This window comes from Oncorhynchus gorbuscha, linkage group LG03 (genome assembly GCF_021184085.1).
Source record: "Oncorhynchus gorbuscha isolate QuinsamMale2020 ecotype Even-year linkage group LG03, OgorEven_v1.0, whole genome shotgun sequence".
In the NCBI taxonomy this organism is placed as follows: Eukaryota; Metazoa; Chordata; class Actinopteri; order Salmoniformes; family Salmonidae; genus Oncorhynchus; species Oncorhynchus gorbuscha.
This window is the reverse complement of record NC_060175.1, coordinates 51,072,848-51,217,026: the sequence shown is the minus strand read 5'-3', so window position 1 is coordinate 51,217,026 and position 144,179 is coordinate 51,072,848. Positions and strand designations below refer to the sequence as shown.

The 144,179-nt window shown below is 42.3% G+C and overlaps 1 protein-coding gene across 11 annotated transcripts; it reads right to left on the bottom strand.

Annotated features, from left to right (window-relative positions):
* Positions 1-35,534: 35,534 nt before the first annotated feature.
* On the bottom strand, positions 35,535-105,450 carry chl1b (cell adhesion molecule L1-like b). 11 transcript variants are annotated; one of them, XM_046342820.1, is made up of 32 exons: positions 68,042-68,286; positions 65,546-65,673; positions 61,650-61,864; positions 61,061-61,078; positions 60,384-60,492; positions 59,901-60,091; positions 58,821-58,943; positions 58,497-58,667; positions 58,145-58,183; positions 57,846-57,957; positions 57,517-57,698; positions 57,036-57,167; positions 56,802-56,942; positions 55,680-55,791; positions 55,077-55,243; positions 54,710-54,875; positions 54,468-54,592; positions 53,611-53,712; positions 53,101-53,298; positions 52,848-52,918; positions 51,839-52,061; positions 51,449-51,484; positions 50,982-51,097; positions 50,519-50,723; positions 50,249-50,371; positions 48,168-48,347; positions 44,346-44,417; positions 42,089-42,202; positions 41,692-41,853; positions 41,128-41,259; positions 37,555-37,627; positions 35,535-36,490 (listed from the first exon to the last, which is right to left on the bottom strand). In XM_046342820.1, exons 3-32 carry the CDS (start codon positions 61,789-61,791, stop codon positions 36,283-36,285), a joined length of 3,945 nt encoding a protein of 1,314 aa, XP_046198776.1. In that variant the 5' UTR covers positions 61,792-61,864; positions 65,546-65,673; positions 68,042-68,286; the 3' UTR covers positions 35,535-36,282. The 11 variants fall into 11 exon arrangements, with proteins under 11 accessions (XP_046198776.1, XP_046198774.1, XP_046198775.1 ...); XM_046342826.1 differs by lacking the exons at positions 65,546-65,673; positions 68,042-68,286 and adding exons at positions 37,334-37,424; positions 105,117-105,450 and having other exon boundaries at positions 36,355-36,490; XM_046342818.1 differs by lacking the exons at positions 65,546-65,673; positions 68,042-68,286 and adding an exon at positions 105,117-105,449.
* Positions 105,451-144,179: the final 38,729 nt, after the last annotated feature.

Here is a 144,179-nt window from a genome sequence, read left to right as displayed (position 1 = left end):
GTGCAATCACAGGATAATAAACTGTATGACCTCCGATCAAGATTATCCTACCAACGGGACATTGAAAACTGTAATATCTTATGATTCACTGATTTGTGGATTTACGATGACTTGGATAACACACAGCTGGTAAGATAAGTGGTGGCAGTCTGTGTCTATTTGTCAATAACAGCTGGTGCATGAAATCTAGAATTAATAAAGTCTCAAGGTTTTGCTCACCTTAGGTAGTGTATCTCATGATAAGCTGAATACCACACTATTTATCAAGAGAGTTTTCATATATATTTTTCGTAGCTGTCTATTTATCACCACAAACCAATGCTGGCACTAAGAAGACTCAACAAACTGTATAAGACCATAAACAAACAAGAAAATGTTTATCCAGAGGTGGTGCTCCTAGTGGCCGGGGACTTTAATGCAGGGAACCTTAAATCCGTTTTACCTCATTTCTACTAACATGTTACATGTGCAACCAGAGGAATAAAAACTCTAGACCACCTTTACTCCACACACAGAGATGGGTACAAAACTCTCCCTCACCCTCCATTTGGCAAATATGACCATAACTATATCCTCCTGATTCCTGTTTAAAAGCAAGCAAAAACTAAAGCAGGAAGGACTCGCTCAATACGAAAGAGATCAGATGACGCAGATGCTAAGATACAGGATTGTTTTGCTACCATAGCCTGGAATATGTTCCTGGATTATTCTGATGGCATTGAGGATTACACCACATCAGTCACTGGCTTCATCAATAAGTGCATCAATGACATCGTCCCCACAGCGATGTACCCCAACCAGAAGCCATGGATTACAGGCAACATCTGCTCTGAAATAAAGGGTTGAGTTACCACTTTCAGGGAGCGGGAATATAAGCCGGACAATTATGAAAAATCCCGCTATGCCATCCGACGGATTATTAAACAGGCAAAGGCTCAATATAGGACTAAGACTGAATCCTACTACACCGGCACTAATGCTCGTTAGATGTGGCAGGGCTTGCAAACCATTACGGACTACAAAGGGAATCACAGCCACGAGCTGCCCAGTGACACGAGCCTACCAGATTAGCTAAATTACTTCAATGTGCACTTCGAAGCAAGCAACACTGAAGCATGCATGAGCGCCCTAGCTGTTCCGGATGACTGTGTGATCACGCTCTTCATAGCCAATGTGAGTAAGACCTTTGAACAGGTCAACATTCACAAGGCCGCAGGGCCAGACGGATTACCAGGACGTGTACTCCGAGCATGCTCTGACCAACTTGCAAGTGTCTTCACTGACTATTTAACCTGTCCCTGTCCGAGTCGGTAATACCAACATGTTTCAAGCAGACCACCATAGTCCCTGTACCCAAGAACTCCAAGGTGTCATGACTCTCCTGTGATACGATGGGTCAGGTTACAGTGAGTCCGCTCTACAGCGCTCTCTCTCTCTCTCTCTCTCTTTTGTTACAAGGAGATTCCTCCCGCCAAAACGACAACATAAAAAGGTTGAATAAGATTTTCTGTTGAATTACTCCCCGTAGATGAATCAAGTGTTTTCAACAGAGAGACAGCAAAGACATACACGTAAATATGTACATTGCAATTCTTTCGAATGAGTGGCCGTTTATGTGCAAAGTATTCACATTTCCATGACCATAGTTATCAGCTGTCTGTACGATAGTGGAATTCCTTTGTCTCTCCATTTCCCTCTCTTTTGCATCCGCCATTTTAAGTAACAATCCGTCAAATCAGCGCCAAGTCTAGGCTCAAAGGGCTTTTTACCCCCTTTTCGTGGTATTCAATTGTTACTATCTTGTCTCATCGCTACAACTCCTGTACTGGCTCGGGAGGGACGAATGTCGAAAAGCCATGCATCCTCCGAAACACAGCCGCACTGCTTCTTAACACAGTGCGCATCCAACCCGGAAGCCAGCCGCACCAATGTGTCGGAGGAAACACCGTGCACCTGGCGACTTGGTTAGCGTGCACTGGACCCGGCCCGCAAAATAAGTGAAATGAAAAAAATAACTTGTTTTTAAAAAATCCTAAAAATAAAAAACGGAAAATTGTTGCATGCATATGTATTTACCCCCTTTGCTATGAAGCCCCTAAATAAGATCTGGTGCAACCAATTACCTTCAGAAGTTACATAATTAGTTAAATAAAGTTATTCTGTGTGCAATCTAAGTGTCACATGATCTGTCACATGATCTCAGTATATATACACCTGTTCTGAAAGTCCCCAGAATCTGCAACACCACTAAGCAAGGGGCACCACCATTCAAGCGGCACCATGAAGACCAAAGAGTTCTCCAAACAGGTCAGGGACAAAGTTGTGGAGAAGTACAGATCAGGGTTGGGTTATAAAAAAAGATCAGAAACTTTAACATCCCACGGAGCACCATTAAATCCATGATTTTAAAAAATGGAAAGATTATGGCACCACAACAAACCTGCCAAGAGAGGGCCACCCACCAAAACTCATGGACCAGGCAAGGAGGGCATTAATCAGAGAGGCAACAAAGAGACCAAAGATAACCCTGAAGGAGCTGCAAATTTCCACAGCGGAGATTGGAGAATCTATTCAAAACTATTCACACTATTGGGTGAATAGTTATACACGCTCACGTTTTAATTTTTCTTGTCTTATTTCTTGTTTTTTTCACAAAAAGAATATGTTGCATCTTGAAAGTGGTAGGCATGTCGTGTAAATCAAATGATACAAACCCCCCAAAAAATCTATTTTAATTCCAGTTTGTAAGGCAAAAAAATAGGAAAAATGCCAAGGGGTGTGAATACATTCGCAAGCCGCTGTACATATGAGACGAGTAATGCAAGTAAACATTATTAAAGTTAAATTATTAAAGTGAACAATGATTTCAAGTCTAAGTCATATATCATAAATTACTATTTTGGCCTATATCCCAGATCACTATATATTTTTTGTACAATTATTTTGCGCATGTTTTGTTTTTAAAGCGTTTTTGAGATTCTACTTGTAATGAAAGTTCTATATAAAATGCATCTATTATTATTATATTGCATTTGCAAAGTCATCGACAGCTATTGTTTAAATTGAATCCAGGGTTCAAATAAAAATGAACAATATATATAGGCCTAGGTTTTCAAGCTTTGGTTGATTTCCAATGTAATCTTCAAGTTAATCATTAATATGTAGGATTCACGTCTCCATCTGAACAAAACATGTAAGTGAAAGAATAGGACCAAATCAAATCAAACTCAAAATGCACTTTAAATAAAGTTTGATTTAATTTAGTCATATTCTTTAACTTTTGGTTGAGATGGAGACCTGAATCCAACATATAAATTATTCAAGTAACTGTCCAGTGCAAATCTAAAGTTAAAATTCTGTTAACTCACATTGAAATAATGTTGTTGACTCGTCCTATACTCGTATTTGTGGCCAAAGCATAATTTGGAAGAAAAAAAACATTTCAAAAACCCCAATTCAAACTTGTATCTCAAACAGACCATTTAAAAATGTCACGCCCTGATCTGTTCCACCTGTCCTTGTGATTGTCTCCACCCCCTCCAGGTGTCACTTATTTTCTCCAGTGTATTTATCCCTGTGTTCCCTGTCTCTCTGTGCCAGTTCATCTTGTCTGTTCAAGTTAACCAGCGTGTTTTTCCCATGCGCCTGCTTTTACTATTCTCTTTTGCTATTCCTCCCGGTTTTGACCCTTGCCTGTTTCTGGACTCTGTACCCGCCTGCTTGACCATTCTGCCTGTCCTGACCTTGAACCTGCCTGCCACACTGTACCTCCTGGACTCTGATCTGGTTTTGACCTTTTGCCTGTCCACGAACCATTCTCTTGCCTACTCCTTTTGGAATATCATAAATATCAAAGACTCAAACAATCTGCCTCCCGTTTCTGCATCTGTGTCTGGCTTGTGCCCTCATAGAAAATGCTTGCTATTTCATCATAGAACATGATGTCATGTTGGCTCATTTGCTGAGCTGGCCAGATCAGCAGTTTACTGGCATTAATATTTTTAATGGCCGGTATATATGCCAATGCCATTCTGTTGTTGCGGTATGACCACACCACTCCAACACAGAAAAGCATTTTTTTTAACATACTTTATTACCATTTTTTGGAGGAAGGAAAGCTATTTCACTCATATAATTAATTATAGGTAGTATTTAATATACAGCTGGAAGCACTGGACAGTTACTTTCCTTTGTAGACAAACTGGAATTAAAGCCAGAATAATTCAGACAAATTAAAGCCAGGCTAGTCATCTACAACCAAACACAATTCAATATTGCTTTTATAATACAATAAATAGCATAACGTTAAGGATATCCCACAAACTAATATAACAGCATTTATTTATTTTGAGGTTCCAGTATCTATAAAGGTATTATGTAATCACTGAAAGAATGCATGTTCAAGATAGCGTGCAATGGTCACATGCTGTAATAATCTGACACGAATCTCGAGCAGCATTGATGACGTGCACTGTGCACTTTTAATGTAATCTCAACTGCAATCCAGGTCATTTGGTTGTGCTATTAGATGGAGCACAGCAATAACACATTATGTTGTTGTATAAATACAAAATATATGGCATTGTATTCCCATTTGAACTCTGTTGTGCTTTTGAATGGTTGAAAGCATAATGATGACACATTGGGAATTCCTAAAACTTCTGGCTGTCTTTTTGGGTGGGTGAATAACGGTCAAAATCAGTTGCTAACGGATAGTTTTTTTGTCAGAACAACTGCGCTAGAATGACCTGTGCCTATTTTTCCCATTCCTTAAGAATCAACACAGATGCTATGGATTTATGACATGACACTCCCACGTTGTGAAAATGTTGAATAAAGATTGTTTGAAGGACAATTGACCACGAAAGTTTACATGTGAACCAAACCTAGGTCACCTTTTACCAAATATTGTTTATGCAACTGCTACAGGAAAACGTCTGGAAATGTGTGCTAGCAGTGATCTTTTTGTATGGAGTTTAACACATGGATATGTTCTTTCCATTGCAGATGTAGTTTATCATTATATTTCAGTCTAAAGTAGGATTCTAATTAACCTCATTGCACACAACCTGCAGGCAATGATTATCTGGTGAATACACTCTTCATTAACATGGCTTTATAAAAAACAATGTTTTGTTTTAGTCCTTATCTTGAGGCAATGATGCAATTATCTTCACAATTACGTGTTCTTCGTAGTGATAGTGTGTCTATTATTGTAGTTTGGCTCATTATTGTATTCAGTGTGCGTGAACACTCCACATAGCCTCCTTTGCTATAGCTCACCCCGTCCAGGATGATAATTTCTGCTACACTATGGATAATTATACTAAACTATAATTGAAACTTCATTAAGTATTATATTGTCCTTGCTTGGCATTGTGTAGTAGTGTTTACAATGTCAGACTGGTGCAGACTGAAAATCTTGTTCCCTTTGTGACACATGAGGTCCTAGCAGGCTGCAATGAGCTCCAGTAGGCCTGCCTAAGAGTACACCATCATGTCTTCCTTGCTGTATGCTTCCGACAGTTTCATCAGCTCATGAATAAGATGAATGATGTGGAAGTGAGTAGTACGTACATTGGAAGCCTTTCTGTTCGAGGCAGTGGCATGGCCCATAGCCATTTGTCACTGTTTCGATGCACCAACATCTACAAGCCAACCTGTGCTCTCATTCATCAAACCTAAAGCTGCTAACTTACTTTTTGCTAAATTTAGAAGAGAACAAGAATGGACATGTTGAGATGTCCCAATAAGATAAATAGTGTTTCTTTGTCATTAAAATCCTACATTAACAATGACCCACATTCCCACCATCTCTCTAAAGACAAAATACAGAATTAGCATTCAGATGTATCGTTTATTAATATTGCCTCAATCAGCCTGAATCCTCAAATTTAACAAGCATATATTTGCAAAATCCCAAACAATTATACAAAATAAATGCATGACAACAGTGATGACACTTCTTTTCTGTCTGGTTGGCGTGAGCTTCTGAACAATCAGCCCAGCAATAGAGTATTCAGTTGGCAGGTTGGGATAAGATGCCTGGCCTTGTTTGTAATTTGAGTAAATGTGACTGAATTCAGGAAGGTGAGCTCATATGTACAATTTTCAAGACTCAGAGCTTGGTATATGGTATATCATACATTGCAGTTGTTCAATGTGAAAGTTATGCTTCCTTGAAATTTGATAAACTTGTTATCGCACGTTGGAGACAAGTATGAGCAAGATGCACTTGAAAGATTTTCACACTTTCTAGACTAGAGAGTTCTTCTTTGTTCACACCCTCTTAAGCCTTAGCCCCGCCCATCGCTTTAAGAGCTGACATATAAAGGCATGAGTCAACATGGCGTCGTTCTCCAGAACGTAGTCTCTACCTTCCAACTCCTCCATTCAATCAAATCAAATTGTATTGGTCACATACACATGGTTAGCAGATGTTAATGCGAGTGTAGTGATCATGAATCCTGCCTTCTTTCTGCCTTGTTTCTCTCAATATAGCTCAGAGCTTTCTCCTTGGCTAAACTAGGCTCATCATTTAAATGTTTTATTCATATTTATGGATCCTATACACGTTTGTAATTAAGGCATATGACCGTTCATATGTTCCACAATACATTTCTGCACAAAATATAAATAGAATTACTGCCCTATTATGGATGACAGATTAGCGTCAAACAGCCATGATCCTGAATCGTTTCACAAATGCTGATAGTGTTGTGTTCCTGTCTCTTATTATGCAATGGGGTTCTTTGCAATTTGGCATCTTACATGAATGATTACTAATAGTGGGGCACTTTTTAAAGAGAAGCTTTCTATTAGTAAACTCTTGAAGCCAATAAAAAGAAATCGAGACAGGGCAGACAAAGGAGCAAATCCTACAATTGGTTGCCAGGTCAACATGATATCAGATATGTTTTGTTGATGAAATAATGACCAGAAAGACCTATTGTGTAAACCCTGTTTTATTGTTGTTTTTGGTTTAGATCCATGCTGTAAAAAGCAGGTATTTGGGGTGTCTGGCTCTTAAAACCACATCTAAACAATGCCAGACATGACTCTGAGCAAAAGCAACCCACCACACCCATGGAATGGATCACGTTCTGTGGGCAGCAGAGACATTCACAATCACCACATAATCTGACAATAATTGTGCCAATCATCCACTAATTAATGAACTAATGCAAGTCATTTCATCGTTCAAATTGTAATTTCTCACACCTGTAACTATCTTCCAGAAAGTAAGAAGGCAAGGAACCACCTGGAATGTGGTCAAGAAAACCACCCAGAACAGAGTTCGCTGTAGATGCACAGCTGAGGCCCTTTCCTCCACTAGGAGCTGAAAGGTATAAGTCAAGAAGACAGTCAAGTAGACCTAACTGTTTTAGGTAGACACTACTGTCTTAATCGTATTGAGCTTTATCAACTGAAGGGATGTTTTTAGGATGCCAAATACACCCAATGCCTAAATATCTTTTTTATGTTTAGCATTTTTTTTGCCAGGGTAGAGATACCTGTCACTTCTGTTCAAACTTCACACTAATCACAGATTCAGGAAGTCCAAAAAACAGCACTAATCCAACCTTAATCAATCACCACTCAGCAAACCATCAAAATAAATGCAAATATGCTGTCTTACATGAACCATTATTCTCATAAGTAGCTGCAACAAATTGTTTCAATTTGTCATCCTCTAATATTTTGTCACTGGCCTACACACAATACCTCATCATGTGTATGTTTTTATTTTTATTATAATATATATGTTTTAACTAATTAATAAACCATAAGAAGCTGAAATGCCTTGAGTCAATAAGTATTCAACCCCTTTGTTATGGCAAGCCTAAATAAATTCCGGAGTAGAAATGTGCTTAACAACTCACATAATAATTTACATGGACTCACCCTGTGTGCAACAATAGTGATTAACATGATTTTTGAATGACTACCTCCTCTCTGTACCCCACACACACATTTACAGTGGCTTGCGAAAGTATTCACACCCCTTGGCATTTTTCCTATTTTGTATCATTTCATTTACACAACATGCTTTGAAGATGCAAAATATTTTTTTATGTGAAACAAACAAGAAGTAACACAAAAAAACGGAAAACTTGAGCATGCATAACTATTCACCCCCCAAGGTCAATACTTTGTCAATACTGTAGAGCCACCTTTTGCAGCAATTACAGCTGTTTTTCTACAAAGTATTGACTCGGGACGGATTCTTATGTAAATGACATATTTTTATATTTAATTTTCAATAAATTTACAAGCATTTCTAAAAACATGTTTTCACTTTGTCATTATGGGGTATTGTGTGTAGGTGGTTGAGAAAAAAATCTATTTAATCTAACTCTGTAAACAGTGGCGATCAGTGCCATTTATTTAATGAGCATGGCTTTATTTCTATTACTGAATTTTGGATGTCATTGGATGTCATTCATATTCCATTCACCCAGTTCAATGTAACATCGATAGGTTTAGGCTACTACGTGATACTCAAATATTCCCAAAACCCATTATGAGGTTGCTACAACCTAGCCTATGAATGAAAGTTTACAACGTAGGTGTCACGCCCTGGTCATTATATTTTGTGTTTTTGGTATATGTTTGGGTAAGCCAGGGTGTGACATGGGTTTATATGTTGTGATTTCGTATTGGGGTTTGTAGTAATTGGGATTGTGTATGATTAGGGGTGTGTCTAGTTAGGCTTGGCTGCCTGAGGCGATTCTCAATTGGAGTCAGCTGCTTATCATTGTCTCTGATTGGGAACCGTATTTAGGCAGCCTGAGTTCGCGTTGTATTTTGTGGGTGTTTGTTCCTGTCTTAGTGTTGTAGTCACCAGATAGGCTGTAATAGGTTTCACGTTTCGTTTGTTGTTTTCATATACAGTTATTTCATGTACCGCGATTATTTTAGTCATTAGTCATGAGTAACCTACACGCTGCATTTCGGTCTGACTCTCTTCATTCAACAGAAGGACGACGTTACAGAAACACCCACCACTCACAGACCGAGCAGCGTGTGAACTGGCAGGATCTGAAGGAGGACGTTATGGACAGCAGAAGCATGGAGTATACTTCGTGGGAAGAAATCGACAGGTGGGCGGCCGACCCAGAGCGAGTGCAGGAGCCCGCCTGGGATTCCCTACAGCAATGCGAGGAGGGCTATAGACGTATGGATTCGAAAAGGAAAGCACGGCTATACAGAGCGAAAACGGAAAGTAACGGGGGAAAGCGCAGAGAGAGAGTGGCTGAGTCAGGAGTCAGACCTGAGCCTACTCTCCCTGTTAATCGTGAAGAACAGTTGCAGTGGGAGAGACTGCACCATTTGGAGATTTGGACATGGGAGGAGGAATTAGACGGTAAAGGACCCTGAGCGCAGCCGGGAGAATATCGCCGTCCCAAGGAGGAAATAGAAGCAGCTAAAGCGGAGAGGCGCAGGTATGAGGAAGCAGCACGGCGACGCGGTTGGAAACCGGAAAGTCACCCCAAAAAATTTATTGGGGGGGGCTAGAAGGGAGAATAGTTATGCCAGGTAGGAGACCTGCGCATACTCCCTGTGCTCACCGTTGGGCTAGAGAGACCGGGCAGGCACCGTGTTATGCTATGGAGCGCACGGTGTTTCCAGTGCGGGTGCAGAGCCAGCTGCGACACATACCAGCCCTTCCTATTGGCCGGGCTAGAGTGGGCATCGAGCCAGGTAAGCTTGGGCAGGCTCGGTGCTCAAGAGCTCCAGTGTGCCTGCACGGTCCGGTCTATCCAGAGCCACCTCTACACACCAGTCCTCCGGTAGCAGCTCCCCGCACCAGGCTTCCTGTGCGTGTCCTCGCGCCAGTACCACCAGTTCCAGCACCACGCACCAGGCCTCCAGTGCGCCTCGCCTGTTCAGCGCAGCCAGCGCTTTTCTCCCCTCCTGCGCTGCCGGAGTCTCCCACTTGTTTAGCGCAGCCAGAGCTTTTCTCCTCTCCTGCGCTGTTGGAGTCTCCCGCCTGTTTAGCACAGCCAGAGCCTTTCTCCTCTCCTGCGCTGCCGGAGTCTCCAGTCTGCCCAGTCTGCCCAGTGCTCCCAGTCTGCCCAGTGCTCCCAGTCTGCCCAGTGCTCCCAGTCTGCCCAGCGCCGCCAGTCGGCCCAGCGTCGCCAGTCCGCCAGGATCCGCCAGGAGTGCCAGTCTGCCAGGATCCGCCAGAGGTGCCAGTCTGCCAAGATCTTCTAGATCGGCCAGACAACCTGAATCTTCCAGTTCCACCAGCCAGCCAGGATTTACCAGAGCCTACTACCTGCCTGAGCTTCCTCTCAGTACTGAGCTTCCTCTCAGTACTGAGCTTCCTCTCAGTACTGAGCTTCCTCTCAGTACTAGGCTTCCTCTCAGTACCAGGCGGCTTCTGTCCCGAGCTGCCCCTCAGTCCCGGGCTGCCCCTCTGTCCTGAGATGCCCTTTTGTCCTGAGATGCCCTTCTGTCCTGAGATGCCCTTTTGTCCTGAGATGCCCCTCTGTCCTAAGATGCCCCTCTGTCCCGAGATGCCCCTCTGTCCCGAGCTGCCCCTCTGTCCCGAGCTGCCCCTCTGTCCTGAGCTGCCCCTCTGTCCTGAGCTGCCCCTCTGTCCTGAGCTGCCCCTCGGTCCCGAGCTGCCCCTCGGTCCCGAGCTGCCCCTCGGTCCCGAGCTGCCCCTCAGTTATGTGGGGATCAGGGTGAGGACTATTAGGCCATGGTCGGCGGAGAAAGTGGATTATCCCAGGACGCGAAGGAGAGGAAATAGGACATTAATGGAGTGGGGTCCACGTCCCGAGCCAGAACCGCCACCATGGACAGACGCCCACCCGGACCCTCCCTATGCTCTTGAGGTGCGTCCCGGAGTCCGCACCTTAGGGGGGTTCTGTCACGCCCTGGTCATTATATTTTGTGTTTTTGGTATATGTTTGGGTAAGCCAGGGTGTGACATGGGTTTATATGTTGTGTTTTCGTATTGGGGTTTGTAGTAATTGGGATTGTGTATGATTAGGGGTGTGTCTAGTTAGGCTTGGCTGCCTGAGGCGATTCTCAATTGGAGTCAGCTGCTTATCGTTGTCTCTGATTGGGAACCGTATATAGGCAGCCTGAGTTCGCGTTGTATTTTGTGGGTGTTTGTTCCTGTCTTAGTGTTGTAGTCACCAGATAGGCTGTAATAGGTTTCACGTTTCGTTTGTTGTTTTCATATACAGTTATTTCATGTACCGCGATTATTTTCATTAAAGTCATGAGTAACCTACACGCTGCATTTCGGTCTGACTCTCTTCATTCAACAGACGAACGACGTTACAGTAGGTGCACACAGGTCGAGAGAAAAATTTGAGTTGACAGACAGTGACACATTCAATATCGCATTGCACACGCTTGCCTGCATCTAGCTGATCTAGGGTGTGCTTATTAGTTCAACAGTTGCAAACGAGAGCTTCTATTTGACAAAAATCTGATATGTTTATACCTGTTTCATTCTTTTTGCTTCCATTTAAGAAATGTATTTCAACAGAATTGGTGCAATGAATACACCCCTGATCACAAGTAAAAACAGTTTAAAAACACTTTCATAGCAGCCACGTTATATTCCTTCTCGCATCTACATGCTCTCCTCCTCTCACCTTTACCCTTGGCTTTTGAACTTCAATGCACAGCACATCCGCTGTATGTGACCAGGTGAAAAAATAACCTCTACATCATTGTCACCATATTAGCTAAAGTAACATCATAGTCAACATCATAGTCAACATAGCTAATAGAACCAACATGTTTGTAAACCCGCTACAATCCCACTACAATCACGCAGTGATTACAGTCAGTAAGCAGTTTAGCAGTTAAACCGGCGGGTCCCAGTGGCAAGACATTACTCAAACCAAAAGCTTACCTAGACTTGGAAACATTCCAGTGTTGTGTTGGATAGTCATAGCCAGCTAGCTAACATTGTCATGTTTTGTCATTGGTTATCATGTCTTGTCTCTGTGCTTCCCTTCTATTCGTTTCCCTCTGCTGGTCTTATTAGGTTCTTTCCCTCTTTCTATCCCTCTCTCCCCCTCCCTCTCTCCCTCTCTCGCTCTCTTTCTCTATCGTTCCGTTCCTGCTCCCAGCTGTTCCTCATTCTCCTAACTACCTCATTTACTCTTTTCACACCTGTCCCCTATTTTGCCCTCTGATTAGAGTCCCTATTTCTCCCTCTGTTTTCCGCTTCTGTCCTTGTCGGATCCTCGTTTGATGTTCGCTGTTCTTGTCCTCGTTCCGTCCTGTCATGTTTTTTGCCTTCTTCAGATGCTGCGTGTGAGCAGGTGTCTAGATCAGCTACGGCCTGCGCCTTCCCGAAGCGACCTGCAGTCTGTGGTCGCATCTTCAGTTGTTCCCCTCTACTGTCTAGAGGGTTTCTGTATTCCTGGTTTGACTTGGAATAAACTCTGTTTCTGTAAAGTCGCTTTTGGGTCCTCATTCACCTGCATAACAAACATAGCATCCCTCTGTTTGAGCTGGGTATTTGAGTAGGCTCAATTAGCTAGCTGCATTTACCAGCTAAGTAAAGGAAAGTGAGCTGTAGCTTACTCTTTCAGTATGAGATTCATTCTCTGATTCTTTGGGTGGACAACATGTCAGTTCATGCTGCAAGAGCTCTGATAGGTTGGAGGACGTCATCCGGAAGTTGTCATAACTACTTATTTTTTTCCCCAGTTGTCATAATTACTGTGTAAGTCTATGGAAGGGGGTGAGAACCATGAGGTTCCTAGGTTTTATATTGAAGTCAATGTACACAGAGGAAGTTAGCTGTCCTCTGGCTACACCATGGTGCTACCCTACAGAGTGCTGTTGAGGCTACGGTAGACCATCATTGCAAAATTGTGTGTTTTAATAAATTATTTGGTGACGTGAATATATTTAGTATAGTTTTATCTAAAAAAGGAGACATTTTAAATGTTTCACTATTTTCATGAAATTCACTGAGGAGAATGGTTCCCCCCTTACTCCTCTGAGGAGCCTCCACTGCCTCCACTGCTGTAAATTCACCATTTAGTCATAATGATTATTCAACTTGCCTATTATATGAATTTACCTGCTAAAACAAAAAACAAAAACATCTGTGAGAAGGATCAAGGATGTGAAGTTGGAGCTACTGCAAAATATGAGAAGACAGAGAATCTCAAGAGAAAATGATAATATTTGTTGGGGAAGGCAAATTGTCCAAAGGACATCAGTCAAAGAGATTGCCTCCAAGGTAAGCAGACAGACAGCAGGCCTCTCAGTCAGAAGAGCACTCTTCCATGGTCATGTGTCTGGCTATACCTTAAATACTCAGGCACAACATAACCTGTCCTTTTCTTTCTTAGGAAGAGAAAGGGTCTGTTTTAAAACGATACACATTTCAAAGAATTGTATGACGGTTTGACTGTAAGAATGTAACAGACAGGACTACTCCAAATAGGCCTTGAAGCTAGCTCTACAATCTCAATGACTCAAGGGGTGTTACAATCCCACTCACTTGCTAAAGGTCTTTTATGGCACCAATATAATATAATGCTCAGTAGCCTTGGTTTCAGGTCTCAAGCCCTCTGTCACAATATTGGAACTGAAGTCCGCCATCGTCCAAAATGGTTTGAAAACCTCTCCAGTCATCAAATGCCTTTTTGGTAGATGCTGAAGGATCTCAACCTCGTTCTCTGGTGACTGACTTTGCTGCTTACTTTCGTATTGTGTTTGAAGACTTGGTGAAGTTCTAGCTCATTTTTTATATTCAAATCATATGGAATGAAATGTGTTGTCATAAACTAAGCCATTTCAAATCCATAAACATTTCAATCTCTTTTGCTTCAACACATTTATTGTCTTGCTAATTCTGTGTGAATTACTGGCGGCTGTTAGACATCAACTATAAAAAGGAAAAAGGAACTTGGATTCGAGAAGTGTTATATGAACTATTGATCATTTGTCTCAGATCTGTGACTTCTTAGTCACCTTTAACGAGAACGGCTGCAGTGAAGGAAGACCGAGAGAAACGTTATGTACAGTATGTTTAGAAATGCGACATGTTTTTGATAACCACCTTGGAATTGTTTTCTCAATCTGCCTTATTGCCTGCACACATACTACTCCTGTGCCTAATCTCCTGGAGCACTCAGTTGCTCAGTGGGTGTGAAGGGTGTGAGAATGGCAAGGTGCCACAACATGCTGCTTCTGGTGGTTTATGGACTTATTGGACCATTTCAGATGTTATAAGTCGTGCAAATGTAAATGAATGTCAGGAAATTGTTGCGTGAGTTTCATTGCAGTTTTGAATCAAAAACATTTGTTAAAATAACACATATCATCAACAAAGAGAAATATACTGCAGTCTGCATATGCAAGCAAAACGTATACATATGCGAAGCTATTCACAAGCTGCCAATCAGTTTTCCTATTCTCGCCACCATAATTTGCAAATAAATTCATAAAAAATCCTACAATGTGATTTTCTGGATTTTTTTCCTTCTCATTTTGACTGTCATAGTTGAAGTGTACATATGATGAAAATTACAGGCCTCTCATCTTTTTAAGTGGGAGAACTTGCACAATTGGTGGCTGACTAAATACTTTTTTGCCCCACTGTATGTATGATTCATTGGAAACAATTACAGTTTCAGAGTTATCTAGAATCATCAAAATATGACTCAAATGAGCTGTGTAAAACCTCCCAAAAAACAATACATTTTCATCATGGAAATCAGATGTTAGATGTTCGAGAGACATCACAATGAATAACACTGTCAATGTTGTGTGTATAGGTGGCAGGGAAGTCAGGCGCAGGAGAGTCAAAATGGAGTGTAATTGGAGTCTTTTAATAATTGACCACGTAACATAACACTAAAAGTACAGACATGAACAAACATGGGTACGAGGACCCGACGCGCACCCATACAACATAAAACTACACCGACAATAAAACAATCTCTGACAAAGACACGAGGGGAAACAGAGGGTTAAATACACAACAGGTTATGAGTTGAGTTGAAAACAGGTGTGTGGGAAGACAAGACAAAACCAATGGAAAATGAAAAATGGATCGATGATGGCTAGAAGACCTCCCGAGCACCGCCCGAACAATGAGAGGCAACGACTTCGGCAGAAGTCGTGACAAACACATGAGATGGCTTCTCACCTGTAGGCTAGATATCTGTATTCAGGAGACTGAGAGGCCATCTTGGGATTGAGTTCACGAGTTCCTACTCCGGGTTTATACCGTATGTCCCTGATATTCCATGTTGGGCATGTAGCAAGCAAATCAAAACAGAGAAAGGAAGGCAATACCTTTCTGCTTACCATGGGCTAGGCTGGTCATTAAGTTTAGAGTTTCAAGTTGTATTGTCATGTGCACGAGTACAGTGAAATGCCTTTTTTGCAAGCTCATTTCCAAACAACGCAGTAATCAATATCGATATGCGTAACACATCATTTTAAGCGGTCCTTATCATAATCTAATTACTAAGGTGTAAAAATGAAGGCTTCTTACCATGCTTGTGACAAATGGGCAGGTTTCTACTAAATCCAGCGACTCACTTCTTCTCAGCTGCATACAGTATCAATGGTCACACAGGTTGTGGTCCCTTGTGGGTGTCTGGGTGTCTGAGGAATGATAGCCTACAGCTCAATGGGCTCTATGTACTTACCCTTGAACGTGCACTGTTCGAACTATATCTCCATTCAGTGTTGTTGACACAGTAGCACACCCCCCCCCCGCCCCCCGAAATACACTATTTCAGTACATGCTATGTTTGCCTACTTACAATGTAATTACTAGTTGTTACACAGGATTTTGCTCATTTGAATGAAGTGTATGTTGAGGGGTACTTATACAGTACATTACCCATATTGACAACCTGGCTCTTATTTTACAAGAAGGTACAGGAATGAAGTGAAACTTCCAGAAGCTTTATAATGAGGGTGAGGTTGTCAGGATGGGTAATGTACTGTATAAGTACACATTAATTACAAGTAAGTACCCCTCAAGACACATTTCACTTTAACTAGCTAAATCCTGTGTAACAGATAGTGATTACACTGTACTTATTCAGAACTTGCGTGTACTCTGTAGTGCACTAGTGTGTATATCTTCCCGCTTGGATCTCACTTCCAGCAGCTTTAAAATGAGGGCCAGGTTGTCAGGATGGGTAGTGTACTGTACACATTAATTACAAGTAAGTACCCCTCAAAACACACTTAATTCAAATCCTGTGTAACACCTAGTAATTACATTTTGCTTAGGCAAACATTACCTGTTCGATGCTTTGAAATAATATTTTTTCTCAGCTGGGATGACCAAATGAACCCAGATGGTGCACTTTATTGCTGGCAATAATGTTGAGTTACTTTCAACAGTGCATATTCGTGGGTACGTAATTAGAGCCTATTGGGCATAATCTCTCGGACACCCAGTGCATCCACGAGGGGTCACAACCTTTGTGACAGTTGTTACTCAACGAGATGGCAGCTGAGAAGAAACACGACACTAAGTTTGTGAATTTAGTGGAAACCTGTCCATTTGTAACACGCATGGTAACGCCGCAATGTTGCTATTACAGTGTAGCTATTGGCTGTTACGGTTAACTACAATACCTGTTACAGTGTAATTGCACATGTAATTACACTGTAATAAGAACCCCTTAAAATGCAGTGTTACCCAATATACTGTACAGTAGGAAAATATTCAGTGAAGCAGAAAGAAAAACGCATGAGAAATAGAAATAACATGAGAAAGTAAGGAAGCTGTATAAAGTGTCAGTTCCAGAGTCAGTTCCAATACCATATTTATAAAGTGCAGGGATACTGGAGTGATAAGGGTAGACATGTATGAGGGTAAGGTGACTAGGCATCAGGAGCAGCAGCAGGTATTTGATGATGATTGTAGGTGAATTGTGTGTGCGTGTGCTTAGAGTCAGTATGAATGTATGAGCGTCTATGTGTGTGTGAGCAAATTAAGTGACGTGAGTGTGTGTTGGAGTGTCAGTATGAGTTTGTGTGAGTGAGTGTGTAGAGTCCTGTGAGTGTGCATAGAGTCAGTGCAACAAACAAACAAAAAATGACAAAATAAAAGGGTCAATGCCTTATGACCGTGTAATGAAGAATAATGTTGTTGAGTTTTGGCCAGACCAATAAAAAAAGAAGAAGGGATTTTTCCTTTGAAAAATAGATTCAAATGGAGGACATTTGTACTGCAGGGTAGAAAAGCATTTCGCTATGGCAACCAAATGAGCCCTGCTGGCTCAGCAGACATGTGATGATAAAAAAGATGCCTGATGCACATTTGATTGTGAAGTCCCGGCTATAAAGAGAGGATAAAGCGATTCTAAATCAACCATAAAATTGCAGATGGTGGTCCAGTATACGCCAGTAAATATGTTAAATGACTGTCATCATTACCTCCATTCCTTGCCTGACCTGTGGCATACATCATTACCTCATCAATGAGTTGTAACGCCAACGCTCTTGGATGAAAATATTTTACTTTCACAACAACGGAGACCTTTGATTTGCATTATTTTTCATTATGAACTATGGTTTAAGCACCAGATGGCTCTCTTTTCTTCACTAAGTTATGTGACTTAGCGCACTTTGCTCGAGTGCCGCAGTGTGTGGAGAGAAAAACAACAATAACAAAACAGACAAATTCATCTTTAATTTGATTTCTTTTCAACACACTAACTATACTGAGTGGATCAGTTTTTACTATTATATTTCTACGTCTGTGTCATACTGTATGAGTCATGGGCGATTTAGGCTATTGAATAGTGGTACATAATTATGCATAATGGTCGTCTACTTAAATCAGTTTTCAATGCCGTGTCAGAGAACAGAGAATGTTACACCCTGCCCAACCAAGGGAAAGAGTAGTAACTGCTCATTTGGTCAAAGATGGACAAATATCCTGCCTCCACGGTGTTGTGTTCTGGAGAAAACGGGGGGTTGGGGGGTTCATATTTGCAGTCTGGAAATAGTTATGGGGAAAGCAAGGTAAAAAAGCAGTAACTACCGTCATTCACATCAGTTACTGACTTTTACCTTGGTTTCACCGAGCTTTGGGCTGCAGTGTCTGCAGTTCACCTTGATTGTTCTTTGCTGATACAAGTATCAAGCTACAGTTGACTTTTACATACACTTAGGTTGGAGACATTAAAACTCATTTTTCAACCACTCCACAAATTTATTGTTAACAAACTATAGTTTTTGTAACGGCGTTCGTCTGTTGAAGGAAGAGAGTTGGACCGAAATGCAGCGTGTTGGTTACTCATGACTTTAATGAATGAATTGCGGTACATGAAATAACGTAATAAATACAAAAACAACAAACGGAACATGAAACCTATTACAGCCTATCTGGTGAACACTACACAGAGACAGGAACAATCACCCACGAAATACAAAGCGAAACTAAGGCTGCCTAAATACGGTTCCCAATCAGAGACAACGAGAATCACCTGAGGCAGCCAAGCCTATACAACACCCCTAAACAGCCGCGATCCCAAATACTACAAACCCCAATATGAAAAACAACAATATAAACCCATGTCACACCCTGGCCTACCCAAACATATAACAAAAACACAAAATACAATGACCAAGGCGTGACAGAACCCCCCACCCCTAAGGTGCGGACTCCCGGACGCACCTCAAACCAATGGGAGGGTCCGGGTGGGCGACTGTCCATGGTGGCGGCTCCGGCTCGGGACGTGGACCCCACTCCATTAATGTCCTTGTTCCTCCCCTTCGCGTCCTGGGATAATCCACCCTCTCCGCCGACCATGGCCTAATCGTCCTCACCCAGATCCCCACTGGACTGAGGGGCAGCTCGGGACAGAGGGGCAGCTCGGGACAGAGGGGCAGCTCGGGACAGAGGGGCAGCTCGGGACAGAGGGGCAGCTCGGAACAGAAGGGCAGCTCGGGACAGAGGGGCAGCTCGGGACAGAGGCAGCCCAGGGGGCATCTGGGACAGAGGGCATCTTAGGACAGAGGATCTGACAGGGGGGGAAGCCCAGTACTGAGAGGAAGCCCAGTACTGAGAGGAAGCCCAGTACTGAGATGAAGCCCAGTACTGAGATGAAGCTCAGGCAGGTAGTAGGCTCCGGTAAATCCTGGCTGGCTGGCGGAACTGGAAGATTCAGGTTGACTAGCAGATCTGGAAGATTCTGGTTGACTGGCAGATCTGGAAGAGACTGGTTGTCTGGCAGATCTGGAAGAGACTGGTTGTCTGGCAGATCTGGAAGAGACTGGTTGTTCTGGCAGATCTGGAAGAGACTGGTTGTCTGGCAGATCTAGAAGATCATGGCTGACTGGCGGATCTAGCTGATTTATGCAGACTGACAGCTCTGGCTGCTTCTTACAGACTGATAGCTCTGGCTGCTTCATGCAGACTGACAGCTCTGGCTGCTTCATGCAGACTGACAGCTCTGACTGCTCCATGAATGCTGACAGCTCTCTGCAGACTGGCAGATCCTGGCTGACTGGCACTTCTGGCGGATCCTGGCAGACTGGCGACGCTGGGCAGACTGGCGACGCTGGGCAGACTGGCGACGCTGGGCAGACTGGCGGCACTGGCGGCGCTGGGCAGACTGGCGACGCTGGGCAGACTGGCGGCGCTGGGCAGACTGGAGACTCCAGCAGCGCAGGAGAGGAGACAGGCTCTGGCTGCGCTAAACAGGCGGGAGACTCCGACAGCGCAGGAGAGGATAAAAGCGCTGGGCAGGCTGGGAGCACTGGCGGCGCTGGGCAGACTGGGAGCACTGGCGGCGCTGGGCAGACTGGCGGCACTGGGTAAACTGGCGATGCTGGGCAGACTGGCGACGCTGGGCAGACTGGAGACTCCGGCAGCGCAGGAGATAAGAAAGGCTCTGGCTGTGCAAAACAAGCGAGGCGCACTGAAGGCCTGGTGCATGGTGCTGGAACTGGTGGTACTGGATCGAGAACACGCACAGGAAGCCTGGTGCGGGGAGCTGCCACCGGAGGACTGGTGTGTGGAGGTGGCTCTGGATAGACCGGACCGTGCAGGCGCACTGGAGCTCTTGAGCACCGAGCCTGCCCAAGCTTACCTGGCTCGATGCCCACTCTAGCCCGGCCAATAGGAAGGGCTGGTATGTGCCGCACCGGGCTATGCTCCCGCACTGGAAACACCGTGCACTCCATAGCATAACACGGTGCCTGCCCGGTCTCTCTAGCCCAACGGTGAGCACAGGGAGTTTGCGCAGGTCTCCTACCTGGCATAGCCATACTCCCTTCTAGCCCCCCCCAATAATTTTTTTGGGCTGCTTTTCAGGCTTCCAACCGCGTCGCCGTGCTGCCTTCTCATACCAGCGCCTCTCCGCTTTATCCGCTTCTATTTCTTCCTTGGGACGGCGATATTCTCCAGGTTGAGCCCAGGGTCCTTTACCGTCTAATTCTTCCTCCCATGTCCAATTCTCCAAGTGGTGCAGCCTCTCCCACTGCAACTGCTCTTCACGATTAACAGGGAGAGTTGGCTCAGGTCTGAACCCTGACTCAGCCACTCTCTCTCTGCGCCGCCTTCTCTTTTTTATTGACTCCATTCGCCTATAGCCCTCTTCGCATTGCTGCAGCGAATCCCAGGCGGGCACCTGCACTCTCTCTGGGTCGGCCGCCCACCTGTCGATTTCTTCCCACGTCATATACTCCATGCCTCTACCGTCCATAATGTCCTCCTTTCGCTGCTGAAGCTGTCGCTGTCGCTGCCAGTTTACACACTGCTCGGTCCGTGAGTGGTGGGTGATTCTGTAACGGCGTTCGTCTGTTGAAGGAAGAGAGTCGGACCAAAATGCACCGTGTTGGTTACTCATGACTTTAATGAATGAATTGCGGTACATGAAATAACGTAATAAATACAAAAACAACAAACGGAACGTGAAACCTATTACAGCCTATCTGGTGAACACTACACAGAGACAGGAACAATCACCCACGAAATACAAAGCGAAACTAAGGCTGCCTAAATACGGTTCCCAATCAGAGACAACGAGAATCACCTGACTCTGATTGAGAATCGCCTCAGGCAGCCAAGCCTATACAACACCCCTAAACAGCCGCGATCCCAAATACTACAAACCCCAATAAGAAAAACAACAATATAAACCCATGTCACACCCTGGCCTACCCAAACATATAACAAAAACACAAAATACAATGACCAAGGCGTGACAGTTTTTGCAAGTTGGTTAGGACATATAATTTTGTACATGACACAAGTAATTTTTTCAATAACTATTTACATTATTTCACTGTATCACAATTCCAGTGTGTCAGAAGTTTACATACAGTAAGTTGGCTGTGCCTTTAAACAGCTTGGAGAATTCCAGAAAATGATGTCATGGCTTTAGAAGATTCTGATGGGCTAATTGACATCATTTGAGTCAATTGGAGGTGTACCTATGGATGTATTTCAAGGCCTACCTTCAAACGCAGTGCCTCTTTGCCTGACATCATGGGAAAATCAAAAGAAATCAGCCAAGATCTCAGAAAAATAATTGTCGACCTCGACAAGTCTGGTTCATCCTTGGGAGCAATTTCCAAATGCCTGAAGGTACCACATTCATCTGTATAAACAATTGTATGCAAGTTTAAACTCCATGGGACCACGCAGCCATCATACCGCTCAGGAAGGACACGCGTTCTGTCTCCTAGAGATGAATGTACTTTGGTGCGAAAAGTGCAAATCAATCCCAGAACAACAGCAAAGGACCTTGTGAAGATGCTAGAGGAAACAGGTACAAAATATCTATATCCACAGTAAAAAAGAGTCCTATGTCGACATAACCTGAAAGGCCGCTCAGCAAGGAAGAAGCCACTGCTCCAAAACCCGCCATAAAAAAGCCAGACTACGGTTTGCAACTGCACAAGGGGACAAAGATCGTACTTCTTGGAGAAATGTCCTCTGGTCTGATGAAACAAAATAGAAATGTTTGGCCACAATGACCATCGTTATGTTTGGAGGAAAAAGGGGGAGGCTTGCAAGCTGAAGAACACCATCCCAACCGTGAAGCACGGGGGTGACAGCATCATGTTGTGGGGGTGACAGCATCATGTTGTGGGGGTGCTTTGCTGCAGGAGGGACTGGTGCACTTCACAAAATAGATTGCATCATGAGGTTGAAAAATTATGTGGATATATTGAAGCAACATCTCAAGACATCAGTCAGGAAGTTAAAGCTTGGTTCCAAATGTGTCTTCCAAATAGACAATGACCCCAAACATACTTTCAAAGTTGTGGCAAAATGGCTTAAGGACAATAAAGTCAAGGTATTGGAGTGGACATCACAAAGCCAAGTGTATGTAAACTTCTGACTTCAACTATATATGAAACACATAGCATATATTAAATCTATGAACACAAGTTCGTGTTAAAAAAAATGGTAATGGCATAGTGTTCCAGTGGGTGTACCAACCAAGATGGCAGTAACTTCCATCTAGGGTCAAAGGTCATGTCAATATGAAAAATATGAATAGGGTCATAAGGTTATAACAAGCAGCTAACCACATTTCAGCTAACCACATTTCCAGAGATCTGCCTTCAACTCATTTGGATGGCCAATTAAAACACTTCAAAGTAATTTTTCCTTGTTACACTCATTGAGCAGATACTGCTCTTTTGCTTAGTAGGGCAGTGTGTATGACTTGTAAAAGTATGTAAAAGTATGTACAGTACCAGTCAGAGGTTTGGACACACCTACTAATTCAATGGTCTTTCTTTATACTATGTTCTACATTGTGGAATAATAGTGAAAACATCATAACTATGAAATAACACATATGGAATCATGTAGTAACCAAATAATTGTTAAACAAATAAAAATATTTGAGATTTGAGATTCTTCAAAGTAGCCAACCTTTGCTTTGATGACAGCTTTGCACACTCTTGGCATTCTCTCAACCAGCTTCATGAGGTAGTCACCTGGAATGCATTTTAATTAACAGGTGTGCCTTGTTAAAAGTTTATTTGTGTAATTTCTTTCCTTCTTAATGCATTTGAGTCAATCAGCAGTGTTGTGTCAAGGTAGGGGCGGTATACAGAAGATAGCCCTATTTGGTGAACGTCCAAGTCCCTATAATGGCAGGAACAGCTCAAATAAGCAAAGAGCAATGACAGTCCATCATTATTTTAAGACATTATTATTTTGAAGGTCAGTCAATGCAGAACAATTCAAGAACTTTTTAATTTTCTCAAATGCAGTTGCAAAAACCATCAAGCGCTATGATGAAACTGGCTCTCATAAGGACTGTCACAGGAAAGAAGACCCCATGTTACATCTGCTGTAGAGACACGTTCATTGGAGTTAACTGCATCTCAGATTGCAGCCAAGATAAATGCTTCACAGAGTTTAAGTAACAGACACATCTCAACATCAATCAGGCCTTCATGGTCAAGTTGCTGCAAAGAAAACACTACTAAAGGACACCAATAATAAGAAGAAACTTAATGGACAATGGACATTAGACCGGTGGAAATCTGTCCTTTGGTCTGATGAGTCCAAATTAGATTTGTTGGGTTCCAACCGCCATGTCTTTGTGAGACAGAGAGTAGGTGAACGGATGATCTCCGCATGTGTGGTTCCCACTGTGAAGCATGGAGGAGGAGGTGTGATGGTGTGGGGGTGCTTTGCTAGTCACACTGTCTGTGACTAATTTAGAATTCAAGGCACACTTAACCAGTATGGCTACCACAGCTTTCTGCAGTGATACGCCATCCCATCTGGTTTGCACTTAATGGGACAATCATTTGTTTTTCAACATGACAATTACCCAAAACACACCTCCAGACTGCATAAGGGCTATTTTACCAAGAAGGAGAGTGATGGTGTTGCATCAGATGACCTGGCCTCCACAATCACCCGACCTCAACCCAATTGAGGTGGTTTGGGATCAGTTGACTGCAGAGTGAAGGAAAAGCAGCCAACAAGTGCTCAGCATATGTGGGAACTCCTTCAAGACTGTTCGAAAAGCATTCCTCATGAAACTGTTTGAGAGAATTCCAAGAATGTGCAAAGCTGTCAAGGCAAAGGGTGGCTACTTTGAAGAATCTAAATATATTTAGATTTGTTTAACACTTTTTTGGTTACTACATGATTCCATATGTGTTATTTCATAATTTTGATGTTTTCACTATTATTCTACAATGTAGAAAATAGTATAAAGAAAAAAAAATCTTGAATGAGTAGGTGTGTCCAAACCTTTGACTGGTAGTGTACATGACTAAATACCATGTGGACTATTCCAAAATGTCTGAAGTCACTCCATGTAGTTGTAGGTAGTGCAAAGTGTTGGTATAACTAATACCCCACAGTGCGAAGTGTTGGTATTACTAATAGCCCACAAGCCACTCAAAGTTTTTCAAGTCTCACAAAAAAAATAGCAGGGGTGGATGTCAAGCAGTGAGATCCAAGACTCCAGCTCTGGGGTAGAATAACATAAACAGTAGGATCCAGGTCAATTATACAGACAAAACAACTGATAATCTGCTCTTAAAATAAGATAAGCCTCAGCAGCCAGCTTCCATGAAGAGAAGATCAATGTCATTGAGGGGGTGATTGTGGTAAATAACTTTTAACCAGGTAGGTGTATTTCAGTCTGGTTCTTCTGGTAGTAGAATGTACCAGGCCAGTGCAGAGCTGATCACTGATTCATGCTATAAAATGATGTTATATAGGCCTATCCATTTTTCAGAGATTCGTGAAAGAATGGATCTGCGATAATCGTCAGAGAAAAGCTGGTAATTTAAATTATTTAAAGATACATTGTGCTAGATTCATGAAATGTTAATTTAATTGTCATGCACATGACCATGGTTATTGTCATAATTGTAATGAATACAACACTGCTTTGGTGACAAAAACAAATGGTTTTGACCTTCTCAAAAACAAATGGTTTTGACCGTCTCATAAACAAATGGTTTTGACCGTCTCATAAACAAATGGTTTTGACCGTCTCAAAAACAAATCGTTTTGACCGTCTCATAAACAAATGGTTTTGACCGTCTCATAAACAAATGGTTTTGACCGTCTCAAAAACAAATGGTTTTGACTGGTTTTGACCGTCTCAAAAACAACTGGTTTTGACCGTCTCAAAAACAAATGACTTTGACCGTCTCAAAACAAAATGGCTTTGACCGTCTCAAAAACAAATGACTTTGACCGTTTCAAAAACAAATGGTTTTGACCGTTTAGAACTTCAGGAAATGAAGCTTTTCTTCTTGACCGTGCCATACTACTTTTAAAATGATTGCTGCCCTTGTTGAGAAATTACAAACCATACCCTCTTCTTGTAAAAATGAAAAACTGCTGTCGGATAAACTATCGTTACTTTGAAAATTACATTAAAATCCCCCCTCCACCCTAAAATGTATGTACATTATAATGATTATGATAATTATTTTTAATTCACGGTTAATGTCCATAATTGTTGATTACTCAATAATATGATTACTGTGCCAGCCCTCATTTCATAGCAATTTACAGACTGTTTTTTAAATATTTTTTAACCCGTGAAGGTCAAAGTGATCGAGCCGGAATGCCTTGATTGTAGTGCTCTGAAGCTGATCCTCTCTAGTGTGAGGGCTTTTTAAAGTAGCATTGTAGGACTTTGGCTCAGTTTATCATTGAGTAACCGGTATTTAAAAAATGTGGTCAGAATGTGTAAGAGCCTCCGGCGTGGTTGACAGCCCCTGGTGGGGAGCCCTGTGCAGGTGGCTGGCTGAACAGCCCAGCACACAGCAGATAATAGCCCCCTCACCTGATTGGATCACAGAGAACCACTCCTCTTGCGGTCTCCTCGCCAGCTGTGAGCCAGAAGCTAGAAGCCAGACGCTAGGACGAGCTGGAGGCGCTGCCCACTCAAGTCATTAAGTTGTTAGACATACTTTATATACTGTAGGTCTTCTGAAATGCCAGGGGCAGTGCTGCATCTCTCCTCACACAAGATATAGCAATACAAAACATCTTAGATTAGGCCCCTTCCAGAGAAAGAACTAGATAATACATTTGAGACCTACAGTATATGACTTTTTCCACAAATCTAAAATATAGGTTGTTTGTTTCTCAAGACATTATATTGGCATGTGTTAACATCATTATACTTTGAAGTATTTGTAGGACCAGTGAATGCTTTTTTGATTTGATCAACATAATTGAAATCTCTTCAAAAAATAACACAAGCATTTGGGGTATTCCCTTTTAGGGATATGTTGCTCTTGGTGCACTGAGAGCAGACCAAATTGATTTATGGCTCAATAAACCAGGGACCTGTTTTGCCCAATTACTGTAGCTCTATTTATCTGAATAATAGTATTTTCACTTTATTTGGCCAGCCCACTTTGTTGTGTGTCGGAGCTGTACTACATGTTTCCTTGAAGCTTGACTTCTTATTCCAATCCATTCCTGTTGTAAACCAAACAGATGAAAACAAAATCCTGGACAACTGAATTATTAGACATTATCACTATTACTTCTGACTGCAATGTAAATGAAGCAATTTTGGATTCATTTCTGATAACACATTTGTCAAACACATTCATTGGTGCTGCATTACACTGAGCAGTTGAAATGCACTGGCAGTATTCAGCACAGCAACCACTTAACATTGTTATTGCTCATAAAATTAGGTGGACATGATATACTTGAAAGTACAGAAAATATTTCTGCATTTACAAAAACTTGTAGGAAATTTCCCCATCTGTAAAGGCACTCTGGCAAAATTAATCATCCTAATCCTGAAGACCAAGGGCAGGGATTTGCAGAACACCATTAGGGCAATAACGAGAAGTTGTTAAATGCCCCCAGCATATCAATAAATAATACATTGCATTTCTTTTATTAGATTTAAGCTTTGGGCATTTCTTATATTACCCCGTTCCTGCATATCATTTCCACAAATAGTATGTTAATGTACAGGGGGATGTATTTGTCATTCATATTCCTGATTGGGTGTATATCTGAACGTTTGACTTCTGCAAATCCATCCATTATTCCAGGTGATAGTCTATATAAGCCTTGCATAGAGACATAAAGGAAGGAGTGTAAATGGGTTTGGAAAAATGTTTTCGATGGCATTGCGTATTAATGACAAAGAGAGTAAAATATGCAAATACACTTCGAAGCACGAGTCCACTTGTGCATTTGTGATAAGGGCAGGTCTCTGTAGAATGGTAATGCTCCGGTTTATTTATTTATTCCACACTTTTTATCATTCATGAAACCTGTGGATTATACAAGCTAGGGGGACCTGTTCTCTAGTACAGAAGGCCATACTGTAGCAGTGCCTAGAGGACAGACACTGTGCTGCTCATCTCACCACACAGACAGACAGGCTGATCCACATACAGTGGAGGGTGACGTGTGGGGAGATTCCAGGTCAAACAAGGAGTCTCCCCAGTCTGAACTGCAGGAACCTCTGCTGCTGTATTGGGCCATTTCCAGAGCAGGCCAAGAGCCATCTTAGTTGTGTGAAATATCCCCATCTGTCCGCCTCACAAGGGGACCCGTTTACCTTTGCCCTGCCATGTGTTCATCCATAGCCGACATTCCTAAATAAGTGCTACCAGAGTCACAGTACAGCTTCTGTCTGTGCCAGATATGTCAATCTGGGGTTGGTCATTTCATGGCTTCTCCAGAAATGCTGTGAAGATGTCCTAGTCCTATCATTCAAAGCTTCGGGGAAATACTCTGTTACGAATGCAAATAACTGTTTTACTGAGAAAGCCACTCCGTTCTGCAACAGTTTGTATTGCACACCATCAAGAGCCAGTACCAGACATTTGAGATGTCTCTGTAATCATCATTAACCTCGGAATTACTGTTAGACTGTAGGGCCACTAGAAAGTCAAGGCTGAAGCGTCACAAATTCTCATGCCAAGTCTGTAGGTGAGAGTGCATGCATCCGGTCTGTGGATAATTGGACAGCAATGCAGACACTTTGCTCCTCAGCGACCTGAGTCATTGCGTCACGTGTCAAACTCATTCCATGGAGGGCCGAGCGACTGCGGGATTTCACTCCTCCCTTGTACTTGATTGATGAATTAAGTTCACTGATTAGTAAGGAACTCCCCACACCTAGTTGTCTAGGTCTTAATTGAAATGCAAAACCAAAAACCAGCAAACACTAGGCCCTCCACGGAATGAGTTTGACATCCCCTGCATTACATAGATAGTTTCTTTCTTCTCATAATAAAGATTAAATCCAGTCTTAGGCCAAAAAGGTTGATTTATGGTTTTGCAGTACGTAAGTATGATTACAGCATAATTAAACCACTTAGCAAATGAGTTTATCCAAAGCCACTTATTGTAGTGTGCGTACACATTTTGGTATGGTGGGAATCAAACCCACAACCCTGACGTTGCAAGCACCACGCTCTACCAATTGAGCCGTGCAGGACCATATATAATAATTATGCTTTATATATCCCTCAGAAGAGCAGAATAACAGAAATAGTGTTTTAACAGGCCAGGCCAAATGCTTTTCAGATCATCTGGGACACTCAGAAAGCTCTAACCGCCTCCTGACCATCGTTTATTTCCTGAAATGTCCAGTAGTGCTGGCAGCAGGAATTATGCAGATAAGTTTTGCTCTATTTTTCTTCCCCCAAAAGTTGCTGCTCACACGGAAAAATGTGTTGATGAATGAAGGTCTCATACAACGTGAGTTGCTGACAGCTCCAAGAGTCCTGGGGATCAATTCATTTGCAGCGTAAGTACGATGTGTTGAGATCAATCCCTTAGATGTCCCAGCTGCATCAGGGCTTTGAGAGAGTCACAGGCCTGCACAGGCATTACCATTTTTGCCACTCTCTAAATGAATCACCCTTCACATAGAGTTCAGTTCACTTGTAATGCAGGACTTCCTTACCTTAATATGAATATGGTCTGTAACTAACTCTTGCTAAGACAATAAGAAGGGCAGAAAGAGTTTATTTTCATGCAGAAATACAGAAAGTATCCAAGCAAGGGACAAATTGGAAACTTACTTTGGAAATCAACCCGTTAGGCAAAGATGTTTCGGTCTTTAATTAAAAACAACGCGTTATATTTAAGTCAACAAAATATGTGTAATTTAATTTAACAATTAAATTATTTCCTTTCAAGTCCCAAAGACAAATTAAACCATGACTGTGCAAACTTGACTAAAAAGATTACACCTTCCCAAAGACATTGACAGTTTCTACTGTCCCAAATTGTTCCAGTGTGCTTGAAGAGATTTAATTAAAATGAAACAAGGTATAAAAAGTTACATAATGTTCTTGATTATTTCACTAATTGGCCTCATGATGAGAATGCCAGTACATCAGCAAAAACATGAATCACGTCCAACATTAAGGACACACGCATACCGATGCCACACCCACACACACACACACACACACACACACACACACACACACACACACACACACACACACACACACACACACACACACACACACACACACACACACACACACACACACACACACACACACACAAGTAGGGAGGTTGGAGGGACGTATAATTCAAACGTCCAGCAACCCAAAGGTTACAAATTGTAATTTCATTACGGACAATTTAAGCTACTTAGCAACTTTTCAACTATTTAGCATGTTAGCAAACCCGTCCCTGTCCCCTAACTATTTTAGCTAACCATTCCCTTAACCTTAACTCTTTTAGCTAAGTCTAGCCCTAACCTTAACCACTAGCCTAGCTAACGCTAGCCAGCTAGCTAACATTAGCCACCTAGCTAGAATTCGTAACATATCATACATTTTACAAATTCATAACTTATTGTACATTTTGCAAATTCGTAACATACAGTTGAAGTCGGAAGTTTACATACACTCAGGTTGGAGTCATTAAAACTCATTTTTCAACCACTCCACACATTTATTGTTAACAAACAATAGTTTTGGCAAGTCGGTTAGGACATCTACTTTGTGCATGACACAAGTCATTTTTTTCAACAATTGTTTACAGACATACTATTTCACAAAAATTCACTGTATCACAATTCCAGTGGGTCAGAAGTTTACATGCACTAAGTTGGCTGTGGCTTGAAACAGCTTGGAAAATTCCAGAAAATTATGTCAGGGCTTTAGAAGATTCTGATAGGTAAATTGACATAATTTGAGTCAATTGAAGGTGGACCTGTGGATGTATTTCAAGGCCTACCTTCAAACTCAGTGCCTCTTTGCTTGACATCATGGGAAAATCAAAAGAAATCAGCCAAGACCACAGAAAAAATGGTAAACCTCCACAAATCTGGTTCATCCTTGGGAGTAATTTCCAAACGCCTGAAGGTACCACGTTCATCTGTACAAACAATTGTATGCAAGTATAAACACCATGGGACAACGCAGCCATCATACCGCTCAGGAAGGAGACGTGTTCTGTCTCCTAGAGATGAACGTATTTTGGTGCAAAAGTACAAATCAATCCCAGAACAACAGCAAAGGACCTTGTGAAGATGCTGGAGGAAACCGGTAAAAAAGTATCTATATCCACAGTAAAACTAGTCCTATATCAACATAACCTCAAAGGCCGCTCAGTGTCTCAGGATCCCCTGCTCCAAAAACGGCATAAAAAAACCAGACTACGGTTTGCAACTGCACATGGGGACAAAGATGGTACTTTTTGGAGAAATGTCCTCTGGTCTGATGAAACAAAAATAGAACTGTTTGGCCATAATGACCATCGTTATGTTAGGAGGAAAAAGGGGGAGGGGCACGGGGGTGGCAGCACGGGGGGTGGCAGCATGATTTTGTGAGGGTGCTTTACTGCAGGAGGGACAGGAGCACTTCACAAAATAGATGGCATCATGAGGTAGGAAAATTATGTGGATATATTGAAGCAACGTCTCAAGACATCAGTCAGGAAGTTAAAGCTTGGTTGCAAATGGGTCTTCCAAATGGCCAATAACCCCAAGCACACTTCCACAGTTGTGGCAAAATGGCTTAAGGACAACAAAGTCAAGGTATACGAGTGGCCATCACAAAGCCATAACCTCAATCCCATAGAAATTTGTGGGCAGAACTGAAAAAGCTGAAAAACCTGACTCAGTTACACCAGCTCTGTCAGGACGAATGGGCCAAAATTCTCCCAACTTATTGTGGGAAGCTTGTGGAAGGCTACCTCAAAAGTTTGACAATTTGTTAAATGTTAAACAATTTGAAGGCAATGCTATCAAATACTAATTAAGTGTATGTACACTTCTGACCCAGTGGGAATGTGATAATAAAATCTTAAATAATAATTCTCTCTACTATTATTCTTACATTTCACATTCTTAAAATAAAGTGGTGATCCTAACTGACCTAAAACAGGGAATTGTTACTAGGATTAAATGTCAGGAATTGTGAAAAACGGAGTTTAAATGTATTTGGCTAAGGTGTATGTAAACTTACAACTTCAACTGTATCATACACATTTTAATTCGTAACATATCTGAAATGGGTGATGGATATCCTCAAATGGGTAGATACCATACAAAACGTAACATATACTAAATGGAGTGTAATGGATTTACGTACAGAATAATATGAAATGCTCTGAGACCAGGTTGGATATTTGGCTCCTCCAGTGGCTGCGACCTGGATATCTGAAACAAACTGGAACTGGTGACACAGGAAATAATATATAGTGTGGGAGAGACCATTTTTCCTCTACTTAATCCAGCCATTTGTTCCTGCTCTGGGCAGTCTATGCAAATGCTGACGTTGACCCGAGTTGTACATTATTTATAACTTTCCTAGTGATTTAGATGAAACGCTGTGGGAGTGCTTTGTCTGAAAATTCTCTCTGGCGTCACTGGGGCACTTATAGGTTCATATTGTGCTCCGAGTCATTGACCTCTCCTCTCCTGCATTCATTCCTCAGCAGCCTCAGTAACACAAGCACATGGGCTCAGTCCTTGTTCCTACAGTCAATTACACTACACTAGAGGTAAGGTAGAACAATGTAGTGGATTATTCACAGCTAAAAACATTTTAACGTACACAGAATATCCAAGGGACCATATAATTGATCAATATAGCTGTTCCTCTTATAAAAACGTATTCTAAAATGGATACAAATATTTTTTCCTCAACAATCTACACATAATACACTTTAATGACAAAGTCAAAACAGGTTTTTAGATTTTATTTACATAAGCATTCAGACCCTTTGCTATGATACTCGACACTCGAAATTGAGCTCAGGTACATTCCATTTCCATTGATCATCCTTGAGATGTATCTACAACTTGATTGGAGTCCACCTGTGGTAAATTCAATTGATTGGACATGATTTGGAAAAGCACACACCTGTCTATATAAGGTCCCAAAGTTGACAACATGTCAGAGCATTGACCAAGCTATGAGGTCAAAGGAATTGTCCGTAGAGCTCTGAGACATGATTGTGTCTAGGTACAGATCTGCAGATGCGTAACAAAAATTGTCTGCAGCATTGCAGGTCTCCAAGAACACAGTGGCCTCCATCATTCTTAAATGGAAGAAGTTTGGAACCACCAAGACTCTTCCTAGAGCTGGCCGCCCGGCCAAACTAAGCTATCGTGGGAGAAAGGCCTTGGCCAGGGAAGTGACCAAGAACCCGATGGTCACTCTGACAGCGCTCCAGAGTTCCTCTGTGGAGATAGAGGACAAGGACAACCATCTCTGCAGCGCTCCACCAAGCACCATTATGGTAGAGTGGCCAGACGGAAGCCACTCCTCAGTAAAAGGCAGATGACAGCCCCCTTGGAGTTTGCAAAAGGCATCTAAAGGACTCTCAGACCATGAGAGACAAGATTATCTGGTCTGATGAAACCAAGTGTCACGTCTGGATGAAACCTGGCACCATCTCTATGGTGTTTTTTTAGCGACAGGTCCTGGGAGACTAGTCAGGACCGAGGGAAAGATGAACAGAGAAAAGTACAGAGAGCTCCTTGATAAACATTGACTCAGACTGGGGCGAAGGTTCACCTTCCAACAGGACAATCACCATAAGTACACAACCAAGACAACACAGAAGTGGCTTCGGAACAAGTCTCTGAATGTCCTTGAGTGGCCCAGCCAGAGCCCAAACCTGAACCCGACTGAACATCTCCAGAGAGAGCTGAAAATAGCTGTGCAGCGACACTCCCTATTCAATCTGACAGAGCTTGAGAGGATCTGCAGAGAAGAATGGGAGAAACTCCCAAATTCAGGGGTGCCAAGCTTGTAGCTTCATACTCAAGAAGACTCAAGGCTGTAATCGCTGCCGAAGGTGCTGCAAACAGGTACTGATTAAAGTGTCTGAAAACTTTTTTCATTTTTAATAAATGTGCAAAAATGTCTAAACCTGTTTTTGCTTTGTCATTATGGGGTATTGTCTGTAGATCGATGTGGGGGTGGGGAAAACAATTTAATCTATTTTTGAATAAGGCTGTAACCTATCCCAATGTGGAAAAAGTCAAGGGGTCTGAATACTTTCCGAAGGCACTGTATATAGCAGTTTTCTTTAATATATTTACTTTGTATGCTGAGTCCTAAAGAACAAATGTGGTCCCTCACACAGGAGGAAGTGTGACTTGTAAAGTTCAGTAAATGGAACTGGGTAAACCATCATGACCTGAGCAGTGTGATACTCTACTCTCTGCTTATCCATGTGATTATAGCCCTGCTCCTTTATCCACTGACTGAACCCACCCCTTTGATTTCCCATGTTAGTCTCCTGAGGCACAAGTTGTTTTAAACAACCCATTAACAACCTTGGAGACAGGCCTGACATTGAAGTGATTTATTTTCAGATAAACGTTTCCCCCCCCCCCCCACTGTTCTCAGACTTCTGACTTGAAGTCTGTAATGATTGGCGTGTGATCTGTTTCTGCATATGATATTGCTTCATCAGGAAATTCTCTCGCTAATCAACACCTGATGAAGTCAATACATGTTCTAAACTCAAAGCTGAAGAAACATATGCATTCCAGAATCTATGAATTAGAGACGCTCCTAGACAATTTGGCACAATTTGAGGTAAACATGTAATTGAGTGATCACTGTAGATATGCATTACATTTCAGTAACAGAACTAACCCCACACAAAGTATACACATTCATGTCCCAATAGTGTAATGCATTATTTACAACAGACAGAACACTTACCACAGTTGTAAAATAGTCATGCACTGCATCCCTACCAGTAGATGTTATAACGGCATTGCAAAGCTTTCTGCAGGTGGTTCAGTGTATCACAAAACCCAAAGCACAAATGGTTTATATTAAAGTGGAAGTGTTCTTTACGTGTACAGTTTAAAAGACGGACAGTCAGTCCATGGCCAACGGTTATGAAAAGTGAAACAATTTAATAACATCAAAAACATCCACAAACGTTCTGAAACACATGCAATAGCTGTACATGGTTTTTTTTTTTTTGTACAAAGATGCAATAGAAGGCGATTGTCGTGTTAACGTTTAGGTTGACTTTAAAAACAGGCTTAGGACTGTGATTCGTTTTTTGGAGTTGAATGGCATTGTCTAAAATGGCATGCAATTTGTAATGAGCAAGATTGTTCTATGGACATTGGGACAACATTAAGCCATGCTTTAATTGGTATTTTGATGAACTAGAATAGATCAAGCGGTAACACGGTTGATAATTGTCTGCATGTTGTAGCAAGCTGTCGCATAAAACCACTGAATCACAGCCTCGCAGCGGAAATTGTATCAGAAATGTCCACAACAACAGTATAAGTACTTTCCTGTTATCAACTGAGGGGAGTTCTCAGAGCACCTGGGTCGTTCCATGAAATGAGTGCCTTTTGTGTCCCTTTGATATATTAAGTAGAAATTGTGCACACATATTGAATTGCCTGTTATAGTAAATGAAGTATCCTTCAATATCGACCACATGGGAAATTCAATAAATCAGATTTTTTAAATATGAATAGACATAAAATTAATGTCGCTCTGTGCATCCTCTGACTTTAATCCACTTAACCCCAACATTCTCCAAGTCTTCACCATCATTGTGAAGCCCTAGTTATTTTGTTGCTTTGACACTCATTTCTGATGATGATTATTTATTTCACATGATTAGTAATTCATCTTAAGCTTAACAAAAAAAACTGTCATTTTAATGTCAACCCTGTTATGTGAACTGAACTCTTTGTTTAAATATAGTGAAACTATTCCTTTTCAAACATGTTTTTCAAAAGAAACAGTGAACATCTAATAGTCAAATTACAGTGTAAATGGAGGTGAGCCGTTTCTACTCTTTTTGGCCATTTCCTGGTCTTTTGTGGAGGAAACTGAGCGAGTCGAGCATAACACATTAACCCTGTAGCACATAGATCAACAGGCGAGCCATTTTTTTAATAATTAGATTTTCTTTGTGAAGCTTGCATTCAATTGCCGCTCCCTGTTGCACACAACAAGCTTATTTCCCCCCAGTCACAAGGGGATTGATTCATGGCTGATTTTAGATGAAGTTAAGATTAACCCTGTTACGGTCAACCCTGTTACTTTATTTGGCATTTAATAGGCACTTACTATAGTTTTATTTAAAAAAAACATTGAGATGGGAAAAAGTGTTTTTTTATTAAGTTGAACATTTGGTCTTTATGACAGAATATTAAAATGAGGTAAAAAAATATATGTTTACCAAATTACACTACTCAAAAGGCACCTAATAAGTGGAACGACCCACCTGCCTTGGGTCTTTTGTGTATTTCATCATGTGATAAAACTGAGGCATCCATTTTGTATTATTTTGTCATGTATAAAACCAGGAAATAAGTTAATAAACAGCTTTTGTACACATATTAAAATCATATTTAATGAATGCATTTCAAATATAAAATGTCAATAATATTTGCTTCAACTGATCAAGACAGACATCATATGCTCACATACACGTGTTGTTTGCTAAAAGACCTGGCAGTATAACACAAGGAGCAATGTGGACTGGAGTTCTTATTTTCTTCCTTTTATATTTCAGTGGATTACAAACAGTTGTTGCATTTGACAAAAAAATGCAAAAGCCTCAAAGGTTTTCACTGAATTGCGGTAATATAAAACACCTCCACACATACAATAATATATACATTTCGAAATGACGCATTCTGTTACAGTTTGATAAAAGGACAAGCTTTATAAAATGAAGATGGCAGTGTAGCTGACAATGACAAATTACATTTCACATGAGATTCTGCTTGGTATGGATGTCATGTACTTCCTTTATTAAGTCCCCCCCCCCGCCCCCCGCCCCTCCACCAGTCTGATGAAAGTGTTGTCCTAAGGATGGATGATGGCCCCTTTTCCTTTCTCTTACGCTTTGCTCTGATTGGTGGTTCCTTTGACTTCCATGGACGCCCTTTTGTCCTTGCGTCCAGCGTACTCGCCGATAAAGGAGCCATCCTCGTTGAACTGGGCGTCCTCATCCCCATAGTCCACCAGGCTGTCCCCACTGTCCTCTGCTTTGATCTGTCCGCTCAGAGAGTGCTGGCTGCCCTTCAGTGGCTTCTCATCGTTGTCACTGTGTCGATGGCACAAAAACAGGGGATTTAAAATCCACCTAATTTCACTCATGGCTTAACTCAATAGGCTTTACTGGTGAGGACAGGGACACAGGCAGGTTTGAACCCATAAAGCTTCAATGAAGAGCTTGGGTGATTCTGGCAGCAATGTCTACCTCTGACTGATGGACAGAGGAAAAATGATCAAATATGTCAAGAGTACTTCAACTCTACATGTACAGTATATCCATGTACTGTATGTGACAATGAATGGGATGATTTAAAGAAGACGGGGTATTGATGTGGATGTCGGGCTGTTGTAGTGTACAATTATAGTGTGCTTCAGATTTTGGAGCAAACATACAATAAAGGTGCTTTCCCCTGGTCTGACGTTGGGGGCCACATATTTTAAGGACCACACACACACCACTCTGGTTCTCAACTTTACTGTGACCATATGGCGAAAGATGTCTAGGCTACTTCTGATTCAATTTAGGTTCTGAGTGTGAGACTACTGATTGGAGTGGTGTGCGGGTCTCTGAGTTGCATTCTTTGAGTGTGTTCTGAATCGGACCAGTGGAGGATTAATGAATTGAGCACAGATATTATTGCCCCGGAGATGAGCTGCATTCAATTACACAGATTGGTTTTTAGCCTCCTGCTAGGTTGTGTTGCGGCCAGGCAGCCATCCTTCATTGAGCTCCATTCAGAAACAATTAGTAACATCTGAACAATGAGGCTGTTACTGCTAATGAGCTGAGCTCTACCACCACACGTCTACCTAATCACAATGCACCATATAGGGTGATACCACATCGACATCACAAATTTGTCAACAACACCAGTTGCTGTTTACCACATACATGTTAAAGCATACATGCTACTCAGCCCATCGCATGTCTCGAACAGGGATGTCTGTGAGGGTCCGTGTATAGCTCATGCATGTGGGGTTTTCTTTTAAATCAGGAGAAATGCACAGATAGAATTATATGATTATATGATGATTAATTATGTGATGTGATACAATTCAAAACATTGGGTACAATGAATTCTCGATGCAATGGTGGTTGGAGGTGTGATTTACCTGTATTCACAGAAGGTGTCATCATGCATACCCTGGGATTCAAGGTCTGGGTGGAGGTCCTCTTTCTCCTTTACTGCTCAGAGAGAAAGATAATTATTTAGGGTACCATGTATAACATTCTATGACAGTTTTTTTTACATTCCCTTACAAAAAATTTAGGTGAAATGACTGCTTTCACATGTTGAATTTAAATTTCACAATATATTTTGTCTTGCCCATCTACCCTCTGAATGGCGCGCACACACACACACACACACACACACACACACACACACACACACACACACACACACACACACACACACACACACACACACACACACACACACACACACACACACACACACACACACACACACACACACACACGTCTTAATTGCCTCAAGGCTTAAAAATCCTTCTTTAACCTGTCTCCTCCCCTTCATCTACAGTGATTGAAGGGGATTTAACAAGTGACATCAATAAGGGATCATAGCTTTCACCAGTCTATGCCATAGAAAAAGCCTGTTCATAATGTTTTGTACACAGGTTGGAATGCTACTTTGAAATTGTGAAAATGGTGACGATGCCATTTTAATGTAAGAGCTGTTTGAAAAGACAGCCTGAAATATCAGTCTGTTATGGTGGGATGGATTTTTTGGCCTGCCGGGTGACATCACCAGGTGGTAAATTAGTTATTAGACCAATGAGAAAGAGATTTCCAAACCTCTCTGCCAATAACTGCTAGTTTCCAGTTTTCCCCTTTCCACTCAGACCACTTCCAGACAGTCCTAGCAAAATTATTGCTTGAGAAATTGCTCTTTGCTCATTTTTCTTTTTGCCTATTTGTATTGAAAACAATCACAGTAAAGTAGTTAATTGTTAACCATAAATGATTGCTATTGAGATAAAAACGCTGCATTGGACCTTTAATGTGTGAAATTCACATTTGCAGTTTTACATGTTTTATTTATTTTATTTTACCTTTATTTAACCAGGCAAGTCAGTTAAGAACATATTCTTATTTTCAATGACGGCCTGGGAACAGTGGGTTAACTGCCTGTTCAGGGGCAGAACGACAGATTTGTACCTTGTCAGCTCGGGGGTTTGAACTCGCAACCTTCCGGTTACTAGTCCAACGCTCTAACCACTAGGCTACGCTGCCGCCCCATGTAAGAAAAGTCCACGTGTAAATCTCACCTTCACATGTGGAATTGCAAGTTCACATGTTAAAAACAATCCCATGAAAATCGCATTTGCAATTTCACATCTAAGAAACCTCCACATGCCTATCTGAGTATAATAATTCAAGTTAAAAACAATTATTTCTGTTTTCTGAGCCATCCACTCCATTATTAGTCCTCCATTGTGTTGCATTGGTATACATGTATACTTAGCGCTACCACTAGGGAGAGGCATTCAGAGTGTTGGTCCATGATCATTGGAAGAAGCCCAGTGAAAAGAACAGAGAAAACGGCTCTCTGTGTCTCATAATTATTTATCCTGGTTATATATATTGTTTTAACCTTTATTTAACTTGGCAAGTCAGTTAAGAACAAATTCGTATTTGCAATTACATCCTAGGAACAGTGGGATAACTGCTTTGTTCAGGGGCAGAAAAACAGATTTTTACGTTGTCAGCTCAGGGATTCGATCTAGCAACCTTTCGGGTACTGGCCCAACGCACTAACCGCTAGGCTACCTGCCACCACACTTGTGTAGTTAGCATGTGATCAATGGATTCAAATTGAATAAATAGTAACCTAAATTACAAATCATTAGCGTGATTAATATGTACACATGTGAATACACTCAATATGAGCCCTTGTTTAAACGAGTAAGATTTTCCCATTCACATGAGTGTAGCCAAGCTAAGTAACTAGCTGGCTAGTTCACTTTTGTGTGCAAGTCAACGAGAACAACATGGCATTTCAGAGGATATTGTTGTTATCTTTATAAACAAGGGCTCATATTGAGTTTATTTACATGTCTACATATGAATCACTCTAATGATTTGTATTTTAGAAGGTTTTATGAAATTTGTATCCAATGGTTGTATGCTAACTAAAACAAAAACGCTAGCTAGCTTAGTGATAGGTGATAGCTAGCCTTCGATGTTGTCCTATTTAGCCATTTTTCGCTTCTGTTATTGTTAACTGTCCATTGGTTTTTGTTACATTTAATAAACAGGCCTAAAGGGGATTTTAATGTATTTGAAAGTATGTGTTTGTTTGCTTTTGGAATGAATGTAAAACGGATACTTTTGGTTTAGAATTAGGGCTGTCAGAGTTAATCAGTTACCTTGAGTTAAACTCAAGTTAAAATCGTGATTAATTGCATTAATCAAAATACACTGAATCATCCAAAATACATCCTCGATACAGCTAAAAACAACCATGCTAAGTCAAAACAAGTTGAAATTGAGGTTAAAGAAAGTGTGCGTTTATCAATTTAGCTGATTTTGCTAACTGTTACTTTGGACAAAATCAAGACGTCAATGCTTTTTATAAAAATATCTTCATTACAGCATGTTACATTTTTGACTGCCCTATTCTGAATTGAACAGGCAATATTCAGAGCTTGTGAGAAATGTATAATAAATATACATTGGAAGAGGAAAAGTGTCGACTCGCGTGGTTTAATGGTCATAACGTTGGCTTCTCCCGTTGGAGACACGGGTTCTAATGAAACGTGTCACATGAAAAATAAACATGAAAAATGTACATGTCAAAAATCCATGCAGTGTCCGAAAACCACGTGTCTGACTCGTGGTAAAAAAATTGCTGTAATTTGTTTGAAGACACAATAATGTTCTGTTAAAACGCCTTACTAGTTCTCTCACATTCTGAAGTAATAACATACTCAATGCTTGATGTCAGTAACATTTACAATATGAGTAACAACTAAATCCTCATTTCAAAGTGGGAAGCTTACTATCAGTGAAAGTGCAGGAGGTAGTGCTTTAATGAAGGCAACACAGGACAAAGCCCTGTGATTTAGACTGTCTTTCTGACATGATAGGTGATTAGCTGAGACCAATAAGTGCATAAAGATGAAAGGTACTGTAAAATCCCCCCCATCCCCCACAGACAGGACTGGCATTAAGATACCCTGGCTGGTCCTTATGGCATCACCCCACCACTGGCATGTGACCATAACATTTGCATATCTTCTGTGTATTTTGTGCATTGTATGCTTTGTTATTCAAATTCAGCATATTCCAAATATGATGTATTTAAATGTTATGAATACAAAATGCATATGCTCCCATTAATTCAAGTTCCCATTATACTCTAAATATATCAGCGTTGACATTTTCAGCAGTGGTGTGATGTATATTTCTACAAATAATAACACATCAGCTTAAGTATATCTATAACGGTGTCCAGAGTGATGTATCATTTCTCTTTTGTAACGAGGACTCTAAATGGAAATATAATGATGCCTTGTGTAATGATTAGTTAACATTCATAAGGTGCAGTGTGTGTGTGTGTGTGTGTGTGTGTGTGTGTGTGTGTGTGTGTGTGTGTGTGTGTGTGTGTGTGTGTGTGTGTGTGTGTGTGTGTGTGTGTGTGTTTGAGAGTGAGCACCTACCAGCATATTTCCCTCCTTTATTTCTGTTGACAAAGCAGGCGATTAACACAATGAGTGTGAGGACAGCCACGGCACACATCAGCCCGATGAACCAGCCCTGGGTGGAGATTCCTCCGTGGATGCTTGCCAGACCTGAGGAGAACAACAACACAACTCTTTGACATTGACTTGACCCTGCCTTTCCCGAGGACACTTAATTGAATGTTTACATCGACAAAGTCTATCTGATGCAGAGGCAGAGAGGCAGCAGGTTACGCTGAAATGGAAATGTACCCGTATTAATATTAAACAGCTAATCCCCTTGTCTAATTAATCACTGAAGAGGCTGTTCAAACAGAAATTCATTCACCAAGTCACACAGAATAAAATATATTTTTGGGGGGGGGGGAATCCTATTGACACTGAGAAAACCATGCATGACACCTTGAGACACGTTCAAGGACAATGGTGCACCTGCATAGACCTAGTACTCAATAAGACATCAATTGGTTGTGGTGCTGATGTAGGTGGGGGGTTGGATGAAGGGGGGGGGGTTGCTTCTTTTCCTGTGGCATCCCTGCTCACCTTTATCCCTGGTCCTGATTACATCTTCAAAAATACTAGAATTATCAACCCAGTTGTTAGTCATAAGGCGCACAGTGTACGCAGTCCCAGGCTCCAGCCCCTCAATGATGTGGAAAGTCTTAGAGGTGTTTACTGCCTCAGAGATCTTCCAGTTACCTTTACCTATAAGGTGCACAATCAGGGAGGGTTAGTACTCATGAGGGGTGAAGGTTCAAGGGTTAAAGGTTACTTACAGAGAGTTCGATGAAATAACACAGAACAACATTTCTAGCATGTAACGTTAAACGGTAATATGGAATACAGATTTCTCAGATGTTACCAATACATTCAAAATCACCTTAAACATGTATCACTATAAAATAGACTACAAATGGACAGAGAAGTAATATGTGCTTACGGTTGTTCACATATGCAACATAAAACTCTGAATCGGTTTGTTCGCTTCCCGGAATCCAGCTGATATTTGCAAAGTTGTCACTAACTGAGGAACTAATATTCAACAGGGCTGGGACTGACAGACAGATGAGGGGGGGAAAGGGGAGAAACGGCAGAACAGGGTTAGTAAAGGATAGTAACGAGAAGACAGATTACATCCACACCAACAACAAAAAACAACATTGGATCGGAAGCTGGCCAGAGAGCTGTTGATTAAGTCAATCCATTTGCTTATGTGTTTCATTCCTAAAATGACTGTAGGACAGAGTGAAGGCTTATCAACAGCATTTCATGAATCAATTGTAATGGAATTGCCAAAGGAAAACTACAATGATATGGAAATGTTTTGACAAGGAAAGTCCGCAGAGCTGAATGGAAATCTATAGATAGCACGCATCCACTGAAACCTGCAGACGAAAGAACAAAGCAAAACCCCGCTTATTGACTCCGCGTGTTCATTTTCTTAAGCAATACCACTGACTGCTCTCCCTTTTCAAATCAGATAGATTTACCCTGCTGCAATACATATGTACTGTACACTGAGTGTATTAAACATTAAGAACACCTGCTCCTTCCATGACAGACGGACCAGGTGCAACCAGGTGCATCCAGGTGAAAGATATGATCCCTTATTGATGTCACTTGTTAAATCCACTTCAAGCAGTGTAGGTGAAGGGGAGGAGACAGGTTACAGAAGCATGTTTAAGCCTCGAGACAATTGAGACATGGGTTGTGTGTGTGTGCCATTCAGAGCAATATAATGATTGAAGTGCCTTTGAACGGGTATGGTCGTAGGTTTGAGTGTGTCAAGAACTGCAATGCTGTGGGGTTTCCCGTGTGTGTCAAGAATGGTCCACCCCCCAAAGGACAAATTGAGGCTGTTCTCAGGGCAAAAAATACACAATATTATAATGTCTTGTACAATCAGTGTACAGACCCCTATAGAAAACATGCTTAAGATGTGGAGGGGTTCATGTAGAAGGGTCCAAGCACAATTGAGCTTTTCTTCTACAACAGTAAACACTTCAATGGGAATGTTAAATAGCAGAGGTTAGTAAGTCCCTTTGCCTCACTGCAGGTACACTGTACTCAGGTACACTGTGGTGAATACATTAGACAACAACAGACTAATAAAGACTCTGAAGACTCCGATACTCCAAGAATAAATCAAAGAACCACTGCACCTGGAGTGATGGTGAGAATCATGCATCACTCCATATTGCTAAAGTTGGTAAAAGAAAGCTATGGTTTGACCCGGTCAACAGCAACCAATCCCCTTCATTTCCCTCAGGCATACATGCAAATCTGTGACTGTCTCCTGCTCAGGTGTCAATATTTTCTCAGGTGATAATTCAGTACACAAGGACACCTGTGTCTGTGCTGCCCATCCCTGTGAGCACAAATGACACACCGTGGGTAATGCTGATGTATGACTTCGTAACTATGGTAATTCCCATCATTCGCTTAGTATGATGACTAAGTGACACGGGGCCTGACTAAAAATATCCCAGGGCTTGGCGTGTTTGTCACCGCGCTGCTCAGCCTGGTATTAAAAAGGCTGCGGAAAGCATCTGCTGTCACAGCAGGGAGCGCAGCCCTGGCCCTGCCACAATGCCTGAAAGATGGCTCTTCAAAGTCAGGGAGTTCTATAAAAGGAGTGCCCCAGTACACAGAAATATTCTGATCTACAGCTTTCAACAGCTTTCAATTTATCCACTTATCTCAGTCCCCTAAATATGACCGTCTCTTTAAGAGCTCACACCTCCTCCTCACTCTGCCTGGCTAAGTCGACACTTTCCTCAGCTCAAATGGTGCTATGGACATTTGCTTGCCCCACAGCACTATTGTTGGTTACCCAGTTGAAGGTAACATGGAAATGTTCAGGTGGCTGTTTGGTCAATATTCTGCCGTGTAAGAGGACTGGGCCCCTCCCAAAAAAATCAATCATTGACAATTAGACATATTTGCCCCGTTTGAACTACAACACACTACACTCACACCTCCGGGTATGGAATAGATTCAATAACGTGACTGTCTGTTGATGAGCTTGTTGAGCCGTTTGCTGGACTTTAACTCAACATCGATGCTGAGGCTAGTTTTTCATTGATTGAAGTTAAGCTCAAAATAGAGGATTTGTGTCATCGCGATCACTAGAGTTGACAGTTTTTCCACCTATGACTATCAATGACCATACGGAGCACAATTGGTGACATGAATACCTATGTTGGAATGGGTGGCATTGGACACGTGGGAGACTGCAGTGCTTGGAGGTGAGGGGGAGGCAGACTGGCCTGAAAAGAAAGACAGATCTTGAGATTATTGGCTATTTTTTGGAGTGAAGGAGGGGGAGCTACTGTCTACTGACTACTAGTAGAATTGTTAGTACACTACAACTATGGGTAAAGTGAACTGACATTAGTTTCTAGTCTACGGATATGTCTACTATAATGACTAGTCAGGGTGGTTAACTACTACAGAGAAATGCATACCATCAAAGAACTAGGAAACAAGGTGTCATTTCTGGCTAGATATGATCATTGGTAATAATTTGTACTACAGGAAGTGACTATTCCACTGTTCAGTTTGAGGCAAAGACGCCATCATTTGAATGCCGAATGACACTACAATAGAGATGCCTGTCTGATATCCTTCCTGTATGTTGCACTTAACGCTTAATTTGATCCCATTGCTTTTGTAATACAGGTGGCATTGATCCTGCCGTTGTTAGAACACAAGTCAATATTCATTTAGAGATTCACTAATGAGATCGGATTCATATGAATTTATAATCAGGATACTCATTACCATTTGTTATTGCAGAGAAAACCACAAACTTTGTCTGAAAACAGGGGAGTCTGTATTGGTCTACTAATGAAAGGAGGCATCAGAGTGCTCAGCGCTGATGGCAAGGGCACGCAACAGACAAGGGCAATTATTCACAGATGAGAGGAGTATCTGCATCATTTTAGTTTCGTATTTGTGTGAAATATTAAAAAGGTCTTAATTGTTGCCGACATCAGACTCAGTAACTTTTGCTAAATGCCTGCTTGACCCATTCAACCATGGAGCCAGGCAGGGCCAGGAGCTGTCACCTCCCACCCGTTTATCAGCCCCTTTATCCATATTCATGCTCTCACAGCTAGTCTATGTTAAAGAAACTATAGCTGACAGAAATCATGCTAACAGCTATATGAAAAGAATAGCACGAGTCTTTCTCAGAAATGGAAAGAGAGAGAGAGCTACAGTTCTACTCAACTATCCACCAAGGATGTGATAATGAACTGCCGACTCATACAGTAATAGATCAACATAGTTAATATACCCGAGGGCGTGACTTGCGACAGCGTTAGACTACAGTGGTTGTTTTTTACTGCACACGAACAGAAATCTACATACTGAAGTTGACAGTGTATACCGCTGTTGAAGCTGGTGAAGAGAGGAAAAAGAAAAAAGGAAAGCATTGCCAAGCAGGTACATGTATTGAAAGTTGTTGACATTATTTTCAATAGCATAAGTTAAACGCCTTAAATATACTGAACAAAAACACAACTGTAACATGCATCAATTTCTAAGATCTTTCTGAGTAACAGTTCAAATAAAGAAATCCGTCAATTGAAATAAATTCATTAGGCCCTAATCTATGGATTTCACATGATTGGGAATACAGATATGCATCTGTTGGTCACAGATACCTTTTAAAAAAAAAGGTTGGTGCGTGGATCAGAAAACCAGTCAGTAGCTTGTGTGACTACCATTTGTCTCATGCAGCGCGACACATCTCCATCGCAGAGTTGATCAGGCTGTTGACTGTGGCCTGTGGAATGTTGTCCCGCTCCTCTTCAATGGCTGTGCGAAGTTGCTGGATATTGGCGGGAAATGGAACACACTGTCGCACACATCGATCCAGAGCATCACAAACATGCTCAATGTGTGACATGCCTGGTGAGTATGCAGACCATGGAAGAACTGGGACATATTCATCTTCCAGGAATTGTGTACAGATCTTTGCAACATGGGGCCGTGTATTATCATGCTGAAACATAAGGTGAAGGCGGCGGATGAACGGCACAACAATGGGCCTCAGGATCTCGTCACGGTATCTCTGTGCATTCAAATTGCCATCAATAAAATGCATTTGTTTCCCTTTGTTCACAACGTTGACATTAGCGGTTGTGAGGCCAGTTGGACGTGGAGTCTTATGGTAGAGAAATTAAGTTTCAATTATCTGGCAATAGCTCTGGTGGACATTCCTGCAGTCAGCATGCCAATTGCATACTCCCTCAAAACTGGAGACATCTGTGGCATTGTGTTTTGTGACAAAACTGCACATTTTAGAGTGGTCTTTTATTGTCACCAGCACAAGGTGCACATGTGTAATGGTCATGCTGTTTAATCAGCTTCTTGATATTCCACACCTGTCAGGTGGATGGTTTATCTTGGCAAACGACAAATGCTCACTAACAGGGATGCAAGCGAATTTGTTCCCGAAAATTTGAGCGAAATAAGCTTTTTGTGATTATGAAACATGAGATCAACACTTTGCGTTGATATTTTTGTTCAGTGTACATTTGCATGGCAGAGGGAAAGCATATGCAGACACCAACTGCAACATAAGCATGAAAAAGATGCAAAATGTTACCCTACATAAATGTGTGTAAATGAAGTAGGGTTCTCTTATGGGGACAGACGAAGAAACTTTTACAGGATATACATCCAAAGCAATATAACATTACTCCCACACAAAAGTATGTTTATTTTGTTTTCACACCATAACAACATTTTGTTAAGTTTTGTTTGGGCTCCTGAGTGGCGTAACGGTGTAAGGCACTGCATCTCAGTGCTAGAGGTGTCACTACAGACCCTAGTTTGATTTCAGGATGTATCACAACTGGCCCGTGATTGGGAGTCCCATAGGGCGGTGTACAATTGGCCCGGGTTTGGCCGGGGTAGACCGTCATTGTAAATAATAATTTGTTCTGCCTTGCCTAGTTGAATAAAGGTTAAATAAAAAAATAAGTAATCAAATCTAAACATGCATTCTCGCAGCACACCAAATGTGATGTTTTTAATTCATCCCAGAAGCCTGCTTACTGAGATTGAATAGGATGCTATGTTTTGTTATACTGTACATTTATTTAAATGTGAAAGCCCTTACTGGCCTATCAGTTATGAGCGTTGGGCCAGTAACACAAAGGTCGCTGGTTCGCATCCTTGAGTGGACTTGGTGAAAAATCTGTCGATGTAACCTTGAGAAAGGCACTTAACCCTAATTGCTCCTGTAAGATGTTCTGGATAAGAACGTCTGCTAAATTACTAAAATGTGCTATTAGAGAGGACCCAAATGAATTATTACTAGTGTTGGACAAGAGGCTGTGTGTGTTGTGGCACCTCAGAGTACAGTACAGACTCTCCATTACAAATTCAAGTGCACTTGCTTATTTTCATTAGATTCTAATTATATTTGACTGGTGCCACCCCCTTATCTACACTCCCACAGACTCAGAAGGGTACATATTACTTGTGTGAAGTAGAAATGACATATACTGCATTTTATAAAATGAAAATGATGTATCATGTGCATGAACCAAACATACTGCAATGGCGGGCAATTGACTTACCTTACCAATTCCTATATAATAATACAATATTATATAGAAAATATACAGTTTCACTTGCTGAAGGCAAATCTCTTCTCCAGCTGGTTGTTTCATAGCTTGCTTTCCCCTTTAAATCAATAAACACTTGCTCTTTTATGACAATGATGAATGAAACCCCTTCTCACACCCTTATGATATTGTTTAACCACAAAAATTACTTAGATAGAGATATGAAAAGCCTGGCAGATGGAGCCAATATCATATTCCCTGAGCTAATACATTACTGAAACGGCTTGGTCATCTACAGAGTACCTCATCCCAAAGTCTGGCTATCACATCTCGCCATTACCCCCAACCTTAAATCCATGCCCCCTTTCTCTCCATATAAAACTTCATCCAGCATCCCCCACCTGCACAGGCAACACCCTGGCCTTTGTGACTTACGCGCTACAGGTGTGGTGGTGCTCTCCTCGCTGACCTGGGGCCCACAGCCCACCCTGGTGCAGGAGCGCAGGTAGAACTTGTACCTGCTGACGGCCTCGAGGTTCCGCAGGACACACGAGGTGGTGTCCGGGCTGCTGATGTCCATCGACTGCAGGACACCCACCTCCTCTGTGTCGTTGACTAAACACACACATAGACTGGATTGAACATTGTGTTGCTATATAAATGGACACAGAGGTGTCTCTCTGAAACACCAAGGAGAAAAGAAACCCATAATAGATCATTTGAAAAGGACACATGATATCTTGGGGGTTTGATGAAAACATGACCACGCTATGTATATCCTTCCTGTTTGGCCCTGTCCGTGGGTGTCCTCGGATGAGGCCACAGTGTCTCCTGACCCCTCCTGTCTCAGCCTCCAGTATTTATGCTGCAGTAGTTTGTGTCAGACGGCTAGGGTCAGTTTGTTATATCTGGAGTACTTCTCCTGTCCTATTCAGTGTCCTGTGTGAATGTAAGTGTGCTCTCTCTAATTCTCTCTTTCTCTCTTTCTTTCTCTCTCTCGGAGGACCTGAGCCCTAGGACCATGCCTCAGGACTACCTGACATGATGACTCCTTGCTGTCCCCAGTCCACCTGGCCGTGCTGCTGCTCCAGTTTCAACTGTTCTGCCTTATTATTATTGGACCATGCTGGTCATTTATGAACATTTGAACATCTTGGCCATGTTCTGTTATAATCTCCACCCGGCACAGCCAGAAGAGGACTGGCCACTCCACATAGCCTGGTTCCTCTCTAGGTTTCTTCCTAGGTTTTGGCCTTTCTAGGGAGTTTTTCCTAGCCACCGTGCTTCTACACCTGCATTGCTTGCTGTTTGGGGTTTTAGGCTGGGTTTCTGTACAGCACTTTGAGATATCAGCTGATGTACGAAGGGCTATATAAATACATTTGATTTGATGTAAGAATGTACAACATGTGATCTGCATTGTGAGTTGGTTCAGCCCTCCCTAGCGGTGGAACTGGCCCTCAGTGTAACAGTGTAGGTTTCTGTGAAACCTGTGAAAAATGTAGTTAGCAAGGCCCTCTAAGAAGCTGGGCTCAGCCCTGGAACAGCTGTGCAGCAGCCTTTAAATTCCTCTGGTGCTTCCTCCCGGTGCCATGCTGACAGCTGTGTGCATTATCCTCAACATTTCACACATGAGTTCCTTCAAGGGGACTTCAAAGACCCCTCACTTCAAAAGAGTCCATCAGCTTCATCACACTTGCACAATGTAAACGTCCCTTCTTCTGAAATACAGCATGACACGTTTGGCCCTCTCGTGCAGCGGCAAAATCCCAAACCTTTAGTGAGAGTTGCTGTGCAATGCCGTCTTTAAAACGTTGCAATTAGCCTCATCATCATTATTGTTTCAGGCCAGGGGTTGAAGAGTGGGACACATACACACGCACGTCATGTCCAGTGACTGTTTCCTTTGGGATTAATCTGGGTCGTTGGTTGTGGTGAAGGCCCCCGTGGACGGTATCGGGTCACTAACAAAGACCTTAAAAGGCTGTGACACGCTGGCCTTGGTCAGCGCTGCTGGGGCCGGATCATGACACACCACACAGGCCAGTGTGTCACACCCCAACCCGACACTGACCCCTCTTTCCACCAAAGGGGGTCAATCCCGGGTTATACTATCAATAAATCCTGCTGGATATCCACTTCCATGCTTTCTGATGCCATCCAATAAAATACATTTAACATTTAGTTGTATTCAAGCCTCATTACTTTTAATCTGAGATTCACCACATTGGATCATATTCTCATGCAACCACTGTGAGACTTAAACCTGTGGATCACAGCTCTGCATGCATTTTCTCACATTTCTATAATAGGGCTAAAGTTGAACATCAGCTGTAGGAGCTAAACTCTAAAACCTCATTAACAACGCGCTCAGCAATGAGCTGTAGCACCATTCACAAGCACAACATTATCTCCTAGTGGCAAGATCAAGGAATCGCTAGTCACGTTGAATGAAGGTAGGCTGGTGCATGGAAGAGACTGCAGTTCAACGGGGAAGAGGAAAGAGTTGTACACACTTAGCTGATACTCTAGCCGGTATCCTGTGACGACTCCATTGGCAACCAGAGGAGGTTCCCAGGTGAGAGCGACGGTGTGCTTCTGAACATCTGTGACCCTGAAAACAGGGTTTTCCTCTGGAACTGGGAAACAAAATAATATACGGGTAGTAAGCAGTTTGACAGTGTAGCACAATAATCGTGTCTCTAGATAGTTATTTTCTTCGTCCATTGGACAGTACTGAATCAATATGTTCCACGGCACCCCAGACCTCTCCCCTCATGTCTTACCTCCCTCGGGAGTTTTGAAGTTGACGGCGTGGCTGCCTGGCCCGTTGCCTCGCCCGTTGAAGGTCATGACGATGAGGCTGTACTCAGAGAAGGGCGCGAGCCCTGGTATCATGGCATGGTTCCTGTCCCCCGGGAATGTCAGTGTGTGTTTGTTCCCGTGAGTCTTCTTTGAGTCCAGCAGACTACGCAGCCGCCACCAGTTTATCTGACACCGCCATGACAGAGGGGAGACAGTGTTATAGGTCTAACAGATCATAATTACGTGACAAAAAGACAACAGCTCATACATAGAAAAATGCTGCGGTCTTGGTTATAGTGTTTTTTCCCGCGAGTGTAAGGGAACAGTGAGGCTGCCAGCAGTAGGGAGACAGAGTTGGGTGAGGGGGCCAGAAGACCCAGCGAGGTCAGGGTCTCTCCTTTTAAACAGTGTCTTTAAAGCTACAGGGCTGTTTTGAGGAATTACCCTGTAGCCTCCCAGATGTCCATGCAGCTTTTCCTTGTGAACGCGCGTCCAGTTGACCTTGACCAGCGAGTTGTTCATCACCTCCACCGCCACATCATCAGGGGCCGCGGAGGGGACTGCAGGGCCAAACACACTCACGTCACAATCCATATGTCACACTGAGTACTGTAAAGATCAGCCCAACATGTGAAGGATGAGCTCAGCTTTACAGTGTATGATCCACCGGATCATGTGTGTAGTATTGGCAGGGTTGAGTATTTAGGTGCTTCAAAGCTTTACCTCTATCAAATAATAATCTATAGATCAGTGACTGCAATCTAAATAACGTGATATACCAAGGAGGGAACTAGTGTTGGGCTCACTGCTATTGCCTAAGCGATGCTACCAGGCAGTATGACAACAAAGGAGTACAAAGCTTCTAAAGGAGGAAAACACGTTGTTAACAAGGTTGAGATGGGTCATGTGACCTGAGGTTACATCCCGAGGGCAAATCCAAAAGAGAGCTAAAAGATAAAGATAGAAATAAGAAAGTGCATGGAATGAAATGGTTCTAAAAAGAGAGTTTTCACTTTGGCATGAGTGAAAGGGTACATAGGCCCTATAAAAGTGACGCTCAACCAAGCTACGAGCCTATATCACAAAGCAAACATTGGATTTCATCAAGTACTCTGGCTGGTGGGTTAGGATTCTGCTCACAAATCTATAGCTCTTTTAAAGAAGAAAGAGTCCAGATTTTAAGCACATACGGTACTGGCCTTATACATCTGAATTGTATTATTATTGTGAAATTCACATACATTCTTTGTATTTACAAGGCTGTAAGATTTTTTTATTTAAAAACAATAGTAGTCACTCACAGTCCTCTCCAGAGTAGCCAGTCATCACTTTGGGTTCAGGTCCCCATCCCTGGTAGTTCCTCGCCTGGATCCTGACCTCATATGGCACAAACGTGGGAGTGCCCTTCACCACAAACGAGTGTCTTTTCACCACATGCTCGTGCCAGTCCTCCTCCACATCCTGCCGTTTATAGCTCACCTTATATTCAAGGCCTGGCCCATTGTGTTCAATGGGGGACAATGGCTGCAAGGGCGAGGAATGTAAGAATAGCAGTAACACACAGATTATTACAATTTAGTAGGAACTTGAACAATCGAGCAAGGAGCTCTTCATATTTCCTTCTACATCCCTGGCTATTTTGAGGTTATCATGGCCAAGCCCATACACATGGATCCTGATATTTGATCATATAAAATCAGTAAAACAATAAGACAATTGGTTGGGTGCTGGCTCCAGGGAGTTTCGAGGCACCCCTCTGATATAAGGAGCAGTCTAGGACTTCACAGACTGTAGAGATTATAGAGCGATCTAGCGCTTCCCTCACAATGGCCTGACCATGATGGGAAATAGAATAAGACACTATTATCCACAAAAGCAAATCATTAACAATGAGGGAGCTCATACATTCAGAAGTTCAGGTTGCATTACTCTGCTAGGACAGGAAGATCATTTGTGGGGGTGAGATTAATCTTTTTACAATAAAGCAGAATGTATTACTGTATTACTGTACTCCTCCATTCCTTTTCACTTTCTAATAAAAGGTTCACAATGTACTGCTTTGATAGCTATCCCATTCACTATGACCCATCAAAGATAGGTTTTCTACAGTTATACATCACAATACGACACATCAAAAGCAGGGATATTTGATTTATTTCTGAGGGATAACACTAAAGCTTATTTTCTCTATGAATAAAGAGAGATTCCTTGATTTCCCCAAAATGTAAGTGCTGTGAAATAGTCAATACTCGGAGGGGTGCGTACGTACGCAGGGAAGGAACATTAAAGGAGCCCCATTCTGTTTCTTACCTCCCAGTTGATATCCATTTCATGTGCCAAATGACCTTCGATTTTAATATTTTCAGGGTTCTTGTCAGGGGCTGGTGGCAGAGAAGAAATATGGATTTCGCCAAAATTGAAATTGTTAGTTAAATAAACCTCCTGTGAAATGTGCACATGAGAGACCTAAGAGTGAAATCAATTATCTCAGATGTTTGAGTGTTCCAAAGTTCAATGGGCAGTAGAGGCCGGTCAGAGGATAAAACATAACTGGACTTCCTACCTGCAGGAGGGGTCTTGTATCTTTCTGTGGGCTCACTGGGACGCCCCCTACCCACCGCGTTGACTCCAGACACTCGAAAGCGATAGTCGACATGTCCATAAAGTTTGAGGACTGCCGAACCGTGATTTCCTGGAACTCTCTGAAGCTCGTTCCAGTTCCCTGGCTCCCACTGGCTCTCCTCATACTCAATAATGAAGTCTGTTCACAGGGTGAGACACACAGACCAGACCCCAATCTGCCCAAGCCCTTTGCCAAAGGGGCTGCTTATCTAACAGCCACCTGCGTAGCAAACTCTTCAGACGCTGCACTAAGCAGGAAACTTATTCCCCCCCAAACAAATACGACATATTTGTGTTGGAATGTTGACAGGAGACTTACACAATAATAAAGTACTAATTCCATTTTCTTCGTAAATATGTGCCATGTTATTATCATTGTATATACTACAGGCCTGCTGTTCCCTAAATCACGCAAAACAGCTGAACTTTGTTTGCAGAGACAGACTATTACCAGTGGTTGAGCTGTTGTGGTCATCCCCAGGGATCCATTTGAGCTTCACACTTCTGCCCTTGTGTTCAGACAGCACCAAGTTCTCAGGTGCATCGGGGACATCTGTAAAACACCACCACCACCACGACATTACTTTGATAACACACAAAGACATTGTATCCATCAGACTGTTAAACAGCCATCACTAACACAGAGAGGCTGCTGCCTACATACAGACTTGAAATCATTGGACACTAACAAATGGATCACTAGTCACTTTATCAATGCCACTTTAATAATGACATTTACATATCTTGCATTTACTCATCCCATATGTATATACTGTTATACCACCTATTGCATCTTGCCTATGCCGCTCGGCCATTGCTCATCCATATATTTATATGTACATATTCTTATTCCATCCCTTTACTTACATTTGAGTGTATTAGGTAGTTGCTGTTGAATTGTTAGATTACTTGTTAGATATTGCTGCAGTGTCGGAACAAGAAGCACAAGCATTTGGCTACACTCGCAATAACATCGGCTAACCATGTGTATGTGACCAATACAATACGATTTGATTTATCCTCTGGAAAAGCACCATGAAACAATCAGAGACTGACCAATGGGAAAGAAAGCTAAATGTAAAACTGCGACGAAAATGAAGTAAAGGCATTGTTCTGTAAATGCAGAGCCGAGGTCTGAAGACACACGGTGTAATCATGTTCTGCTCTGTGTACCACGCCATGGAATGCTTGGCTTCGGCATATGGATCCATATTGTGACATGCTATGCACTTCTGTTGTGCTGGGGGTCATTGACCCGTTGGGGTCAGACCAGGTTTTTGATGTACAGTATTTGACATATTTTCTCACCCAGCACTATGAGTAGTGCAGAGGCAGTGTCCTGGTCCACTGGAGTTCTGGCCACACACTTGTACATGCCATGGTCTCTGTGGCTGACGTTGACAATCTGCAGTATGCCATCCTCTAAGAAATATCTATCGGCAGAAAAAAAAGAGAGAGACAACCTATTGATCTGTGCAATCTAAAAAAACAAGAGAACTTTCCTGGGCTAGGCTTGGATCTGTGACACCGTAAGAAAGGTGTCGTCTTACCCAGAATTCTCAGTGTGGTTTAGTGCTATCTCCATATCGTCTTTCTCCCACACGATCTCAAAGTCGCCACTGAAGGAGTTGTCGTACACCGCCAGGCAGGAGAGCTGGGCTGTGGTTCCTATTAGGACCTGCAAGTCCTCTGGGGCCTGGAATATCTTTGTGGGATCTTGGATAGATGAAACACACAACTGTATAAGTTACATGTGAAGAGTTGTGTTTAGGACTCCTCTTTTTTTCTAACCATGTGACTTTAGCAGGAAACACTATATGAGGCAGTTGTTCCTCGTCAGGTCACATTTTGTATTTAGAAAAACACAAGGCCCTAGTTGTGTTAAACACATGCCGTCTTGTATTTCGTTTAACATACCTTTAACATCCAGTAAGGCAGTTATAGCAGACTTCCCTTCAGTATTCTTGGTGTAACATGTGTATTGGCCCATGTCCTCTTTCTCCACATTATGGATCTCCAAAGATCCATTCTGGTGAACTGTAAACCTTAGTCCCTCCACAGACCCTGTTGAGTCATCCTTGTTCCTGTAAAACATGTAAAGCAATCAATTAAAAAGTCTCCACTTACTGCAATTTAATTCAATTACAGAGGAACCTTGCTGAGCACTTAAGAAGATACACAAATACTTTAAGGGGCATTATTGCAGTAGGTGTAAGATGTTTTTTCTTTCTGCACATTTCCACAGCAAACAGTGGTGCACCAACAGAGAAACGGATCCTGTACATAGCTATTTTTATAACTACCTAATGACACTTTGACACATTGTTATCTAGTAATGACACATTGATATCTACTGCTCTCTACTGGCCTCTGAGAGGACTGGTTTGAGCTGGAGAATCCTAGTCCAGCATTTGTATGAGCTAGAGCCAATGATTGATGACATGACAAGAAGAGTAGGATGAGTTGGCTGAAACACATTCTGGTCTGGGACCAGGCTATGGTTAGGGAGAGCCTACTCACCAGGTTACAATAGAGGGCGGAGAGCTGAACACCTTGCAGTGCATGACTACACTCTTTCCCTCCACAGCTGAATACTCCAGACCTTCCTCTGTCAGGACCATAGGAGGCAGATCTGTGGGGAGAGACATCCCAGTTAATGAATAAGGGTTTGGGACATGAACGAGAGAGATAGAGATTTATTTTCTAACTTCCATACAGATATGGAGGGATTGAGGAATGGCCCTCCGACTGTACTGCAGTATTGGTTACAAAGATACACTAAGAAGGTCCATTAAAATGTATAGCTAAGATTCAAACTAAGGAGACTGATCAAGCAGACCAAGTGATGTGAAAATGTTACTGTCTTCCATTTCTTTTGAAAGAAAGGCTGGACTGTCACGATGATTGTCATACAATTTGAAAATAAAATAAAAAAATAATAAAAAATGAAAACAAGTGGAACAATGAGTGCCAAATTTAAAATAGATGTGTCTTATCATTTCTAACCAAAACATCCTGTCTGTCTCATTCCATTGTTAACCAAAACAAAAAGCTGTGACTTTGAATCCAGAAACCGTCCGCTTAATAACTTCCTAGTTTGTCACCAGCGACAAACTCCAGACATTTCTGAGAAGCCAAAGGAGAGCACTTATTTTTAATCTGCTCTTATAAAAGCAGCACATTTTAGTGTTGTGGCATTGCATTCTGAATGGAGTAGAGAAACGTGCTAGCATAGAAATAAATGCCTGGGAGCATGCGGGCTGAACAACAGGGACAGGGGATGTGGGTGGGTATTCTGGCTGGAGGACTGTGGCACTCAGACAACCCTTCCTTCACCATGGCCCGAGGGGCTCTGGCGCCAGAGCCGGATTTCAGACCAGAAACACCACCACTCACAGACAGTCTTTCACTGCCTCATGACAATGTCAAGCAACTGGTTGGGATTCTTTAGTGCCCTTTCATCATCATACAATTCCATACTTAGTGGGTAACAGAATGGATGAGCACGACCGGGAAAAACAATGATGAAGGCTGAGGTGTAGGAACTATTTATTTGTGACCATTAGGACTTCAAGCCTCAGAGGAAAGTAGAGGCTATTTTCAGAGGTAGAGAGTAAAGCCAACGAAGCACCATAAACTTACTCATGATCATGATATTGGCATTGGCCAGTAGGGTTCCATGTCTGTTGGAAGCCTCACATTGATAGACGGCACTGTCAATCGATTTGGCGTTGTGCAAGACAATGGTGTCGTCCAACACTTTTCTGTTAGATGCTGGGACCTCTGCAATCAACAATGAAATCCATTAGCTGTACACCAGTTTGCAGTGCTAGAAATAGGACACTCATGCCTTGTTGAGGTAGACTGAGAACATACCCTTCAGAGGTTTTCCATTCACTCTCCATTGGATGGTGGGCTGAGGAGTGCCAGTGGCAGAGCACTTGATATGCACGTCTGAGCCAATCGTACTAAGCTGGCTCTCAGGCTCAGATACCCACTTAGGAGGCTCTGGAAAGTGCAACATCAAAGACAGACATAACATCAGGAAGCAGTGAGCGAACCAGAGCACAGTTTTACAACTCTCTCCCAGAATGATGTTTGTGTTTTCTATCAACCTGGAGCCAATTCTCAAATGGTGACTTTTTTGAATCCCTTTTGGACAGCAGTTCACTCAATGTACAGTAGGTGGCACTCTTTCTCATGAAAATGTATTACTATTATGAAGTACTTGTCGTATCAGACTTTATCGAGTTTTCCTACAGTAGAACCTGTAGATGTGGTTTAAGCTAAACAGCTGTTTTCCCAGACACACATAATCAAACTAAGAAACTATTATTTCAACCCTTTTCCCACTTACCTTCCACTGATACATCAAAGGAGTGGTTGGCCTCTCCGTGGATGTTCTTAGCCTTACACATGTATTTCCCACTGTCGTCCTCATTGACCCGGTCGATGCTCAGGAGTTTCCCATGGTTCTCTATCGTCGCTCTGTCGGGCAGCCTGCGGCCCATCCTTACCCATTCAATCTTGGGTGTTGGACTGAAAGGGGCAGTAAAATGACTGACGTTTTGATGTAGTTGCTTCGAATAGAATGAAGTGTCTAGAAGATATCATGCAGTCCTTTGTAAAAAAAAAAAAAAAAATGTTTTTAAAAAAGAAAAGAAAAGAAGAGGACGGTTTACTTACAAGCCCTCGGCAATGCACTCCAGTAGTAGCTCGTCACCTTTCACCAGCTGTGTCTCCGACTTGACACCAGAGGGCATCAGAAGGCTTGGTTTTCTCTCCAGGATTGAATTGGCTTTTGCGAATGGAGTAGAAACATTGTTTTTAAGATTAGTCTTTCAAACAAGGCAGTGCATGGGTCTAACTCTTGGACTGCTAACCTACAATGCAATGTTTGGATCCACATATCACACTCTGATATGAAAAAAATGTATCGCACATGGTGTGTTCTAGACAATGATATGGTACGGCATGTAACTTACCACGACCAGGACTGCTACTTGAGTCACGGTTTGAATTTTCTGAAATGAAGGTGGGTAACATATGAAAATGTGCAAAGCATTCATAAAAACTAAAACGATCATGACAGACAATGGGGGTGGGGTAGATTCATGAAAACACCAGTGTCGTCAAGAGCAGGGAAAATACAACTTCTGGAGATGCTGTTGGACATTGGGAATGTTCTTGATCGCGTACACGATCACAGCGACGAATGCATTGGATCAGAGGTTGAAGTCATTATGGTGATCAAAGCAAAGCCATTTGGTCAAGCTCTATGCTGTAATAATAAAACACACCTAAATCACAGACATGCCTTCTTAGATTGACACCTACTGCTCTTGACTATGACAGACATGGCATTCTTCTGGACGATGGTGCGTATCCTGGGGAAGGCAGCGAAGCAACAGTAGTCTCTGCGGCTGTCCTTCTCCAGAGCATTAGAGAAGAACAGGTCACCGTTCAGACCCATGGACACCCTCTCATCCTGCTCTATGTGCTGAAGGTCTGGAAGAGGGGAAAAGAGGTGGATAATTCCATACAAACGTTGGTTGCTTTCGTTTGATCTATCGTGCTTCAATAAAACGGCAGGTGTCAACACAGAGCATGGGACATGACTCGGACCACCGTGTTAGGTCTGGCAGGCCGTTAGTGACTCACCGATGGTCATCCAGTAGATCTGTAAAGGAGGGATTCCTTTAGGAGGGTTACACTCCAAAATGACAGGCTGACCCTCCTCCACCTTGATGGGATCAATCTTCTCCTTGGGAAACTTAGGAACGTCTGATAAAACAACACATAATATGCACTGAGTGTACAAAACATTAGGAACACTTGCGCTTTCCATGACAGGCTGACCAGGTGAATCCAGGTGAAAGCTATGATCTCTTATTGATGTCACTTGTTAAATCCACTTCAATCAGTGTAGATGAAGGGGAGGAGACGGGTTAAAGAAGGATTTTGAAGCCTTGAGACAACTGAGACATGGATTGTGTATGTGTAGGTGCCAGGTGCACAGGCTTGTGTCAAAAAACGGCAACGCTTTTGCGTTTTCACACTCAACCGCTTCCTGTGTGTATCAACAATGGTCCACCGCCCAAATGACATGCAGCCAACTTGGAAGCATTGGAGTCAACATGGGCCAGCATCCCTGTGGAACACTTTCGACACCTTATCAAGTCTATGCCCCAACGAATTGAGACTGTTCTGAGGGCAAAAGGGTTGCCTTTCTCTCCAGCAGGTGGCAGTCCTATGATACTAGTGTTTTGTGCTGGTTGTGTATGGAGGTGTTTGTGTTCCAGTGAATTGGATTTTACAGCACATTCTTCAGATTTTGACTTGCGGGAAGAAATACACGTCATTAGTACTGTTGTGCTGCGTTTCAGTCGCACTGAATGGTTGGAGCACGGCCAAATTTTGTCATAGTTCCCCTCGGTCTGGATTTCTTAGAAGATTTATGTACTATGCTTTGGAACAAAATGAAAAATGTACCAAGGGAAATGATGAAGGATAGATCAGTCTCCCTTCTGCCACACAGTCTATATGGGTATAGACGAGTGGCAACTGGGGGTGGAATGCTCTGGAGCTTCAATGACTTTCTGCCATGGCCAATACAACAAACAGCTCACAATGGAGCGACACAGTCGTTGAATTGAATTCCAGGCCCTGAATCACTTTCAAAGAGCTGTAACGGAGCGCCACAGAGATCAGAGATGTATGGATGCACAGTATACTACTCACGGGGCACAACAAACTCAACCTCCTCCGTTATGGCCGTCCCTAATTCGTTCTCGGCGTAACAGCGGTACGTTCCCTGGTACTCTGTGAGATTCCCAGTGTTGGGGATCACAAACGTCCCAGAGTTGTCCTCCTTGATCAGCCTCGGGTCCTGGTAGGGGTCAAACTCTTCCCCATTTTTTGTCCACCGGTATCTACAAAATCAACAGTTCAATCAGTCACTGATATAATTCATCGTAAATCTTGAAAATATCTTGTGTGTTTCAGCCAAATGTACAGTGTGTTTAGTGTCCAAGGTTGGTCCTCACAGTCTGTCCAATACTTGAAAATCAAACCCTCAAACTCGCCAAATCGACTAGCCAAATGTGACACGCCAAATCGATGGCCGGTGATAGACTGTCTGTCGGGCTGCTAACGAGCTCTCCTGGGCTGTCCCTCTCCCATCTGCTGGGTATGGAATGGTAGAGTAGGACACTCAGAACTCACTCTGGCTTGGGGTTCCCTTTGGCTTCACACGTCATGGGGAAGCTCTCATCGAAGGGGAAGGCGATCAGAGAGCTGGGGGAGGCCTCTGTGATGGTGGGCAGCTGCTCAACTGGAAAGCAGACAACAAGGACAACACTTAATGAAAAGTCCCATAGACCCCCTGCAGGATTCTGATAATATAATCACTCACACTCTATAAGGTGTTAAGGTATGGTTCTTTTCAATGATGATGGTATTTCCCACTGGGCACACACTGGTTGAATCACTTTCACGTCATTTCAAATTATGTCAGTGCCCAGTGGGTTCCTTCTCTTACGGTTCTATTTCACAGTGACATACAGCACTGTTCGAACTTGCCCTGCTTTGTCAATGTTTTCTCGTTTAAGTGATTTGACTTAAGAGACTCAATACAAAACTACAGGGGTCAACAACAGTAAAACTAGCAGTGCAGGTTAAAACTACATGCCACTACATGGATGACAGTCGTCCAAGACAATCCAATTCGAAGATGATGATTGTGTAAATAAACAGAGGATGGCACATGAGATGCAGATCGTACACAAGATGACCACATGGTACAGCTGCTGTGGTGCTGAACACTGAGCCAAGAGATTAAGTGAGGACAGACAGGCGGTCACTAATGCTGGATGGGACAGGTCACACCAGAGCAAACTTACTGTTTACATGACCTAAAACTAAAATATCCATGGCGGCAGGAAGACAACAAAAACACAGGCAGAGGTTTAAGCATAATACTGCTTTTTTTGATTGGTTATAGGCCTTTAGAAACATTAGTACTCTAGGTACAACAAAACAGGGGATTGTGAATTGCATTTAAGGAGATGGCGTGAAATGAATTACTCTGCATCAACAGCAAGTGTGTTGCATTTTCAAAACCTGTTTGAACTGCTCTTTGTAAGCGGGCCCTTAAGAGATGTTTCTGAATAATTTAGAAGAGAAAACTTGATACTCGTTTCCAAGGAAACTGCAAGATACACAGCCCCCAATACAAGAGAATGAAGAAACCTGATTTAAACAAGCTGAAACTAGAAACCAAACCCCAGTTAAGGATGCGTTTGACCCATGAATATAATTGAACTGATTTTAGCATGATATAGATTTACAGAAAGTGCTATATTTCAAAGAATACCTGTGGATTGCTTTGACCATTACAGACATTGGAAAACAAAATCAATATACTGTACTTTACAAAAGGTTTATGATATTCTGCACCAAAAGCACATTATGCGAAGAGTGAGCACTTACCCTCCAGTGGGATGTCAATGGCAGTGGTGAGGTGAAAGGCACAGACACTGACGACCACACCCGTCAGGAGAGCCAATCCTGGGCTCCACATCGATGACCTCATCCTCGTCGCGCCACAGCAGACAACCATCTCGGAGTTCATCGCAGAGGAAGTGACAGAAGTTGCACTCTTCCCACTCTCAGTTCACAACTATGTCCTGCCGAAGACGAAGGGCCTTCAAGAACAACACAGACAAGAGAGAGAGAAGGAATAAGAGAGGCCTCCCATGAATCCAGATCCACCCACGCGTCAGGCACAGCAGACAGTCAGGCAATCCCACACAACGCAGGGAGAGAACCCCCGGTGACAGAGAGAGATGCTTAGCCAGGCACAACACACGTTTTCGGCACAGCAGTCACTCGCATCAGCAGGGACCACATTCTGGGCTTAAACAAAAATCTACATATGAAAGCTCTATATCACCCTGTTCCCTTGAGACATAAATTGTTTTCTTGTTTATTGTCTGTTGGAGTGTGTTGGCTTGGCAGTACAACAGGCAGGAGAATTTCATGCGCAATAGAACAATAGTTTAAATATATGTGTGTGGCTGCCTGTGGTTATATTAATACACGGCAGATGTTTCCACATTTCAAAGTGAAAATTAGGAATTCATTCCACAATGGAGCGAAAGATTTCCATCATTAAGAAAAAAACCCTGCTGCAGCGCTCCTGTTCCGTGTCTCCTCCCTGAATATTCAAGAAGATACAACGACACCACCCTGTCGATCTAGGAACGCTGCACACGTGGTCCTCAGACATAGCAATAGTCCTCTTCCAAAGAACAGCAACAGTATTTTTCTACACACATTTACCACTCTACACACTGAATAACATGTTCTGATAAGCAGTCGGTCACACGGTCAGAAGGCACAGGTTATCCTCTACCTGACAGGCCAGTGGCTTGGATCACAAGGCGCTCTATACGGTATGACTAGAGCAAAGGATTGTGGGGGAAGAGCTCTCTGCAGAAATGTCCACCTCCGCGGCATTGTTGCCCACCAGCCTCTGTTCTGTAGTAGAATCTCTGGGGTGTCCGTTCATTTGCCTCCCTCATGTTGGCAGTGACCCAGCTCATTGGGTCATTCTAGTCAGGACTCCAATTAGTTCAATGCAGGGTAGTATAGACCAGACCACATTAATAAAATAACAATAAATCACCCACTACAACGAAAATTGCCAAACGATAATGCTCATGGGTCTTCAGGGAGTCCCCACAATGAAACTAGCTGAACACTTCTCATCACAAGCATACAAATCCAGTAATTACAACTGGTTGGAACTGGTGTCTCTTCTCGTGTTGATGATGGAGCTTCCAGTTAATGCCAAAAAAGGGATTTGTATTGGGAGAGGGAATCTGTGTGTGTTAAGCTCTTTCTTTGAGCAGGATGGAGAGAACCAGACCTAAGACAGCCACGCTCCAACAGGCCTGGCAGTTTTCACAAACAGCTGGCTTTTTACTGGTGTCTTTTCAAATCATACTGACTGAAAACACTGCTCTTCATTTTCCTTAAAAAAAGAAGTATTTTCCCTCAATTACCAAGTTCAATAGGAAACACAGAGGTCAAATGGCAGTTCATGAGAAGAAATTGAATAATTGACCAAAGAGTGAAAGAGTCGATTTCATTAATTTCTTTGTGAGGCTCTGTTTTCAGATGGACACGAACCCTGACCTCTCTCTCCATGCCTCATGCTAATGGTATTAACTCTGTCTGTGGCCTCTGACTCCATCCTGGTTGTTCTGACCCAGTGAAGTGACTGAAGTCACCGGCAGAGCCACAGACAACAGTGTGCAATACACCCACCCCTCTTAATCACAATACTAGGCCATTGACTTTTCCTCCAACCTCAGATTGACATGGCTTTGTTATGATCCATGAGTCGGGACTGGAGAAATGCCTCAGGCTTGATCTGCTGCACCCATTTCACTCTTTTCCCACACACTGATTTATGCTGCAAATTACAGATTATAATCAGAAAGTAGGATGCTGTGCTGTGCTAATTGGCCAGCGCTTTCACCGTAGGTTTGGTGAGTTTAAGGGGGAGCTTTTTTATAATCCCTCCAAGACAATGTGTTCCTCTCAGGGCCTTCATCAACCAAACACAACTTAGATGGATTAGGTTCTGTTCAAACTGTGCTTTATCACTTGCCATCTGATTTTGTTCTCCCCCCTCGTTGAGCATTTAGCCTGATCCAACTCGTCCATCTGGTTGAAGGAGGTCCATAAAACATACAGGCGAAACTGGTGGGAGACGGAGATGTCTTGCTCTAACCCAGCATACAGTATAAGCTACAGGCTAGATGAATCCATTGAGTGGGCCCGAGGCGAGCCTGCTCGAAGACCGCCGGCTGTTCTTAATCCTCTGCTCCGGCAGAAATAGATGGGAGTCTGAGACTGACGAAGCTGGCGGGTGGTTAAAAGCTACTCACAGTGGGAAGGACAAAATGAACTCTGACCTCTCTTAGCCGAGGCTCAGAGGACACAGAAGCTGTGCTGGGGTGGAGGGAGAGGGACAGGGGACAATCTACAGCAGTGCCTTAAAACTCAACTCGGATTGACTGATACTGTAGAGTGCTGCTCTCACACCGCTCTCCATCATTTACTGTGGGCTACCGGCCAAGACGTGCAAAAACCATTTCTCATTCAAAACGAGCACCAGGCACAAGACTGATAACAGAGGAAATGTAAGAGGCAGGCAGAGAGGGATGTCGCGCCTGCTCCATGCTCGCTCTACCTGCTGGTTCATTTGATTGAGAAGCCCCATCCTCATCATTCAGGCTCCAGGCTGAATCAAAGACACCCATGTCTCTCTTCATAAGGAGATGTTACTGGCACAGTGTTCTGGTTGGCATGCTTTCTATCCCTTCAGTCTCCTAGTTCCTCCATCTGGGCTGGCATGGAATCCTAACCTTGACTTACACGCCAAAGTCAAGGGTCTGTTGATATACTGTATAATTCCCTATTTCCTCAATGGCTTTATAACAACGGTTTTCTAGATGTGGCATTATCAAGATAGATTATTATAGATTATTATCAAGATATAGACGAAGCATTTGGGCTAAAGGAAAATGGTGAAGCTCTTTTGAAGGACTGTGAGGTGTCCTTAACTGCTGCCATTCAAATATGCCATGTTGTTTAACCTCTTGCCGCTCTGTTCTCTGCGGTCTGCCTCCTTCACATGCAAAACTCTGCTGTACGACAGACAGGAGAGTCTCTACAGGCTCTGCAGTATGACAGGTAAGACAGGCAGGAGAGTGTCTGTGTCTACAGGCCTACTGTAGTTTAATGTGATGCAAAGCCTATAATGGAATTAAGCAGATCCTCGTCTTGTCAAACTGGATTAAAATAGTCTCCTCACTACAGAGCTTCAGTGCAGGAAGACAGTACCACCACACTCCACACACACTCAATGCCTCAGCACTGAATACCAGTTAATCACCAAAGTCCAATTACAACATTGGGAGAATCAATGAACATTAAAACAGCAATTAGCCTGCATTTCTGTTGCCGGTAATTATTTATTTTTCATTTTCTTTCCTTTCTGTTTTCGCAAAGTCAATTTCTTATTTAGTTAACAAATGACTTGAGACTGGTTCTAGACCCAAAACAACATAAGGATACAGTTCTTTACTGATGAACTAGGGGTACATTGAACAATTATGTTACGTGTGAAGAATTGCCCTAGACACACACACATCTTGTTAAAACTCATATATATATATATATATATATATATATATATATATATATATATATATATATATATATATATAATAATTAATTAACTACTACAGTGGAAGTAGAACCACTGGAATTTCGTAAAAAGCACTTTTATTTGGATGCCATAACTTACTTACTGTAATGTAATCATATTTGCTGTTAATTTGCAATGGGTTCCATTCTGACTTCTGGTGAACAGAGGCAGAGACAAGATTCCGATTCCTCTCCATGCTTGTGAGTCAGAGGAGTTCATTCATTGATACATCTTCAGCATCAGGAGGAAAACATAAACAAGGCCCTTAATGAGATTAGGAAGTCAGACCAATATTAAATCATAACCTTGCCTAATTGAGATTTGGCTCAATTTCACTCTGCTTTACCATGCATGCAAGAGAGTGAACAGTTCAATTACCACACCATTAATATTGCAGGAGTCTGTCCACTGATGAAGCATAGAGGGGTGAGGGAACGAGGCTATAGGGATTTCGACCAATGTGGATATGGAGTGCATTCTGAGATGTACTGCAGGGTCACTGACCTCTGTCCCAAGTGGAGAAATGACAAATGACCTTACTGACTCCATATAAACTGTCGTGACCAGGGACAGAGTGGGACACATCCCCGGTTGACACCATACGACCTATGACCTCCAGGGCACAGGCATCGCTTTTTAACCAGCAATGAAAATCTTGGAGTAAAATACTGGTGTACTGTACACGTTGTGTCTGTTAGCATCTTCTATTGGCAAAATATGGGCTATCTGATCATACATATTAAGGAAAAGGATAGCCAAACACCACCTTTGTTTTATATCACTTCAAGGTTCCTTTTTGTCTCTGCATTTCCTGACCCGTCTACTTAATCTTTGCTGAGCGATTACGGTGTCTTGCATGAGTAAAAGAGAGGTGAAGGTTTCTATCTTCCTCTAATGAGTTGTTCCATCGTGAAACTCCATTCTGCTCGCTGCTGAAAGCTCTGTTTGTCTCAGCGAAATATGGAGGCCTGCTGAGCACATTAAGGCACAGCAGGAACAAAAACTGTTTCAGTGCAAATATTGCTGCAATCTCTCCCAATCATTTCACCATTATTCCTCATTTAAAGATACGGTGAGATTTTAACTACATGTACAGGCGAGCTGCTTGTGTATCATTTCTTTGTTGAAAAACACATCACTGTAATTGGAAGCAAATGTGACTGGGAAGTGAGCAACGGGCCGTGTCACACAATGGCTTACTATAACTGGTTTATAAATGAAGTGCAAATCTGAGAGTTCAAGGGTTGAGCGAAATCATGGTGAAGCTGTCACAGTGTCGAGGCAGCAGAGTAATGCCAGACAGAATATCTCAATGTGTCACGTTTCAAGTACAAGTGACGCAAAAGGTACTGTAAATTGCTCCTGTGTCTAACTGTCCGCAGAATGGCGAGAAGCCAAGCGCTTCAACTTTTTTCCTCTCAGCTCTAGTCTCTTTGAAGTCCCGAGTCACAGATGGGCACCCCAAGCCCAGGACGATCATCACATTAGTCTGTGATCCTCACTGAGTCGCCAGGAGAGGAGCGTTATGGATTCACAGCCTGGACTGCGGGGACAGGGACATTATTTTGTGTGAACTAACGCAGCGAGGTCCTCGTCCCGTTCATTCACTCCATCTGACTGATGATGGCTATTTCCCAGGATGAAACTGTGGATGAAACTGTGCCACAGCCGGACATGATGGATGGGCCTTATATCCCAAATCCACTCTTCCATCAAACCCCAAAGCAATTTACTTCCGTCCAACACCAGGAAAGTCTGATTCCCCCAACGCAGATACAGAATAGCATATTGAATTCCCACAGGCTGGTTGTTACCCTTTTTCCTATCCACTAAGGTCCCTTTTCTACACACTGAAATTCCTGGCTCCGATCTGTGATTTACCAGTAAAATGCTGTATGCAATCTATTTTGTATTTCCTGTGCTCTACAGCAGGACATCTGGACAGCATTCGCAGGGCGAACTGTTTGACACAGCAGTCGGAAATGAGTCCTGAGCATTTCGATCAATTTGTGGTGTTATGGTGTGTGTGTGTGTGTGTGTAGTGTAGTGTGTGTGGTGTGTGAGTGGGGGGGGGGGGGGGGGGGGGGGGGGGTAGGTGTTCAGTGTCAGAGATTAAAGATTAAAAAACTTAGATAATGCTACAGATTCCCCCCACTATATGGAGATATTTTAAGGGCAGTATGATACTCGTGGCTAGACATGTTCGTTCAAACTTGGTATAATGTTATCACACAGCCTCTTGCACTGATGTACACAGTTCACAATCCTATCAGGCTGTCCTAACATTGTATATATCCAGAGAATCAAAATTATGCCAAATTTAGTTACTGTATTCTTTTGCCCAGACATTTCTCCTTTCCTTCGAAACAGAATAACCTCAATATTACCATATTCATTGTATGACAACAAGAGATACCCACAAGGAACTACTGAGACAGTAGTAGTCAGTAGTAGCTCAGTTCAATACATGAACATCGACAAGGTTGCGTCTCTCCTCTCTTTGAGGTAGAGATTGTCCCGGTGCATCTCACCACACATGCAAAAACCAAAACATTTAACAGGCAGCTACAGAAACATCCCAAGACAAGACATCACTTACAAGACTTAACTTCATTCTCTGCGCTGGTCCCCCGCGAGATACATAAGAACAACCGTTCCCTCTGCAGGCAATCCAATCCAAAAGGGGAAAAACAGAGCACAGAACAGTAAATGATCTGTCAAAATCCCGGGGACTGCTCTAGAGGCGTCCCACCCGCACCAGATCCTGTCACACAAGCTGGGGACGGAGTGAGAGAGGCACTGTGGACGCATATGTTACCAAAGCCTCTAGCTTGGCAAAGAAGCTCATTAAGCCACTGACAATCATTCTCACAAAGCACGATCTAAAGGCCATTCACTGGCTGTGTACAAAAGACGGAGGAGGAAAAGGGGAGGAATGCATCTTCCATAACCCCCCCCCACCCCTCCCTTAGCATCCTGACCAGCAATATATATTTTCTTCACCTGAAACTTTGCTTAAAGTGTGGTTTTCAAGAGTTAAGCAGACATGTTTTACAGAGTGCATGCAAGAGCACAGGTGGGAGCAGCAGGGTAGAGATCAGCCTTTGAGTGTTAGATCTCAGGGACCAATCCTCTTTGTAGGCAGGGACGATCTACTTATTTCCTATAATGCTGGTGGCAGTTGTCTCTCGGTATTACAGAACATGAGGCTACAGTATGCTTACAGTACATCTGTGCCCAGGTCTGCTCTTAACTTTACCCACCCGGTCAAAGGAAGCATAATAATCTGTTTGAAGATTATGTTTTGTTTGTTTGACCAGAAGAACCAATGAACCTGTGGAATGAAAACTGAGATTTGTTTGAGCGACTGGATTAGAGACCTTGATTGACAGATTGGTGAGCACAGACATCATTCCAAGACTCCACAGATGGGGGCCTGTGTGACCTGTGGGGAAGAAGCAGAGAGCAGAGCAGAGAGAGAGTGCTGAGACTGCCGATAAGAGCCTTTCATATCCCAACTTCCCCCCGTGTCTCCCATGACACGGGGGGAAGGTAGCGGCACAGTCTGGATGATGTATGGTGTGGATCCAGGTCTGAGACTTGGGCTTTAACAAGGAGAAAGGGAGAATGTTAAAAGGGGGAGGGGCAGAGGATCATGCTTGAATTTGCTGTTAACTGCAACAACAAAAAAAACGGGCCTTTTTAGGCGGAGCGCTATTTGTGCAGGCCCATGCAAGGTTATTATCACTTGTGCTTCATATTTGCTGAAGCTACGGATCATGAACACAACTGCATTTTATCAATGGCAATCAATACCGTGACGAGGTCCTGAGACCCATTGTCGTGCCATTCATCCGCCGCCATCACCTCATGTTTCAGCATGATAATACACGGCCCCATGTCACAAGGATCTATACACAATTCCTTGAAGCTGAAAATGTCCCAGTTCTTCCATGGCCTGCATACTCACCAGACATGTCACCCATTAAGAATATTTGACTTGCTCTGGATCGATGTGTATGACAGCGTGTTCCAATATCCAGCAATTTCGCACAGGCCAAGAGGAGTGGGACAACATTCCGCAGGACAAAATCAACAGCCTGATCAACTCGATGTGAAGGATATGTGTCGTGCTACATGAGGCAAATGGTTCTCTACCTTCTTTGAAAGGTTTCTGTGACCAACCGATGTATATCTGTATTCCCAGTAATGTGCAATCCATACATTAGGGAATAATGAGTTTATTTTAATTGACTAATTTCCTTAAATGAACTGTAACTCAGTAAAATCTTTTAAATTGTTGCACGTTGCATTTATAGTTAAGTAGTACTTTAAGGTATTTTTACTGAAGTACTTTATACCACTGGTTTTAATGTGCAATTGAAACTTTACTCTCTAACAATATTGTTGAAATCAACAAAGTAATACACTGCTCAAAAAAATAAAGGGAACACTAAAATAACACATCCTAGATCTGAATGAATGAAATATTCTTATTAAATATTTTTTTCTTTACATAGTTGAATGTGCTGACAACAAAAATCACGCAAAAATTATCAATGGAAATCAAATTTATCAACCCATGTAGGTCTGGATTTGGAGTCACACTCAAAATGAAAGTGGAAAACCACACTACAGGCTGATCAAACTTTGATGTAATGTCCTTAAAAAAGGTCTAAATGAGGCTCAGTAGTGTGTGTAGCCTCCGCGTGCCTGTATGACCTCTCAACAACGCCTGGGCATGCTCCTGATGAGGTGGCGGATGGTCTCCTGAGGGATCTCCTCCCAGACCTGGACTAAAGCATCTGCCAACTCCTGGACAGTCTGTAGTGCAAAGTGGCGTTGGTGGATGGAGCGAGACATGATGTCCCAGATGTGCTCAATTGGATTCAGGTCTGGGGAACGGGCGGGCCAGTCCATAGCATCAATGCCTTCCTCTTGCAGGAACTGCTGACACACTCCAGCCACATGAGGTCTAGCATTGTCTTGCATTAGAAGGAACCCAGGGCCAACCGCACCAGCATATGGTCTCATAAGGGGTCTGAGGATCACATCTCGGTACCTAATGGCAGTCAGGCTACCTCTGATGAGCACATGGAGCCAAAGAAATGCCACCCCACACCATGACTGATCCACCGCCAAACCGGTCATGCTGGAGGATGTTGCAGGCAGCAGAACGTTCTCCACGGCGTCTCCAGACAGTCACGTCTGTCACATGTGCTCAGTGTGAACCTGCTTTCATCTTTGAAGAGCACAGGGCACCAGTGGCGGATTTGCCAATCTTGGTGTTCTCTGGCAAATGCCAAACGTCCTGCACGGTGTTGAGCTGTAAGCACAACCCCCACCTGTGGACGTCGGCCCTCATACCACCCTCATGGAGTCTGTTTCTGACCGTTTGAGCAGACACATGCACATTTGTGGCCTGCCGGAGGTCATTTTGCAGGGCTCTGGCAGTACTCCTCCTGCTCCTCCTTGCACAAAGGCGGAGGTAGCGGTCCTGCTGCTGGGTTGTTGCCCTCCTACGGCCTCCTCCACGTCTCCTGATGTACTGGCCTGTCTCCTGGTAGCGTAGTGCTCTGGACACTACGCTGACAGACACAGCAAACCTTCTTGCCAAGCTCGCATTGATGTCTCATCCTGGATAAGCTGCACTACCTGAGCCACTTGTGTGGGTTGTAGACTCCGTCTCATGCTACCACTAGAGTGAAAGCACCGCCAGCATTCAAAAGTGACCAAAACATCAGCCAGGAAGCATAGGAACTGAGAAGTGGTCTGTGGTTATCACCTGCAGAACCACTCCTTTATTGGGGGTGTCTTGCTAATTGCCTATCATTTCCACCTGTTGTCTATTCCATTTGCACAACAGCATGTGAAATGTATTGTCAATCAGTGTTGCTTCCCAAGTAGACAGGTTGATTTCACAGAAGAGTGATTGACTTGGAGTTACATTGTGTTGTTTAATTAAGTGTTCCTTTTATTTTTTTGAGCAGTGTACATAAAGTAATATACTTTTTAAAAGACCAGTTCACATATCAATGGGGCAGCAGGTAGCCTAATGGTTAGAGCGTTGGACTCATAACTGAAAGGTTGCTAGATCGAATTCCCGAGCTGACAAAGAAAAACAATCTGTCGTTCTTCCCCCGAACAAGGCAGTTAACTCACTGTTCCTAGTCCGTTAATGAAAATAAGAATATGTTCTTAACGGACTTGCCTAGTTAAATAAAATGATTGATTCTTATGACTTCTAGAAGACAAAGATGATGGATGCGACCTTAAAAAGTCACCATTTAAGCCTGGCTCTAACATGCGACCTTTGTCCTGATCTTGCCCACATTATGATTGTGCACTAATTTTCAGAAATATGTCTACACACTGTGTTGAAATGTGCATCTTATCCGTCTACTGTGCCTGCATTGTGACCACATTTCCTGGTCCCTTCCTGTATGCAAATTATTTGACAGCTATTATTTCAAAATAATATTTACATATTGAATCCATAAGTCAATGGTGCCACTTGTCAATGATTTTAGAAGGCAGCATAATGATGATTTCAATGGTTTCACTGTCCAGATCCATCTACACTTGTAAGATATCCAGACACAATGCGTGCTTGACCACCTTCGAAGGTGGTCAGCAAGATCTGATCACAATCAGAGCACAATGTGTCCTTTAATCTTCTACACCTGTCTAAAAATGTGGGCACAATCAGAACGTGGACATGATCAGGACAAATGATGCATGTTAGCACCAGGTATAAACAGGGATTTAGAGCTGAAGTACTGGACAGTCGGAGGACATTGGCCTCTGGATAATGTGAGCAGCAGATTGCCAGCTCCAGACACTGAGAACACTGACACGCCTCTCCTCTGCAGAGCCAGAGAGACCCAGTGCCAGCCAGGCCCTCCAAGGCACTCAGCACTCTCTTTGAGCAGCAGCAGGATGAAGCCGCCATTATGGCCACACAAACAGAGGGAAGCCTTATGAACTTTGCACAAACGCTTACTGCTTGGAGCTAGACAGCTCTGGAAGCGAAGGCGATGGGAGGGAAGGTCCCGGGGCAAGCTGCCAGTTCCGAAAAGCTTAGTGTTCACTCACTCAGGCCAGACAAACCTGACATTGTCCTGGGTACTGCCCCGGGGACTGCCTACTCCCCTCTTCTTCCTCTGCTCTCGGCCGCTCCAACCCATTCACACCTCTGTCCCCACAGATTACATGAATGGGACATGACTTGTAGGGGCGCAAAACCAAACATTTATTCACACTTAACGCCATTTGTTAAAATGCCATGGAGCAGGCTGTGGGAGACTCTCAGAGTACATGAAGATCGACTAAAGTCGGAGCTGGAGATACATAAAAATGGAAGCTGTAATACACAGATAGCTCTGTGTCATCCAACATATTTCATAATGTGACATTGTTGGGATATTTGCTTGAGGGTCTCTATGTGATACAGCTAATTCATAGTAGACACGCACACAACAAAGGGGAAATCGGAAAATAACGGGGAAATCAGAAAATAAAATGGAGATATCCTCCAATGATCTTTTTGTGAGAGAAGATATTTACAATTCCATTTTATTTACAACACATCTCTTATCTCCTTCAGGCAGCGATCAACAACTACTATCCATCTGGCCAGTGTGAGATAGAGGTCTATCTATCCTATCAAGTCAATGTAATGGAATTAGAAACATGGTCCAGACCAGAGTTCCCTCAGGCGACTTGGAATGAAGCAAGAGAGGAGGACACAGAGAGGAGCATAGCCTGCATCAACAACATCAGCCGCACACATCACAGTGCACATGTTGTTCTCACTCTGCCCTGAGAGCAGAGAAGAGACCAAGAGAGAGGAGAGCCGTCTGGTGTGTTCACCAGCTGTGTCTAGCCCTTGTTTAACCCCTATACTCCTAGACATTAGACAGTCGGCTCTTTATATGCTCAGGTGGGTCTTGAGTAGCTCCGTCTGTCCCGTCAAGGAGATCTATGCTCAGGCATTAAGCATCGCTTCAAAGCCTTAGATTAAAAGTCAAGTACGCTGGGGTCAATGAAGGCCATCCCAACTGGGACAAGAGGGATCACTGATGAGGCGGCACAAAAGCTAATTTAGCTCAGAGGCTTGGCAGATATGCAGACTGTACACAGTACGAGGTTGTTTAATTGAACTGTGGGCAGATAGCGCCATTTTGTTGTCTTCACCCTCAAACTCGTCTTCCAGTCAATGTGTCAGAAAACCCGATGTTAATACTAGAAGCTGACATCTGCAGAGCCGTGGCATATTTTTCATTACTGGTATGCATTCCTCTGAAAGTGGCTAACAAAAAATATGGAACGGGGTATTTTTTCCGGTGTATTTTGTTACGGTGACATTACCACAGTTCACCATGCAGATCGCCTTGATAAATGCACTCCACAACTGATGCGTATGGAAAACTAGCTGTGGCGCACATCTTGAAACCTGTTGTTTTGAGGATGCTTGTGTTCATGGTTGGAGTATCCCATCACAAACAACACCCACCTCTGTTAGAACCTAGAGAAATCCCTTAATTGCAGGATATCTGATGGGTACCGTACGTGACCTCCAACTGCTAATGAAAAACAGATGACATTCCACCTATTTAATTGCCCATGTTTATATGCAATTCACCATTACCCCGGACACTTTAATGGCCTCTACAATTGTTTCCAGGTCCAGGTTTATAGGTGATTTATCCAGCGCAACACTCCAAAGAGGGAGTCCGATCAGACCAAAGACATAAAGCTAACACCAGATAAATCAGGGAGCAACCAAGGAAGGATACCTTTTCAGATTGTGTAACACATGTGCCTATTATAAATCCCACATCTTTCTGAAATTTCCGTACACTTAAAATATATTGTCACAGCTTAAGCTGCTCGGAACATGTTAAGTGGTTCCAGCAGGTTGTAAGGTATACTGTACTGTGTGTGACTGTGAGTTCGGCAGTAGGTGAGTCTCTACAGCCATACGGCAGGGATGAGCCTTGACTGACTGACTGCAGCCTTGGAAAGACAGACAGGAGGACAGGAGGGAGTGGGCCAGGAGGGCCCGAGATGCATCCAGCTCTCTCAGTGAGACACCAGGCCGGTGGAGAGACCGGCGGAGCCGCACAGATGGTGCGCTCAGTGATCATGGCAGAACTCCTCGTGATTAGCACACCTACTAAAAGCTGTGTGCATGCTAGCGTCTGGTGCACATTCATCACTGGTTGAGAGAGAGCAATTGGGTAACTGGAAATTGTTTGTGAGCGTGTGCTTGGTATTTCTATTTCAACCTCATGTTTCTGTCTGTGGATTACTTCTTACAGTCCTTTTCAAAAATAGAGAACCATGAAAAACAAGTGAAGGAAAGTTTAAAAAATGAAAAGAGTGGACCACCAGGGCGGAAAGAGAGAATGTCTCCTGCACGTCTAATCTACCCTCACAGTAGTCTTGTGGACAAGTTCAGATGAAGTGTCCACTTAGAACCCATTTTAATCATGTTACCCCAGGAATCAATAAGCTATTTCCCCTAAAGGTCACTGTAAACAAATGAAAGGGTCCCCAGCGCTGAGATATTTTAAGGGTGTACACAGCAGATTGAGAATACTTTGCAAAGAGAAGTCTGAAAAGACAAAATTCATTAAAATAACCGCGCTGTCTTCAGTCAAACGTGTAGGCATGGCAACCGTGCTTCAGAGCTTCCCTCAACCTGGAGAGAGAACACACACACAGCCCCCAGAACACACAGCATTCAGCATTCCAAATGGTTGGAGGGCTCGGCAATACACTCGATCACACACTGCAGACTGCATAGAATCAGCCCTCCTACATTGACTCAGCCCTCCTCCAAATGGAGCAGTTCAATTGTAATTGAATGGTTAGATCCTGAAAGCAGGGAGCTGTGCAGATCAGATCCTCATCACTATCTACAGAGCAGCAGCAGCAGCAGCAGCATCATCATCAGCAGCATCAGCAGCCCACCTGTTGTCTGTAAGATAGGCAAGTTTCTCATAAACCACTCCAGGCAGAACCCTCCACTATGGTTCTCTTCTATCTGATTCAAAATTCAATCAAATCATACATTATTGGTCACAGATTTGCAGATGTTATCACAGGTGCAGTAAAATGCTTATGTTCGTAGCTTCAACAGCGCAGTAATCCCTAGCAATAAAATAACAATGCACACATAAACCAAAAAGTAACAAAATATCAGAACGCGCAATGTCAGAGTCCGGAATATAAATCAAAATATATGTATATATACTGTACCAGTCAAAGGTTTGGACACACCTACTCATTCAAGGGTTTTTGTACTATTTTCTACATTGTAGAAACATAGTGAATACATCAAAACTATAAAATAACACATATGGAATCATGTAGTAATCAAAAAAGTGTTAAACAAATATATTTTATATTTGAGATTCTTCAAAGTAGCCACCCTTTGCACACTCTTGACATTCAACCAGCATCAGCTGGAACAAATTTCAGTTAACAGCTGTGCCTTGTTAAAAATTCATTTGTGGAATTTCTTTCCTTAAGACATGAAGGTCAATGCGGAAAATTTCAAGAACTTTGAAAGTTTCAAGTGCAGTCTCAAAAATCATCCAAGCGCTAGGATGAAAATGGCTCTCATGAGGTCCGCCACAGGAAAGGAGGATGCAGAGTTACCTCTGCTGCAGATGATAAGTTCATTAGAGTTACCAGACTCAGAAATCGGCAATTAACTGGAACCTCAGATTGCAGCCCAAATAAATGCTTCACAGAGTTCAAGTAACAGACACATCAACTGTTCAGATGAGACTGCATGAATCAGGCAGTCATTGTTGAATTTCTACAAAGAAAATAAACCACTACTAAAGGACACCAATAAGAAAAGAGACTTGCTTGGGCCAAGAAACACAAGCAATGGACATTTGTCCTTTGGTCTGGTGAGTCCAAATTTGAGATGTTTGGTTTCGACAGCGGTGTCTTTGTGAGACACAGGGTACTGTGGGTGAACAGATGTGTGGTTCCCACCGTGAAGCATGGAGGAGGTGTGAGGGTGCTTTGCTGGTGACACTGTCAAATTCAAGGCACACTTAACCAGCAGGGTTACCACAGCATTCTGCAGCGATACGCCATCCCATCTGGTTTGCGCTTACTGGGACTATCATTTGTTTTTTTCAACAGGACTATGACCCAACACACCTCCAGGCTGTGTAAGGGCTTTTTGACCAAGAAAGAGAGTGATGGAGAGTGCTGAGAGTGCGTTTTTCCTAGCCACCGTGCTTCTACACCTGCATTGCTTGCTGTTTGGGGTTTTAGGCTGGGTTTCTGTACAGCACTTTGAGATATCAGCTGATGTACGAAGGGCTATATAAATATATTTGATTTGATGGAGTGCTGCATCAGATGACCTGGCCTCCACAATCACCCGACCTCAACCTAATTGAGATGGTTTGGGATGAGTTGGACCTCAGAGGTAAGGAAAAGCAGCCAACAAGTGCTCAGCATATGTGGAAACTCCTTCAAGACTGTTGGAAAATCATTCCAGGTGAAGCTGTTTGAGAGAATGCCAAGAGTGTGCAAAGCTGTCATCAAGGCAAAGGGTGGCTACTTCTAAGAATCTAAAATCTAAAATATATTTTGATTTGTTTAACACTTTTTTGGTTAACACATAATTCCATAAGTGTTATTTCATAGTTTTGATGTATTCACTATTATCCTATGATGTAGAAAATAGTTTTTAAAAAGTAAAAAATTAAAACCCTTGAATGAGTAGCTGTGGCCAAATGTTTGACTGGTACTTTATATATACTGTACATTGAGAGACACGTTCCTGAAGATATCAAAAAATGACGGATGCTTCATTCATGATTTCCTGTTTAAAGCAATTATTGTTCCACCTCATTTAAATACAAAACTCTACATTTCTGAGGGACCTCAAAATATCACCAAGGGAAACTGACGGTTGAAAGATGAAGAGTGCATAACTCTCAAAGGAAAACGTACTTTTACTGTCAAACTTTCTCCCCTTGCAATCCCAACTGTAATATGAGCAAAGCAAAGCAATCTCTAAACCTCCCTTTTAATAGAGTCTTTCTGGGAGGCGCAGGAACAGGAACAAACGCAACCATTCAGCTGCTTCCAAAATGCTAATGCCTCCGGCTCTTAACACTTTTTATTGGTGTTCTCATGTCACGACATGGCACAGTTTGCCCTAATAGTGGTTGCTGGTGGGGTCTCTGCATCGTGGAAAACACAGACATACATTCAACAGAAGTGTTTGACAACAACAAAACTGGTTTCCTGTGGAATTGCGGGGGCCTTATCTCTCTCTCTATTATCAAGCGTACGTAGACACACACAAGCTCACAAAAGTGAGCCTCTATAGTGATTTTCTGAACCTTTATGGTACGTGGAAGAATATAAAGATTGCATTGGTCCTAGACATTTAAAATCTCTTTGTGGAAGTTATTGGCATTGTGGGCAACTTGTCGCTATAACAACATCCACATATTTCCTGGTGCTGTGGGACCTTGTGTGCTGGTTAGAGGGGATATTTAAAATGCATATTAGGGCCAACAGAACAGGTGCTGAGGTAGAGGATGAACTATAATTCCAGCAATTCTGTATTCTCTTTGTCTTTAATGAGAGCAGTAGCAGTTCAGACTTGAGGAGGAACACTGAGGAAGTTAATGAGTGAAGGAGATGCAGGGGACAGTCATTGCAGGGGAAGAAGGGAAAGTAATTATTTCCTTATCAATGTGGGTGACGCAGGGCAGCAAGATTGGGATGCTGTGCTTTGTTAGGCAGAAGCCAGCAGAGAGACACTCAACCTGTGTCCAAGATGTCCTTCACAACGTGGCCTTCACACAAATGATCTGTCATCTTTCCTCTCTCTGAAGCTACACTCTTAGAAAAAAAGGTGCTATGGAACCTGAAAGGGTTTATCGGCTGTCTCCATAGGATATCCCTTTGAAGAACCCTTTTTGGTTCCAGGTAGAACCATATTGGGTTCTATGTAGAACCCTGTCCCCAGAGGGTTCTTCCTGGAACCCAAAATGGAGACAGCCGAAAAACCCTTTTAGGTTCCATATAGCACCTTTTATTCTAAGAGTGTTCTGTTTTTGTGCAAAGACATATCATCACTTTTACCCTGTATTTTGATACGCTTGCATGGCAGTCCTTATTTGTATATTTGGTGCTGAACTGGCAGTTGATTGAGCTGATGGTGGAGTCAGAATATTGAAGAAGCTTACAGGTCCAGGGGACTTAGCCCTGACAACAGTACTGACCCCCTGATTGATCCCTTGTAATGCACACTCAACATTTGTGTACATGGAATGTTTTCTCTACAGTGAAAACCTGACATCAATACCAGCTGAGGGAGTGGATTTCCCCTCATCTCCTGACAAACTCCCCCAAATCCCGATCCTCAGCGATATAATGTTTCCATCTTAAAAAACAGATGGCTCAATTACATTGTCAATCCACCAGTGCTTTTATATAATAAAGTATATTATATATAAAGAATTCTCAGATTGTATCTGGAATTTTGTCATTCAATGAATAGAAAGGGTTCAAAGCCCTCACTATTAGCATATATGAATTTTTATGAATAGTGTCAGGGGACCTAACCTATTTTTTTTTTGTTGCCTTAATATATATTTTACCAAGCAAGTTTCAAAAGCTCAACTGCGAGTAAAACTATTTTCAGTTCCCTGAATGATATTTAAATATGTTATTCTGGGTTTCACTCAAAACCTGTGCTATTGGGAGTGTGTGCGCAATGCATTCATTCCCTCACACTGTTTAAAGGCTGCTGTTCAGATGCATCAGTAACCTCTAAAAGGAGTGGCCCAGTCAAATATTTGATGGTGCCATGATGATCAAACACTCTGTGGATCACAGCAATGATTGTGGCTTCTGCCCAGACCTCGATCTATTGTAGAGAAAACCTTCCTTTACATTTCACCTTATTACCCTCTTTTGTCATTATTGTTGCTTAATTCTGTTACTTCACTCCCTTACAACACACAATACATCATCTACCTTGTTTGATTTAGACATAAGGTACTCTTAGAATAAAGGCTTCCAAAACGGGTTCTTCAGCTGTCCCCGTGGGAGAACCCTTAGGGTTTCAGGTATAATCCTTCTGGGTTCCATGTAGAACCCTCTGTGGAAAAGGGTTCTACATGGAACCCAAAAGGGTTCTCCTACGGGGACAGGCGAAGAACCCTTTTAGGTTCTAGATGGCACCTTTTTTTATGTGTGAGTGTGCAGGCTTTGAAGTGCCCTGCCGGAAATCCCTTCTAAATCACCGTTTTCTTTTGTTTGTTTGTTTTTTTGCTTATGGATGACGTATCTGTTCAATAACTAGCTAACATGATGACCCAGCTGTTCCCAGTAAATACATGATTGCTACAGAGGGGTAACTGGATTGGCTGGCTTCAACGCTGGCCAACCTCAACTTTAGCCCACCCTCTCCTCCGCTCTGTAGTATTTGACCTCAGGCAGTTACTATACTGAATGCTGTATTTCACAACAAATATTTTTTTTTTTACTGCATTAACAATGTCTGTGTATCCTGCAACAACTATGACTTATTCCACTATCCACTTTTTTCATGGCAGAACTCTCTCTACAGATGGCATATGATGACATCCACACCCACCCCTGGCCCACCATAACATGTTCTGGTTTAGATTTTAGGATTAAGCTAAATGTTTCCAAAACAAGATTATATTCCACTAAACAGCTAAATGCTTTTGCACTGTCTGTCACGGTAACATTTACACTGAGACCAAGGACATCGGTGTCCTTTTTGCCCAACAACTCCAAACCTCTATAGACCTCGATTAACTCTCTCTTTGCTCATATGAACGGCAGACCCTTAACATTCCACTTAACTTTCTGTGTCCCCCTTAACCCTTTCACTGGCACTTAGACAGATGGAAAGAGTAGCACATTCAACACAACCTGTATCATACACCGCTTTTATGGAAATGAATATATTCAACATATCACTTGAATCCTTAAATTCTTTGTATGAATATTGAATGTAAATCTGGAACAAAACACCCTGTGTTCTGGCACAAAAATGTTTAACCCGACCACAGCCATGATTGCTGGAGCAAGGATACAACTAGAAAAGCCCAAAATAATGTCCTTTCCACTTTGTCTGCACAGCACCTGGCAAAAACAGACAGACCAGAATATATTACTTTGTGTTAGGAATCGCTTTCTAAATGGCTAGTGCACTGGAACCAATGAAGTATTCACAGTATCTGTTCTTCACGTACTCTTCGGTACTATTTTTGTATGACCGATTTATAGACTCAAACAGATTTTTGTTTGTTAACATCTGAAATACTGTACACGAGGAGTAAATATTTGTACAAATTGCCGACATATCAACAATACACCACCGTGGGAAAAGTACTTAAATTTACTCTGTGTGACTTTAACTGTAGCAAACAACAAACTTTCCCCTGCACGCGGACAGACAACACAGAGCAATTCTATTCTCTTTCCAGGCGGGGCGTTTGATGTGAGCTTGACAAAGGCAGCACTCTAAAGGGTCCCCTTTTTGACTCGATTCCTAAATGCTCCATCTGTCCTTTCAAGTTTCAGAAAGATAACTTTCCGGGTGTTACGTAGTGTTTCAATGAAGCAGGTGTTTCATTTCATCTGCGCGGGAATGCTTTCAAGTGGCACAGGCTGTCAGAGGCTTTGAAAAGCCTTTCAGTGTCTTATCACTTGATATTCAGAGATACCCCACATGTTATACAGCGTAGCTGGTCAAAAAAATCATATGTATGGGTCCCAGATATATATATTTTTAAATGGTAATTGTTTGAAAAGTGGGAATATAAGAGAATTTGAACTTCTGTTTACTTAGCCCATATAGCCCACAGATGAAGATGTGGACCTTCTAGTCGAACAGGATAATAGGTGTAGTTCCATGTCCTTTGCTTCTCCTTACTACTATCCATTTGTGAGGTAAAACAGTTCGTGAAAAGTAGGCCTGCACCCTTGGCTGAGTATCAGTCGGTTATCTGATATCAGACCCTTAAAATAATTTTTCAGGAAATGTATACTACTATACTGTTCCACAGGGTTCAGAAAGACCAGATGTGGCCTGCAGGTGTGGGTTTATACACCCTAATCAATTTCTTTGGTGGTCTTTTGGTTTTGACTATTCAACATTGCGAGAGCTTGGGTCTATAAGGTTCTATCTGCATTTGTCAAAATGTTGTTGTTGACTTAGCCTTGTTTTGTTCAAGTAACCAAATTCATGTTGTTAACCAATGAGGGTTCGGTGCTTTTTAAAGCCAGTTATCTTAGAATCATCTTGTCGCGGATAGAACTTTATCATCCCAAGCTCTCGGGTTTGTAGAGTAATGTCAAACTTGTGAATTCACAGCACTGTCAGCCTGTTTTCTTGACAAGACCCTTTAGGACACAAATATCAAAAGCCTTATTGTTGTTGGTTTAAAGTTGATAAAGAATAAGGCTATACTTTGAGAGTCTAAGTTAGCTATTTTTGACATAATTTCCTTAAGAACAAGCTTGTATTGAAGTATAATAACAACGAGCCCTATTACCCAAACAAGCAATTGATTAGTACAATCCATCAGGTAAACAGGAAGCCAGAAGGGACGTTATTTGCATGGTAATACAGTTTCCTGGTGAACTTTTATAGAATTGTGCCTGCGGGCTCTACCTGACAGCGGCTAATTGGCTTTGGGAAAGGTAGAACGGCCTAAAACTGAGAACAATAAAACCATGTCTTTCCCACCACTATGGACTGCCAGTTTCACGGTATGCTCTAAAAAAATGTACGCTACCCAATGAATTAGAAATGGCCTCCCATTAACGTGTCCATACATTAATATAATATGTAGTTCTACAGAGGATTTATGCAGGCAAAGAAGAAAAACATCCAGAGTAACAAAGCATGTTTTTGCCAGTATACAATAAAACACACAAAGGCTTTATGGATCATTTTTGCTCGTCAAATTACAATAAATGGTACAGCTTGAAGGGTTATGGAACAGCGCGGTTTTTAGTGACCTGAATGTCAATGTACGGTAGATACACAGACACACGCCTACTCCCTCTCACCCACACACACACACACACCATTAATCCCCCCCCCCCCCCAAATATTGGACTGCCTCATCTCGAGCTGCTCATTCATGTGAGACGGATCCCAGAGACATTTTCCACAGGAGGATTAGCAGTGTACCACGACAGACCAGCTCATCTGTCTCTGTGCTCTGGCCCTCCATACTGTCTGTCTGTGTGGACAGACGGCAAGCAGGCAGGCAGGCCACTCCTTAAAAGGCCTGAGATGCTCAATGCTTGTCATTAGGGCTTTCGCTTTACTGACTTACCCACCATGCTTTCCCATATTAGGACTGGGGGAAAAAAAAGAGTATGTTTACTGGAAATAATTAATCCAGCTTGATGGCTGAATCCTGCTGCCTCATGTACCGTAGATCGAGACATTGATCATTGGTCACAATAATAATGTTTACATACTGTTTTACCCACTTCATATGTATATACTGTATTCTACTCAAGGCTCATCCTATATTATTACTGCTGTACATACATATTGCATTAATATACAGTCCATAGTGTCTATTTACACCATATATGCAGTACCAGTCAAAAGTTTGGACACAGCTGCTCAGGGTATTTAATTATTTTTTCTTATTTTCTAAATTCTAGAATAATAGTGAAGACAAAAATATGAAACAACACATGGGACTCACGTAGTAACCAAAAAAAGTGTTAAACAAATAGATTCTTCAAAGTAGCCACCTTGTGCCCTGATGACAACTTTGTACAGTCTTGGCATTCTGTCAACCAGCTTGACGAGGATTGCTTTTCCAACAGTCTTGAAGGAGTTCCCACATACGCTGAGCACTTGTTGGCTGCTTTTCCTTCACTCTGCAGTCCAATGCATTCATTCCAAACACTCCATCATTCTCCTTCATGGTCAAATAGCCCTTACACAGCCTGGAGGTGTGTTTTGGGACTTTGTCTTGTTGAAACACAAATGATAGTCTCACTAAGCTCAACCCAGATGGGATGGCGTATCACTGCAGAATGCGGTGGTAGCCATGCTGGTTAAGTGTGCTGTGAATTCTAAATAAATCACAGACAATGTCACTAGCAAAGCATCCCCACACCATCACACCACCTCCTCCATGCTTCACAGTGGGAACCACATGTGGAGATCATCCGTTCACCTAATTGACTTTTGACAAAGTACACCTGTTGATTGAAATGCATTCCAGGTGATTTCCTCATGAACCTGGTTGAGAGAATGCCAAGAGTGTGCAAAGCTGTCATCAAGACAAAGGGTTGGCTACTTTGAAGAACCTCAAATACAAAATATATTTTGATTTGTTTAACAATTTTTGGTTACTACATGATTCAACATGTCTTATTCATAGTTTTGATGTATCCACTCTCATTCTAAAATGTAGAAAATAGTAAAAATCTAGAAAAACCCTAGAATGAGTAGGTGTTTCCAAACTTTTGACTGGTACTAATATATATATATATATACACAGTGCCTTGCGAAAGTATTCGGCCCCCTTGAACTTTGCGACCTTATGCCACATTTCAGGCTTCAAACATAAAGATATAAAACCATATTTGTTGTGTGAGGAATCAACAACAAGTGGGACACAATCATGAAGTGGAACGACATTTATTGGATATTTCAAACTTTTTTAACAAATCAAAAACTGAAAAATTGGGCGTGCAAAATTATTCAGCCCCTTTACTTTCAGTGCAGCAAACTCTCTCCAGAAGTTCAGTGAGGATCTCTGAATGATCCAATGTTGACCTAAATGACTAATGATGATAAATACAATCCACCTGTGTGTAATCAAGTCTCCGTATAAATGCACCTGCACTGTGATATTCTCAGAGGTCCGTTAAAAGTGCAGAGAGCTTCATGAAGAACAAGGAACACACCAGGCAGGTCCGAGATACTGTTGTGAAGAAGTTTAAAGCCGGATTTGGATACAAAAAGATTTCCCAAGCTTTAAACATCCCAAGAAGCACTGTGCAAGCGATAATATTGAAATGGAAGGAGTATCAGACCACTGCAAATCTCCCAAGACCTGGCCGTCCCTCTAAACTTTCAGCTCATACAAGGAGAAGACTGATCAGAGATGCAGCCAAGAGGCCCATGATCACTCTGGATGAACTGCAGAGATCTACAGCTGATGTGGGAGACTCTGTCCATAGGACAACAATCAATCGTATATTGCACAAATCTGGCAAGAAGAAAGCCATTTCTTAAAGATATCCATAAAAAGTGTCATTTAAAGTTTGCCACAAGCCACCTGGGAGACACACCAAACATGTGGAAGAAGGTGCTCTGGTCAGATGAAACCAAAATTGAACTTTTTGGCAACAATGCAAAACGTTATGTTTGGCGTAAAAGCAACACAGCTCATCACCCTGAACACACCATCCCCACTGTCAAACATGGTGGTGGCAGCATCACGGTTTGGGCCTGCTTTTCTTCAGCAGGGACAGGGAAGATGGTTAAAATTGATGGGAAGATGGATGGAGCCAAATACAGGACCATTCTGGAAGAAAACCTGATGGAGTCTGCAAAAGACCTGAGACTGGGACGGAGATTTGTCTTCCAACAAGACAATGATCCAAAACATAAAGCAAAATCTACAATGGAATTGTTCAAAAATAAACATATCCAGGTGTTAGAATGGCCAAGTCAAAGTCCAGACATGAATCCAATCGAGAATCTGTGGAAAGAACTGAAAACTGCTGTTCACAAATGCTCTCCATCCAACCTCACTGAGCTCGAGCTGTTTTGCAAGGAGTAATGGGAAAAAATGTCAGTCTCCCGATGTGCAAAACTGATAGAGACATACCATAAGCGACTTACAGCTGTAATCGCAGCAAAAGGTGGTACTACAAAGTATTAACTTAAGGGGGCTGAATATTTTTGCACACCCAATTTTAGTTTTTGATTTGTTAAAAAAGTTTGAAATATCCAATAAATGCCATTCCACTTCATGATTGTGTCCCACTTGTTGTTGATTCTTCACAAAAAAATACAGTTTTATATCTTTATGTTTGAAGCCTGAAATGTGGCAAAAGGTCGCAAAGTTCAAGGGGGCCGAATACTTTCGCAAGGCACTGTATATACACTGCTCAAAAAAATTAAGGGAACACTTAAAACAACACAATGTAACTCCAAGTCAATCACACTTCTGTGAAATCAAACTGTCCACTTGGGAAGCAACACTGATTGACAATAAATGTCACATGCTGTTGTGCAAATGGAATAGACAACAGGTGGAAATTCTAGGCAATTAGCAAGACACCCCCAATAAAGGAGTGGTTCTGCAGGTGGCAACCACAGACCACTTCTCAGTTCCTATGCTTCCTGGTTGATGCTTTGGTCACTTTTGAATGCTGGCGGTGCTTTCACTCTAGTGGTAGCATGAGATGGAGTCTACAACCCACACAAGTGGCTCAGGTAGTGCAGCTTATCCAGGATGGCACATCAATGCAAGCTGTGGCAAGAAGGTTTGATGTGTCTGTCAGCGTAGTGTCCAGAGCATGGAGGCGCTACCAGGAGACAGGCCAGTACATCAGGAGACGTGGAGGAGGCCGTAGGAGGGCAACAACCCAGCAGCAGGACCGCTACCTCCGCCTTTGTGCAAGGAGGAGCAGGAGGAGCATTGCCAGAGTCCAGCAAAATGACCTCCAGCAGGCCACAAAAATTTTGACTTGTTTTAAGGACATTACATCAAATTTGGATCAGCCTGTAGTGTGGTTTTCCACTGTAATTTTGAGTGTGACTCCAAATCCAGACCTCCATAGGTTGATAAATTTGATTTCCATTGATAATTTGTGTGATTTTGTTGTCAGCACATTCAACTATGTAAAGAAAAAAGTATTTAATAAGAATATTACATTCATTCAGATCTAGGATGTGTTATTTTAGTGTTCCTTTTATTTTTTTGAACACACACACACACACACACACACACACACACACACACACACACACACACACACACACACACACACACACACACACACACACACACACACACACACACACACACACACAGCCTTCAGAAAGTATTCAGATCGTGACTTTTTACACATTTTGTTACGTTACAGCCGTATTAAAAAATTTATTCAATAAAAAAATCCTTAGCAATCTACACATATTACCCCATAAAAACAAACCAAAAACTGTTTTTTATACATTTTTGCAAATGTATAAAATAAAATAAAACTGAAATACCTTATTTACATAAGTATTCAGACCCTTTGCTATGAGACTCAAAATTGAGCTCAGGTGCATCCTGTTTCCATTGGTCATCCTTGAGATGTGGACTCCAATCGAGTTGTTGAAACCTGTAGTAAATTCAATTGATTGGACACGATTTGGAAAGCCACACACCAGTCTATATAATGTCCCACAGTTGACAGTGCATGTCAGAGCAAAAATCAAGCCATGAGGTCGAAGGATTTGTCCGCAAAGCTCAGAGACAGGATTGTGTCGAGGCACAGATCTGCAGAAGGGTACCAAAAAATGTCTGCAGCATTGAAGATCCCCAAGGACACAGTGGCCTCCATCATTCTTAAATAGAAGAAGTTTGAAACCACCTAAATTGTGCCTAGAGCTGGCCACCCGGCCAAACTGAGCAATCGGAGAAGGGCCTTGTTCAGGGAGGTGACCCAAGAACCTGATGGTCACTCTGACAGAGTTCATCTGTGGAGTTGGGAGAACCTTCTTGAAGGACAACCATCTCTGCAGCGCCACCAATCAGGCCTTTATGGTAGAGTGACCAAATGGAAGCCACTCCCCAGTAAAAGGCACATGACAGCCAGCTTGGAGTTTGCCAAAGGCACCTAAAGACTCCCAGACCATGAGAAATTAGATGCTCTGGTCTGATACAACCAATATTGAACTCTTTGTCCTGAATGCCAAGTGTCACGTCTGGAGGAAACCTGGCACCATCCCTACGGTGAAGCATGGTGGTGGCAGCATCATGCTGTGGGGATGTTTTTCAGCGGCAGGGACTGGGAGACAAGTCAGCATTGAGGCAAAGATGAACGGAGCAAAGTACAGAGAGATCCTTGATGAAAACCTGCTCCAGAGCACTCAGAACCTCAGATTGGGATGCAGGTTCTTCTTCCAACAGAACAACGACCCGATCTAACAGCTCTAGAGAGACCTGAAAAAAACTGTGCAGCGAAGCTCCCCATCCAACCTGACAGAGCGTGAGAGGATCTGCAGAGAAGAATGGGAGAAACTCCCCAAATACAGGTTTGCCAAGCTATACCCAAGAAGACTCGAGACTGTAATCGCTGCCAAAGGTGCTTCAACAAAGTACTGAGTAAACGGTCTGAATACTTATGTAAATGTTATTTTTCAGTTATTATATATTTTTTAAACTAGCAACAATTTCTAAAACCCTGTTTTGGTTTTGTCATTATGGGGTATTGTGTGTAGATTGATGAGTAAAATATTTGATGTCTGTAATAAAGCCATTTTGTGGGGAAAACAAATTCTGACTGCACTAAAATTAATTTATTTCAATTGACTGATTTCCTTATATGAACTGTAACTTAGGAAAATCTTAGAAATTGTTGCAAATTGTTTTTATATTTTTGTTCAGTATACTGTATGTGCAATATGATGTTTTTAGATTCAAACAATGCATTTTCTAATATTGTCAAATACGTTACCGCTAATAGTCCATTGATCTTTAACAGACATAAGGTTATGTGGGGACCGAGAGGTCAAATAAATCAATAAAAGTGGAGTAAGCTTCAATTGTGACCTTTTCTGGTGTGCCACAGATAACAAAATAGACTATCTGCAAAGACATGCCAGACAGTAACTACATTTGCCTTCATGACATATTTACACCTCAATCCGACATGCATAATCTCACTTTCACACACACACACACACACACACACACACACACACACACACACACACACACACACACACACACACACACACACACACACACACACACACACACACACACACACACACACACACACACACACACACACACACACACACACACACACACACACACACACACCAAAGGATGTGAAATGTCACACAGCTGTATTTAATTGATTTTAATCTTAATGCTTTTAAAGAGGTCGGTAATAGATGGAGCAGAATTCCACACTGTTTTCTGCACTAATGAAAGCTCCATTGATCTCTTGTTAGGGTTCACGCTGTGGACCCAGCGGGACATCTGGTCAGTCCAGGGCCGTACCTTAGCTGGTTATCCTTCAAGCTTTCATCCTGGTAACGCTGAAGGCGTCAACGGTGGAACACTATGATTTGGGATTATCATGCATAATGCATCCTTTAGATACTGTGTGTCTGATTGTTAATAATGGCAGACAAGGTGTGCCATAGCACTGTGCATATATGTCCAACTCACAGTGGGTGGGTTTCAGCCAGTATCAGCTCTAATGCCCTACAGTATGCAGACCAATCCATCCAGAAGGTAGGTTTATTGAAAAACAGAAATGATACAAACAGAAAGTGAACTATATTTCTTTCATGTGAGAGCCTGTACAAGTGGCTTGATCCATTAGGTTTTGGACGTGTTCCATGTTTCATGTTGGCAGGGGTTTCACTGGCATGGTTATCTCCAACTTTAAGCAGATTAAACTGTGATACAGGGGAGGACCCCAATCAGTCGATTGCTGAAATTAGGGGAAAGCATCCCCATAACAATGTGCTAACCATTGACACAGTGCAGATTACAATAGCATCCCACCGGTCCTTTAATCCATTCTCATTAATAACATTAAATTGTATCCCTCTCGAACTTCAAACCTCCTGGTGAATGTGTAATTGAATTACTGATGCACACCCACACAAAGATATTGAAATGAGTCCTTCATCTATACCTGAGGTGCTGCACTGTGCCTGATGTTCTGAATAATCAGAGTAGGCAGAGAAAGCAGAGGTAGGGGATCCATCATTGGCAATGAGTAGGAGGTTGAGAGAGGCGGGGAGCTACAGTTGGACAGACAGACAAACGTAGGTTGCCTCCTGTCAGCGCACACAAGGGTTTTACCACAAGAGGACAGACCGAACCCTTTTAATAAGATTAGGAATTCAATTAAAAACAAATACGCCAACGAGAGCCAGAGATCAGAACCCCTTGTTCTGCATGACGACACTGGACATTGATCTGATGGAATATAAGTATTGATCCGCATCAGGTATGCCACAGTACAGCCACAGGCTAATCATTATTAATGATGCCCCATGTGACAGATATGAATCACATCAAGACACATCCAGCGATGATTCATACACTGTCAGAGGGGAGTCACAAGTTGATTGAGAGCCAAATCAGGAAGAAGAACACCCATGTGTTTCTCTCATGGCTGCCTCCACATGAAATTAATATGATGTTCAAAATACACGAGAAAAACGTGGCGCCGATTGAAAATGTGTTGCTTTCTGCGACTATGTCAAACAAGCCTGTTCAATAGCAACAACAGCAGGCTGGACATTAAACCAAATTGACTCAACGAGTACCTCGGAGACGGTGGAGTGAATTAACCTCAACCTCTCTGGGGTTATTGATTTGCAAAGTGTACATTTGGAGAAGGGGATGACTGCAGGCTCTTAGCAAACAGTTCATTTGGCCGGCCAAAAAAAATCTATACCTACTCCACAAAGATGACAAAGGGGGGAGCACGTAATTGGAAAAAGACTACAAGCATTTAAAGACTTTTAATATGATTAACAGTAAACACAGTTGATTAATGTGTCTTGTCATGGCGTTATATTGATTGTAAAATATGGCACTTCACAGAACCATGATTAATGAAGACAATTCTATGGAAATATGGAAGTCGTTTAAATAATCAACCTTTTAAAAAGTGAAATGCTTTCCGTGTTTTAAGATGTACGTCGTACGGGTATCTGGAATCTCTTCAATGTAATTAGGAGTCTAGGGATAGCACTTCCATTAGCTCACCAGCACCAACCAGCTCCCCTTCCCCCAAGCCAAACACTGCCTCAACTGTCTTCCCCTCCTCCTTCCCAGCCCGCTGCCTCACTCAATACTGAAACCAGTAAACAACGCCATCTTCTTTTCAGCCTTTATATGAAGATAAACGAGGACTTAAAGCCCAAATTAGCCGCCTTTGAGGATGTGGCCTTGGTTGAGAGAGGACGTTACCTCTGATCGACTCACCGTGGTTGATTCCTCAAAAGAGCTGCTCAATGCATCCTCTAAAAGGGTTGACAGCACGTAGGATTCATCCCACCACCATTAATTCATGGCTTCACACCGGCCGGTCTCCAATGAGCACTCAGAAAATGCCTAGGTGGCAGAACACAACAGAGCAGGGATGGCCATTACGTTCTGGAGAAGTAGAGCTCTAATGATGATGGCTGGTGGAGTTCTGGAATGCTGTGCTCTGCATGCTAGACATGCTGAGCCCAGAGCCCTAAGGTTCTGTCCTGACAGTGGGATCTCCTGTGATGGGTCTGTATCTCCTCATTCACCGACCCAATAGGCAGGAACCGGTCGGGCAACAATATTATCACTGGCGAATAAAGCACTGGAGCTTAGTTGACAGTATTGACCAAGATTTCTTTTGTCTGATCCAACCCATTTGATATAGTGGATTTCTGCTATTGTAATATCCCACTGGGTGTAACAGTTTTGCTTCCATCCCTCTCCTCGCCCGTACCTGGGCTCGAACCAGGGACCCTCTGCACACATCAACATCTGACACCCACAAAGCGTCATTAGCCATCGCTCCACAAAAAACGCAGCTCTTGCAGAGCAAGGGAAACAACTACTTCAAGGCCTCAGAGCGAGTGACGTCACCGATTGAAACGTTATTAGCGCGCACACAGCTAAATAGCTAGCCTTTTCACACCGGTTACATGGGCACAGACGTCAATTCAACGTAATGTCATTCAAATGACATGGAAACCACGTGGATTCAACCAGTGTGTGCCCAGTGGGACGCAACATAGCAGAACACTATTAACATGTATGCTGAGGAAAGCCTTTTAGGGGAAGGAAATTGACCACACCAATACATTTGCACTCATTCATGAAAACCTCAAACCAAGGTGAAATATGAAGGGGTAAAATGCAGTCATGTGTCATTCGTAATCTCAAGCATCTGGATTCCACAAATGGAACAAATCAAAGCATCAAACTGAAGTTGCCAACCTCTCTCATCATCAAATCTATCGTGCATTGATAGAGACCGAGAAGCACGGCTCCTTAAATCAGACATTTTCTCTCGCAGCAGCAGCAGCAGGAAGCTGGAGAAACACAGGCCCATGTATCAGGAACTGTGGGGGGAGAAACCATTTGATATTATTTGCAGCTCTTGTTGAGGAAAACAAATCCCCCTTGGTTCCTGTCTGAGCTGAACGCAGAGGTAGTGGAATTCCCCCTTAGCATGCAGCGCTAGTACTAGCACTCGCTGTGTTGGCTCGCACTGTCCTAGCCCCACTTCACAGCCCCAGAGCTCACAGACAGGTAGACGTGACTTCACTTACAATGCTAAGACAGTCACAGAATCATCTCGGAACACTGTTTTGGCTCATCCTCTAGTATGATTACGTAGGCACACAGAGGTCAGATGTTACGACAGAGAGAGACTCCATGTTTGTTGACGTTCTTGTTCACCGATTTCATAGGGTGTTAACTGAATGAAAATCTGCCATAACTCATTTTGACCCATTGAGTGCCTTGACTTTGATGCTCACTTGCCTGAATATGTAACGCAATATGTTAAGCAGGCACTCAAATGCCGGAAATTGGGTAAGGGTCTGTCTGAACAAACTCTGATGAAAGGGACATTTCCTTAAGTTGTTTCCTGAGGGTTACGTACAGTGCCTTCAGAAAGTATTCATACCTGTTGACTTTTAAAATGGATTACATTTAGATTTTGTGTCACTGATCTACACACAATACCTCCCCAGAATGTCAAAGTGGACTGACGATTTTATTAATTAAAAGGGATTCAACCCCCCCGTTGCACGGACTCACTCTGTGTGCAATAATCGTGTTTAACGTGATTTTTGAATGACTACCCCATCTCTCTACCCCATAAATACAATTATCTGTGAGGTCCCTCATTCGAGCAGTGAATTTCAAGCACAGATTTAATGACAAATACCTTACAATGCCTTGCAAAGAAGCACACCGATTGGTAGATGGGTAAAGAAAAGCAGACATTGAATATCCCTTTGAGCATGGTGAAGTTATTAATTACACTTTGGATGCTGTTTCTATACAGTCACTACAAATATACAGGCGTCCTTCCTAACTTAGTTGATGGAGAGGAAGGAAACCGCTCAGGGACTTCACCATGAGGCTAATGTTTTTTTAAAACCATTTACAGTGTTAAATGGCTGTGATAGGAGAAAACTGAGGATGCATCAACAACATTGTAGTTACTCCACAATACTAATGTAAATGATGGAGTAAAAAGAAGGAAGCTTGTACAGAATAAACATATTCCAAAACATAAATCCAGTTTACAATAAGGAACTAAAGTAATACTGAAAATACATGTGGCAAAGAAATGCTCTTTTTGTCCTGGATACAAAGTATTATGTTTGGGGCAAATCCAACTCAACACATCACTGAGTACCACTCTTCATATTTTCAAGCATGATGGTTGCTGTATCTTGTTGTGGGTATGCTTGGTTCAGTCTGCTTTCCAACAGACAATGGGAGAAGAATCCACTTTTCAGCAGGACAATAACCTAAAATACAAGGCCAAATAAACACTGAAGTTGCTCACCAAGACGACATTGAATGTTCATGAGTGGCCTAGTTACATTTTTGACTGAAATTTTCATGAAAATCGATGGCAAGACTTGAAATTGGCTGTCTTGTAATGATCAACAACCAACTTGACAGAGCTTGAAGAATTAAAAAAAATATCATGAGCAAATATTGTACAATCCAGCTTTGAAAAGCTCTTAGAGACTTACCCAGAAATACTCACAGCTGTATTAAGGTATGTAAATTTGATTCTAACATGTATTTTAACATGTATTAACTCAGGGGGATGAATACTTATCTAACCTATTTTCCATTCGTTATTATATATTTAAAAATAATACCCCTCCACTTTGACATTAGAGCATTTTGTGTAGATTGTTGACAAAAAAATTCAAATGAATTCCATTTGAATCCCACTTTGTAACACAACAAATTGTGGAGAAAGTCAAGGGGTGTGAATACTTTCTGACAGCACTGTATCTGGGGGAACAGTGGTGCTACTGTTCAGAAGCACAATCGGAATGAAAGCTTTTCAAGGGCCAGCACACCATGTCCATGTTCACTGGAAGGAATGCAGTCCACTCGCTAATGAATGGAGAAGAGCTTGCCTGAGTGCCCTTCATACACTGGCATAAAGAGATAGGATAGTGCAGCGGGTTAATGGGTGTGCTGGCACACTTAGAATCAGAAGACCTAGCTCTACTCACTCCACGGATGGTAGGGGTGAGCAGGGTGGAGTGAGCAAGGATTGTTGTTTTACTCCGACAGAGGGAGGGTGCTGAGGGAGCTTCCGTGTCAGTAATGACATTAGATACGGACTAGCGAGGTGGGGGGGGGGTCCTGACCCCCAAACTCTCTCTGCCTCTAGCACTGCTGGTGGTGACCCCAACAGTAAACATGGGCATCCTGAACACAGGTCCCCTGCTGCTACGAGGGGACTTAAATGGAGTATTTCGACACACTCCTGACAATCTCAACTGCAGGCGAGTTAACCCAGGGGTGAGTTAACCCAGGGGTGAGTTAACCCAGGGGTGAGTTAACCCAGGGGTGAGTTAACCCAGCGGTGAGTTAACCCAGCGGTGAGTTAACCCAGCGGTGAGTTAACCCAGGGGTGGTGACGTGGGGGCCATAAAAGTGTGTGTTCAGCAAGAAGACTCAGGCCCCCTAGGGGCAAACACAGAAAAACACTTGTGGACAGGTTTGTTGTGTGAGAACATATTGCTGTGTGAGAACATGTGGGCCAGAGCCACAGGCGCCTCACACTCAATAGTTTCATCACGTGTCCCTAATGGCACAGGTTGCCAATGGAAACTGTCTCCGCTGCAGCCAATAGCAGTTAGAAGGAATTACTGAGGTGTAAAATACTTTAAAAACAGGAAGCCTGGAAGATTTATTTAGGCTATAGCACAGAAGAGACTAGTGCCTGAGGGAATTGGTAAGTCCCCAAGGCTCAGGTTGTCAATCATACCTGCTTTCTGGTGATAAACCAGAGCTCATCCTCTGTAGACCCTGTCATCCTATTGTAAGAGCAACATGGTCTCCCAATTATCATGACCCCCAGTCTGGGATCTTTAACCCCTGCATTGTTTACTACATTGAGGAGATTCTGGAACAGAGGAAATAATTGTCAACTGGTAACGAGAGCTGCCGGCAGATCCCTATAACGCCTCTTGTCTCAGACATATTCTGTTCTTTCACACAAAAGCTTGTGTTCAATTCATTCATGAGAAAAGCCATTGTGCGTGACACTGAATAGATATAAAGCTCCGTATTCAGACAATAATTGGGGAGACAGTATGATTGCCTGTAGAACACAGTTTGATCTGAAAACAATAGACATCTGAAGATGACAGCATTGGATACAATGATAGCTCAACCCTAATCCTTTTGTTGATGACAATTACACATGTAGACGTGCTTGCACAGCAGTCCCTCTCTTTCTCTCTCTCTGCTTCTCTCTAGCTTCAAATAGTGTGCTTTTAACACATCTGAATGGCATTAACGAATCCGAGCAGTGAAAAATCTGTTCCATGGAGTGTTGTCATTTGCGAGGAGACAAGAAATGCCTACAAAACTGCGGCCGCATCCCAATTAGCTGTAGTCTTTGAGGTTTGTCATGCAACAAGGCCTCCCTGCCGCTCTCACCGGAAAAATGACGCACAGTCCCACTCTGAGACGCCACAGGAAACTGGCAGGGTCAATAGAATGACAGAGCGCAGGCTGTCCATCCAATCAGGAGAGAGCCTCTGTCACCAAAGATTGATGGGAACATTTCCTGGCCTGTAGCCCCAGATATCAAAGCAGGATTTTTCTTAGATCACCTCTATTGATCTGTTTTTGTTTCAAAGCAATCGCCCGGAGCCTCACAGCCATTTCAAATCCTCTATGCACTGAGATTACACCAGCTTGTGGGAGGTCTATCTATGTGCTGACTATTGAAAAATGGAAGTAAAAAGTCTGTTATTTAATGGATTTGGAATTCAAAAGGTTCTCTCAAGTCCCTATAGAGTAAACGAAACCAAGCACATATTTTCCATCTTTATATCTCTACTGATTCATCTATTTGAATGTTGGCATCATTGTTTCCATGGCATTACTATTCTATTGTTCTATTTTGTACCCCTCCCCTTCAGGAGATTTCCTTCTTAGGTTTTGCATGCTGTTGGATCATCTTTTGAGCTTTTGCAAACTGTCTTTAAGAAAATTTGGATGAAAAATATCTGCAACAACTCACTGGTATCTCTGAGGGAGATTGAAAGAGCCCCCACACTCAATCACTCCCACATGAAGAAATACTATGGTATAAAAACTATGATATTCACTGTAGTGTTTTTAATTTTAAAATGTTTTAGCCCTTTTTTCTCCCCAATTGGTAGTAGCAGTCTTGTCTCATCACTGCAACTCCGGTACGGACTAAGGAGAGGCAAACGTTGAGAGCCATGCATCCTCTGAAACACAACCCAACCAAGAAGCACTGCTTCCTGACACAATGCACATCCAACCCGGAAGCCAGCCCGCACCAATGTGTCGGAGGAAACACCTGGCAACCTGGTCAGTGTGCACTGTGCCCAGCCCACCACAGGAGTGCACGATGAGACAAGAACATCCCTGCCAGCCAAACCATCCCTAACCCAGACGACGCTGGGCCAATTGTGCACGGGTATACAGATATTTTCTACTGTATTATTGACTGTATGTTTGTTTTATTCCATGTGTAACTCTGTGTTGTTGTACGTGTCGAACTGCTTTGCTTTATCTTGGCCAGGTCGCAGTTGCAAATGAGAACTTGTTCTCAACAAACGTACCTGGTTAAATAAAAGGTGAAAATTACTTGTTTAGGACTTGAAACTCAAGGTTAAAGACTTGAAACTTGACTTGATGGTCTTGTCTTGAGACTTGATTCAGACTTGCCTGTCTTGACTTGGGACTTGAGTGCTAAGACTTGAGACTTACTTGTGACTTGTAAAAAAATGACTTGGTCCCACCTCTGGTAAGTACTACACATGATCACAGGAAACTACAGTTTGAAGTATAGTATTCTACAGTATACTACAGTTTACAATATAATTATATTTAAGTACTGTAATATTATATAGTATTGTTATATATCTGAGAGAGAAATATGGCACAGATTCTACTTAGAGATGGTTTACTTTGAAAATAAGATTTAAATAATAAATAAGATTTCCTAAGTTTTCCTAAGGGCACGTGTACGGGATTTCCTAAATATAAATGGCAACCGACAACATAAATAAAATATTTAGGGTCCGTTTACTCTTTCATCATCCTCCAAAAAAGGTATAACACAATTTGTTTTCAGAGTACTCTTAAAGGCCCAATGTAACTGTTTTTTTTTACATCAAATATTTTCTGGGTAACAATTAAATAGCTTACTATAATAGATTTCCATGGGAAAAGTAGCTTTTTAGCAAAAGACAATTTCTCAAGCAATAACTTAGCTAGGACTGTCTGGAGTGGTCAAATTGGGGAGGGGAAAACGGAATACTAGCTGTTATTGGAACACTTTTTGTTATTGGTCTAATAAGCAATTGACCGAATGGTGATGTCACCATGGAAAGCCAAAACATGCCCATGCAAACCTGCAACTATCAGAAGTAACACCAATCAAATTGTTTCACACTTTCACAGTGTTAGTTTCATCAGCAGTACAATATAATAGAAAACACAGGGAAATAAAACATGTTTCCCCATATACCCAAGCTCTTTCCTCAAATAACAAGCACACAACACCATTCTAGTGGATGCCAAAGCCTTTGCCTGTTTAAGTATTAATGAGGTATTAATGAGTATAAATGAGAAGTCCATAGCAAGTAAAGTGTTAAACAACAGATGGCATTTACTGTTCATACTATCCCAAAGCCGTGTTAGGCAGGTTTCCATTGACCCAGGTTAATTTTCACAAAAGTAACGTTGCAACAAAAATAATGTTTCTTTGCAGGACAAGGATTGTCCCGAATGTAATGAATGCCTGAATTTCACACCTTGTTTTTCCTGGTTGGCTGGATGCAAATTTCACGATCCAATTATTTCAGATCTACAGGAGTAGAGGAGTGCAAGTTTCTGTGCAAGACCGTGGCGATATGTTGGCACATGAGAATAATGCTTACTTGGGACATGAAACAGGGTGGGAGGGCATACAGGCTGTTGCCAATTTATTGATACACCATTTTTTTGGAGGGAGGGGGGTGACGTCATTATGTCCAGCTGTTTTTAACGACACAAGACAGTTCAATGGAAACACACCGTAGCAAGCAATTGTCACATCTATTTTCTATGTGAACTTTCTAAATGTCGACAAAGAATAACTGGAGAAGTTTATGGAAACATAGAAACCTCTCTCTGCACACATCATTAACTATCTAAATTAGGGATATATGAGATACTGATTAGGAGGAGAGGCACCATGTGGTTTTATCAAGACTGGGCCCCCTAATCCACTGACAGAGATAAAAACTCAGCCTCACTCACTTACTTAGACACACCTGCAGTCAATTCACACAAAACCACTTCCCTGGCACTAGCAAAACCTAGCAGTAAACACTGGAAAGTGATAGGTGGCAGGCTAACTTTACAATCCAATGTAGCGCCATAAAAATAAATGGCTCCGGCCAGGAGTTTTGTTATTTACCAAAGAATCTGGAGTTGGAAAAATAATGAGGTCAAAGGGTCTCCACTGCTCTGCAGGTGGTCTCACGGTTAGATCAGTAGAAATGGGCAGAAGTTACCTCCAAGCTGACAAATGGTGCTGGTTCTTGACCAGTTTGGCAAGACTTGTCCTCAACATTTTTCATGTCTGGGGGAAGAGAACATTCAGAAAGACTATTGCTGTGTTCTGGCTGTCTACCAGTACGCCAAGGACCGACATAGAGATGTCCAGAAACCCAATAAATATTCTGACAAATCTCCAAAATGGAAGTTCATGGCCAAGCAGTCAAGTTTAATATTGTAGACATGTTAAATGTATTTTATCATTTGAAAAACTGCACCAAAACATTCAGCTGATTGCTGACAAATCTTAGGGTGTCATATAATTGTGAATTGAGCTGGGGAAATCAACTATGTAAAGCAACTCCAATTTTGCTATGACAAATGAGAATCCCTGAAAGCACTCATTCAATTGAAATGATGAAGTCATTAGTTTCCAGCTGCTGTGCATCAGTAACATTAACCAACTCTAACCAACATTAGTTAATACAGGAGAGAACAACTTCCCCCTCTCATTGAAGCCCCGGAGTTCAAGGCCGACCGTGGTACTGCAGGCACTGTTTTCAGAAAACATGATCCCCCATTATAGTGAATGGGAAAATGACTATCTTTGTGGTCAATCTCTGAGTAAATTAAAAAAAAAAAAAATGTGAAGACAGTCATGGCACCAATAATTCCATCTATTACACCAGATGTATGTCCTTGAACAGATTCTTTTAAAAGCTCACACTGAAGAAGTTATAAGGATTATTTATTATGCGTCCTCCGAAATATGACCCGCCAAACCGCGCTGCTTTTTAACACCCGCTCGCTTAAACCGGAAGCTGCACCAATGTGTCGGCGGAAACACTGATCAACTGACGACTGGCCAACCACTCCCCTAACCCAGACAAAGTTGGGTCAATTGTGCGCCACCCTATGGTACTCCCGATCACGGCCAGTTGTGACACAGCCGGGGATCGAACCCCAGGCTGTAGTGACACTGCAAAACTGCGATGCAGTGCCTTAGACTACTTCGCCACTCGGGACGCCAGCCTTCAACTTGGAGATACACAATGAGTGGGGGCAGCACTGAGCGATGCTGCAAAGGTCACTTCCTGGACTAGCTCAAACTGCGCATGTTATGTCTTCATGAGACGCCATCTTAGCAAGATAAAACCAACTTCCAATGCGCTATTGATTCTTCACCCCAGGAGGTTGGTGGCTCATGGTAATGGCTGGGGTGGAATCAGTGGAATGGTACCAAATACATCTAACACATGGTTTCCATGTGTTTGATACCATTCCATTTACTCCCTTACAGATATTATTATGAACCGTCCTCTCCTCAGCAGCCTCCACGGGTCTTCCCATAGGAATGAATGTTTTCACGTAATCGATGGATTTGTCCATTCATATACAGTCATTGGAACAATAGCACACAGCAATCACTGCACCTTCCAACTGAGAGAAGATTAAGATTTTACACATGGCAACCGATCCAACTATTAAGCATGCCCACCTCGATTCATTATTCTAATTATGGTTGATACGTGCTCTGATCCCCCGTTAGGGGAGAGCCCTGACTCTAGGCATGGCTGAGCCAGTAAACAGGCTCTTGCTATGCAGAGCAGTACACGTCGGGATGCTGGTGTATAGCTTATCACACCCAGTGATCCTACATCTGGCATGTATCTCCATCATAAGCTGAGAGTCCCAGGCAGCCAGGCGTCTGCTCTGCTTACAGCCCCCAGTAGAGCTCCACGCTGTGTAATGAGGTCCCAGAGGACCGCTGCCCTCACACCAGGCTCGGTCTTAGGGACCGACATTACAACGTTTCCCCCTACAGACGCTGGCTGGGGCTTTTATTAGGGACATATCTCATTCCAAACAAAACAGGAGTTACATTTTAATATTATGGGAAGCCGCAAAATGGTGAGCACACGCGGCTTAGACAATTATGGTGGAGCACCTGGTGCTTGTGTACACTTGGATGTATGGGGTCACTGTGCATACGGTTGATGTTTGTTTGTGTCTGTCTTACCCACCAGATTCATTCAAAAACAACGCCATATGGTTGTGTGTACAACATGCACCTATTTTCATTGCCCATAAAATACAGTTGGTACGAGGAAAGTTGTACTCTATTACATAGCAGCACATGTAGAAGATGTTAAACATGAGCCTCGTGTATCCTTTGTGTAGTCAATATTCTCCTAAATTACACTCCCCATTGTCCTTAGTGGTTTACATGACATTCACCCATCAGCTGAGAGGGAAGGAAGGGGGAACTTTCTGCTACCTCATCGTATCATGCTACTTGAGACAACGGCACTTTTCCTTGTCCAGATCTGCCTGTCCCCGAGCCTGTCTTCCTCCATCCTGTCTGCTCTTCTACAGATCGTCCCTAGGGGGTGCCTTGTAACCTTGCCCATGCAACCACCACAATACCCTCTGCGGGAACACAGCAAAGGAGACTGTGATCCCCCTCTATTCCAGTCAGGACATTTGTCACTTTTATGTCTTTGCTCTTTGTTCAGTATTTTTCAATATTCACAGGTTATCTGGAATGAGATTAAACTGGGAATAATGGTGATATTCTGCTGGCTTTCATTCGGGATCATACATATGTAGGATCTTAATTTGAGCCAGTTTGCTACAGCAGGAAAATAACCCCCAGCAACAGGGAATGTGAATTATTACGTGGATCATCATTTATGGAGATTTCTTATAGTTCATGCAAACCAGGTCTGACATTTTAAAATGGGAGTTCCACACTTTAAAAGCCTTTTGAAACCTTGAATACACTACAAGTTTGCATTTCCTAATTCTCAGCAACAAAAGAGTGATCAAAAGAAGATCCTACCGCTGTAACTACTTGCTCTTTATGCTAAGGCTGTCAGGTTTTGTTGTACATTTGAGGACCTTGTGGATACGCTGCCCTTTTCATTGTGTTTTTTTTATTTATTTTTTTACATATACTGTATTAGATTCACTTGTGAAAATTCAGACCACCACAAAACAAAAAGCACTATAAATCTGAATGATAATAGGCGTGCGGGGCTAGAGTGGCTCAGGGCTACATTGTAAATCCTGTTCTTTCAGAAAGGTAATGTACAGTTGGCTCAAACGGCATCCAATAAAACCTAATCCTATTGGTTGTGGTTCTCATTCCTATGAAAACATTGCAGGATGAAAAATGCAAACATGATTTTGTGGATTTGTTTTTATAAAACTGTACAAAATTGTATTTGAAGCTGCCATTTTCACCATGTACTGAGGCAGAACAAGTAAGATGCTGCCTGTTTCATTGAGAAAAGGGAAAGACGATTTATTTCTCATGGAAAAGCCTTTCACAAATAGCCTAAGGCACCATAAAGGGGAGACATGTCTAATATGGAGCTGTGAATGCCTCTGCCAGGACATAACAATAACCACAAACTGCCTCTTTCTGAAAGAACACATGACAACATCTGAGATATGACAAGCTTGTAAGCCTATAGCCACGAGCAAATGATAATCCGGACTGCAATAAACCAAGTGCACTGAATGGGACAGGGCTTCACTCTCTGCAATGGCATATCCTTTAGTCATGTCACATGGAGAATGATAGCCCCAGCCAATGCCTTAAGCACAGAAGTGTACAGGGGACCTTGCCAGCGAGAGAGACAAGCCTCCTATCTCCCTCCCACTGGGTTGTTCCGGGAAAGGAACCCCTGAACATGTGCGATAACATTGACCTCATTGCAGGTTTGTCCTTCAGTGTTAGGTTTGAAGATGAATTGTCCGTGCAGAGTAGACTGCCATTGATCATGTTCACCCAGTGTCCCCAACAATACAGCAGCCTGTTAAAGGTGATCGCCAACTCTTATCATTGCATCTTCATCATCCCCCACCCAACCCCTCCAAGGCTGAACGGACAGAAATCTCTCCCCGAGTCTATTTTAAAAAGGTAGCATAAACGGATACCGTATGCACATTTCCAGAAAAGCAGGCAGGGATTATGGAGAACGATAACTGAATATTTCATGCAACCAAACATATTTCCAGAACATACAGGGCAGATTGCTTCTTCCTCCTGTCACCAGCAGTAAACATGAAAGAGGAGGGCTCAGGGCAGACCTGCAGCACTGTGAACACTGCCTGCACTAAAGGGAGCAGGAGTTGTCACTGTAATAGCTTGTACCGACGGAAGTTCAATTAGGCCTGGGTACTTGCTAGGCTCAACCACACCTTCCAACATGCTGCTGATGCGATACAGAGTCTGCTGTCTAGAGTACAGCTAGGCGTGTCACAATGTTTCATATAATCAGTGTTTATGATATCGGTATCTGTTCCTGGGTCAGTATAATTGCTCTCTCTGTCACAGTCCAAGGAGGGTCAAGAAAGGCTAATCTGTGTTATCTATCGCCAGTGTTTTAGAGATGAAGGGATAAAGGGGCATCATCAATGGGCAATTACATCTGTACAGCAATTAATCTCTGCTTCCTGTTGTCAAGCTCATCTCTAATCTCTACTAGTAGCCTGTGTGTCTAATACGGATTCCATCAGTCAGGAGGGTGCCAGTAGAATAATGGAGTGTCTCTCTCTCTCCCTCCTGCTTCTTCCCTCTCCTTCCATATCCCTGTCTCTCTCTCTTCCTCCCACTTCTCTCTCACTCTCACACACACACACACACACACACACACACACACACACACACACACACACACACACACACACACACACACACACACACACACACACACACACACACACACACACACACACACACACACACACACACACACACACACACACACACACACACACACACACACACAGCTTCAAAAGTCATGCTGTCTCAGGAGGCATTGCTTATTTGTATTAGGGATTGTATGTAAATGAAAAGGCAATGCAGCAAATGTAGTTACAGGCACATGTGTGTGTTTGTATGACTGACTGTATTCTGGTAAGTGAATGGAAGAGAGAGTAAGGGAGAGAGTAAGGGAATGAAATGGATATTATCTGAGTCTACTGTTCAGTCTTCAAACTATGTTGAATGTCCATGCCAGTAGCTTTACTACCCTGACACAATCTGGTATTTTTCATGCACTTTCTTGACCCGAAAACAAAATAGGCATGAAATCTGTCCGGTCGGATTCGCATGTTAAGTGGTGAGAGATGTTGCCATGGCTGACCTGGACCTGTAGGGAGTTGGTGGTGGAGCCCTTCCTTGTCCAATTACACTGGACTTCATTCAAGTTGTTTGGTGAGAAGTATTCGACCTACTTTTAGGCACAAAGCACCAGTGGCCTGAATACTGAGAGGCTTGGGACGACGAGTGAACCCCGGGTACCATGAGAGGCTCCATCTTTAGCGTGGAGTAATAATGAGGTACCTGGTGGTATATAAACTCTTTGCACATACATACTGCAGGATCTAGGTATAGGCCCATCATTCCACATTGGATGTGCCTGGCCACCTTTACCTGGGTAAAGGTGTAAAAAAATAACTTAGGGACAGGCTGATTTGTCCAGAAATGGAAGTGTGACCTTCACAAGGTCCCTCTAACTGATGTGGCTTGGCAAGTGTTGCTGCACACAAGCACAAGGCGAAGACGAATGGAAGCATATCAAAAACAGGACCAAATTGAGCAGAAGCTATGATGTGTTTTCCTCTTAGGTTCTCCAAGCACGTAATCCCCAAGAGGCACTGTACTGTGTGTTGGGAAACAACCGACCAAAATGTTTACTACTTAGTCGCTTTAATGACTAAAAGCACATTCTGAGAGGAATCACTGAGGCAAAACAAAGCGTGCTTCATTATGCTGTACACACTGGTATCTTTAGACTCGCACAAAAACGAATCATCAACACCGGGCTCAATCTTGCTCAAAATCAATTATGGAACGTAGAGGCTCCAATAATAGCAATCTGCTACTTCAAATGTGACTTACATTTTCCTCATTAAAGACAAAATCACTCATCATATTGCTCTCCACAAACAACACTTGCCTCATAATCCACAGCAATACATAGGATGGAGATGAATTTCCTTGATGGAGAAAAGTAACTCACAGTGGCAGATAACAATAGGGGCGGGGGTCAGTTTCTCCCCATGCCCCCAATAACAAATTAGGTATAAGGTGGCCATAGGGTTACCATTCCATGTTGTGAAAAAAAAACTTTAAATTCTGCACTATTGACTCAGCATCCCTGCCAACAATAGTATTGCTACGCAACATAAAACACTATGCATGCTGTGTGATCAATGGATTTTGTTTTAAGAAATCCATTTAGATGTAAGTGAAATCAATGAGATGAACGCATGTAAACCAACATTGTTTACAATGGCATTACAATGGCAATAGAGACATCCATTCTAGGCTACAGCTAGTTGCATTAGCGTATGAGTGAATTTTATATTCACTCTGACCATTTTTATTTTATTTTACAAGTCATTCTTCTATGATTAGCCTATAGCGAATTGCCTATCTTAGTAGCCTACGTGATACACCGGCTATGATTATTTATGCTTGCCAACTTTGGAGCAAAGTATCACAAAATGACGAACTAATGAACAAGAACAGATTAGGGAGAAAAACATTTATGCATTTACCGTAAATACATACAAAAATAGATTTGCGAAAGTAAATACACTTACTTTTTTTAAAGAGCAGGTCCTATCGTTCAAGCAGTTTGCGGAGGTTGAATTTTGTTTACAGCCGCTTGAGATACTTATCGCTACTGAATCTCAAAACGTGCGCTCAGACCGAACTAGAATGACACGACAACGCGTTCCTCACCGTGGACGCTATCGCTCCCGCTGAAAAAAAAGCAAAAAGCTAAAGTATAGGTTGTCTCTTACAAAGACATTCAGAGAAAGCGACCCTATCGCTGTCAATAGCTTTTAGAAATCCATGGCAACCGAGAAAACCCTCCACAACTTCTCAACGGTGTGACCGGGTTAAACCACCCTCAATGACAGCAACGTTATTGCGCTAGCAAAATGGGCAGGCAGGTTTCGGGGAGGAGGGGGTTGACAGCCAACTCAAATGAAGACATATAGTATATTGAATGGGGGGGGGGAATTGAATTGAAATTGTGAGTGTAAATCAGAGGAAAGGGGAATTAGAATTGTGAATGTAATCAAACAACATTTCACAGGATATGGCAGATAGATTATCCAAGGGCATGGGTGGTATAGGTGTGTATAGGAACCACATAATGCAGGTAGGCTATTAATGAGCCACACAATACAAATATATATATTTTTTTTTAATACATTCACCTAATTTGTGTCGATACGTCAACAGCTAATTCCCAATGTAGGAGACCCTAACGGTCATATTAGGGAGGGAGACACCATACTACTCCGTGTAGGGAGGGATTGTTTCACAACCTCAGACAGCAGCAACATCATTAAAGCGCTTGCTCAATCTCTGTGCCACTGATCAGCTGTGCAGGGTGGGGGAGGTCAGGTAGCAATCAAATTAGCTTTTCAACCTCCACCATATTACTGGGTGCTAATTTGAAATTTTCAGGAGACACCTGCCATCTAAGCTCTGCTCAGTGATGAGTAACACGCTGTAACAAATTAGAAATGCATGCTGTCAGCTAGGTTATAAGGGCAATAGTTGGATACAGTTATTCTGGGTAGCTGTTGCTGTGGTCTGGACAGGGTCAGTTATTCCAGGAAAAAAATATAAGTTTATGGCTGAGAGTGATGTAATTGGATGACAACACTGCCCCATGACCTAGGACCTGGGTTTTTTTTTTGTAAAATGTTACAGGCTACTTTCAAAACTATTCTATACATCCCTTTCCACATTTAATAGATTTCACCATGTTCTCTCAAGTGCTTAACCTGATACGTCCGAGAGAGGGAATGAACAGACTGAATAGAATCCAACCTAATCTAATTCAGGCCATTTTAATCACATTGACGGGATTACACGATGCATTCAAGGAGCACTGTGTGTAATAGGATCTTTATATGAGGCACACTCCACATTACAAAGAGCGCTCCATCAAATACTGTACAATTTGATTTCTTGTCAGACTGAGAACACCTGTTTCAGTATTCAATGAGCAGAGAGTACTCTACAATGTCATGGGGTAGAGAATATCTAACCATTACAGTAGAATTACTGTACCATCCCACCTAAGCATACAGAGTGTTATCTACCAACGTGGCCCGTTACCAAGTACTGTGGGCTCTCCTTCTCCGTGGCTGACGTGATTAAGACATTTAATGTGTTAACCCTCGCAAGGCTGCCGCCCCTGACGGCATCCCTAGCCGCGTCCTCAGAGCATGCACAGACCAGCTGGCTGGTGTTTACGGACATATTCAATCTTTCCCTATTCCAGTCTGCTGTCCCCACATGCTTCAAGATGGCCACCATTGTTCCTGTATCCAAGAAGGCAAAGGTAACTGAACTGAATGACTATCACCCTATAGCACTCACTTCTGTCATCATGAAGTGCTTTGAGAGACTAGTCAAGGATTATAGCACCTCCACCTTACCTATCACCCTAGACACACTGCAATTTGCATACCGCCCCAATAGGTTCAAGGACGATGCAATCGCCATCACACTGCACACTGCCCTATCCCATCTGGACAAGAGGAATACCTATGTAAGAATGCTGTTCATTGACTACAGTTCAGCATTCAACACCATAGTACCCTCCATGCTCATCATTAAGCTTGAGGCCCTGGGTCTCAACCCTGCCCTGTGCAATTGGTTCCTGGACTTCCTGGCAGGCTGCCCCCAGATGGTGAAGGTAGGAAACAACATCTCCACTTCACTGATCCCCACAAGGGTGCATGCTCAGCTCCTCTTGTACTCCCTGTTCACCCATGACTGTGTGGTAATGCACGCCTCCTACTCGATCATCAAGTTTGCAGACGACACAACAGTAGTATGCTTGATCACCAACAACGACGAGACAGCCTATAGGGAGGGGGTGAGGAGACTCGGAATGTGGTGGAAGGAAAACAACCTCTCACTCAATGTCAACAAAACAAAGGAGATGATCATGGACTCCAGGAAACAGCAGAGGGAGAACCCCCCTATCCACATCGACGGGACAGTAGCGGAGAAGGTGGAAAGTTTTAAGTTCCTCGGCGTACACATCACGGACAAACTGAAATGGTCCACTCACACAGACAGCATGGTGCATAAGGATTAACAGCACCTCTTCAACCTCAGGAGGCTGAAGAAATTTGGCTTGTCACCTGAAATCCTCACAAACAAACTTTTACAGATGCACAATTGAGAGCATCCTGTCGGCTGCATCACCGCAACTGCACCACGGGGCTCTCCAAAGGGTGGTGTGGTCTGCACAACGCATGACCAGGGGCAAACTACCTGCCCTCCTGCACACCTACACCACCCGATGTCACAGGAAGGCCAAAAAGATCATCAAGGACAACAACCACCCAACTGCCTGTTCACTGCCTGTTCACCCCATCAAAGCTGGGACTGAGAGGGTGAAAAATAGCTTCTATCTCAAGGCCATCAGACTGTTAAACAGCCATCACTAACACAGAGAGGCTGCTGCCTACATACAGACTTGAAATCATTGGCCACTCTAACAAATGATCACTAGTCACTTTAATAATGATGTGTACATATCTTGCATTACTCATCCAATATGTACAGTTGAAGTCAGAAGTTTACAGACACCTTAGCCAACTACATTTAAACTCAGTTTTTTACCATTTCTGAATTTAATCCCAGTAAGAATCCCCTGTCTTTTGTCAGTTAGGATCACCAATTTATTTTAAGATTGTGAAATGCCAGAATAATAGTAGAGAGAAGGATTTATTTCAGGTTTTATTTATTTCAACACATTCCCAGTGGGTCAGAAGTTTACACACACTCAATTCGTATTTGGTAGCATTTCCTTGAAATTGTTTAACTTGGGTCAAACATTTCAGGTAGCTTTCCACAAGCTTCCCACAATAAGTTGGGTGAATTTTGACCCATTCCACCTGACAGAGCTGGTGTAACTGAGTCAGATTTCTAGGCTTCCTTGCTCGTACATGCTTTTTCAGTTCTGCCCACAATTGTTTATATGTTGGTTTTGGAGCAGTGGCTTCTTCCTTGCTGAGCGGCCTTTCAGGTTGTGTCGATATAGGACTCGTTTTACTGTGGATATAGATACTTTTGTAACTGTTTCCTCTAGAATCTTCACAAGGTCCTTTGCTGTTGTTCTGGGATTGATTAGCACTTTTCGCACCAAAGTACTTTAATCTCTCAGAGACAGAACGTGTCTCCTTCCTGAGTGGTATGATGGCTGTGTGGTCCCATGGTGTTTATACTTGCGTACTATTGTTTGTACAGATGAATGTGGTACCTTCAGGCGTTTCGAAATTTGATGACCCAGACTTGTGGAGGCCTACAATTTTTTTTTCTGATGTCTTGGCTGATTTTTTTTGTTGTTCCCATGATGTCAAGCAAAGAGGCACTGCGTTTGAAGGTAGGTGTCACGACTTCTGCCGAAGTCGATGCCTCTCCTTGCTCGGCGGTGGACGTCACCGGTCTTCTAGCCATCATTGATCCATGTTTCATTTTCCATTGGTTTTGTCTTGTCTTCCTACACACCTGGTTCCAATCCCATTCATTAAATGTTGTTTATTTATTTAACCCTCTGTTTACCCTCGTGTCCTTGTCAGAGATTGTTTGTTGTTATGCTCGTGGTTTATGGATTGGTGTGCGACGGGTTCTTGTACCCACGTTTATTTTATTTTGTACTTTGGTTTTGGAGTTTTTGTTTTACGTTATTAAACTACTCAATTATACCAAGTTTGATTTTCCTGCGCCTGACTTCCCTGCCACCTACACACAAGACATGACAGTAGGCCTTGAAATACATCCACAGGTACACCTCCAACTGACTCAAATGATGTCAATTAGCCTATCAGAAGCTTCTAAAACCATGACATAATTTTCTGGAATTTTCCAAGCTGTTTAAAGGCACAGTCAACTTAGTATATGTAGACTTCTGACCCACTGGCATTGTAATACAGTGAATTATAAGTGAAATAATCTGTCTGTAAACAATTGATGGAAAAATGACTTGTGTCATGCACAAAGTAGATGTCCTAACAGACTTGCCAAAACTATAGGTTGTTAACAAGAAATTTGTGGAGTGGTTGAAAAACTAGTTTTAATGACTCTAACCTAAGTGTATGTAAACTTCCGACTTCAACTGTATTTCATACCATCTATTGCATCTTGCCTATGCCGGTTGGTCATTGTTCATCCATATACAGTGGGGCAAAAAAGTATTCAGTCAGCCACCAATTGTGCAAGTTCTCCCACTTAAAAATATGAGAGAGGCCTGTAATTTTCATCATGGGTACACTTCAACTATGACAGACAAAATTCGAAAAAAAATCCAGAAAATCACATTGTAGGATTTTTTATGAATTTATTTGCAAATTATGGTGGAAAATAAGTACACTGCTCAAAAAAATAAAGGGAACACTTAAACAACACAATGTAACTCCAAGTCAATCACACTTCTGTGAAATCAAACTGTCCACTTGGGAAGCAACACTGATTGACAATAAATGTCACATGCTGTTGTGCAAATGGAATAGACAACAGGTGGAAATTATAGGCAATTAGCAAGACACCCCCAATAAAGGAGTGGTTCTGCAGGTGATAACCACAGACCACTTCTCAGTTCCTATGCTTCTGGCTGATGTTTTGGTCACTTTTGAATGCTGGCGGTGCTTTCACTCTAGTGGTAGCATGAGACGGAGTCTACAACCCACACAAGTGGCTCAGGTAGTGCAGCTCATCCAGGATGAGACATCAATGCGAGCTGTAGCAAGAAGGTTTGCTGTGTCTGTCAGCATAGTGTCCAGAGCATGGAGGCGCTACCAGGAGACAGGCTAGTACATCAAGAGACGTGGAGGAGGCCGAAGGGGACAACAACCCAGCTGCAGGACTGCTACCTCCGCCTTTGTGCAAGGAGGAGCAGGAGGAGCACTGCCAGAGCCCTGCAAAATGACCTCCAGCAGGCCACAAATGTGCATGTGTCTGCTCAAACATTCAGAAACAGACTCCATGAGGGTGGTATGAGGGCCCGACGTCCACAGGTGGGGGTTGTGCTTACAGCCCAACACCGTGCAGGACGTTTGGCATTTGCCAGAGAACACCACGATAGACAAATTTGCCACTGGCGCCCTGTGCTCTTCACAGATGAAAGCAGGTTCACACTGAGCACATGTGACAGACATGACAGTCTGGAGACGTCATGGAGAACGTTCTGCTGCCTGCAACATCCTCCAGCATGACCGGTTTGGCGGTGGGTCAGTCGTGGGGTGGCATTTCTTTGGGGGGCCGCACAGCCCTCCATGTGCTCGCCAGAGGTAGCCTTTCTGCCATTAGGTACCGAGATGAGATCCTCAGACCACTTGTGAGACCATATGCTGGTGCGGTTGGCCCTGGGTTCCTCCTAATGCAAGACAATGCTAGACCTCATGTGGCTGGAGAGTGTCAGCAGTTCCTGCAAGAGGAAGGTATTGATGCTATGGACTGGCCCGCCCGTTCCCCAGACCTGAATCCAATTGAGCACATCTGGGACATCATGTCTCGCTCCATCCACCAACGCCACTTTGCACTACAGACTGTCCAGGAGTTGGCGGATGCTTTAGTCCAGGTCTGGGAGGAGATCCCTCAGGAGACCATCCGCTACCTCATCAGGAGCATGCCCAGGCATTGTAGGGAGGTCATACAGGCACGTGGAGGCCACACACACTACTGAGCCTCATTTTGACTTGTTTTAAGGACATTACATCAAAGTTGGATCAGCCTGTAGTTTGGTTTTCCACTTTAATTTTGAGTGTGACTCCAAATCCAGACTTCCATGGGTTGATAAATTTGATTTCCAATGATAATTTGTGTGATTTTGTTGTCAACACAGTCAACTATGTAAAGAAAAAAGTATTTAATAAGAATATTTCATTCATTCAGATCTAGATGTGTCATTTTAGTGTTCCCTTTATTTTTTTGAGCAGTGTATTTGGTCAATAACAAAAGTTTCTCAATACTTTGTTATATACCCTTTGGTGGCAATGACAGAGGTCAAACGTTTTCTGTAAGTCTTCATAAGGTTTTCACACACTGTTGCTGGTATTTTGGCCCATTCCTCAATGCAGATCTCCTCTAGAGCAGTGATGTTTTGGGGCTGTTGCTGGGCAACATGGATTTTCAACTCCCTCCAAAGATTTTCTATGGGGTTGAGATCTGGAGACTGGCTAGGCCACTCCAGGACCTTGAAATGCTTCTTACGAAGACAGTCCTTCGTTGCCCGGGCGGTATGTTTGGGATCATTGTCATGCTGAAAGACCCAGCCACGTTTCATCTTCAATGCCCTTGCTGATGGAAGGAGGTTTTCACTCAAAATCTTACGATACATGGCCTCATTCTTTCCTTTACACGGATCAGTCGTCCTGGTCCCTTTGCAGAAAAACAGCCCCAAAGCATGATGTTTCTACCCCCATGCTTCACAGTAGGTATGGTGTTCTTTGGATGCAACTCAGCATTCTTTGTCCTCCAAACACGACGGGTTGAGTTTTTACCAAAAAGTTATATTTTGGTTTCATCTGACCATATGACATTCTCCCAAGCTTCTTCTGGATCATCCAAATGCTCTCTAGCAAACTTCAGACGGGCCTGGACATGTACTGGCTTAAGCAGGGGGACACGTCTGGCACTGCAGGATTTGAGTCCCTTGCGACGTAGTGTGTTACTGATGGTAGGCTTTGTTACTTTGGTCCCAGCTCTCTGCAGGTCATTCACTAGGTCCCCCCGTGTGGTTCTGGGATTTTTGCTCACCGTTCTTGTGATCATTTTGACCCCACGGTGTGAGATCTTGCGTGGAGCCCCAGATCAAGGGAGCTTATCAGTGGTATTGTATGTCTTCCATTTCCTAATAATTGCTCCCACAGTTGATTTCTTCAAACCAAGCTGCTTACCTATTGCAGATTCAGTCTTCCCAGCCTGGTGCAGGTCTACAATTTTGTTTCTGCTGTCCTTTCACAGCCCTTTGGTCTTGGCCATAGTGGAGTTTGGAGTGTGACTGTTTGAGGTTTTGGACAGGTGTCTTTTATACTGATAACAAGTTCAAACAGGTGCCATTAATACAGGTAACGAGTGGAGGACAGATGAGCCTCTTAAAGAAGAAGTTCCAGGTCTGTGAGAGCCAGAAATCATGCTTGTTTGTAGGTGACCAAATACTTATTTTCCACCATAATTTGCAAATAAATCCATTAAAAATCCTACAATGTGACTTTCTGGATTTTTTTCTAATTTTGTCTGTCATAGTTGAAGTGTACCTATAATGAAAATTACAGGCCTCTCTCATCTTTTTAAGTGGGAGAACTTGCACAATTGGTGGCTGACTAAATACTTTTCTGCCCCACTGTATTTATATGTGCATATTCTTGTTCCATCCCTTTACTTACATTTGAGTGTATTAGGTAGTTGCTGTGGAATTGATAGATTACTTGTTAGATATTGCTGCACTGTCAGATCTAGAAGCACAAGCATTTCGCTACACCCTCAATAACATCTGCTAACTATGTGTATGTGACCAATACAATTTGACTTGATTTGAATATGCGCAACTGGGTGCGAGATCCGTACAGGGCAGACCAACAGGCGCAACCAACCAACAGATGGTAGTGGGGCGGCGGGTGGCTAACTTGACATCTCAACGACTTGCGGGGCAGTGGGTTCGGAAACAACGACAAAAAGTGTCGAGTGGGAGGGCAAAGGGGCAGGTGTTCGAGCACAGGTAGACAGGCACGTGCCTGTTGGTGAAGGTTTAATGAAAATGTGGATTATGTCATCAACTGATCCAATATTTCAAGATAGTAATTCCAGCATCACATCCGCCACCACCAGACACAGCATATAGCCTTGTTATGAGAGAATGATAAATGTTCCATGGATACTGAGCGAAATGCAATGAATGAGCTCATGTCATCAGAGTTGGGTTTGCTAACAAAGGGCACCTCTGTCAGAGGTGTCAAAGTTCACGGGCCTAGCATGAATGAATGAATGAGCCCCCCCATCTGCCCCGTTTCCTCTCTGTGTCCCTGTGTCACTCTGACCCCTTGTTCTTTAGATACATCTATACACACCATCTCTCACACTCTCTTTCACTCACTCTCTCTCCTCCCCTTTCTGTTTTTTTTTACCATGGGTATCTCTGTGGGGCAGAAATCCCCTCATTGACTTCTGGAGGGCTGCATAATGAGAATAAATGAGCTGGAAGTAAATATGCAGCCTGTTTTCTGCCTGCTGCTCCTTTACCAGTCAGCCCATAGGCTTTCATAAAAAAATTAAGACTGAGTGTGTTGCCAAAAGGCAAGCACAATGTTGCATGGTGTATTATTTACCCGGAACTGAAGTGCCCTTTTTGAGGGATATAGTACATTTCATATGTTTTGAAGTACCCGTAGATTTGTTGTCGTAGTTGAACAGGAATTGTACTCGGTTTGCAGTATAATCTACTTATTTATTTTATTCTCAATACACATCAAATACAGCCATTTAATTGGATTTAATGGTGCAAAAGAAGCATATTAATCTGATTATTGGCATATACCTTTTAATTCAATAGGAATTATATTACCATGTGTCATTTTGCCATTGACCAACTTTGATGGAAAGGGAAGGCAGTCTTGTGGAACAGTTGGCTACTGGTCTGGAAGACTAGCCCTTCTCAGGAGGACCTAGTAATCTCTCACTTAGCAGACCACTCATCAGGCTAAGAACATATTCCCCTGGGGAGCACAAGCAACAAAAAAAAACATGTTAATGCAACATATTGTCTAGTAATACATGCATTATTGTTGTGACATTTAGAAGTCTAGATCAAAGGTATGCTGAGTGCTTATTCATTTCACTTGAAGATGAAACCATTCAGAGCTGATAGTAAACGTAAACAGGGAGACTAAAAACTCACAAATGACAGAATTCTGCAAACAATTGTTTTCTTCTTTTAACAAATAGTAAGTATGTATTAGGTCCTCGTATGTCAGATTGAATCCTCGGGAGAAATCCTCGTTCGCTGGAATAATTATCGGACCAAAATGCAGCGTGATTTGGTTTCCACATAATATTTATTTTAAAATGCATAAAACAACAAAGATTGAGCGAAACAAACACTGACTACAGAAGTGCTACGTGCACTAACTCAAAACAATATCCTATAAAACACAGGTGGAAAAAATGCTACTTAAACATGATTCCCAATTAGAGACAACGATAGCCAGCTGCCTCTAATTGGGAATCATACCAAACACCAACATAGAAAAACTAAACTAGAACCACACATAGAAAATAATAACTAGAAAACCCCCAGTCACACTCTGACCTACTATACCATAGAAAAACAAAGGCTCTCTATGGTCAGTGCGTGACAATGAGAACGTTATGACACATGTGCGCCAAAAAAGCAGAATTGGTTCCTCAAGGGTGTTTACAAACCACAAAATATCAGCATAATATGACATTTGATTGTTGAATACAATGTGTAGGATTGCTATCTCCTAAAAGGTACCCTACAAATTGAGCTTTGTAAAAAAAAAAGATGTCTAAACATGTAATCTCGCAATGATTTAACGAACACAACTTCTTTGTGCCAAACACACCATGGAGTACAGTGCATATATTTGCCACCAACTTGCATCAGGATGTTCCTAAGCCATCTGTAGCTTCACTGTGTTCTAATGAACACCCCCACATCCCCAGCCCCAGAGACAGGGATGTGCTGCCTTGAGGCACTGCCATACCTTGTCCTGAGTTTGTATTAATATTAGCAGCAGGTAGGGAGAGGCAGAGAGAGGCATGCATCTTCCTGAAGCAGATTACAGCAGGCGTAGGCGAGGTCCCAGGGGAAGAAACCAGTGCTGGCGTGGAGCTCCATCATACCGCCTTCATGGAATCATTTACTCTTAATGAGGGAACTAAGGAGCATCCTCTCACAAAATAAACGCTGGGAGATACTGGCAGCGGTTAGTTGGGGGGCAGGAAATGTGGGAGCTAATACTTGTTTCCATACTGTAGCAATTGAAATGTTAAGGAAATTACATTTGAGGTGAGATAGCAAACAGATGGCAACAGACTGTCACCTACTCAACAATAAGCGCAATATGATATTTCCCTTTCATATTTGTAACATTACAGCTGTTACACTTGATATGTTAAAAATAATATTGTCTAGACTGTACTTCTGTACTGGGGCGGCAGGTAGCCTAGTGGTTAGATTGGACTAGTAACCGAAAGGTTGCAAGATTGAATCCCCGAGTTGACAAGGTAAAAATCGGTCGTCCTGCCCCTGAACAAGGCAGTTAACCCACTGTTCCTAGGCCGTCATTGAAAATAAGAATTTGTTCTTAGCTGACTTGCCTGGTTAAATAAAGGTACAATTAAAATAAATAAACTTCTAATCAAAACAAATACTTCGGTATTGGGTCAAATACTGTATGTAAGCGGGGAACAAGAGAGCCATTGATTTATGGGTTTTATCGTTGTCATACAAAGATGTACATTTTACACAGCATTATTGAAAGAGGTTTGAAGTTCATTACTAAACATAAGGTAAAGTTGGATTGAATGGTTTGTGCATCATTGTGTACACAGTGATAAACATGCAGTCTTCATCAATGTAGATGGCAGGCAGAGTCTTCACTTCTGTCCTTCTCTGAAAGAATTTACCATACTATAATTACATTTCTCAGTGGATGGATGCAACACAATGACTGTGTGATCATGCAAATAATTGCCTTTCCACTCAGCCAAATTGGTGGGCAGGTATGGCCATATCTGATCTGTGTGTGAATACAGCAAAGAATTCATGTTAAGAGAGAGCAATCACCCCGGGTGATGTTGTACATTGTAGCTCCATTATTGTGTGAAAGGTTGCGCAATTTAAAAAAATAATAATAATTGATATGAAAGGCTGATTGTTGTAGGAGGATGTCATTCACCAGCTTTATCACTGGAGGATTCACACACATGATAAACACCCATCCAGGCGTGAGGGGCTGAGCTGCTCTGTGCTATAAATGTCCTGAATAATTCCCAAGATCAGGTTTAAAGATCAGAGGAATGCTGGAGTGTCTGTTCTGCACACTTACCCAGAATGCACAGCGCTTCTTTACTCCCAAGGGAAGTTCATAACATGGTAATAGAATTGGGCCCGTGGGACAGAAGGGGTGTTATTTTGTCACTTTCGATCAAATGGTTTCTGGCCCCATTAGAAACAGACTACGTGTTTGGTAACACAACGAACACAGCCCATGAGGGAGGTAGCAGGGATCTGTAATAAGGAAGAGAGTGGATTTAGAGGAGTCTACCAAAAATCAATAGTGTTAAAGCCAGAACCCAATCTAATCAAGACTTAAGCCCTTGGGCTAATTAAAAATAAAAGAGGAAAATCAATACAAATAATCCCTCATATTTGCCGTCTTCTTGCATGCCCCCTGACATTTGAAGTGGGTTCAGAGGAAGGGGGGAACAGCACCACCTGTTTCCCTATAGGGCTGTGGGGAACACATATAAGAGCCGTGAGGAGTGCTCATTGGGGGCCTTTCATAGGCCAAATAAGAGGTAAATGTTTGTTTCTAAGGGTGCTATTCTGTCAGAGTTGTGTTCGCTACGTTCACTCTGGGACTGTGTTTGAACTATTTCCATTCTTCCCTACAACAGTTTGTTCATGTCTTTCTCATCTTCACTTCTCACCCCTTGTGTTTAAAACCTCACACACAACTATGCGATGACATTTACTGCAGTGAAGAGACAGCCATCACACAGCGCTCCACACTGTAGAGAATAACAGTGGTATGATGATGATGACATTTAGGTGACAAGTGACATTTTCCCCGGGTGTTGAAATGATCTCAGTAATTAGAAGACATTGCATGTGTGATCATATTTGCCATGATAATCCAGCATAAGTAACCGTGACATCACATTGGCTGAGGACACAATTAAACCGATGATCTTGTTCAAAGAAGAGCAGATTAAGCATGTTATGTAACAAAGAGATTAGCGAAACCCGGAAACAAATCAAGAGTTTTTGTTTTCAAATGGTGGTTTGTGTTCTTGCGCAACGACACCAGCTTGTTTCTTGTGCTTGTTCCAGCAGACAAGCGATCCTGTTACTCCACAGACGTAGACACATGATCTGTTGGGGCAGTGTGTTAGTGAGTGAGAGGGATTCAGAGTGGCTCCCGAAGGAGGAGCAGGACGCCAGGCAGTGAGTCAGGTCTGGACTGGATGAGCTCACTGTGACAGAGGACAGAGAGAGCCATGTTCGTGTCAGTTCTGACATCCAGCCCCCACTATCTCTCCCTGGCTCTCGTACCCCTGCCCTCTCTGAAGCACCCTATGTCTGAGCATCAGGGGGCATCATGACACATTCTTTACGAGTTCCCAGAAGCCATAGACTGCTTTACATGATATCCGCGACAACATAAAAGTCTATGGTAGATAATATAGTGGAGGTGAATTGTAATAGAATTTTAAAAAATGAAAAAAGTGTTTGGAATATTCGGGTGTTTCTTCATCTAAAAAACAAGTGTTCATGTTTAATTCAGAGACCGGCACGATGTGAGAGTGAATAAGAGTGTTTTGAACTATTTTTCTTTCGCAAAAACCATGAAGAGCCAAGGGGTTGCCATGGAGACATAGGCTAGGTGGAATGCAGGAAGTCAAATGACAATCTAGCTGCATATCATTATATATTGTCTAGCACGCGGTGGTAAGCAGCTGATTATGGGATTTGTTTTCAGACATTTACATTGAAGCACTTTATGCTTCACTTCAATTCATGGATTTCTTATCCTATAATATGCATCAATGGACAAAGACAATAAACAGTTAAAAATCAGCATCTGCGACCTGTCACCATTGTGAATACAGAGGATTCAGAGGTCCTTTCAAATGCTCTAATGCGACCATTGTACATCTCAAATGAGGTATAATCTCGATAGACCACATGTGTTTGTCTGCAGTCATCTGTAGAAGCCAAAGGTGCTGGAGTCAAGGGACACTCACAAAAGCCTGCCGATGAATCTGTCTCCTCAACAAAGTGCTGTCTTGGACTCAGACATTCAACACACACACACACACACACACACACACACACACACACACACACACACACACACACACACACACACACACACACACACACACACACACACACACACACACACACACACACACACACACACACACACACACACACACACACACACACACACACACACACACACACACACACACACACACACACACACAATATTACATGTAACTTGCAACACACATTTCTGTCTGGTAGTGGCTTTTGTGTCTCTAAGAAATAAGGGTGGGGCATAGCCAAGAGAAAAGAACAAAATGTAGTCGGCCTAGTACTAGGACTAGTCCCACTGGGCACAGATGTCAATTCAACGTCTATTCCATGTTAGGATTCAATGTAATTTCATTGACATGACGTGGAAACAATGTTGATTTCAACCAGTGTGTGCCCAGTGGGGTAGTAGAAGTAGTGGTAGCAGCAGTAGAAGTACACATTTTAGTAGAAGTCTTCGCTAACTCTGGTTGGAGTGGTGGTATTATAGTGATACAACCATTACAACCACGTAACAGTAGGAGAAGCAGTGAAGATGCTAATGGCTGTTATTACTGGGCTTGACCAGTCACACTGTGAGACCTCGTGCATTGAGCAGCAGACTTAATTCATCTGTGCCTGATGCCTGGCAGCAGTGAGACTTCCAGTCATGGTGGGTGACAGGCAGATGACATCAGCTTGCCCCCAGGGGATCTGGGGAAGCGGAATCGCTTCCTCATCAAGACAAATAAAGGAGGACTTTGATGGTATCATCAAGAGTTCCAGCCTGCCTCCCACACTGTCACTGTCACTCTGACAGGAGAGTTACATTTCCCAGTAATCGAGTTTCTGTCTGCCCTCTGTGTTTAGATGAAACCCCCTTACAGTCTCTCTCTCTCTTTCTTCTCTTTCTCTCTTACTCTCTCTGTCTCTGCTCATGTCTACGTTCAGTCTGAATAATAAGTCAATTCGCTGCAATAACACCAGTGAGAGAGAGCCCTGAGCTGTAAGATTGCTGATAGTATCTTAAAAAAAAGAAGATGTATTTAAACCTAGAGTTGAAGTTATACAATTCAATATCTGAAGTATCTGAGTACTGGCAAAATATATGTCTGGTTCCTTAGCTGGTGCCATAATGGTGGGAGGATCCAGGACGGTGCATGTTTGTGGTCGATACGAGCTGAGCTATTGTCCATTGTGTGTTAAATGGTGGATGGGTTGGCATCCTTCACAGGTGGTCTGTTTTGATGAGCAGACAGGTCTGTACACTGGCTCCACAAACACTCGTACGGCTCTTTGTGTCTCAGTCAGACAGACCCTAATTCTAACGTGAGACCATCTACAGTGGGGTCCGAAATTAAATTAAAATACAATTTTATTTGTCACATACACATGGTTAGCAGATGTTAATGCGAGTGTAGCGAAATGCTTGTGCTTCTAGTTCCGACAATGCAGTAATAACCAACGAGTAATCTAGCTAACAATTCCAAAACTACTACCTTATACACACAAGTGTAAAGGGATAAAGAATATGTACATTAAGATATATGAATGAGTGATGGTACAGAGCGGCATAGGCAAGATGCAGTAGATGGTATCGAGTACAGTATATACATATGAGATGAGTATGTAAACAAAGTGGCATAGTTTAAAGTGGCTAGTGATACATGTATTAGATAAAGATGCAGTAGATGATAGAGTACAGTATATACGTATACATATGGGATAAATAATGTAGGGTATGTAAACATTATATTAAGTAGCATTGTTTAAAGTGGCTAGTGATATATTTTACATCAATTCCCATCAATTCCCATTGTTAAAGTGGCTGGAGTTGAGTCACTGTGTTGGCAGTAGCCACTCAATGTTAGTGTTGGCTGTTTAACAGTCTGGCCTCGAGATAGAAGCTGTTTTTCAGTCTCTCGGTCCCAGCTTTAATGCACCTGTACTGACCTCGCCTTCTGGATGATAGCGGGGTGAACAGGCAGTGGCTCGGGTGGTTGTTGTCCTTGATGATCTTTATGGCCTTCCTGTGACATCGGGTGGTGTAGGTGTCCTGGAGGGCAGGTAGTTTGCCCCCGGTGATGCGTTGTGCAGACCTCACTACCCTCTGGAGAGCCTTACGGTTGTGGGCGGAGCAGTTGCCGTACCAGGCGGTGATACAGCCCGCCAGGATGCTCTCGATTGTGCATCTGTAGAAGTTTGTGAGTGCTTTTGGTGACAAGCCGAATTTCTTCAGCCACCTGAGGTTGAAGAGGCGCTGCTGCGCCTTCTTCATGATGCTGTCTGTGTGGGTGGACCAATTCAGTTTGTCTGTGATGTGTACGCCGAGGAACTTAAAACTTACTACCCTCTCCACTACTGTTCCATCGATGTGGATAGGGGGGTGTTCCCTCTGCTGTTTCCTGAAGTCCACAATCATCTCCTTAGTTTTGTTGACGTTGAGTGTGAGGTTATTTTCCTGACACCACACTCCGAGGGCCCTCACCTCCTCCCTGTAGGCCGTCTCGTCGTTGTTGGTAATCAAGCCTACCACTGTTGTGTCGTCCGCAAACTTGATGATTGAGTTGGAGGCGTGCGTGGCCACGCAGTCGTGGGTGAACAGGGAGTACAGGAGAGGGCTCAGAACGCACCCTTGTGGGGCCCCAGTGTTGATGATCAGTGGGGTAGAGATGTTGTTACCTACCCTACCCTACCCTTACCTACCCTCACCACCTGGGGGCGGCCAGACAAGTGAACAATAACGACTGTATAAAATGAATTATTCAAATGTTGCGCCACAGTACCAGTCAAAAGTTTGGACACACCTATTCATTCAAGGGGTTTTCTACATTGTTGAAAAATAGTGAAGACGTCAACACTATGAAATAACACATATGGAATTATGTAGTAACCAAAAAAGTGTTAAGCAAATCAAACCATATGTTATATTTGTGATTCTTCAAATTAGCCACCCTTTCTTTACCTTTACCTAGCTTTGCACACTCTTGGCATTCTCTCAACCATGCTTCATGAGGTAGTCACCTAGAATGCACTTCAATTAACAGGTGTGCCTTTAAAAAGTTAATTTGTGGAATTTCTCTCCTTCTTAATGTGTTTGACCCAATCAGTTGTGTTGTGACAAGGTAGGGTGGTATACAGAAAATAGGCCTACTTGGTATATCATATCTCAACATCAACTGCTCAACTGCCTTCAAATGGTCTTCATGCTGCAAAGAAACCACTACTAAAGGACACCAATAAGACAAAGAAACTTGCTTGGGCCAAGAAACACAAGCAATGGACATTAGAAATCTGTTCTTTGGTCTGATGAGTACAAATGTAAAGATGTTTGGTTCCAACCACTGTGTCTTTGTGAGATGCAGAGTAGGTGAACGGATGATATCCGCATGTGTGGTGGTTCCCACCGTGAAGCATGGAGAAGGAGGTGTTATGGTGTCTTTGTAAGACGCAGAGTAGGTGAATGGATTATCTCCGCATGTGTGGTTCCCACCGTGAAGCATGGAGGAGGAGGTGTGATGGTGTAGGGGTGCTTTGCTGGTGACACTGTCAGTGATGTATTTAGAATTCAAGGCACACTTAACGAACATGGCTACCACAGCATTCTGCAGCGATACGCCATCCCATCTGGTTTGCGCTTAGTGGGACTATCATTTGTTTTTCAACAGGACAATGACCCAACACACCTAGGCTGTGTAAGGGCTATCTGACCATGAAGGAGAGTTATGGAGTGATATTGATATGGTTTGGGATGAGTTGGACCACGGAGTGAAGGACAAGCAGCCAAAAAGTGCTCAGCGTATGTGGGAACTCCTTCAAGAATGTTGGAAAATTATTCCAGGTGAAGTTGGTTGAGAGAATGCCAAGAGTGTGCAAAGGTGTCATTTGGGAAAACGTTGGCTACTTTGAAAAATCTCAAATATATTTTGATTTGTTTATTAACACTAGGTTGGATATTTTCAATATTATTCTACAATGTATAGCATCGGGTATTTTGTGTAAATGTGGGCTTAAAGAAATATGGGCTTCAAGAAAAAAATGGCTGGTGTGTTAGAAATGCTAGGGACGATTTTTGTTCCCAGTCCGCCCCTGTTGACACCCCTAAACGTTCTTACAAAGAAAGTAGTCAAAAGTTTAGTATTTTGTCCTATATTCCTAGCACTCAAGGACTACATCAAGCTTGTGACTTTACAAACTTGTTAGATACATTTGCAATTAATTTGAATTTTGCTTGTGTTTCAGATTATTTTGTGTCCAATAGAATTGAAAGGAAAATAATGTATTGTGTCACTTTTATTGTAAGTGAGAATAGAGTATGTTTCTAAACACTTCTTCAATGTGGATGCTACCATGATCATAAATAATCCTGAATAAATCGTGAATAATAATAATAATAAGTGAGAAAGCTACTGAGGGTCAAAGTTCATACTCCCAAAACATGCTAACCTCTCACCATTACCAACAACAGAGGAGGTTAGCATGTCTTGGGGGTATGATCTTTGACACAATGTATTATTGTCAATCATTTCTGACCCCAGTGTAGGTGTGTCTGAGTAATTTCAGTGGAATTCAATTTGAGTCATTTCAATATCTGCATCTGCACCCCATGTAAGGTCATGGAGTTATGGAATTTGATGAGGAAGTATTGGCAGATTTTTAAAAGTTTCTTTGTCAAAAATATTTAAATTGTGTAATAAGGCAGCTGATGGAAAGGGATCAAATAGTTATTGGAAAGTCCTTACAGCCCTATGTAACCTCCCTGTGCCTACAATTTGTGTTGTCTTCTCCTAAACTTGGCTTGTACTACCCTCCCCTGGTAGAGATAGAAATTACAACTGACAAGAGCAGCACTCATGCTGCACAGTAGCACAGTTTTCCTTAGTGATTTGGTCATAAATCATGACATTCAATAATAATCATCTCTATAAGTAACACTTTCTCCTCAAATACTTTATTAAAACTATTTAAAACATGTTTAAAAAAAAATATATTCCAGTATTCCACTATATTCCAATAATGTATCGCTCGTGATCTCTATGTTGAATGGAATCCATCCCTCCCTGATTCAGTTTTATGTTGTCTTCAGTGCCCCCATCTGGACAAAATGTTGCTTGCACAATATAATGAGAAAAATCTTATATAGCAACCTATCAAGTTATATTAATTACTTAATGTTTAGTACATACTGCTAATTGGAAATGGCATTTGTAATTTAAAATATACATAAATAATAATTAAACACTCCACCACTAATTTGACCAAAAATCCCCATTGAAAGATGCCGGCTAGCTCTACTTGACCTTGAGCTCCCTTTGACCTTGCGGTGTTACCATTATTATGCCTACCAATTTCACTTGAATGTATAATCAAAGCATTGTTTCCCTGTTTCAGCATGGGGTACCACAGATGGCCAATGGCCTGGTGATTTAACTCCAGTGAGATAGATTCCCAGGAGGTTCAGGTTTTTCTGCCCTCTAGCAAGGTTCTTGTCCTTAATTGCCCCTGTAAAGATACAGTTGTTCAAATGGATTACAGTCTGTCTTAAATGTACCATGCATCGTAAAGAGTTGTTGGACTGGGACTGTAATTAATGAGGTTCCCTAGTCTCATCCTGGTTTTATAGTAGCAATATCATTAGGACAGCCATTTTCTACTACAGTCCTATGCAAAGTAGGCTTGCTCAGTGATTCCTCTGTAATTCATATTTTGTATAATAAATATCCAGCACGCAACATAGTCCAGGGGGAGAAATGGAGCATATAAACCATACAGTATGCCGACTGTTTGGATTCTCGTTAGAGACAAAATGCTGCAGTTAACATTCTTCCCTGAGGCTGGGGAACAGTGCAACTGGCCCTGTCTGGTAGCATACAGTGAACTGCTCTGCAGACACATATAGGAGAGTACAGCCAGTATTAACACTAACGCTAATCCGCATACGGAGGAGTAACTGTATCCCACGCTCACACCAATGACCTCCCCCCACACCATCTGCCATCGGCCAACAGCCCTCCTATTTGGCAACCTGCGCTCTGTGGGGAGGGACCCAGCATGCACTGCACTCCTTCATCCATATTGAGAACTTTTAGTGAAGTCATCTTTATCATGTTTTTGTTTTTCACTTTTTTGAACAATACATACAATTTACGGCCTAAATAAATAGCCTTGATAGCATTCACTACACAGTAGCACTGCTCACATTATGACTCTGACAACAGCTAGCACATAAAAAGACTGCTCTGCATGTGTACAATTTGAATGAATTTAGAGACATATAAAATCCTAAGCAAGCAAATATATTTATTTCAAGGTCAAGAAAAGCATAATATATTTTTTATTTTATTTATTTAACTTTTATTTTGACAGGGAACACATATAGAGACCTAGGTTTATTTTCCAAATGTGCCCTGTATAATACAATATAAAATACACATAAAGCACAATATATATATATATACATATATACAGTACCAGTCAAAGGTTTTGACACACCGACTCATTCAAGGGTCCTTGTTTATTTTTAATATTTTGTATTATAATAGTGAAGACATCAAAACTATGAAATAACACATATGAAATCATGTAGTAACCAAAAAAAGTGTTAAACAAATCAAAATATATTTGAGATTTGAGATTTTAAGGTAGCCACCCTTTGCCTTGATGACAGCTTTGCACACTCATGGCATTCTCTCAACCAGCTTCATGAGGTAGTCACCTGGAATGCATTTAATTGAACAGGTGTGCCTTGTTAAAAGTTAATTTGTGGAATTTCTTTCCTTCTTAATGCGTTTGAGCCAAGCAGTTGTGTTGTGACAAGGTATGGCTGGTATACAGAAGATAGCCCCCATATTATGGCAAGAACAGCTAGAACAGAGAAACGACAGTCCATCATTACTTTATGACATGTAGGACAATGACATCAAGGTTATTACATCAAGGTCAATGATGAAACCGGCTCTCATGAGGACCGCCACAGGAAAGGAAGACCCAGAGTTACCTCTGCTGCAGAGGATAATTTCATTAGTTACCAGCCTCAGAAATTGCAGCTCAAGTACATGCTTCACAGAGTTCAAGTATCAGACACATCTCAACATCAACTGTTCAGAGGATACTGCGTAAATCAGGCCTTCATGGTCAAATTGCTGCAAAGAAAACACTACACGAGCAATGGACATTAGACAGGTGGAAATCTGTTCTTTGGTCTGATGAGTTCAAATTTGAGATTTTTTTGGTTCCAATCACAGTGTCTTTGTGAGATGCAGAGTAGGTGAATGGATGATCTCTGCATCTGTGGCTCCCACCGTGAAGCATGGAGGAGACGGTTTGATGGTGTGTGGTTGCTTTGCTGGTGACACTGTCAGTGATTTATTTAGAATTCAAGGCATACTTAACCAGCATAGCTACCACAGCATTCTGCAGAGATACACCATTCCATCTGGTTTGTGCTCAGTGGGACTATCATTTGTTTTTCATCAGGACAATGACCCAAAACACACCTCCAGGCTGTGTAAGGGCTATTTGACCAAGAAGGAGAGTGAAGGTGCTGCATCAGATGACTTGGCCTCCACAATTACCCGACCTCAACCCAATTGAGATGATTTGGGATGAAGCATTCCAGGTGACGCTGGTTGAGAGAATGCCAAGAATGTGCAAAGCTGTTATCATTCCTGAGAGTGGCTTCTTCAAAGAATCTATAATCAAAAATCTATTTTGATTTGTTTAACACTTTTTTGGTTACTACATGATTCCATATGTGTTATTTCATAGTTTTGATGTCTTCACTATTATTCTACAATGTAGAAAATAGTAAAAATAAAGAATGACCCTTGAATTAGTCGGTGTGTCCAAATGTTTGACCGGTTCTGTATATGCGGGAACACGTTTGATTGGAGAACCATCTAATGAGTGAACATGTAGTTAATCTGATACATTCTTAAAAAAGAGTTTAAAACCAACATGTATTTTTTTACACAGCCAGATCAACAGTCGGGGCAATAGCACACATAATAGTAGCATCCGTATATAGATGAAGTTGACCATTTTTAACAGATTGACCAATGGTGATTATATAAATAGTGAAGAGAACAGGGTCCTAAAATCGACCCTTGTGGTACACATTTATGTACTGGCTTAACCCCATCCATCACGATGGCCTGAGTTCTGCAATAGTTTATGCGTCGGGGGCTAGGCTCAGTCTGTTATATCTGGAGTATTTCTCCTGTCTTATCCAGTGTCCTGTGTGAATTTAAGTATGCTCTCTCTAATTCTCTCTCAATTTTCTCTGTTACTTTATTTATTTATTTCTCTCTGAGGACCTGAGCCCTAGGACCATGCCTCAGGACTACCTTGCTGTCCCCAGTCCACCTGGTCGTGCTGCTGCTCCAGTTTCAACTCTTCTGCCTGCGACTATGGAACCCTGACCTGTTCACCAGACTTGCTACCTGTCCCAGACCTGTTGTTTTCAACTCTCTAGAGACAGCAGGAGCGGTAGAGATATTCTGAATGATCGGCTATGAAAAGCCAACTGACATTTACTCCTGAGGTGCTGACCTGTTGCACCCTCTACAATCACTGTGATTATTATTATTTGACCATGCTGGTCATCTATGAACATTTTAACATCTTGTCCATGTTCTGTTATAATCTCCACCCGGCCCAGCCAGAAGAGGACTGGCCACCCCTCATAGCCCGGTTCCTCTCTAGGTTTCTTCCTAGGTTCTGGCCTTTCTAGGGAGTTTTCCTTGCCACCGTGCTCACTTTGTGACATCAGCTGATGTAAGAAGTGCTTTATAAGTACATTTGATTGATTGATTGAGTTCTGTCATTAACATAGTCATGAAACCAAGAACAGGTGTCAAAGCTCAGGCCTATCGAGGACAACATATTCAATAAAATATTATGATCAACAGTATCAAAATCTTTTGACAGGTCCACAAACAACGCAGCACATGTAATTTTAGTGTCTAAAGCAATGACAAGATCATTAACAACTGAAGTGGTTGCTGTAATACTGCTATGCCCAGGCCAAAACTCTGATTGGTGGACATTCAAAAAACATTTTCTCAGATAAAAAAGGAAAACTTGTACATTTTAGCAAGGATAGGGGTACCTTAGCTAGACAAAAACAAATTGAAATTGGGCCATCATTATTAAGAACGTTGACGCTTGAAAAGTTACTCTGTGTTGACACGAGAATTTGATTTTTGTGTTCTCACATCTCTAAAACAAACAACTGGGCAATGTTCACTAATGCATTGGGCGAAGACAAACATATTTCTCTGGTGTATTCGTTAAAATAAGATCAATCAGAGATGACTTTGAAGGATCTCTAGGGTTGGGCCGTGCAGCCCTAGTCACCGGCTGGGTTAGGCTTAGATCATTACACATGTTTTTTTATATTGTCAGAAGCTTCCATTTCCCAATCATAATTTAGGTCACCCAGGATAACAACTTCTGATTTAGTAAAAGACAACAAACTAGTTAAGTCCTTGAGTACACAAAGGTTATCAAAGGGAGGACGGTCGACCACAATAACAGTTATGAATACCTTTTTTCCCTAGACAAAAGCTTAAAGACAGTCGCTAAAATAAAAATTGGACAAGGGAAATGGATTTCAGTAGGGACAGATAAAAAAATTCAAGAAAAATGGCCACTCCACCACCTCTGTCTGTCAGCTCTGAACATTAGATAACCCTCAATATTAATATCAGAGATTCAGGTTTCAGTCAGGACCAGAATATTTGGATTCGTCTGCATAGCCTAGATCTTTATGTAATCCAGATAAGGAAGTAAGCTCCTGATGTTCCGATACATCAACCCAAGTCCTTTACGATTTTTTTCCGAAGTCACATGGAAGCTCCAACTCAAACAAGCTATGCTCAGTAGATGGTTACAGGCCCTGTCTGATGGTTGATATTTATGTCATTTGTATGGCTATCAGATTGCGTAGAACTGCAACATTTTGTCTATCCCTATTAGAAATAGAGGAAGGAGAAGAAATTTGAATTTTTCATCCAAGGTTAAAACGATAGGGCCTGAGGCCGCAGCCGAAGTCAATATGAGGAACTCTCGGAGTAACCAATAATGGAATATTAAACTGACTTACATGGGCTTTGGTTGCTATCGTGCAACAGCCTAAGTCCTCTACGTGATTTGAAAACCGAGGGGGTATTCAAGTTTATGGACTTTAAATTTGAACTTAAAGCACTGGGTGAGCAGCCCACAGGGGGCTCCTCACTTGAGCTAACAATAGCAGAACTAAGAGTGGAGTTAAAACGAATGGGTAGAAGATTACAACTGACAACACTCCTGGAGGTATAGACAACACTACGCTGATAACGCTTAGAGAGGATGTGAGGTATTACCTGAGCGGGACTTGGTCTGTCTGAGTCAATATCTTAACGTGGTCCTAAAAGGAGAGGGTCCAGGCTCCTTGATGGTTTGGGTGGAGTCCATCATCCGTGTAGAGCATATTTTGTTGTTTTTTCAAAAACAACATACATTACATACAGTACATAGAGCGCGATGGGAATGAGGGCAGTAATTATACCATGTTGCACGTCAGTGCCACTGTTGCAGCCTTTTCAAAGACATAAATGCACAACATACAACAGTCACCAGGACCTTGATGTGCTGACAAAACATGACCAGTGTCTCAGACGCCCACAAACACATCTTTCAAGGCAACATCTGAGCGCTTGCCGTGGCGTCCCACTTTAGCCCAGTTAACAGGGCCAAACAGGATTATAGAGACCGTCAGGATGACTTGCCAGGGTTCCGGTCTTTAAAAAGGCACAAGCGATCTGCAAAAGAGCTTGTTTTTATTCATCTGCCCAGTCAGTCAGTGAGAGGCGGGAGGGAGGCTGACAGGCCCAGAGGGAGCAGGGGCCGTGAGTAGGGAGCGAGGGGGAGCTAGGGAGAGCCTGGCTGGGGACTGCAGGCTGCGGACAGTCCTCCACCTCATTAGAGGGGCAGTCAAAGGCTTTGCAGTGCATTCTGGTGGAATGTGTCTCCACTGAAGCACTTGAAGGCCTGTAAAGCCTGCTGGTGCATTGCGGCCACATCAGCCTAGGAGGAGACCCAGAGCCTTTTTGTACCAGTGCACTGTTTTGACATTAATTATCTCTCCACAGCCTCAGTCCAACATCCTATAGTAAATGTCTACACTAACTTCTTGATTTATTGTTTTTTTGTACTTTTCCGTCCTCCACTTTAGTGTTTGGTGTGTTATCTGAGATGGAGCACTTGTTTGTTGAAACCTTTGACTGTTATATACAGATTTCAAACCTCCTCCTGTGCTTTTACAGTGTGTGTCCTTTTCACCTGTCAAAAAGTGACACATCGTTATTCAAGGGAGATGAGCCGAGAGCTTACGGTATGTGTCATGTATTGAGCTTAATGGTGTTAGTGTTGGTTGGGAAAGGCAGTGTAGACAATGCATGGAGCCGGGTCCCAATGATTATGAAGGCAGTCTGAACATAACAGATAGCAACAGCCAACACTGTCAGGCTTCTCTGCCACTCCAGAGCTGGGCAGGAGAGGGGGTGCACTGGTGACACCCCTGAGCAAAGCAAAAATGAGAGCAAATTGTAACAGAGCAATAACATTTCTGGCTCACGAGTCGTGGCCAGGAGGACATTGGGAAAGTGGGAGCTTGCTGTGTACTTGTTGTTTATTGGAGGCTTCGATAAAATAGGCCAACCGCGAGCCAACCGTGAGCCAACAAATATGCACTGTCCAACAGTACCCCACGACCTTAGTGTTTGGTGCTTCAAAACAAATGAATACACCTCCACATGAAAAAACACACATCACCCACTGAATAACCTGTCGCCAGATTAAACGTACTGTTAAACGAAGAGAGTACTGGACAGGCGTACATTTTTTCTAGTAAGCAATGGTGGTTGTGATGCCCCCAGATTGCGAGTGTAAATACAACAATGCTTCACTGGTTCCCTGTGGAGAAACATTCTACTATTTACAGCTCTACTCTGTCCCGAGAAGCACCCTGATAAAAGTGCCACGTCTCTCGCCAACGGGATCCAGGTGCAATGTGAGTGTAACGCAAAAGGCAATTATCAGCCGCTAGCGTGGAGAGGGGTTGTAGTAGCTACTGTACACAGCTCTTCTCTGCCCTTCTCTATCCTCCGCCTGCACATCACAACAAATTCACATCTGTCAAGTTCCCATCTTATCATCTCTGGAGGACTCTTGATCTCACAATACAGATGCCCCATTCTGAATCACAGCTATACATTTAAATTGAATTTATCCCCAGAATTGTGTGTGTTGTTTTATTCAATAAGGTGTGCATTCACTCTAGTTTGCATTCACTACTACTGTGTTACGCCAATACCTGGCATCCGCTGTCCAACAGACATAAATACCTGATACACCAGAAGTATAGAATATACCTCCATGTTCTTTGAAAACAATCAAATCCAAGACTCGAAGGGTGCTCTCATACATGTGGCTATTGCTTGCATTAGTAGGACATGCTAATCTTGAAGATGATGGATCTTTTTTTCACGGTGACTTGATGGGATGGGATATATTATTTTAGGTATGACATGCTAGTGCATGTTTTTCTTGGAAGAGGCACAAGAGGCTGTATCACACGTGTTTGTGGCCCACGGGCAGGGTTTGTCTGCTCATCCGAGATGGATGATTGTTCTAGATTTCACAGCCCTTCCTAGTCCAGGAGTTCCCAGCTCCCTGCTCCCGATTCGTCAGCTCTAGAAACACAAACAGAATATACAAGTGGGGGATCCTGGAGACACAGCGCTGCCCATTGATGTTTGGTGTATTTGAAGCCTTTTCAGGTCCAGTTGTCAAAGTCAAGGTGTTGAGGGTAAAACTGCACCTACAGGACTCCACTGTACTGTAGTGCAGTAGAACGGGAAAAAAACGGAGGTCTGTTATCTGAAAAAGCACTGAAAAAGTGAACTCCACTCAATCAGATGCCTCACATAGGCCTACAACTACACTCATTCTACATTTATTTTGTTCTGCAAAAAGTTCCATTGTTGCTATTATTAAAGACTCACAAGAATGCTCTTGTTTGCCTATGGATAGAGTACACCAAACAAATATTGCACTCAGTCAGAATATTGCTCATATTCAAAATAGCACAAACATTTGCATACCCATTATTCTACATGAAAAAATATTACGGATTACTATAGAATACCACAGTATTTACTATAGAATTATATAGTAAACTAGTATACTGTACTGTGTCCCTCGATCATATGTAGTACTTAATATAGAATGTTGTAGTATACTGTAGAATACTATAGTAATGTCCACAAAAACACTACAGAACGCAAAAACATAAAACTTTTTTGACTGTAGTAAATACAACACTGTCATTTGCATACACCCTATCCATTCCCCTCCCCCATTTCGTAATTTCTGCCACCAAAAAGTGTGAAACATAGATGCCAAGTATAGACCATACATTGTGTTTCCTAGAGGTTACAGAAAAGAGTGGAAGCTCTAAACTATTTGTTCAGACCACAATCCTACCTACCTACCTACCTACCTACCTACCTACCTACCTACCTACCTACCTACCTACCTACCTACCTACAGGTTATGGAAAATGTACTCTAAGTATTTCTTCAGTAGGTACCTCCACTTCCATGTCAAAGATAATTAAAAAGAAAATACTATAGTAAGTACTATAGTAATGTACACAAAAACACTACAGTGAATACTACAGTACTGTCCACAAAAACACTACAGTAAATACTAAAGAATACTACAATCCACAAAAACACTAAATGCAATACTTTAGTCTATACCACAGTTATTTTACTTCAGTATTTATACTATAGTTAAATGTAAATACTGGAGTATACTACAGTACATGCTACAGTTGAGTGCAAAAACACTACAGTGAATACTATAGAATTTATCCCATAGTATAGGCTACTATAGTATTTTTTTAATGTGGGTTAGTTCACAATTGACTACCTTCCCACGGTGTGTTTATGACTTAGTAGAAGTAGATCATAGTAGAAGGTGAACAACTGTGGTCTTTCAGAACAGATTTCAGCAGACTGCTTGCATGTCTGTTCTGTAAGTGATCTCCGTTTTGTAAACATATCAAAGTGTCAAGCCCTTTGTCCTTGAGCTGTGCTCCCTGGAACTAATTTGCAGCAGACTAGCAGCGAGCCATGTGGGCAGAAAGCACACTAATTAAGCTGACGTTCTGCGTGTTCTGTTCACTTGTCTTTCAAAAGCAGTCTATTATATGGAATGACAACAGCTGAAAAAGCCAGATGAGGATAAATTGTAGATTGAAAATCCCAGTGATCCCAGTGAGAGTAAAAGGTCATAATTACGGGCCAGGAGATGGTGATTAATTGTGGCAGTCGATTCCTCTTGCATGTTATAAAATACTAGGCAGACCAGGCAAGATGGAGCATAAAGAAACCCTCTTGCTTTCTAATACTCTTTGCACCATGTTCTTTATTGCGTGTACTATTACATCTGACTACATGAGCTTATGTTTAAATACAATTTATTGTATCGTATTTCCACAAAGGTGGAGTGATGGAGTCATTTGACATCACCTCTTGTATATGTGACTTGACAATCACATTTCATGATTATACCAATCACTGTATGAGGTGTATACAATACTCAATACCCACATAGTGAGGCAGATTACTACCATGCTACCATATTTTGTAAAAAACAGTAGAGGACAGAGAGGGAAGAGACAAACTGATTCCAATCTTCAATCTCGCTGATTAAGATCTTTCTTGGCTAAAGGGTTTGGGCTGGCCCACTCACAAGCTTTAAATATCAGGAAATCAATGAGATGTTGAAATGATGAAGTAAAGGGGCATGGAATATGCAACACTAAGGACTAGGAAGTACTATAGCAATGTCGTTTTGAAAATGTGATATGGATTGAGTGATGAAGCCTGACATATTTGAGATCAAACCAGAAATCCTTTTAAAGTAAATCAATGCAGGTCCTTAAGGTAAGCTCAATCTTCGCATATGATTTTATACTTAAACATAACTCAGTTTGGGGTATAATCACACTTCTTGGTTGTTCATATTTAGACTTAAAATGGGATAAACAAGGCATACAGTACCTTTGGTTTGCTGCCTCAGTAATAAGCTCAAAGTAGCTGTCACTCATTGACTCAAATACCTCTCTCTGTATATGAGCTACTGTACTTTGAGTGACTTGTTCTTTTCAAGATCAGGAAAGGTCAATGATGATCTGGTGCAGTGTTTGGCACAGAGTGCTATGTCTTATAATCCCTATGAGCCCAATGGTTGGTTGGTGAGGGCCACAGCACAGGGGAAGAAACTGTTCGGGTGTTGTGTGGTTTTGGTCATGATTGCCCTGAACCGTTTGCTAGAGTGGAATTTTGGAAGGTGGGGTGTCCAGGGTGGACGGGGTTGGAGATGATCTTTCCTAAACTCTTACTTGTCCTGGAGTCGTGCAAGTCCTCGATGGAGGGCAAGAGTCAATGATCTTCTCTGCAGACCGGACAATGCATTGCAGTTTTCCCTTGGAGGGGGCAGTTGCAGAGAGTTTGATTCTCTTCAGCTGACGTATGTACTACACCTCTGGTAATGCTTCTTGGTGACTGCTGTTATGTTGTCGTCTCACTTGAGGTTGTTGGAGCCGATGGTCCCGAGGAATTTGAATGATTCAGCTGTGCTAGCAGCTAAGCCATTTACTTCGAGGGGGACGTTTCCTATTCGTCTATTACCATCTTTATGGTTTTGACTGTGTTGAGTTCCAGGTTGTTGCGACTGCATCAAGCCACCAGTCGGTCAACCTTTCCTCGGCACATGGAGTCATCGCTGTCGGAGACCAGGGTTGTGTCATCAGCAGTTGTTTGAGTAGTTTGACGGATGCGTCGTTGGTGGTGCAGTCATTTGTGTAGAGTGAGTTTGAAGTTAAAGTCATTTTTGATTGTATTGTGCTGCCTGTGTTGTAGATAGACCTCATGCAAGTTCTGAGATACAGTAAATAAAATATATCTTGCTTTTCAAAAGGGTGAGGAAGTGGCTATTTTCCTATTCATCTATTTCCCCCGTTTCCTGTTAGAGATTAAACATTATATTTCTGAAAGCTGTTTAGTATCCTACCATCTTACTATAACTCAGCTTGCCTGCACCCCGTAAGAACAACAAGTTTAGATAATGTTGGTGAAACCCTCATAGATTGATGAAGATGAGAGAAGGACAGGCTAATATGAAAAATTGCTAGCCATTGCTAACCATGGACATTCCTCAGGAGAATTGCGGTCAATCAAAAGCAAAGTCAAAGTGGGGAAGACCATTACCTTTCTTTGCCTAACAGCCAGTGACATTCTGTAAGCCAATCACTGTGATGCATTGGTCGCAGGTTAAAGCAGTAACTGACTAAATGCCTGCCAAAAGAATCATATGATGGAACTTTAGGTGAGATGTTTGATCATTTCCACTGACCGCGCCGGAGGACGACTGATCTGATGGGGGTTCACAAAGGCGACAAAGCAGAGGCTTTTGAATAATGAACGCATTGAAGTTGTGAATGGTACCCTCGGTCAGTCTGAAATAGTTACAGAAGTTGAGAGAAGCGCCTAGGCAGCACAGGCGGCAGCACCCGGCTGGTATTCTCCATGATGAATTGGTGGGTTATTTTCAGCCCGGCTCCCAGCAGAGCCCACTGGCACAGCTCCAGAGAGGGGTCAGGTTAGAACTTCGGACGGGCCCAGGGAGGAAGAATCAGCCGGACTGGGACTAGGTACAGTGGGCACCCGCCAGTCCTGTGAAGTGGATCCTGTAGGACAGCAGATGGAGGACCACAGTTATAGAGACACCCTCCCGGGGCTCACTCAATCGCTCCAGTGGAGTCAGCCGGCTGGGCTTTGAATCACTCTCATCTGGCTCCCCATGTCTACGGGTCTCGGAAGTGAAATCAAAACTTGGTCTTCCAGATGGAGGGACATACAATCTACAATATGTCCTGCTGCACTCCATGCAACAGATTTATGACAGCCATAAAATGAAACGGCAAAAATTGAAGGGGCTTGTAAATAGTCAGACTTGATAGTTCGTTGCAGGCTTGAAGTTGAACATTTTTGCCTTATATATTTGTCATGCTCACATATCCTTAATTGTAACCACTGCAAAGTAATAAATAGTGATGGTGGCATTCCACTCATCTGTATCCTAAAACCATTATGAGCACTTGCTTTAAGGATTGAATTGATAACATGTGCCACATATAATTAGCAAGGTTGGTAAAGTTTTTTTTATAAACAATTAGAATACATGTTGGACAATGGATGAGGATACTCTAAACTTCCATCTAAAATCCATCAGCTAATCACTGAATTATAGCACATTAAATATTATGCTGGCACGGACAGATAATTAATGTTCCGGTATTTTGCTGGGAATTCAGGTATTTTGTTTGTCAAATTTCAAATATTTTCGTGGAATGCACTCATATATACATTTCCTAATGGTATCAGATATTTTTTTGTTCAAATAAAGAAAATAATATGCAAGTAATGTGCATAAATACACTGGGTATATTTTCATATATTAATACATTAACATAAAGGCATGGCATAGGCCTGCACCCACCAAAAACTGTCTAGGCCAATGATTGTGGTCTAGGCCTACCTGCACTCACATGCGCTGTCTAGACTGCCTCATTAATTACTGTTGTGGTCATGTTCTGTTGCATTACTCAACAAGTGTGTCAATAGCTTGATATCCTCGGATTAAAAATCAACAGGCTTGGCTCTAGATTACACCTATCTATACATACTTTACATTGTTTGTGAGATCAGACATAATATCACTATAATCCGAGTGTTCATTTTCAGAAGTTGCTTTGATTTCAGAGCATCCAATTTGTAAACATTTCAACTATACTAAATTATTTTTTTAAATGATTTCACAAAAAAATGAACACCCATCAAAATAAATGAATATTTCTTCTCTTTCTTGTGATGTAAGTGTCGAGACGATGTGTTAAATTAGCGTTCTTATAGAGGCAAACGAAAAACTGTGCATTACACTGAGCCCATTTCAGCCATTACTGGGGGGGGGGTGTTTGACAGGTCATTACAAACATTTCAAAGGTCGTAACATTAACGGGGGGAAACGACAGGCACAGGCAAGAGTAGGAAAGAGTCGCAGGAGTAAAATGAAAGCAATCAATCCAGCAAGATTTAAGTGACACGTGTTTTCTGCACCCCTCAAACACAGGAAAAAGATGGCTGAAAAAGACAGATCCTCAGGTGGGTGGGGCATGCGTGTTGCTAACATAATATAGGTCAACATACAATACATTTAATGGTGATATCTTCCGAGCAAAAAAATAAAAAATTGCAACGATAGGGCTGTCTACTGCCCCCGCTGGAGTAATTGCGTGCCCATAGTAAACATAATTTATTTTTTCAAAAGTTGCTAATATATGCAAATAAAAAATATTATTGAATAGAAAACACTCTAAAGCTTAAGAAACCGTTTAAATTATGTATGTATGTAAAGCAGAACTCTCAGGGCAGTCATTCTCCCAAACTCTCTCTTGTCATCATAAAAGTTGGCCCAACTTTGACGTCATCGCTCCCACCCTTCCCAAGCAGTTACAGGTCTGGGAACAGTCTCTCACAAGAGTTTTGGCAGGCCGAAACCTTTCGGTCACGCAAAAAAACAGGTCACTTTTATGCGCGCTCTGGTCAGGTCCTGTCTTTTTTCCAAGATCGATTAAACGGTGCCTGTGTTTCTGTTCGTCCTCACGATTGCTGTACACCTTTATAACATGTTAAAGCTTGAATATGAAGTTAGTTTGACAAGTTTAATCGACATATAATATGTAAGTTCGACGTTTTGGTGCGCATCCACTTGACTTTTGGCTACATTTCAACCGAAATGTGTCGTTTTTGTAATCATTGTAAACAGAGATTTATGGATATATATAGCATATTATTGAAAAAACATAAATGTACTGTGTAACATCTTATATTACTGTCATCTGATGAAGATTTCAAAAGGTTAGTGCATTATTTTTCTTTTAATCCTGCGTTTGTTGATTGCATATTTTTTTCAACTTGGCTATGCAAATTAGCTGTGTCTTCGGTGGTGGTTTGACATAAATATGTGCTATGTTTTCGCCGTAAAACATTTTAGAAATCTGACTTGCTGGGTAGATAAACAAGGTGTTTATCTTTCATTTGAGCCATTGGACTTGTTAATGTATGGAGGTTAAATATTTTTAGGAATATTTTTGCGTTCCATGTTTCTGCTGAACGTGGGGGTGTTCCAAAATTGGAACCCTAGTCCCCAATAAGATAAAGTGTAACAGCAATAAATAATTGTTGTTGCCTGAAAATGCTTCTTCACTCTCAAGGAATGAGAACAGTGACACTTTACATTATGAATTCCAGTGAGCCCTCTCGCTGCCAGTTTCTGTCACTAGCAGTTCAAGGGCACCACACACGTATTCCAAACCTAGCCCGATTGGCTGGAGGTCTGTCAGATATAGTGTGTGTATGTGTGTGTGTGTGCGTGTGTGTGTGTGGGAGGATCTCCTGACAACGGGCCCACTTTCAATGAAGCACACCTGGCCCTCATTCATAATGGAAGGCGGATTTCATATAAATTTGGTGGCAATCTCTCTGTCCAGAGTGATGTTTAACAGCTGTAGAAACCCAGTAATGGCTGCACAATGTGTAGATACGTCACATTTGTTTGAACCAGAAAATAAGGTCTCCATTGTTGAACCCCTCTCTCTCCGCATCCAGAATTGGCACTGCAAAAGATCCAGAGGTGAACAACAACGGAGCAGCCACCCTGACACAATTAGATCACATCTGACACAAAGTTTTATTTGACAGTAGTTGCTGCAGCCAAGACAGCATGTACTGTACATACTGCAGGCTGCTACAAGGCTTCCGTCAATAACAGGAGCAAAACTTGAATGTCATATTTGAAATTGTTGTGCAATGCAGAAGGTTGTTAATCAGTGAATAAGTCTATTCTTCGCAGGGCTGCTTTTCCAGTTGTTGTTAGAACACTGTGGCACTTTTGTTTCAAGGAGAGATGCATTATATGGGAACAGGCTTGATTATTCAGGTGGGATGACTCATGCACATTGCGTAAATGAATGTACTGTTTAGGCAGTGAACAAAGTGTACATCCTTGATGTGGATGTACAGTTTGTTCCGTGCACATCCCTGGACATTACATTACCTCTGCTATTCCATTTTTGTATGTTATGTATATTTTTGGATGTCCATCACCCATTTCGTATGATATATTACAAATTACAATTTGTATATTTTACGAATTTGCAAAATGTGCAATATGTTACAAATTTGCAAAACGTATGATATGTTATGAATTCTAGCAAGGTGACTAGGGGTCTAACTTTAGCTAGGATGGGGTTAAGGGTTAGGGTTACGGTTAGGGTTAAGTTTAGGAGTTAGGTTAAAGGGTTAAGGTTACCTGACATGCCAAGTAGTTGCAAAGTAGCTAAAAATGTAGTTAGTAATTGAAAAGCTTCTAATTAGCTAAAATTATAGAGTTGTCAGTGATTCAAACTCACAACCTTTGGATTGCTAGACGTTAGTGTTATACGCCTATCCATCCACCCGGCCAACCACCCTACTTTTGTTTTTTGTTTTAAGTAACAATCTGTCTTATGTAACCATACCAAACATTACAGTTCATATAAGGAAATCAGTCCATTGAAATCCATTCATTAGGCCCTATTCTATGTATTTTACATGACTGCGCAGGGGTGCTGGCTCCACACATTGTGGAGCCAGGCCCAGCCAATTAGAATGAGTTTATCCCCCACAAAAGGGCGTTATTATAGACAGAAATACTCCTCAGTTTTTATCAGCTGTCCGGGTGGCTGGTCTCAGATGATCCCACAGGTGAAGAAGCTGGATGTGGAGGTCTTGGGCTGGTGTGGTTACACGTCGTCAGTGGTTGTGAGCCCGGTTGGATGTACTGCCAACTTCTCTAAAACGATGGAGGAGGTGACTTATGGTAGAGATATTAACATTCAATTCTCTGGCAACAGATCTGGTGGACAGTCCTGCTGTCAGCATGCCAATTACGTACTCCCTCAAAACTGGAGTCATCTGTGGCATTGTGTTGTGTGACAAAACTGCACATTTTAGAGTGGCCTTGTATTGTCCCCAGCAAAAGGTGCACCTGTGTAATGATCATGCTGTTTAATCAGCTTCTTGATAAGCCACACATGTCAGGTGGAAGGATTATCTTGGCAAAGGATAAATAAATGCTCACTATCATGGATGTAAAACACATTTTTGCACCAACTTTGAGAGAACATGTTTCTGTGAGCTCATGAAATATGGGACCAACACTTTACATGTTGTGTTTATATTTTTGTACAGTATAAATGGAGTGTCTCGGATGTACGTACATCATAAGACGAAATGCTCTGCGAACAGGTTGTATAGTTAGGCCTGATTCAGCCTGATTGATGATCGCCTTCTCTCAACAGATCAAGAAAAATGAAACCCTTTGGACAGGAGCCATCACAGAGGGTAAGTGAAAAATGGACTGGGACGGCTTGACAGCATGAGATAAGATAAAAGGAACGAATAGATCATTTATCAGAATGATCTGTGTCATCTGGAAAATACATTAGACTATTTTTAATAACAATCCCTGTAAAGCATTCAAATACAAACATGCTATTGATACAGTCCACAAATCCTGCTATACCGCTATAATGCAGATTCCCTTCAATAGTTCACAGGAGATGAAAAATAAACGAACGCCCTGCAATCGACTCCTCTACATGCTGTGGTCAATACGGCATTTTGGAAATGATCAATGCTGTACAAGAGGTTAAACCCTGCTGCTGAAGTGCTCTGAATGAAAGCTGCCCTGGCTCATGTGAGGTCATAGCTATCTTACACAAGAACAAGGTCTGTTTTAGTGTGTAATGTTTGAGCTGTGGTGCAGACCTACTTCATTATAATCAAAAGAGAAGTAATCAGCTTTCCTAAGTGGACTGAAGCTTTGATGAAATGAATAAATGTTTTTTGATGCCCTGTACAAAGACTTTTTACTACGTACCAATGATCTACTATTAATATCCACTATCCAGAGGTAGATTTATTGCAGTGCGTGTTTGATTGATTTGACATATGGATAGAAACTCTTCCACCTCTTCAGAGAAACTAATACTGGATCATTCTTAAAAGGTCCAATGCAGCCATTTTGTATCCAAACATCAAATCTTTTCTGAGTAACAATTAAGTACCTTACTGTGGTTGTTTTCAATTAAAATGGTCAAAAAGAAGAAAGAAAAAACAGCTTCTTAGCAAAGAGCAATTTCTCAAGCAAGAATGTTGCTATCACTGTCTGGGAGTGGTTTGAGTGGAGAGAGGAAAACTGAAAATGTGATGTTATTGGTAGAGAGATTTGGAAATCTCTTTCTTGTTGGTCTATTAATTAACGAATATAGTGCATGGGGAATTCTGAGAAATTCCGCATGGTCCTAAAGCACACCGTTGCCTCATTTTGTATCACATTCCAATGATAAAACTGGGGGGGGGGACAAAAATGCAATTTCAGAATGTGGGTGAGGCAAGTCTCCCGTCCCCCCGTCCCCAGTGAAAGTTGTGCCCCTGCCACCTGTAATAGTCTGTTGTATAAGCAATACTCAGCATGCTAAGATGAAAGGTGTGCTCTGTCATTTCTTGAGTTGTCCCAGCAATTTAACACAAATTCTCTCTAAAAAAGGAACTTTGGTGATTATAAACTCTTCTGTCCCTGAACAACTTAAAATTGTGCTCTGTAACCTTGTGTTATTAATGTGCTACTTAATAATTCTGTAGCGATTAGTTCAGTGGCTAGTTCACAAATATAATAGAAATGATGCAATTGGTGATTGGAAAAATGACAGCCTTTTAGCAACCCTCAGCAACCACAAACCAATACATATTTCAGTAGGCCCTATAATACAATATACTATATACTATTTTTCCATAAATAGTGTAACTAGACACGATCTAGAACGGCTGTAAACCGAAGGCTTTAATGCTTCACCAGCTATGTAAGTTGATGCCCTCATCATCAGGCGGTTTGTTAGAGTGTTATGTTGGAATGCAGGGAATGTGACAGTATTCAAGACAAAGATTTTATATTACAAAATATGGCATAATATTGTACATCATTGTAATCACTATACAAACCAGTGAAAGATCCCTTTAGGAATATTACGGCCACCTTTTTAATTGATTGAAAATCCAATATAGAAATTTGGGATACAAATACTGACCAAAACCAGTTATATGAATAGTGTTTTTTGTATATTTTTGGAACAATTTAGGAAATGTTTTACAAATATGATATATTTAGCTCACCTTGCTACATTGGGTGTGTTATCTGCATAACTATAACATATTTGTAATTACCATTAGGCATATTCCACCTATTATTGAAAGAGTTTTGGCAATGTCAGACCAATCCATTTAAAACCAATCAAGCCTGTTGATGGACATATTGGAAAATGTGTATCCTATGGTTAAATCAGCAATAGCTGGGCATCATTGTTTAGACTTTTCCTAGCTTCATGTACAGTTTAGTACACTCATTATGAAGGCATTTTGAGAAAATGGTTATCTGTACCTCTCTGGTGCATATAATGCATTCCTTTGGGATTTCATATAGGGTGCAACGTACAGGGCAGGTTTCACATCACATTCCTTGATGTTAACACAATTTATAGAGTCAAATTGTATATCATTTTTATTAATAGACATCAGTAAATGCTTCTAGCAGTTTTATGTTTTAATGCAATATATTTGAAAAGGATACAAAAATCAACAATACAGACAGCATTTTTTACGTATTTTTAACCACTATTCTGGTAACATTTTGCTAAATACATATAACACACATTGTAAACACACATTTTAAGCCATTATTTATCTTATTCAATCAATAATTTATTCAGTTATGTCCATGCAAAATCAATGCAGTTCCTCCCAATGAAATGAATGGCAGCCATCTTAAAAATAGGCTGCTGGGACTGATTATGGACTAAATCTATGATGACTCTATGTAGCTAAATCTATGGTACCATGAGACAATAGAGTGCATCCCAATACTGCCCATTCTGTCTCGATGTACTCCAAAATGGATACATGGAGGACCTTTGACCCCCTAAGGTGGGCCCATAGAGATATCATTACCAATCCAATTGTTTCATACCTTAATTTGTATTGTTTTATGAAGTTAATAATATATAAATTGCCTTACTATGAGAAGATTGTTCTCTGACAATACAACATTACATTTCAAACCCTCAATCCTGTTGGCCAAACTATCCGCATAGGGGTTATAACAGTAGCGTGCCGTGGTTCTGGGCCTTCAGTTAAGTCCTACACAGTCCCACCCGAATTAATCCACCTCGTATTACCATCATTATGATGCCATGGCTCTAGACACTATACATTTAGACAGAAACGCAGTATAACCAGGCGTTGCGTCACCTTGAAATTGACATTTTTATTCAGATAATTGCAGGGGAAGAGTACAATACCTTTTCATTGTGCAGCTTCGTTGCCCTGCGCGCTTGTTCGTTGAGCTGTATATCCATTCGGGTGTCCCCAAAAGTTTTCAAAAGCACCATTGCTTGCAAGTGCCCAGCCGTACTTTGGTGTCTCGTTGCTGCCTTGGTTAGACAACTCAGGTTTGCAAAGCCAGTGTGGCTCCAAACACCAAATCGATCACTTGCAAATAATAGGCATTCCCAGCAGTACAGTTTGCTATTAAATATATTTAAATATATTGTTTTTGTGCAACATGGGAAGCCTCAGACTTTTGCCATTGATTGGCAGTAATCAATTGGTTATACTCCCACATCTAACACCACAAACTAGGTCCCATTGTGAGTCCATTAAGGAAACGTGACTAGAGATAGAAACAGGTTTCCATCTTTGTTACTCTCTATTCCCTTGAGGCGCTCACTATGAGTAATCCTTGTATCTGTCACGAATATTACCGAAGGTGACTCCCCTTCTTGTTCGGGTGGCGCTCGGCGGTCGTCGTCGCCGGTCTACAAGCTATCGCCGATCCGTTGTTCTGTGTTCGTTTAGTTTTGTCTAATTGGTAGCACCTGGTTCTAGTTTGATTGTTAGGATAGGGTATATATAGTCTGTTTAGCCCGCTTCTGTTTCGTGCGGGCTTGTTCGTCTGTTTTGTTGGTTGAGTGTATTTTGTTGTATTTTGGGTTTCACGCTGTCCGGTTATATTTCTGTTCATTTGTGTTTTCACTTTGTACATGTTGTGTTTCGGGACATTAAAGCGTGTTGTTTTTCCCACATCTTTGCTCTCTGCGCCTGACTCCACACCTCTTCACTCATAACTGTGACAGAAGCCCGCACCACGATATGGAGTCAGCAGGAGCAGCGACCACTCCTCTTCCCACTATGGAGGAGAGAGTCCAACATCACACATCCATCCTCCATCGCCTAGGATCAGCGATGGAACGGATGATGGAGAGGATGGATCGTTGGGAGAGGAATGGTTTCCCTACTACTCCACCGACCCT

Excerpts from the sequence above, each read along its gene's own strand:
- chl1b (XM_046342818.1), bottom strand. The coding sequence starts at position 61,791 with ATGAACTCCGAGATGGTTGTCTGCTGTGGCGCGACGAGGATGAGGTCA. Across the intron at positions 56,943-57,035 it reads GAATGGAAAACCTCTGAAGG|AGGTCCCAGCATCTAACAGA; the intron begins GTATGTTCTCAG and ends TGTTGATTGCAG. Across the intron at positions 50,724-50,981 it reads GACATCTGGGAGGCTACAGG|ATAAACTGGTGGCGGCTGCG; the intron begins GTAATTCCTCAA and ends TGGCGGTGTCAG.